The sequence below is a fragment of the Cygnus olor genome, chromosome 4 (assembly GCF_009769625.2).
Source record: "Cygnus olor isolate bCygOlo1 chromosome 4, bCygOlo1.pri.v2, whole genome shotgun sequence".
Lineage (NCBI taxonomy): Eukaryota > Metazoa > Chordata > Aves > Anseriformes > Anatidae > Cygnus > Cygnus olor.
In genome coordinates this window covers 62864940-63009118 of record NC_049172.1, presented here as the reverse complement: position 1 = coordinate 63009118, position 144179 = coordinate 62864940, and the positions used below count along the sequence as shown (strand labels likewise).

The window sequence follows — 144179 nt, the reverse complement described above, 5'->3', positions numbered from 1 at the left end:
TTTTACACTGCAGAATGCTACATAAATAATAAATGTCTACTTGTATGATTTGAGGTAAGCGAATAAGGGTCCTGACTGCCACAGGAGATGCCTCTGGGTATTCCAGATGTCCTCCAATAGCAAGGGCACCCCTTTCCAGGGGCACACAAGTCCTTCAAAGCTCCTGTATCATGTCTGCCTGTACCGCACAGCTGTCTCACATGCCCTACAGAATTCAAATAGCATGAGTGCCTGTGTGACAGAACAGATCTGTATTATTTATATCAGGCTTTCAATATGTTGTACAAACTACACAGCCTGAAAAAGATCCCAAAGATCCCTATCCCTATCTACAACGATCCAAGATCCCTATACCAAAGAGTGGATAGGACAAGACTCTGTAGGTGCGAGACAAAGGAGTAACGTAATGTCATAATTTCTGGGCATACTTATACCTGGCAGACACTGAAGATGCAAACTGGCCAGGAAATACACAACATTCAGTGATCTGAGACAGAAGACACTGGACTACTGAATGAGGCTGTTTCCTGACAGTGAGTGTTGACCTAAAGGGAAAGGAAACCTGCGAAGTGGCTGGATGGAGATATTTTTTAAGAATTGAGAGGAAAGATGATAGTAATCTGTGACTAAAAGGAGTCTGCAATAAGAGTTTTCAGTTAGAAACCTCTCTGCAACTTATGGATACGTAAGATTTGAAAGAGTCAGCTAGCAAAGGTGGGGGGCTCCATTGTTTTATGTGCTGTGTGTTACATATAAACATACACAAAGAGTGTTTTTTCTTCCTGTCCTTCAAGCTTTTACAAATCAAGAGAAAAGACAAAGAGGTACATATTATAACAATTACAAAACAGGAGGTGGTTACTAAATTTTACATCAAACAAATCTATAGTGAAGTAGGAAATTCAACACAAAAGCCTCAATACCACTACAACAGAGTTCCTAAACCCTAAACAATAATAGCCCATCTCTCTAATACTGTTTTGTACATACATCTAAGACGTATGATTAGAAGATTGAGAGACTGTACTCAGTTATGACAGAGTTTCCAACTGAAGATAAGCATTATTTCCAGGTAGCTTGAATCATCACAATTACACTGAAATCAGTAACCCTTGTTAGCAATTATGTGTACAATCTTCAGACATCAAAGTTATGTTCAGGAGTACTAAACTGAATTATATACATTAAAATCTCTTGTACTGTGTCTCACTTTGACTAATTAAGATAAAATAATATTTTTCCATTGAATAATACTCTAGAGAAGCTTAAAATTATTGTTTAAAATTAGTAGGGTTAAGACTGTGACCCATCTCCCTTGATTTTTCAGACAGGCTGACCACCTTTAGCTTGCACTAGTTTCAACCAGAGCTGCACTCCTGTAATTTGTATGAAAACTGCACACCCCTGTAAACATCATTGTAGCAAAGAAATAAGTACTAAACCAGGGACCTAAAGGAACAGAAAAGAAACATCTGCATATTTCAGTAATCAAAATTTGACCACCTTTGTATTCAAATTGATATTGCGAGGGAACTCCTGTCAAGCTTTTGAAAATAGCTCTATTGGTAGCTGTAGAAAAGCTGTCAGAGGTACCTGGCCTTCTGCTGCTGGGTCACTCTCTTGTGAAAGATTTTTAGCCAGTTCAGCCTCCCACTAATAACAAACAGATGTACTTAATGCTACTGAATGTAAATATTATTCTAACACACTTTTGCCTAGTTTTCCATGAGGCCCTATTTTGAACCGTACATGCTTGTGAATCCCCCTGCCCAAGGGTTCTGCAGGTGGCCTATCTCACAGTGCCATTAGAAAGTTAATTACCTACAAGGGAAGTTTAAACAAGTTCTTCCAAAAGCAGTGGAACTAATAAAGCCCGGTTTCCTACAGATTTGTGGCTTGCATCATTCCCCCCTCCATAGTGCAACAACCCAAGCCCCTTTTCCATATTCCTTTGATAAATTCCCCTCCCTGCAATCCACGCTGCCCCCCATCCCTCCTACATCCATCAGCTTCAGGTCACGCAAGAGGCAGCACACACCCTGCCTGTTTCTGAGCACCGTGTGTGCCGTTTGGCTGGCCAGGATATGCAGGCTTACTGGTTTATGGTCTATATTGAAACTTTTCCTTCCATAGGGGTACTCACGACTTTCCTAGCTCTATTTTTTCACAATAAACAGCAACTGAATAATTCTAAGAAAATAATGGTGTTTTGTTAAAATTGGCCTGAAGGTTTGGAGTTTATTATTCTGAATTTTTTTCTCTAATCAAAATCGGAGAACAATTTTACTAAGTTCATTCCCTTATAAATTTAGTCTAAAATATTCCCTGCTCTCAGATCACCTGTGTATATCTTCCCATTAGTTACAATGGTGTTTTCTCTCTTTCTAACTATCTGTAAATCTTTGAGACTTCCAATTACTGCTTCTTCCAGTCCTTCATCTCAAATATAGGTAAGGCTACAGACAAATGCATCCTTACCAAAATATATAGATTATCATAGATCACTAAAATGAAGATGAGAATGTTAATCTCTCACTGCCACAGAGAATGAGATCACAGTTTGAACCACTCTCAGATCCTTGAACTCTTAAAGAACCAAAGTGTTTTATTTCCTGTTGATAAGCTTGTCCCACAGCTCTCATGGCATCTTTTCTTCACTAAGCAATGGTCTGAAAGTGCAATTTTTTTATGACTTTCCACCCAGTCCTGCCTTAGGACTGTTTATGAACATCGTAGGTCTGTAAGCTATACAAGGCAGGATTCCTCGCCCCTCGCTCACAGAGAGATTAGACTTTTACAAGAAAGACTTTTCCTAACTGCAAAAAAATAATAATGTACCTCCTAAACTAGCATCTGTGAATGTGGCCCAGCCCATGCAGAGATATTTTTCTATCACCCAGTAACTATAATACACATGTATATTACTATCCCCGAGGTTTCTGGGCCAGTTCTGATTAATCTTTCCCCAGGACAGAGCAGCCTTCCAAGCCATGAATCATTTTGCTTGATTTTGTCTGCACTTTTCCATGTCAGCAGTTTTCCTGCCCCACCGCATGATGACAAGAGCAGCATGCGGCGTTTGTTGACTGCCAAGTGTTACGCTAACTGTCACACCAGTAGGAAAGGCAGTGGAAACAGATCTGCTTTGTTTAAGGATGTGCTGTGATTTCATAGGCATCTCCCTGCTCTCTAGCTCCATCTGCAGAAATACCAAACCACCCTTCCCAAAATAATCCCCATGTCAGATTCCCCGCAGAGTACAGGAACATTTGACACAAAATTGCTTTACCGCAGGTTAGTATGATATAGCCTACAAAAACGTAAGTGGTGACTCCACAGTTACAGCACCCTACTGTAATACCCGTTTTTGCAGGCTGATCCCATCTGAAGAGCCTGACCCTGTAACACCAGAAATTCCCCGTGACATACTTGGCCTCCCCAGCACACTTGCATTGCCCTCATTAACGAACACACAGCTGCTAATGCTCGCTCCAATGCCCATCAGCCATATCAGCCTTGCCCTTTGAATCTCTCCCTTGGTTGCCCCCATCTTGATGTGTTGCTGACTCCGCAGCAAAGCTACACCCTTTTTCTTTTTTTTTTTCTTTTATTTCTGGTGGAGAACGTTAACTACTTTTTCATGACAATAGTCATTAAAGATCTATCATGACTCAAGCCTTCGGTCAGGACTTTGTTTATTCTGCATGAAGGCTTCAATGGAAGTTGTTCCAACTGTATGCATTCATCTTACAGCTGATGAGAGACATAGAGAGAATTTTGTTTTGACCACCCAAAATAAACACTTTCAAGAAAAGAGATACAAAGTAAATAGTAAAGATACCATAAAATATTAAGAGGAAACTTGGAATGTCTGAAGAGATTACATAGTGTCTTCCTATTTGATTAAATTAATTTATTTTCAAACTCTTCTTTAAACTGCAAATTATCAAGTAAACATCTATTTCAGTAATTACTTAAAACAGTTTAAAACAGGTTAATGAAATTGGTAGTGAGAACTATTAGAGGAACAGGAAGTTAAGGCTCAATTTTATCTTAAAACCTGTCCTAGCAGAAATCTCCAATAGGGTGCTGTATGGAAATGTACAGGCAGCAACAAGGGGCAGTAGAGCAGCAAAAAGGCTCTCACCATGCTGGGTGTGGGAGAAGAAGAGGTTTGGGGCAGGCTGCATGCCCCTGACATGAAGATATTACTCCAAATCCCTCAGTGTCCTTGCTCTTCTTCATCTGCTTCTGCCTTCCCCTCCCTACCCCCCAGGCTCGTGATTCAATGAGCAAAAGAAGCAAAAGTGTTTTTCCTTGCAGAATTTTCCCTTCCTGTGCTCCTCCCCACTTCTTCAAGGAACAAAGAGGGGCCTAGGAGAGGAGGAGGTGGGAAAAGAAATGAACGCCTAGTTGTTCTCTGCAAGGACAGGGATGAAGAAATAAACAACTCACATTACTCACAGGAGGGGGTGAAAGGAAAGCAGAGCCAGTCTGGACGAGCTGGATTTTCCTGGCTCCAGCAAACCCCTCCTGGAGTAATATATTGAGCCACCTCACCCCCTTCATTCCTTTATCTGAAACACACTGTCCACTCTCAAGCAGCCCTTTGCCTTTCCCTGCAGACCTGCTTCGTGTAGGCAGAGAAACAGAGGAACCAAGAAGCCCGGAGGCTTGCCAGAGGAGGAAAACACTACAGGAGTCATAAGGACCTGGGAACTCCAGTGCCATCCAGGAAAGAGAAGGGAATAGCCTAAATAGTTGGAAGAGAGGCGTCCTAGCTGCAAAGTTGCCAGCTTTCTTTTTGACCTGCCACTGAGTTCGTTTTGTGGCTAACACACAGCAGGCTTGTAAGCTGCACAGAGCCTAAGGAAAGTAAAAATAAAGTTTCCATTTACTGCATCAGACTCAAAACTTGAATGGCAGAGCAGCAAACTCACAACACACAGAGGGGGCTGTGATAGTTTCAGTTACTTTAATTGTTTGAATATTTTTAATCCAAAGCACATTACCAGTATTGAGAGAAAGCTAGCAGGGGCAAACTATGTATTTTACATCCTTGAGTACTTACTGCAACTTAAATTACCTTTTTCAACACTTCCATATTATCAGAAAGACTGCATATAACCACCCATTTCTTTATGCTCTCCAGTAACTATACAAGATAACAAAATGAGATCACAACCAATCACAATTTTACATAACCTCCCAAAATCAAAGAACATACTGTGACTAGTAGAAACTGGAAGACATTGACATCCAACTACTGGATGACTTTGCAGTAGATCTGTAACTGTATTAGGAAGGTAACTTGAAATTTGAAGGTAACCTTTGTGACGAGTGATAGTATTTGAGTTATCTTGGAAGACAGCTTACTCTTCCACTGAAGATACATCATAGGAAAAGGAATTATGGAATTCAGTTTTCATTCAACCTCTTTTTTTTCTTTCTTTTTTTTTTTCCTCAAAACAATCCAGAATGAAGAGAAAGTGATCCACAATGTCAGACCTGAAAAGACAGCAGCCTAGCAGTGAAAGGGAACCCAAGCTGAACAGGGACAGCATACTGGCAAAAGTGCTGCATGGCCAGAACACAGCCTGACACAACTGCTCAGGTCACCTTGGCCTCGTGAAGTACCTACAGCACCATCCTCCTGCGTGTAACTTCATTACAGGCCTTCAAAATAGGTATCCCACATCCAGGTCTCAGCAGGGACCAAACAACAGCCAAATGGAACGACTCAACTCTCATTCACCTCTCATTCACTTTCTGCAAACCCAATCTTTGGTACCTGATCCTCCTTATTCAATGTCCGGGGTGACTCCTGGCACCTACCTTGAATTTGAAAATTTGTCTCCTAAAAGCAGAGGCCAGAGGTCAGGCACAGACAATGCACAGGAACACTGAAACTCCTCTCCACCTCTGCTTATCAGTAGATAAATGACTTTGGAGACCAGGTCCATTTTTTCAGACACAAATGATGTATCAAGGACTTCAAAATCCACTGGCCTGCAGTAGGGCTAGGCTAAACACCTGAGACTTCAAAAAACATTCCTTAAGTTCCTAAGTCTCTGGGTTGGCTTCTGTAAATTGTTTCCTACAAAGCATTTTGGAGATGTGCACCAAGTTGAATGAATTTGCATCGGCAGCATGTGTCTCTTTCTCTCCACAGAGGCAGTATAAAGAAAAACCCCACTCTGTTCAAGACCTGCAGATTTCAAACATCCTCCCCTGCACCATCTAATGTCACTGCTAGCTATGTTACGGCATTGACAAAGATCCCACAGGACCTGGCCAACATTCAGATCCCACGCGGAAGCTTTCCACTGGTTGGCCAACATTTACAAGACAGCTCTTTGACCCGGCACAGCCTAACACAACCCACAGCCTAGCAAACATTCAGCCTTTATTATAGGGTCCCTAGTCTTTCATCAAAATATTGGTATGCTCCAGCTAACAAGAGCCCATGCTAAGATCATCAACGATGTACTTTCCAGAAAGAAAATTTCTTGGGAGTCATTTTGCTGACTAGGGCCAGGATGAGGCAACTTGCAGTAGTAAAAAGGAAAAGCTTAAATGTAGCTTCATTGGAACTGGCCAGTGACTAAAAACTAGAGAATTCACAAATAAAATCCTGGCCCTGCTGAAGGCAATGAGCAAAGTCTCACTGATTTCAGTGAGGTCTGGATTTATCCCAGATGGACTCAGAAAAAATGGTCAAAAAATCACCACAGAGACAGAGCCAGGCATTCACATTCCTGCTTCTGTAAAGAACCAATTTCTCTCAACCCTCAGTGCACAAAAACCACTCCCATATCTAATGTAATTGCTTTTATCTTCAAAAGCATAGTAACTGGTCCAGAAAACGGATCAAGAGGCTTGTTAAATGTTAAACAAGTTACACTTTTCTGTCTCTCCTCTATGTTTCCTCCTGTTTATTTTAAAAGGGAGCTTTTTAATCCAAGAACCTAATTCCCATCCTGCAATGTTTCAAGTGAATGAGTTATGGGCATTACTAGGCCGATAAAATACTTACAGGATTTCTGAATTAGCTTTACCTTTTCTAAAATCATCAATTCTTAAAATAAAGTAAGAGGAATATCCGGTGGAAATGTGTTTTATCAAAAGGAAAAAGAGTGCACCTATATTTAGTCCCATTGAATACAGACAGTTTCAAAGCAGGACTGTAAGTAAAACTCTTAGACAACACTATATAAACACATTATTTAAGCTACATTCTGGATCTGATTAATTATAACAGGAGATCAAATGTTAACAACTTAAGAATCTTCACTCCCATCTACACATATGGAGTACTTTAAAAAGTACTATAATTTCAGAGTAATAAATAAGAGCTCTCACCTAAATTATACAAGCATTATCTATTGGTTTCTTTAAAGGTGAACACACAATACATAGTTTTTATTTCAGGTTTGTTTGATAGAAGTTGCCCATATATAGACTATGAGAGAACCAAAAAGGAAAATTATGTCCTTTGTAAGAACATTTAATTCACATTCCTGTTCTGTTTTCTGTACAGCAGTTATGCTTATGACAGGTATGCATTCCTGCACTACTTACAATGTGTTTTTATACGAAAAAGACATTCATATTCTTTCGTAGCTGAGAACATGTCTTGCATTGCAGTGTTACAGTAATCCTTGGTTTCTTAACAGAATAAAGCAGGCCAACTTTCTCAGTGTGTAAAGTCCAAATTCAATTTGTATCCTTACCATTTTGCTTCCAGTTATTATTCACAAACACTTGAAAACATCCACTAAGCTCTAAATCTTACAAAATATATTGAATGTTTATTGCCTGATAACAATTACAGCAATTTTCAGTATAATCAGAATTGCCACATCCTGTAGTCACCAGTTTAACAGAAGGGGAAAAAACATCTCCAGTCCAAACCATAACACAGATAGTCCAAGTTCATTCCAGATGAGAGAGAGCAGAAACACAAGCATGTGATCCCAAGCTACCAATACAGGCTTTTATATGCCACATATCACCTTATATAATTCAAAAATGGAAATGAATATTCTATTTGAGGTTTCTTTTATTTTCCTTTTTCGTCCACTTTCCTAAAAGTAGACATAGTGGGCCAGAGCTTCATTTTGAATTAATAGTGAAAATGATAAACCTCAAGATGGGAGACTTACAAGGAAAGAAAGCCCAGTATTTGGGAGAAATTACAGCTACAGAACTAGAGCTGAATTCTACCTCCACAAGTTTTCATGGTGCAGGATACTCCTGTGAGAAACACGTGTACATGAGTCTGGGAATAGACAGCAACCTACCCCTTTTGTGAGGTCTCAGCAGTACTGCGCCCTGAACTGGGTAAATTCAGACTATGAAAGGCAGGGGGAAAGCTTTTATTCTTGCATCAGTGCCATGTTTGAATAAGAAGTAGGAAGAATTTGTATTAAGTGTCACCATAGCATTATGTTAAATCAAATATATGCTTTCTTTATTATGTTGCTGTATCCACCCTCCATTTACAAATGGACACCAGAAACCAAGCTATGGTTTTACATATTCTAATCACTAGAACAGAAAAAAAAAAAAAGGAAAAAAAATAAAAAGTATTACTTTGGAATTCAAAATAACCATTCACTTATAACACCCATTGCATGTCTATCCCATTTCACAGCAGGTAAATCAAAGAAAAAAAAAATCTCATTTACTTTACTTTAGAAAGCTGCAACTAGGTACAATGTCAAGAGTTATAAACACAAATAGAAGAAAATCTCTCTAAATATTCATTGATCTTCTAAAAGCACTCCACATAGACAACAAAATAGCTGGCCAGTCCAAAATAGGATGAAAAGTGAAGGCGATGAAAAAAGTTTAACAAATAAATAATAGTATACTGGTTAACTTAACTGTTCATTTTGAAATACATGTTGTTTGACCTGCTAAATATATGGACTTTTCACCTCATAGCTCAACTGCAGTTTCAGAAAAAAAACAACTTTGCACTGGAATCAAAACGCACACAGACACACTTTCATTTGGAAAATAGTTAAACAAGGGGAAAAGTATTGTTTTGTTTTGTTTTAATTACAGTACTCAAAGTACCCTTATTCTTTAGATAAGATAATTTGTTTTCCATTCTATTCTGTTGTTCTCTAACAATAAATGGGTAATCAGAATATATCCAACCAGCTGAAATTTTCATTTCCAGAACCATTAAGAGAAGAATCTAGATAGCTGATTGATGTCGGAGCTCAACAGAGCAGTGTCTTGGCTTAACAAACTGCTGTCTGTCCTGAAATGAGCCTGAAGGCCTCACCCCTGCACTATGCTCTCTTCCTCTTTTGTACCCTGCCCAAAACCTTTCTGTTGCACATTGACATCATAAGGTGATTACCTCATCTGAAATATGACTTTTATTTCAGCACCTCCATTAACTTTTATGCTTGCAGAAATGTACTTTTCTCATCCCTTGTGTCCATGGGCATGGTCCATGTTTTCTTTAGATATTAACCCGATGCTTGCACTTGAACATGCAGTCCATAGAATCCTTCAGAAAGAAAGGCAGAAAACATGCTAAAACTCAGGACTTCAGGGGCTCTTGCATGCTTCGTCTTGCTGCTAGGGAAAACAATTTGCTGTAGGTCTGATGTGACACAGTATTATTCTTTAGCCTTAGCCAACTAAGAGCATGTAAATATTTCTGCATAGTATCATTTCCTCCTAGATTATGCCTGATATCTAAAATGTAGATCGCATGGTTATGATGATTTCTGTAGTAAACAAGTATGAAAGGTTACAATGATGGCAGTAGTATTAACCACTTGAAATAGTAACAGTAAATTTTTCAATATGAACTTTAATATTTTTCAACAGTGTATCATAATGGCATGGCTCTGAATTACCATTTCAAAATCGCAAATGGATACGCCTGTAACTCCTTTTCTGTAAAATTCCAACTGCTTGATTTCCCTAACAAAAAGAGCAAGTAATAAACCCTCCAAAATCTTAGGTAGTGTTTCTAAAAACATCTTTGTTTCTAAGGAGCTTAAGCATGTAACTTCTGAACATGCAATTAAGCAATAATAAAAAATGTTAATACATATATGAAGAGGTAAAGTGTTGGTGTCTAACATGCAAAAAAATAAAAATAAAAATAAAAAAACTGAAGAGGAGTCACATTTTTTCTTCTTCATTAAGTGAATTTACAAAGATATCAACTGCTAAAAGACTTGAACTAGCTGGTATTAACCTTATGTAACATGTTCACTCTTCTAATCTTAGTTTGGGATTAACCAGTAACATTAGTCAGAGCAAGGGTGAAACTTGGAGACTGGCTTCTTGGGAGATAAATGGATAGCACTGGCTTATGGAAACAGGTCTGGATTTTTTGCTTATATAAGGGGTCAACCAGACGAAAGCTGTAGCTCTAGGTTAAAGGTACATACATATGAAGCAGGTGCTGCCTTCCTCCTTCTCAGCTAGTACCAGAACATTTCTCACACAGTAGTTTTTTGTCTGGTCGTGGTTTTTGCTGCTGTGAAGTTAAAATGACTTGAAGGAGAACCAAGCTCTATTTTTTTTACCCTGATGCAGAAATCTCTGTAAGACACCCAGCCCTCCAGGTGGCTGTGTATGTAGTTCATGGAAAGCAAGTAGATATCACTCAGCAGCACTGAGTACAGGGAATGGTGAGATTAAGTGAAATGGCAATTCTCTTCATCATAAGGAACCTCTTGCAGGCCTTGTGAACAGAGATGTTCATGAGCAAGCTCCTGTATGTAAGCCGGGTCAGAAGGAAGGGTGAATTCAGTCACTACAAACAAATACATGTAGCCCATCACCACTGGCACCTAGAAATGTACAGGTACTCTTGGTGTCATTCAAATGTAGGGCACCAAATGTAACATTAATAACTCTTTTTTTTCACTTTATTAGGCCTTTGGGCTTTATGAATCACAATCGCCTAATCAGGCCTACTGACCATCAACAGGCCTGAGCTATGCCAGGAGATCAAAATGATTTCATCTTTTCTTTAAGTGGCTTAATCCAAGGAGATTGGGACTGAATGACTTCCTAGTTACAGGAAGAGATCTTGTTCATTGCCTTCATCCAGTAAGTGATCCTTTTGGGACAGACATGATTGACACAAACTCTGTAAAGGGCTGCAATTGTTAAGGGCTGCTTTTGAGGGGAAGAAACTGCTGAGGAATAGTAGAATCTGCTGGGACATTTGTGTCTCAAATAAATATTTTGCTGTTATACATGGACTGTCATTAACTTCTATATGAATGGAAGTTTCACAAATTAATGGAGGTTCCCCCTCCTTCAAAAAATAAAAATAAACAACCATGGGTGAGCCAGTGTAAAAATTCACATCATAAGCAACAGAGTTCAATGTGTTAAAAACCATTAATCATGCTGAGGTCAACCAGTGCTTTACATATTTCCTCCCCAAACTCTGTCTTGTGGGTGATCTGTGTCCTAACAGGTTTTGTATTGCTGAGTTGTAAAGCGTTCCTGATGAATTGTTTTTGGCACTCAGTCCAAAGCCTTGAAAGCTTGAGTCCTTGAAAATAAAAAGCAGAGCCTTTCTTTAACATTAGTCTTGGACACAACAGTGGAACACAGTCTGCATTGTATGCATAACAGGAGAACAGCCTACGGACTGCTCATATTTTTGGCTGTGACTTTGGGGGGAGTCAGAAGGCTATCAGCAGTGTCATAAAGTAAAGCCATTATAGAAACAAGCGCGCTGGAAGGGAAGGCTATTAATATTAACTTTATTCTTCCTTCACTCTGTCACAGTGACTGTGTGACTCGTTACGATCCCACCATCAGACAGTGACCCAGTCCATCCTCCCTGCTGTCCTGTTACTCTCCCTGTCTTTCCTTAACCTCTCACTCACATTACTTTCCTCACATTTTTGACTCAAACATGCCTTAATCTCCTACACTGTGTGAAGAAGAAAGACAAAAAATCCTCTGGCTTCCACCTTTTTATCCTACCTTTTGTACAGTTGCCATGAAAACCTATGTTGAAGTCTTCCCTGCTGACTTCATCCTTCACTCAATACAGCCTAGCTTCTCCTTTTAAATTACATCCTTCCAGGTACAGCGAAGCATACCTCCTACCTGAATCTAGATGGGCCTGCCCTACCTTCATGGTCTCTCAACTTTCACATGCTTTTATAAACTCTTTGCTGTGCTTCTCTTCTTTACATCTAATCTTTTACTTTTTGCCTTTTGATTATGCATTCAATGTGTTAATCAGAATCTCTCCTTCCTTTTCATTCCCACTTTCAGCAAATGATCCAAATACTCTATCCTCTACCTGCCTTTTCTACTTGAGCTTCCATATCTATGTAAACTGGCTGTCGTTTCTATCTCCATTTCCTCTCCAGTCTACAGACCCATTACAGAGTTGTTTTCAAGTAAAAAACATGTATTGGACGGCCTTCTCTGTAGGGAACTGTATGTTTAGCATAATCTATCATCTCTATGAAGATTCCACATCCTCCAATTGTTTTTATGAGGAATTTTCACAATGGCCAGGTTACACATCGAGTATATGTCAAAAGTTTTCTTCTTGCTTTCTTCTTACATCATCAAAAGAGTATCTGTTTGTTGATTAATCAACAAGACCTTTCTTCAAGTGCCCATCACTTCATGTCTTTGCTGCTCATATCTTTGTGGTCTGTGCCCTAATTTTCTGCCACTTGTTAAAGAGCCTTTAGTGAACCCTTACCTCAAAAAACTCCTCTCCTAGAGCTGGTGCAGACTTCAGCATGAAAATTTCAATAAGTCATTTATATGTAAATTCTGTTTTCTGACAAACTGAACTTCAAGAATTATGTATAGCCAATAGGTTTAAGCAGGAAAATACTCTGTCTCCCACCTAGAAATAAGCAAGTTTCAGAGAGAGTGGACAGAAAAGAACAATTCACTGTTACATTACAACTCCTTCAGGGAACAGAACACAACTACAGTTAAATTTGTGATCCAGAGAAAGTTCTTGAGCAGAATGATTTTATCAGTTTTGCATGATCAAGATGTATCATCAAATGCCCCCTGTCAGGGGAATTTTGATTCTGCAGTTTCTACCACTGCATGTTAGAAGTTACATGTGGCATAATCATTTATTTATGAAGATAAAGAAAACCAACTGTATCAACATTCAAAATCAACAATATTACATTCCATAAATAAGCAACACTATTGGACTGCATAGAAAGACATAGAAACATTGTTTTTGCTCTTGTTCTCTTATCATATAAATTTATTGACTAAGAACTGTTATAGTATTTTTAGGCAATAAATAAAAAGCAATATGTAATTCACTGTCATATAGCGCTGTTATATGGTATACCATACAGGTATACCTCATCTATACACGCATAGACACTATCTCCATCATAATTTATTTTGACCTTCATAAGACCACCCAGGTCTTCCTAAATTACCTATAATCAATAATGTAAAAGGACAACTCTTCTACTGTTAGACAAATAAACAGTTTTCCATTAATAACCCCTCTCTAAATGTCTAAAAATTATAGCACTACTACTTCCTTATGGCTGAGGGTCTATGTGGTTTAACTCTGTATGCTAACTTATCATAAAGCTTGCAAGTTGAATTGACAGATCTTTTCTCCACTTATTTTCACCAATGTCAATAGGAATCTATTCATGGATTTCAGCAGAAGCTGGATAAGACACCTATTTTCTGCAATACTCAACTTCATTCATCATTGTTATCTACTATTTATTCTGCACCACTTGAGTAGGGTTGTGATTACAACACAACTAAACTAAACATCCCAAAGAAAGTTAAAAGGCTTATTAAAAAACATAGCTGTTTTAATGAAGTAATAGATGGCAAATAACCATTTATAAAAAGACAAATACCATCCACATAAGAATTAACAAAAACTGTAATGAATAATATTTAATAAAATTCTGCAGTGCCTTCATTGCAGTAGTTTGTTGTTTGCTTTTAAATAAAATGTGTACTTTTAAAAAACAACTATGGATTGTTCACAGTAAGTACAATTTTACCTATGATCATGAAAAAGAGTATTAACGTAGGGCTGTGAGGATCATTTCATTCATTCATATGGTCACTTAGTTATTTCACTTTTTGGTTGGTTATTTGCCCATGTCATGCCATGTCCTTTTTTTGCCAGTAACTTCTCAGAAAGAATTTTCTATTCCATGCTTATAAATAACCAGCACAACAGGACCCCAATCCTGGATACGAGATTCAGGTGCTTCCAGAAATAATTTAACTTCTATTTATAGTGACTTCAGCATTATTTATGGCCGGCCACAAGAACAGTCACATTTAATTCTGTGTTAACTAAAATTGTAAACAACATTACTGTCAGCCCCATGTTTTTGTGATAGAAATTCTGGACTGAATGAATGCTTCAAGCATCATAATTTTCTCTCTCATGTATGAGAGAAAATGTTTTTATATATCCTCTCTTGTCAATAAACTCAATTTACCATTTAATTCTTCATGGAAACCAGTGATCGATGTTCCACCTCAAAATTGCTAAGAAGCACTATGTTAGCCTCTAACCTCAGCTGCCCCAGTATCTGCTGGGGGTAAGTGGATGCAGCAAAAAGTTTCTTGGTCCTTCGAGCCTGCCAATGGTCTGATTTAGAGCAGCCCACGTCACATCTGGCTAGCTATGACCCCAGAGGGCTGCCTGCCAGCTGGGATTTGCCAGAACATAGTGTGCTTTGGACATTCCCCTGTTCCCACAGTAACGTTCTTGTCAGGGGCTGTGGGGAATGTGCTAAGCAATGAGAATACCCAGCTGAGGAGATGCGGCAGCTTTCCAAACATCTACACTGCAGAATAAAGGGGCTCAGGCAGACACCCTCTGAAGCTCTTTGCAAGAACAAAACTCCTTATTCCAGCACCGAAAGATCACACCAACATTACACCAGAAAGAGAGAAGGCAAAAATGTTGCCTTCAAAGGCATTTCTATTTTAATTAATAAGACAAGCAGTGTTAAGCTGTGACTGTATTTGGTAGGAGCACTTAAGTTAAATCCATACAACTAAACTTTGTGCTTACAGGGCTTTCTGTCCCGAAGCAGTCCTATCCATCTTTTGCAGGGTTTTACATGTGTGCTTATCACTGTCCATCAGCATCTTTATAAAATTAGTGTATATAAATACAGGAAATATTCTGAAGAAATGAAATATTTTTGTACTTTGTCTTGCTTTGCAGGGTTGAACATCTACTTGGGACAGGCCTGGACCAACACCCAGCAGCGTGTTAAATTATGGCTTTCTCAAAAAGAAACACCTCTGAATGAGAGTTGAAAGTGAGTCTCTAATGACTAAGAGCACTTAAAAATCCCAACGCATTTTAAACAAGGACCCTATCAAATACCTCAGCTCGTTATCTGCTGCTCTTTCACTTCCTGTCCCAAACCACTACCCAGGACTGCTCCATAGCACTTGGCAGTTACTGAATTCCTCCTCCATCGATCACGGTCCTCCAGCCCTGTGCTTCCGAAGCCGTGAATAGTTTTGCAAATCCCTGATGAAATGCGTAAAGCACTTTGGGGGAAGGTTGATAAATGAAAGCTCAGTAGAACTTTTTTGTTTAACGCAAGAGCTTAATGGAGCATGATCGTGGTGGGTGGTGTGCACCTTCGATGGGTGGCGGGGGAAACCAGAGAACAACCTCACTGAGAAAAAGGACGAGACAGAGGCAGTAAACATGAAGCTGTGGACTTCCTGAGAGATGATTTCTTAAATAAGTGTGTTCCAGTATGCAGCATGCATTTTCTATTGCTTTGAAATTGCATCTGCTTCTTATAAGAGTAGGGTGATTATTATATAAGAAAAGCCTATTTGCCTGAGTATGTGGTTACACATTTTCTACTGACTTCACAAATTGTTCAAATTTCAGTATTTGTTGGCTTCATTATAAACCAGTGTTATTACTGGCAGCTACTATAAGGTATTAAAAAGATTTTTTTATTGTTACTGTAGTGTGGCATTAAGGATCAGAAACTCATCTAAAAAAAAGTGAAAGTTGAAAGGGCTCAATACTCAATACTATAAAGTACTACTCAAAGCATTGTACATCATTTTTAAATCTTAATAAATTAATTATATTTTGCTCACTGAGACAAGGTGCCAGCAGACCCCCCTGGATGTGTGACTTGTAAGGTCTCATCAGCTGGAATTCTCTGGCTCAAACCAAACACTGCTGATCACTGTTCTGCTTGAAGATATTCACTTTGACCTTTGAGCTTTTGTACACCTCCTATAGGAGTTGCTTTCTGGACTCTTTTAAAAAGAGCTGATTTTTTCCTCCATACATTAATATTTTCTACTGATTTTGATCTCGTATGAACTGAAGAAAAAAAAAATCACCCATGAACTTAAGGCAGTAAGGAGGAACATACACAGCACAAGCTGTGAACGCACAAGCCAACAAATGTAACAGGTCAACACAATAATAAACGTGCTTATTTTTGCCAAGTTGCCCACCATTGTGCAAGATGTTTCAGGGTTGCATTCCTGCCACAGTGTCAGAGAGAGAAACCAACAGACTTCCACCGATCACTCATCAAAGCCAGCATGGCACCTGGTACTTAGCACCAGGCAATCCTGTGACATGAACACAGGCTCTTCTGTAGCACGAGAGAGGCAACACAGAGATTCAAGTATTGTTTTCCAAAGAAGCAGGCTTGGAAGTACCCTTCAGATCATCAGATCCAGCTCTGGCTCTCACAAGTATCAACTCAGGTAATTGTTTTTATTCATCTCAAATAATCTGTGGTTTGTTTTGTTTTCATGGGTTTTGTTTCTCCCATTCATTGTGTTAGAAGACTGTTTCAGACGTTCACTGCTCTGAAGGGTGGGAACATTCTCATTTCCAGTCTTGCTGCATTTATGACCAATTTATATCCATCTGTTCTTTATGCTAAGGTTGTTCTTGGTTTTTATTTTCCCTTTCAGTGAAAACTCCAAATAAAACCAGATTTTTTCTCAGTGAAGCCTCTGCTAAGTTATTAGTTCTCTTCCCTACTGTAGCTAATTCAGTCCATCACCATCGTAAGCAGAGACAGGGGGGTGATTTTTAAGAGAGAGATCTTCCAGCCAGACCTATGCCTGGAATCCTCATTGAAACCAAAAGGCTGCCTCTTTTGCCACATGTGGGTGACCAAACTTGAAATAAACTGGAATTAATAGTAGCAGCACCCTTCACAAAGGTCAGGCGATCCATATACAGACACATAAGACTTCTTGAGGAAACTAGAAAATCAGATAAAAATCCATCCCAAAGGAGACATGTTAAACCTCTGCTCACTGCTTGTGTATTTCACTCCGTTCCTTAAACTGAAGCACAAAAAAAAATGGTTTATGACATCTACAATTATAGATGCAGATAAACATTCCCCTTCACAATACTAAAGTAGAATTGCACAAGCAGATGAAGTTTTAGGGCAGCAGCAGACCCATGCTCACCTTCATACAGGTACACTGAGACCACAAAATATACTCATATGCATTATTAAATAGGAAAACTTCTGGCTGAAAAGAATAAACTTACACCTGAAAGTTATGTGAGCTGTTGATTTTGAAGGAAAAAAAAAAAAAGTCAATTATTTTTCTGTTTTCTAAGCCAAAGTGCTCAAAGACCATGAGAGTTGTTCCTAACCCAAACGCACCAAGAATGTAAATAGGCTCCCTAGTGTTTCAGTGAGACACCAAATCCGAATAAACTATTTCACTTCTTAGGGTCACCAAGAGCCACCTTGCACCCTGAGGGCTCATCTCCTGTGGTCTGCTCTCAGGCACAAGCTCAAGAAATCAGGTTAAGGTCAGATGTGGTGGGACAAAAGGGCTGAAAGCAAAGTCAACAAGACCAGCAAAGATAAGTGTTCATCTAAATTTACGGGAGCACAGCATGCAGGCTATTAAAAAACATACATCCAGCGTGCTAAGTAAATATTCAATACCTATTGAACCAAATTTGAGACAGCATCTGTAATACTATTTTTTACAGCAGGACCAAACTCTTCACAAATTGCCTCAGCATCAGCTCTGTTCTTGGGTAAGGATGCAAGATACTCACTGACCCCAATTCTTCATAAAACATAGCCAAGACAAAAGATTATCAGTTTCCTATCAGTAACTTACTGCAGTTGTTCAAATGACAGGTTATTTTGACACCTACTGGCCAACCCCGAGTACAGCATTGTTAAATTTCCAGATTGAGACGGTGCCAATAGTAGGCAGATGTTTAAACCAGCTTCAAAAAAATAAAGATCCTTTTCCTGACCCCCTGAACCCCATTCCCTCCTCAGTTGAAGGCAACATACAGTTGGAAACTGGAAAGGCAGGACCGGCTGCCAAAGGCGCTAGGCTAGTCTGACTTTTGGGGTTACCTTAAAATTATTTGAGGGAATAGGGAGAGGAAGGAAGAGAAGTATGGAGACTGGGGAGCAGGATGTTGCTTCGAGAGAGCAGCATCTACATTTGTAAGCACCGGTGTGGCTAATGGCTCAAAAATAGCTCTTAGGCATTGATGCATGAAATCCATTGCCAGGTCCAGGTGTTGAAAAAGGACTTGACTGATAAGAAAAGGCTGGTCAGAACTAAGAGCGCTACCAATGATATAAACAACTGCCAATAGGGAAAAAAAAAAAAATAGAGAGAGAGGGAGAGAGGGAGAGAGAAAAGATTAATCACCACTGGAAGCTAATCAGAACACCATTGCCCCTAACATTGCCCCTAAATACCGTTAGTGGATTATAGTATCAGGGTCCATAGAGAGAGAGGGGTGCTGGTATATTACAAGTCAGTTAAAATACAGCATGAAAGTAAGGTCTAGGAGTATGGGACGAAAAGATTATTGAGCCTTGCTAGGGTTTGACACTGGAAATCAAAAAACGTGGTCATTGTCAACTCTCCTGTCAGGCTGACACAAGTACAGAATCAGTGGTTATGGACACAAAATAATAATCCTGCCCAATTAGTTTTGTGTACAAAATAGAGAAATTGTGAACATCCAGATATGGGAATTATTTGGAGAGAAGAACAGGGTGCATGTATCTTCTTTCCAAGGGCTTCCACACTCCATATTTCCCTGGCCATGCACCCACATGAAGCAGGGATCCCCAAACACAAGGCAAAAGAAAGTTCAGATAAAAAGCCCAGTTGAAAGCAAAATAAATTTTCCAGCCTTCAGCTGTTCCCAGCCAGTCCTTTGGACTTAGCTGAACTGTAGACAACAGTCATCACATACTTTTTGCAAGTAAGGAATATAAGCAACATGTTGCAAGCAAGCAAGAAAGCAAAACATACTTGCAAATTATTTTTATCAAGTAGAATAAGTAGCACCACAATTGCCATATATCGTATTAGGTAGTAAAAAAGGGTTAAGGAAAAAGAGATATAGGGAAAGAGAAATATAGGGGAAAAGACTAATGTAAGTGTTGAAAGCTAGTCCTATCGCACCTTAGCAAGCCAGACTTAGACATGCAGCACCTGTTCAGCTGGAAAACTGAAGAAAAAGAAACATTGATCTAAAGAGATGAACAACTTTTCCCAAGCTAAAAAGTTTGTGAAAGTTCTCCAGCTGAACACTGGTATTAAGTGTGCTCAAAGTTTTCAAAAATTTTCTTTATTTCCTCTTTAAACCTTTTTTTGTTATGGTATGGGTAATGTATTTTCAACTGTTCAGTTAAATGGAAACTGTTCTTCACAGAGAGGGAGACTTCTCCACACCCAGCCCAGTGACTGGCCCGCACAGTCCAGAGAACATTTTGAAACTGATTTCTGCCCTTCCTAGTCCTGTTTCTTTATCCTTTACCACCTTCATATTTGTTTTTCCAGAGGAAGAAGCACTCAATAGGCTTACAATTTCACTGCAATTTTTTTTCTCTGTCTACCTCAGTCTTGGAATGAAACATGAACATGGTAATGTTCAAACTTCAGCTGAACCTCAAAAGCCACAACATCTGAGCGGGCTTGAAGTAAGACGAAAGAGTTCTCCCCTCTATTTAAATGCTTGGGGAAAGGTGTCAACCTGTTTACGGAGATTTGGGAACTGACTTATATTTTCAAACAGCACAGAATGTTATTGCAATAAATTTGTGCAGTATTTGGGATACTGAGAGTGGCTGGGGCTGCACTTGGAGAGCTCATGCAGATGATTGAATTAAAACTTCATTGGATTCTTAGTGAATATAGCCATTTTTTAACAAGTCAAGTAAGCAAGCCTTTGCATCATGGCTATAAAAAGACAAAATGAAGCTGCAGACAAGATACCATGAGTACCATTTCTGCAGCTTGACCTGACCTGACAAAATGTTCCTCTTTCAGCTCTGCATCCCCTTGGGACAGGGAATATCTTCCTGCTTTCCTCTGGGTGAAAACAAACAAACAAAAAACCAAACACGTCCCAGGCCTCTGGTAAGGTGAAGCATTGTGTTAAGAGGAATATGAGCACACACGCATGCAAGAGGAATTACACTGTGAGGATTTAGCCTGCACCTGTAAGCAACAGCCAGCATAGGCATCAGCAGCGTGAGAGGTGCTTGCTAACTGCAGCTCCTGGAGCATGCTTCAGTCCATTTTTGTCTGTATTTGTACTGTGGTAAGACAAGCGCTGGATATGGACATGAGTGTGTTAGGTGTAGCAAGACCCTGAGCAGAAAGGCCCTGCAACAGAAACATTGCAATGAGGTACGGGACAAGAAGGTACAAATGCAGGTGGACAGATGGAACTGGTCGTCCTGGGATGCAGCAGTCTCGGCTTGTCTGATACCTGCCTCTTTTTGTAGGCTTTGTGGAAAAAGAGATTTTTAAGAAGTGATACTTAAAATTCATCCTCACATAAAGCCAGTGTCAGTCTCTCTTATCCAATAAAGTGAAGAGAAAAATTCTTGAGATCATGCCCTCCAGCCAAGTCATCTGAAGAACTAGAGGCAGCATCCACTGCACCTAAGGCATTAGTAGGGCAGAATCGGTGCTCTTGAAACTTTATACCAACAAATGATGAAGGTAAAAGTCCCTGGTAGCTATTGAGCCTTAGGTCAGATATTCCACAGCTGCACTCCTAAAACAAAAACAACTTTTATCTTAAGCCTCCCACAATACTTCAGGTGCCTTAAGCAAAATTCCCCTCTTATGCATGCACACCGGGTTTCATCTGTTTGCTCTCCTCCCGTGGGCAGAGCCAGTGGGATTCCTGCTCGACCAGAGCAGGCAAAATAGCCCAGCAGAGACCTCTGAGACTCCAGAGGGGAAGAAGTTGGATTTTAACAAGGCTGCCCAGGAAGACCAGCATGGATGTTGGATGTCAGCACTGAATCATTCACATCTCTCCAGCATCGCAAACACAAGTATGCCTGTCCAGTCATATACATGAGAGAACAGGAAAAGCTTGTGGAAAAGAACAAACACACACATATAAATGGCTTGATTGTGCTATCTCACCAAGATTTTATCTGCTCATGCCATCATCAGAAATATATATATATATATATATATGTATATATATAACTGGGTAAGGAAGGATACTGTCCTGTGTCTTTCAATAGAATACTTTGGATATGTGTTAAGAACAGCATGTAAAAGCACTTAAAATGTAAAAGGCTTTGGGAAAAATCTTCACTTTCAGGGACCAAGGCTCCATGCAGGCACTACAGAGAATAAGCATGGGAATGACAAGGCTGGAGCAACACCAGCATTAGTGCTGCATGCTACCAGCTCTGCAGCTGCACTTGGTATGGTTAGGAAGAGGCCGTGTGCAGAGAAGGGGGAGAAGAGGGAGGCAGTATCTGGCCAACTAAGGTAATTTTGCAGCTATATGGGTTACAGAAATACATGGGTGAAACAAGGGAAGCCCCAGAGCCCATTTTTCCTCCCACTAAACTATCTGGCCTCTGATCTCCAATCATCTGCTCCCACTACAGCTATACTTCTCCTGGCTTATTTGAGGATTTAATTTCAAATTATACATGTGAAAATACAGGGTGAAAGCCCATTTTAAAACCAGTTTGATCACTAGTGTCTGAACTATAATTTTAAAATGCAGTGGCTGTAATGTAGTTATGTTTCTCGTCTGCTATGTGAAGTATAATAAGACACAGAAGCCAGGAACCCACTGTATCAGGCACTGTGCAAACATATCCCTGTACAATTCTTCCTCCATGAGTTTACAATTTCAGTACACAAGGGTTGAACTATGTTAACACTACTGCTACTTCCTTCTTTTTCTAGGCTCTGAAAGACCTAAACATCAAGTTGACTGTATATGTTATAAATATTTTCTAAATATTATTTACCCAAGAGGCAGGATAACAGCTTTGAAAGTATAAGTACAATGTAGAAACACTTAAAACACACCCAACTTTCCCATGCTTCTCCCTTCCAGTCCATTTAACACAAACACCCACTACTGTTTTCTCCTAACACCCTTATGTTAAGCATTTCCAAGCAAAACAAAGCTCGTCTTTACCTTCGAGGCACCGCTTAACAATCATCTCATTTCTTCACCCAGACAGCGGTATCTTCTAGCTGTCCCATCTCATATGTATTTCTGACTGCAGCTTTTTCCACATTACCATAAAGTTAATGGAACATCCAACCAAAAAAGAACAGAATCCCCTTAAAAACACTTTAATTTCCCCCTGCTATGTATAATTGCTAGCAGGCTTCTGTACTACACTAAATTGCCTTTTCTGCTGCATGCTGTACCCAAAGATGGCAAGTCCTGTAGGGCCTGTAAGTGAAATGGCTTGTCCAATGGGGAACTTGACACATTTCGTACCAGAGAAACAGAACTGAAATTTATGATAAATATGATGCCACCCTCACTTCTGAATTAATTCCATCTTCTTCTGCCTAAAAACATAACTTGAAAACTAATCCTTCCAGTGGGCTTCCCAATGCATATTCTCTTTCCATCTTTAAGCACTGAACTCAATGAGCAGGGGACTGTTTCCATTTTGTGTCTTGCACAGAATTGAGTGGTTCTGTAATTTGTGATGAATGTGTGAAAGAGAACAAGAGAACATACCACCTGAAGTTTCCATTACAGGCTACTGAATAAATTTTTACCATGACATTAAATGTGAATTTCTGCAAACAGACTGGAATAGTTTCTCCTTGGTGACCCACTATCAGACTTTTTGTGACTTAATCTTTTTTTCTTTCAGGAATCTTATTTAGACAGAAGTAAATCTCTGTGGAGATTCTTATTGTTTAAGAATTTTTCTTTTGGTAGCCCTGCTAGAGAAGCTATTACAGTCAAAAAATATATAGAAGTTATTATAATAAAAGAATACCTCAGAATCATTTTTCAGCCATACATGCTTTGCTCAGGAAAAGCTCCCTTATTTTAACCACGGGCAGGTTGACCATCACTACCATGAATGCATTCATCTTAATATATTGAATTTTAATGAATCCACTCTGGTGATCAAAAAGATCCAAAATTTTATTTAATGGACATTTAATTGCTGAAGACACTACAATTCTAAAGCTATTCATCATGTTTTAAGTAGTTTATTACATGTAACTAGCCCATTTAAAACTCAAGGAGCTTTGATTTCACTAATATTAATATTTGTCCTAAGTTACTACTAATGATGGATACCAGTGTGAAACGATCCCTTTTCTTTTATATATCTGACCTGCAACCACCCAAGCTGTGAGCCCACTGCAGATGCACCAGAGAATCCATCTTATAGTTGCAGTCATGTCTAGTTTTTCCTCTTTGCTTTACAACTTATCAAAACAGCTGTAGGAGCTCGGAGGGAAATGAGCAATTTAAAATTATTGTGTATTCTAAATAGTTGACTACTCAGCCAAAATAAACTTTGGCCTTCTGGTAGCTTTAAGGCAGTATTGGCACATGTAAAACAAAACATACAACAATACATACCACGATGAGTGCCAGATGTTCCTGGGAGAAAACACACAGCTGTTGGGCTTAGATCACCTGAACTCCTTTAAAAGCCAAAGACACCGGTCACCTTTGTTGAGCTGTCAGATTAGCAGAGGGACAGCAAAGACTGGAAGCAAGGAAGGGTCGTCTCAGTTACACTGAAGAATGCCAATTTATGCCTCATCAGCCAGCTGTCATGTAAAATTCCTTATGATAGACAGGACTAAAAATAACTAATTTGTCTTAAAAGTACTGTTAGGCACATTGAAATAATCTAGTTGTAGTTACTCTTCTATTAGAAGCTGAGGGTTTCTCAAGTTTACTGTAAAAATCCAATTGACTCCAATTCTGCTGTTCTTCTATCCAGAAATAGTGTTGAGCAATTCATCATGGAGAGGTCATTTAGCAAGACTAAATTTCGGCATGCCATGAATTACAAGCAAGTGGACTGCAGACTCCTAAATTCTATATAATAATAAAATAATAGCTCAGAATTATGATTATCCCATATACACAAACATAAGACAAATATTGTGTGAGATGTATCCCTGACATGAAGTTTCAGTAAAGATGAATTTTGCTCAAAAGATGGAGATAGATTACAAAAACTCTTTAGACTATTACAGGTAGAGTTACCCCACTGCTGAAATACAGTCTGGTAAAAGTGGTACTTCCCTTAAGAAGACAGGACTGAGTCGTTTTGATGAAAACCAGTTGTAACACTAAACACTATGGTCCATTCCCAGTGCTGAAGTAGCATAAAAGCAATAAATACTTTCCCATTTTCTGAGCATCCAAACAGCAGGATCTTGTATTCTTCTAGAAGGATTCAAAAGATACAGGCTTTGGATCAGTTATTTAAATTGTACTAATGTACACAGTCAGAAACACAAGCACACTATTTTTAAATCATAATAACCAACTAAACAATCTATCCTTAAGGCTATTTTTGCTTAGCTGTCATGCCATGCATGTATCCAGATGAGGACACCTAATGACACGTTGTGTCAGCACACATAGTTTCAGCTATTTCTCTGGAATTCGGTCAGGGCTGGTTCCATAAGGGTGTTTACTTGTCCATATCCTAATTTTTATACTAAACCCACTGAAATTTGGAGATTAAATACTTTTAGTGCCTGATACTTAGAAATCAGCTCTGCTGAGCTTCCCCTCACATCTCAAGACAACAGTTTTGTTCTCATTTTCTTGTTAAGTCGAACAGACACGCACACATTTTGAATTAGCTGGCCTGTGTTAATGGTGAATCTAGAGTTTTATAGCAAAATATTTTAAAGGCTTTTTTTTTTTTTTTTCAATAAAGGGGTTTTGGAGGGAAAAAAATATACTGAGAATGTACAATGGATAGGTTTACTTTTCCTGTGCCATGTATAGCTGTAAAAGCATAGCAACAGAATGAATGAACGATGTGCAGGAAACTCTTCACTACCATAAGCAGTCTCACCACAATTACTGGGACTATTCAATTAATACATGAAGAATTCAGGACTGTGCTGATGGTGGCTAATCACTATTCTACATTTTATTCTCTCCTCTTCTCACTACTCATCACTAACTTTTTTTGCTTTGTGCAAAGGATCTATCAGGCCCATCTGCTTTCCACTATGCTAATGAAATGTAACATGTATCTTAAATATTTTGGTTTCTGTAAAATCTCATGGGTGGTTTCACAGAAGTACCCCCTTCTTATGAAGTCTAATTAATTCAATGCTTCCTTAAATTGTTGCATCAATGGAAGATTTTAATTGTTATAAAAGCACAAAACATTTATTCACGCATCTGGTTAGAATTCCTTTTCTTTGACAAATTTAATCAGTGTAATTATCTATTTGACAGACGCATAGTTAGACAAGGAGAAACCTCACCAAGATGTAATTTACATGCTTCAATTAATCTTTCTAAAAATTTGTACAATCTAGCAGATGGATCAAACTCTATGCGAGTATTTGACCAAAGGCTATAAATCAACAGTGACATGTTTTCTTTTAGGCAGTAGCTTGAGAAATTAATATTGTTTCACAAAGTTAGACAAAGGAATTGTAAATCTTACACTTATAATAGCTCCCTTCCTCATAAAACTATCTACTACATAGAATATTAATGATGTAGCATTCTTAACCATGGCAAAGAAAGGATAGGTTAAATATATATATACACACACGCACCGTTCTTGTTCAAACATTTTCTTTTATTCATATAAAGAACTTTGTAGCCCTGCAGTACTGAAACATAATTCACACTAACACGGATGAGCAAGTAGTGAAAATCCCTAAAAGGCAGGCACCACCATTACCACGTGATGTCACAGCACTTCCCTTATTTCACTTTTTCCATTAATAAATAAATAAATAAATGTGCAAATACTGCAATATGAAAGCAAAATCCAACCTGGGGAGGTGATATTATCCTGGGGAAGGCTCCGACAGATGATTTATGCTGTGCAGGAGGGAGGACCATGTCAGTGCTGACCTTATGTAACCTGCTGCAAATGTCACAGCACTGTCCATGGAGGCAGCGCCTGGCAGCACTAGCCAGGGAGTCTGAAGTGCTCCGTGCTCTCCTGAGCTTTGACACCATGATAACCATGGTAGTGGGCCTTGGCACATCCAGAGTCAGCTCTCTTACAAGGGTTTGGGTGCATAAGCTGAAAGTCCCTCACTTTAGAACAGCCTGGACCTCCCAGGACTCACTGCTTCACTGAGAATGAGCATCATATCTATTTAGGCAACCTTTAAAATAAAATCTTATTTCCTAGCGGAGCATGCTACCGTACTGCTGTCACAGTATGCTTTATGACGAGATGCATTTGAGAGAGAAGCAGTACTTCTCACTCTTTCAAGCACCATGAGTGGGAGAAGCCATAGGAAGAAAGTTTGCCTGGCATAAAAATGCAGTCTCGTGGTTGTGACCATCCCGGTTCTGCACTCAGGGAAGTACCAGGCAATTTGAGAGCTAAGGAGCAGGCAGCATGCAGTGCAATCCAGACTGTGCAACACAGAATTGGGTGGGAGCAAGAACTTAATTCAAATCTTTCACTTGCTAGATGCATCTCTCCATCCATCTCCAGGTTGGCAGCATTCCCCTCAGGGCTGATGCGAGGCTCAAGAGGAAACAAAACTGCTCCCAAACATTTTCCAACTTCATTTATCAAAACAATATTTAAAATCTCTGAGGTTTAAAAAAAAAAAAGGGGGGGGGGGGGAAGGGTTATTCCTTTCTGAACCATGAATGAGTGCACTTCAAATGTGTGCTCTTTTCACTTCTATGTGAAAAGCAGAGCTCCAAAGCTGCAAAGTCCTAATGCCCTTGATGTCTTAAAGATTATTGAAAATAAAATAAAATCAAAATTAATACCAGATGGGAAGGGGCAAGGAGGCCAGAGAAAGTTTAAAAAAAATTAACATTCTGTTTTATCTGGAGTTATTTTTGGCATTTCATATTGGTACTTTAATTTTTTACCCTTCAGTCTGCTATGACTAACTGATTCCAAGCTTAACTGGTAGTGACTATCAGCAATTTTGCTCACTTGTCAGATAATCACAGCAGTTAATATTTCCAGATCTTTTATTTCATAGTGCTAGGTTAATACGCCAACATTTATTTGCAAATACTATTCCCTTGTCGATTATTTCTTCTGGTGATTCACTGCACTGGTATTTGCACCCTGCTTGCTCCCTCCTGCCTTGGATCCTGCTCACGCCTGTGTGCACAAACTCTTGCTCACGCGGAGCCAGCCAGTGGGACCATGCATCAAAAGCCATCCCATGCAAACCGCGGATACACATTCTGCATTTACAGGAAAAATAAAGCTGTTATTCTACAGTATAGAAATAACCATTACAAATCCTTAGGCAACTTGGAAACAGAGAACAAGATAGCACATTTTTCAGTCTTAAGCTTTCCATAAGGAAACAAAAAGAATAATGTGCAAAACCAAGGAACGATCATATGGCATGGATCATTTGTAGCAAGCAGTATAAGACGAAAAAAATAACATGGACTAAAATGAATTTTCACAGATTACTTACTGATTGAATGTTAAGAACATGAACACATTCCCCACACAATCCCTTTGCGGTAACTTGAAATAACCTTGAGGGATATACTTTAAGCTAAAAGTGCCCCTTTTTACAATGTTGTTAGTGCAATCTATCTGAAAACTCAATTAAGACACAAGATAATTTGCTTTAAATTCTACTACATGTTGCCTTACAGCCTTGGCTCCACCCCAGAGTAATTATTTATATGTGCGGATTAGGTTCCACGTATATTGAATTCAAAGACGCCATCAGAAGGAACCTTAAGGCTCTGAAGCGAAACACCAAAAAATGAGCAGAAAGCCAGAGTCGGGGTCTCCTGTTCCCCCCTAGCACTCATGCCCATGCATTACGGCACCATCTCCCATCACGCGGCCGCTCGCTTTTTTTCCCGGGCGCCCTCCCTCAGACACAGCACCGAGAAGTGCCGCACATCCTTCTCTTTACTGCGCCCGAATGAAAACCTTGCTGCAAGGGCAGAATTCATTTCCTCCACGGGCTATTTTGTGTTGAGCATCACCATGGCAACCTGCTTGCTTCTGGCCTCTTCGCGGCACCCCTGTCCCCATCCTCTGTCACCCAGCTCGGCCCCAGCCCCTTTGGCCAGCGCTTGCCTTCCGTGCTTTCTCACGCCCCACTCACCCCATTCCTCATCCAGCCTTGGGCTGAGCCACACCTAGACAGCGAGGTTTCCATCCAAGTTGCAACTCTGGCCAAAAAAACACTTTAGGTTTTTCTCCCGATTTCTTTGAACCCCTGCTGGTGAAATTCCTCTCCCCATTCCTGCAAAGTTGTTTCTTTTTTTTTTTTATGAACTGAGAGCAGGAACTGGAAGGGGGAACATAACGTGGTAAATAACCGCAGGAGCTGCAGCAGCTCTGCTGACAGTCTTTACAAAAGAAAATACTAATGTCTAGGAAAAGGGAATTTGAACTGATTAAAAAAAAAAAAACATACAGGGTTAAAATCACCACCTGGAAGAGAGAGAGGCACTCGCTTGCAAAGACAACCTCCAAGGACAGGGGTGCCTCGTTTTGCACCACTTCAAGGGCCAGTTCCCAGCAAAGCCTTCTGAGGAAAGAAAGATGATCCTATGGAAGGCAGGCAACGCTAACGGTTGTGGTGAAAGGTGTTGTTTCTGCACATTTTTTTAATTCTTCAAAAAGACAGAGTATATTGCACATTCTGAGTTAACCCTTGCTATCTTTGTAGATTTGAGGTTTTGTAAAAATAACAGTAACATGAAATTACACTTTTTTTTTCTCCTTTCCCACAAGCTCCAATTTCTCATCTCTACAGTAACTGAAAAAGAATTTTTGGAAAATTTCTTACATTAACCTGCATTTTGGTGGTCATATCAGCACACTCCTGCATGTTGAAGAACAACTTGCGTTGATGGGCTGGTCAGCCATAAGCATAAGAACAGACGCATTTTTTAAAACCTGTGTTTCTCTGCATCGCCTGCTGCAGGTTCTCCTCACCCAGACACACACAGCTGCCCAGTACAGATGCATCAGTGGTGGGTGTATGCCTTGGATCAAATATGCGTCTTCTGCAGTATCTGGATATCAGGAAGAGGTTCTTCACTGAGAGGGTTGTCGCGCACTGGAACAGGCTCTCCAGGGACGTAGTCACAGCACCAAGCCTGTCGGAGTTTAAGAAGTGTTTGGACTGTGCACTTAGTCATATGGTCTGAATTTTTGGGTAGACCTGTGTAGAGCCAGGAGTTGGACTTGATGATCCTTGTGGATCCCTTCCAACTTGGGATATTCTATGATTCTATGATCTTTGCACACCAATTACGTTAGATCCTAAGAAGAAACCAGAGGGGTCTAGGAAACGCTTATTTAAATCTTTACTGTCCTAAAATCAAGCAGTCTGCTCTCTATTGGCTTCTGAAGAGAGGCCTCTCAGACACTCTATCCCCATCAATTGCTTTAAGCCTTGGAGTCTGAAGAAAATCCTGGCACTGCCTTTACATCCCAGAGTTCACGGTCAGGGCATGGATGCTCAGTGCAGAGATCGGCGGCCTTCAATCCAAAGGCCGGAGGCCTGTCTGTACTTCTTAGGTCACTGTTGTGCCTTTGAAGCTCCCCTTCCTGCTGTCTCCAGGACACCTGGTATGTCCTTGCACAATCTACAGCTATGCAGCTTCATTTGTAGACCAAATGAGACTACGGGAGCACAGAGGTACTGGTCCTCCGCTGTGCAGTATCTGCACTGGTAGCAAACCCCTGTTAGAGGTGTGAGGCAAAATTAATTTTTCCTTTTATCAAATTCATACAGGCATTCAAAAAATCTCACAGCAACCAGGAGCACTCAGTCTTCACGGGAAGTGCCATGAAGACTTGTAAGATCAGAGACCACAACAGAAACAGTTTTCCTACTTGCAACTTTAAGACCAAATGAAATGCCTCAAGTTAAAAAAAAAAAAATAGCAGCACACTGACAAAAAATAATATGCTTGGGTTTATTTCAGCTTTATCAAATCCCTGTGACTTTTTAGAACATTTATTCAGCTGGCCTGGATAAAAAGTAAGATTAAAATATTTTGAAGTATCATCAGATGTAAGACTCCCTCATAAATTACAAATTGAAAGGTCAATGACTCTGTGAGTGTAAATGGTAACCAATTAGTAATCTGGGGCAGGAGTCCAACTCCATGAAATCCATCTCCTGACTCAATACAGCCAGTATTAGATTCAGTAGTAAGTACTGTGTAGCTGCATGGATAAACTCTTTGTCCTTTATGCTCTATTATTCATTAAAATTTAGCAACTCTTCCGAAGGCTATACCATCTAGTTTAGTGTAGAAACAACCTGGAATCAAGGAGCCTCTGCTCTTTTACCATAATTAGTTGTACCGCTTGTGGTTTTAACATTTTCTAAAATGGATGCTTTCTAAGTGAAGGACGTAAACCCACCTGATTACATTTCCAGCTATCTCCTTGGGTTGTCAAGCATTAATGTGGGCTTGAAAGAAAAGAAATGTTGTAATCTTAACACAAAACACTTATCGTATCTGACTAGATGCCACTGTTAAGCACAGAACAGGTTAAGCACAGAAATTTTCCATCAGGAGCACAGAAGCACCTGTGTGTCTAACACGTTCTCTGAATTTAGCAGGGATGGTTCAGGCAATGCCAACAAACTCACAAGTCATGGATCCCAGCCAAGGGCTCCTACATGGAAGATACTTGCAGCACTGCTATTCAGCTTCTGTGCAACGCCACCATCCAGCTTTGCAGTGCAACGCACAAGACCTTCACGCTGAATATATGATGCTGATATCACCATTTTTGCCACACATGAATGCACTTTTCTGAATAGCAGGAGCTTGAGGACAGACTCCCTGTGGTCTCTGTGGGAATCCAGGAGGCCTCACTCGGCCTCCACCTTGAGAGGGTGGATGGAAGCTGTGGTAAACAGAAATGCTTCTCAGTCTTTAGTAGAGTCCAATGAGTAATTTTAATTACCAAAATCAGTGCCACCAAGCATCCCAGATGTAGCAGAACAGTGAGCTGTTGCATTGGCCATAAATCCAACCTACAGAGCTTCCCATTTCCACCTGTACAGTTACACTATCTCTCCCCTTACACTTATCATCCCACATCCACATTTGGCCCCTGACTCCTGCCTACGATGGCAGCTCTTTGGGGCAAATGTGTTTCTTTCTGCATTTGAACAACACAGCTTCAGGAGTTCCAGATCACAGTCAGAGTTCTTAGCACTTTTTGATAAAGATTACAATTAAATGTATTTCTATGCTTCCCAAAACAAACACACACAAAACAATGGGGAGGGGAATGCTCTTCGGTTTAAATTATTTGACTAAATGTGTGTCATTTACATGGCATAAGTATTTATGTACATAACATACTCCAAAGTATAAATTATCAAGCTATGCCTAGGTATTGTGGTTTCTATTTGAGAGGGTAACTTCAGCTTTGATGCACGTAGACACAATTACATGAGCTTCAGATGCAAGTTACTATACTGAAGTAAACATACACATTTCTCACACACATTTTTGATCCAGGAGCAGAATTAAACAAGAAAGCTTATAATCAGTATAGAGCTATTACTGACATGACACTGCGCTCCCTTTCTCAAGTCAGTTATTCACTATCAGATGGAAGAAAAAGAGAAAAGCCAGGTATGTTAAGAACAGCAACTGTTCCTTTTATGAAAAGGAAATATACATATATATATATATATATATATGCCAGCAAACCCAGAGAGGAATTTGAAGTATTTCTTTATAACAGACTTTAGATAGACTGAAAGGGCATCCTAGTGCATTTCTCACTCTTTCCTTTGCTGTTTCAAGAAACCACTGTAGAGATGCAGAAGAGAAGGAATAGGACACTTTATGTTTATCGTAATTATCTTTCTTTATTGAATTAAAAGAAGAAACAAAAAGAAAAAGAAAAAAAAAACAGCAAGATTTTATAGAACAAAGAAGTGAGAGAGATCAGTTTGTAAAACTTGGAGTAACCCGAGTCCTACTGTCAGATGCTCAGGTATTCAGCGTCCTATTTTTGATATTTCCACCTGTCCAGACATACTCACGAAACAAATATCCCATATACAGAACAAAGCGAGATCTGTCTTTTTGTGCCAGAAGTTCTTTGACAAGCCAGCTGTCTTGGCAAAAGAAGAGGAAATTCTTGAAAATCATTGTCTTCTGTGCCCCTGCCATTAATAGCAACATGCAAGGAACTGTGAATTGAGTACCTGGGAGCCCAGGAAAGGATGTGTTTGCAAACTGACTTTCTGCAGGTGAATAGACGTCAAGAGGAGGTTATACAGTGGTGAGAAGAAGGTCAATTTTCCTTACAACTTCTGTATGGCCTGAGGAATGCAGGTCATAAAGAACTGCACATATTCTCAAGTTTACAACTCCATGAGAAGCTACCTTCACAGAAATACTGACCAAGGGTATGTCTGTGCCACAGCTCCCTGTTCCCTCAGCTATGTTTAACGAATGTGTGTTGCTCCCCACTCTGCTCCTGCTTTCTAATAAAAACTGATTCTCTTATGCTCCTCTTCCACAGTTTTTTGGCAGGGTCATTTTTCTAGTCCAGGTTATAACATGGCCAGACAAATAACTCTGCTGCCTTAGATGGTGGAGAGGAAGGAGGATTTGAAATACTATAGGCCAATACTACTGGCAATTTCCAAGCATTTTGGAGAAATGAGAACAAGACGTGGTTTGACAATTATTCTCCAGCCATGTTCCCATTTCTATACTTATTCCAGCACCATGCAATTACACCCACCATGTAATTAGAAGTCAATGAGCTCTAAGCAGGCATGTCAAGTCTACACCACAATAGTGTAAGCAACAATGCACCACTGCTCAGCAGTGTTCCTCGGAGCTGCTTAATCTACTGTATCAATATAGTCATAGTGTAGAGACAGCTATACTTAATACAATATTTTATACATAATATCAATAATTATAAGTATTTCCAAGTTTTAGCCACACGATCTAATATGTGCTTTTAGCAGTACTGAAAAACTTGTGTTAAAACAGTAAGAAAAGACAAGTGAGGAGAGAACCATCTATCTAAAACTTTGCTAACACCAACTACCAAGACATATATACATGTGCGAAAGTATGCATGTTTATACATATTTATACACACACATCTGTGTGGGTATAAGCAATATAATGTCCCAGTAAAGAGCACAGCAAGAAAAGAGTCAGTCATGCTTAGAAGAAACTGAGGGATGTATTCGTAAACTTGCAAAAGTGAAGTTGTGGATGAGGCAGATCCAAGTCCTACTTTTCCACTGAAAAGTGCATATTGGAGGTTTAATGCTTAAATGGGAGATAAGCATAAGGAAAGCGTAAGTTATACATTACCTGTTTGATATAAAGAGCAGAAAAAATAGACTCCAAAGAAAATGAACCCTACATTTGCTCTTAATAAAACGGCAGCTGAAACGGCCACAGTTTGAAACAAAGCCAAAGATTTCAGACCAAATGCTTTAAGAAAACAAAAACAAAACAAACAACAACAAAAATCAGACAATATAAGCTAATATTAATATTTCTTCTGCAGTTACATGTCTTCAATAGATCTATGTAGATACATGGCATGTTTAGGATGACTGAAATTGCCATATATACGAGAGAGCACAACTCTAATGAGTTAGGCATTCTAACAAGGTGGTTTTGTTAAATTCTTGGATTTTACTAGAATAATTAGGAAAAGGGACAAAACAGTAAAAAGACTAGTCTTTCTTTTGGTAATTCAAAAGAATCCCAAGACTGACTTACATGGCTTGCAGTCAAGCAAACCATTCATCCATCCCCAGGCTTTGCCAAAATACCTCAGCGATCACTTGCATAACAGAAATAGACATTTTTAATGTTGTATGGCTTGTGTGATGCAAAGAGTCAGCTAACTCCACAGGGATAATTTATACACTTGAACCTATTTTCCACTTGAAATACATCTGGCCCAGTTCTCCACTCTGCGTGTGATTATAGCAGAGTCACAATCAGACTGCGTAGTTGCACAATGAAAGCATTAGCAATAAAACCTAGATAAGATTGCTTGACGCCTCCCATGTCTCAGCAAGATACCAGTCAAAACCATAGCTCCACAGCCACAGTATGTAAGCAAAGGGCATCCCCCATCGTGTCCATGGTAGTCCTGCTGAGTGAAGGGTTATGGTCACCCCGTAGAAAGTCCTAAGATCCAGACAGCTTGAGTGCTGTACAAAGGCACACGGGAAGCACTTGTACTTCCTCCTTGTACACCAGAGATGCTGTCTTGCCAATTTCTGCTGAAAATGCCTGCCTGCAAAGCCCAGCTCCAAACACACAAAATCTGCCTGCAAAAATAATAAAAATGGAGGCTTATGTGCACTTACAATAATAATAATTTGATTAGTCACTTTGAAGTATCAAAAAATGGGTACAAAACCAGTTAAAGGACTTCATAATTAAATGCAGAGGCAACAGCACAGTTCTTGTGCTGATCCTGTCTAGCATTTTTCCACCTTTCCACATGGTCAGCTCCACAAATCTGTGTAGGACTTGCATGAAACAGAAGGCTCTGCATGGACCTTGACCACAACCCTCTTTCACATGCATGATTTACGCCAGTATGGAAATGAACAGATGTGCACAAAAACACCTCCATTTTGAAATTGTTGCATTTTCCTCAGTTCTATCATTCACTCGGAATTCTTCCCTTATTTCTATTTTAATGAAACTCTATTAACAGGGCTAAGTTGTATGAATTCAAACACATTCTTATGGAGTATATGTATATAGCAACAAGAGGAGATGACATTATGTATGATATAACAGCACAGGTATCATGTAAGTACCTATGTTATAGCTGCAAGGAACTGGATTTACTCTGCATGTGAAATGGGAACATTCACCTGGAATTTCCAGACCTACAGAAACAGGCAAAATCAGTACAGTTAACATCTTTATACTGCTATGATTTTCTCACCCAAAGAGGAGAAGACTATGCCTATACCCAGGATGATGCAGAAAAAATCCAGCCTGCTGTCGTAATTAGAAAACTACAGTAAACCTACTCCCCTTAAAAAATATCAGTTTGTCCCTACTCCAAAAAACAGTGGAAGACATTCAGCTGCTGGTTGCTGTGTACAAAACTAATCACATACAGTTCTGCAACTGCACACCTTGGCTGAGCTTTCCCCAAGCATGACACCACTGCCTGTCATCTCAGTCTCTGCTGCTGGGGACCCAGCTGGCTACTAGGTCCTCTCAGCTGAGGAGATCAGGCTGTTAACTGCATGGCAACAGACTCACATTCTGACTTTCAAATGTCGCCCATTTAGTCAGAAAGAAAAATTAGTCAAGACAAGAGATTTTAAAAGGAGGAAGCTTAGCAGAACCATAGTGGGAAAAAAAAATAGGGAGCTCTCTCTTAAGAGTCTTGATTGCACTCAAGCTTACTTGCCATAAATGCATATTGTACTTTTAATTTGAGAATGTGTAATCTGCCAAGAATAGGCAAATTTGCATCCCTGAATTTCTGGGTGATAAAACCAGGAAAGATGTTAAACTGAAGGACATCTATTTCCTTTCTTACATCAGTGTGTGATTCCTGGGGGGGATATGATTAGTTTTCTTGTAGTTTATGCTAGGTTGTGAGCTCACTCTCTGTTATAAATGGGTTGTCTGTATAATTGTTACCAATTACATGCAAATTGCTGCTAAACGGCACAGACAGCCCATTTGTGCCAAATGTTGGTTTACACTTTGCTCTCTTTCCAAGACAGTGGGGAGATAAAAAAGCAATTGGATTGATGAGTGGGATGTCAAAATTTCTCTCCAGTTTCCATTATGCAGTTAAACATTGCCTCACCATTCTTTGACAAACACTGGAATATATCCAGAAATCACACTTCATTTTTTTTCCAAAATGGTGATCAAATACCTCTCCAAATCTGAGCAACAAGTACCAGCTCTTGTTTATCCTCCATGTCAGATCTGCAGACGCTACAAATATGTTTTGCTGCACTACAGGTCCGGCATTCAGATTTCAGTGTGACTTGCCTACACCAAGCCTCTCCAGATTCTTTTCTCTGGTTCTGGTTCATTATGGATCTGAAGAACAGTTGTTCCAAAAATGGCAACTCACCCAATGACAAGTAAATGCTCTGATCACACAGATGAACCACATTTCAGTATCTCACTTTTTTTTTTTCTCTCTCTCCACATTCTCTGTCATTCTTGCTAGGAAAAGGCATCAGAAAGGCAAATGAATATCTGAAAAACACCTTTTTCTTTTTTCTTTTTTTTTTCTTTTGAACTTGGGAGTGGCTTTAGGTTATACCCTTCACAATGGATAGTAAATTTCAGAAACAACACTGAAATTCCTGAATGAACTTTAGCCTCAAAGGCATTTACTTCAATGGAGCCAGAATTTCTGTGTCAGCAAAGTATGCCAGAATGTATTTAACTTCAAGTGTGTACTTAAATCTTGTAGACTTCAAGGGAACTTAAATATGCGCTTAATTTTGAGCATATGCTTAAGTGCTTTTGGTGAATAGTATTGAACCACAGCATTTAGGTCTCTGTAAAGGAGAGAATGCTTTCCAAAGCAACATTTACTTCTCAGGGCACGGTGTGTGTCTTTTAAATCCTCCTTTGATGTTTCCTGGTCTACTTTGTTTTTAAAAGCTCACCAGAAATCAAAAAGGATTAGTAGGTCATGATCTTGCAAGCTACCTGGTATGGATCAGCCCAGGAAAGGACAGAAATGGAGTTTAGCTGGCAAAGAAAAAATGTTTGCCTGGAGCACTTTGCAGGATCCATTTTTTCTGAGGCAGAAACTAGCTAAAATCAGTTAGGTATCTTATTTGGCATTTATAATCATTCTAGGACATATTTTAAAATAAGAAAAGTAGAAAGCAGAATATGGGAAATTCAGCAGGTCATAACTAGCACAACTGGCTATTAATAAGTATCAAACACTTTCACCTATGCCAGTGACACCTCATACAACATAAGCAGTTTGGTCCACTCATCCTTAAAAAAAAGTCCTGAACAAATGTATACTTACCACTTTTTTTTTTTTTTTTTTTTTTAACAGGGACTTAAATCCATATCTTTATAAAAATGCTGATTGCCAATAAGATTTTAGGGAGTAGATGTAGAGAAAGTCCTGAAAGTGAAATTAAAAAAAGATCTGGATTCCTAGCTATTTCCCCTAGAATTCAGTGCTCTAAATGTGGTATCTGAGCAAACACGAGCTCTTGACCTCAAATCTATATTCTTCTCAGAGGTTTGTCCACCAGAATAAGGAACTCAGTGTAGTGGTTAAATACAAACAAACCTGAAATTGGTACCTTCTTAGGTTTGGTTCTGACCAACCTTTGAAACAAGATTGCTTTCAGTCAATTGGTTATTTCAGCACTTGACATCACCCCCACATAAAACAAGGCAAATGGCCAATTAGCTAACTGGAAATTTTCCAGTTCAAAAGCCCCGTCGGTGCCAAAATGAACGAAGATGAAGTGGAGTAGAAAAAAGTTTAAATTGGCTGAACAGTCAGCTCTCTATGGGAAGCTGAAAATAGAAATCACAGTTCGTGGAACTCAGGAGCTTCACTATCTTCTATTTGGGGAAGATCAAACTTCGGCATTTGCAAGTTAAACAGGGATCCCCAAGGCTTCTTGAGAGTACATTATAAAAAGAGGTTTTATATAGAACCTGTGTATTTTGTAAATAAAGCTGTAGCACATTAAATTCTAATCACATTCTATTCATAGTGTCTGAAATCGGAGTATAAATTTGCTTCCTACAGATAATTATCTGGACTGGTGTTTTAATCTCATATGTATGCCATTACCCCTACACAAACACAGATATGTTTTGGCTGCTTCTTTTCAGCAGCATTCAGCTATTTTGACATTTTAAGTGGTTATGAGTTGTTTTTAAATAAAGACAGCCTAAAGAAATCGGATGATATGTTAAGCAGTAGTACTTGAACTGAGAAGAAGAAGACTGCAAGTCCAACATTGTAGAAGAAAATCTTTGCTTGGGAAATAATGCTAAAATTCCAGAAGAAAGAAGGCAGTAGTTAATTATGTCAGTTTTGCAAATACAATTTCTGTAAAAGTCATTGCTGCTTAAGTACATCTGTAGCACAACCATCATACAAACTCTTCAACTACCATCAGGAATGAATGCAAGTATTCTGAATGAGAAAAATCGTCTCACAAAAAATTCCCATTACTGTAGAATTGTTAATTATGTTAAGGAACAGCAATTTAGTCTTTGGTCAAAGATAAAAGAGAAACAGAACAGCACAGTTCCAGTCACATATACCAAGATGTATTTCAAAAGAGTTAAAGACACCAAGTTACAAGCGGTTTTATTTTGTCACCAGTAAACTACAGCTGTTGTGCCAGCTCACAGCCATGATCCAACCACAGCAAAGATACATATTGACCAAGCTTCAGTGCCACCTGCTGCTCTTGTCCACTGACCTAAATCTTGGGTCTCAGATCAACACACAAATCACAGAATCATAGAATGGTCTGGGTTGGAAGGGACCTTACCTTATAGACCACCCAGTTCCAACCCCCTGCCATGGGCAGGGACACCTCCCACCAGACCAGGTTGCCCAAAGCCCCATCCAGCCTGGCCTTGAACACCTCCAGGGATGGGGCATCCACAGCTTCTCTGGGCAACCTGTTCCAGTGATGAAATAAGGGCCCCTCCTAAACAGTACTCCATACTACAACTACTATGAAAAGGTCATGATCATCTTGAAACAAAAATTACAAAGCTCCTTCATGAAAACGCAGCCATTTTCCTAACATAGGGTAGATGTAAAAAGGAAAAACACAGACTGACTTATTTAATTACTGTATCATCAAAAAGGCAAAAGAATTGCCAACTTTAAATATCACTATACTCTTTTTCATTATAAAATTATTACAAAACTTTGTCTACTAGGTTCATCATGAGTTGAATTTGCCAGCACTTACTATGACAATCAAATTAGCTCTGCATTTCAAAGAAATGACCTGATCCAAAAGCCCTTTACTTTCATTGAAATGAACCCAAACAGTGCTTTATGAAACAGATTCTTAAGGTAAATAGATGCCTAATGATGCAAATAGATAGCACTAACAATTTTCAAACTCTCAAAAGAGCACACTTTGTGTAATTTTGACCTTGTGTGTTTCCTTTAAAGCTAAAAAAAAAAAAAAAAAAAGTTATTTGGTTAAAAAGAAATTCATGTATTTCATAGCTTTTATGAACTGTCAGAAGAACAATATATTGAGAGAGGAGATCCAGGACTCAGAGGTTCTGGCACTCACTGCAGTTGGTCATAATGGAAAATAACTTCATGAAAAAGACCAATTTGGTCCCACCAAATTTTAGAACCACAAAAGAAAAAAGTTGCCTGTGTAAAACATTTCAAATACATGTTTCAGAAGCACTGGTAGTTGAACATACCATCAGCTAGAACATAGCTGCTGGTATCCAGGACAGCACGTGCGACTGACTGCAGTGGCGAGCTGAACTCAAACACAATTTTTAGCTGCAGAGCTGTTACTTCAGTGATTACTTACAACAGCTCTGAGCAGGCAGATCACTTCATCAGTGTACATCTGTGTAAGATCAGGGCCTAAACAAGTTTCTTCCCTTCATCTGGCCTCAGCTTCAGGAAAGAACATGCTTGCCCCCCCCGCCCCCCAATGTCAATGGACATTAAGCATATGTCGCCTCACTTCAGGAGAGTGCTGCATTATTTAACCTCATTACTGTTTGTTGAATTGCTCTCAACCCGTTCTCACCTTGCAAGAAACTTTAAGTTCATTGATGTGGTACACTCTTAAATTCAGCTGCGTGAGCACCCTGGGGATCTACATCATCACCTGCAGAAGGAGATGATACAAGGTGCTGGCTAGCCTGCTTCCCCACTACACACCTCTCCAACTCGGCTGGTTCCTCCCTATCATTCAGCCTCCAGATAGCCCTTGCTTTGTCTGCAGAAAGGCTACTCCCTCTCTCCACGTTGCTTAATCCTCCAGAATTATCTCTGACCTCTCTGCTCAGCTTGGTGGAGCATAGGCCATACAGATGGCAAAGGCACCCGTGAATCTCCAGCAACAGCTGCTGCGATACTTCAAAGGCAGCTACCACCGCCAAGGATTTAGGCTGCAGCTGGAATCCGAAGGCTCAGGGTGGGGTCCCCAGGGCTGAGCAAAAAAGAGCAAAGCTCATTTGTAAGGATTAAAATGTGGACAGGTAATGGATCTAAATGGGGTGGCTAAGGTAGGGAAAGGCAGGGAGAGTGGAAGTGAGTATACAACACAGAAATTTTGAGGAGGTTAAGAGGGGCAGCATGAGGAGGGGCTGGGGGCATAGAAGACAAGAGATTCATGGTTAGCGTAAATAATACGCATGCACGTTAGGGAGGAAGAATGAGAATGGCTTGCAAATGTAAACAAAATACATTCAGAGGAGGTAGGACTGAAACATAAAAAATGGTGAAGAGATAAATGGAAAAAAAAAACACAAAAGGAAGTAAAAGTCAAAGACTGCTAGAAAAACACACATTGAGAATAAAAGATCACAAAGGGACAGAAATAAAATCCATCTGTAAAATAGCCTAGACTAGGAAATGTCATAGCTTTCACAGTGCAGGGTTACCCTAAACGTAAAAGCAGAAGTTTTTGATTATTCAGGTAATAAGGGGTTTTGCTTAACCAGTTATGAAAAATATTCTCTTGTGAAAAAGGGAGATAACAAAACGTTTTAAGAGAAACAAACTTTTTTTTTTAATTTAATCAAACTTGCTGAGGGCTTGTCATGTTGACTTTCCTGCACTCAGAGTTGGATGCCTCAGTTTACATTGCAAAAAAGCCTCAGTAGACCTGTATGACTATGAATCCTCCCATCATCTGAACCTGCATGCCAAAAGCATACAGGGAGCAAACAACTTCATAGCATTCGCTTTGTCTTGTCCTGCACACAGAACCTCCTTAACGTCAACACCAACAGAGTGAACAGAGTGTAAGACAATTGCCAGTTTAAGTACCTGAACATCTTTGACAGGCTTTCAATACAAACTGATAGGCATCTTATTTCTACCATTTTTAACATAGCTTTATTAAAAGTCCCTTGATTTTAGCTTACTATAAAATGTGGGGAAAAGTTCTTGAAATGCCAAAATACTCACATTTAAGACCATATTACACATTACTTGGGAAGCAGGACTATGAAGTTGACTCACGTGCCAGAGAAAGATCCAGGGAGATCTCAGAGAGGTTCTCATGAATATCTGAGCATATGGGCAGTCTTCAGGACACAAACACAAAAAAATCCGAGGGTTCAAAAAAACTTACCACATGCTTGGGAGAACATAAACTTGTAAACTCATTGGCTACTTCAGAATAAATATTTGAGGCAGATGTTCTCGTCTGGTGGCAAGTGGAAAATAGTTCACCGTTCAGTTGCATTTAACTGTAAGGTAAATGCTATACAGTGGGACATGAGCTCCATGGGACAGAAGCAAGAACACAGATCGTAATCCAGAAACGAAAATCTATTGAAAATTCACACCTACCTCTAGTGTACAATTTCCCAGTAACACAGATTGTTTCAGAAAACTTCCCGCATTTGAATGCTAAAATATCACAACACAAAGTCATTATCATGAAGTTATAGAGCTATGCATCAAGCTGGATACTGGAACAGTTTAAAAATGGATTTAGCTTTTTCAATTAACTTTGAGTTATCCTAACCTGGATAACAAATAGCGTATTCTTTGCCATTTGTAATTTTTTTTTTTTAACATATTTGTTCCAACTTGTATGCCCCTTTCTTTGAACAGCCTCAACAAGAATATTTTCTTGAAGGACCTTTTCATTTTTTCCACTTGCAATATACAAGTTTTCCTTTGCTCAACCTCATTAATTTTCTATAATCTCATAAATGTTTTGGTCATACTTTGTAAGAAAACACATTTCTAGAGTGAAAGCAGAAAAAGCTTTCTAGCTGGACTTTAGGTTGATTTTTTTTTTTCTTTTGATTTTTTTTTTTATCTCACCTACCTTTATATTTAGATGTGCAGGAGAGAACTGCATGTCTAAAAGAGACTGCTAGAAAAAGGAACAGAGTAGAAATGTGATGATCACGGAGGAGCCAGCGTTTATTTGTTTTTTACTCTGAACTAGAAAGAAGAGTACCAGTCCAAAAGTAAGTCATTCAGTTAGTTATTAAAAATGACTGATCCTAATTGATCTATCAACAGTTTCTAATGCATGCTGAATATATCACTCAACATTACAGCCCAAACTGCCTACTGAGGTTCATCCATATTCATGAAGACACATGAGCCTATCTGCTGCCTGCAAGAAGTAATGCTGAATGTGGTAATAAAAATACACAAAACATTAGCATTTTTCCAGAGCATCCATGAAGACAACTTGAGACTTCGGAAAAAGTAACTATTTTTATATTACAGCTTTATTTCAAGCACTGCTTCTTCCTGGATACAATTTATACATTTCGCACTATGTAGATATTTATGGAGTACTTTCCAAATAATCCTGATGAAATATATTAGTGTCTAAAATTATTCCAGCAATAGCTTTTCCAGTAACAGTTTGCTGAATGTTAGTTTAGATCACAGGAGCAAAAAAATTTAAAAAAAAAAAGAAAAAAACACTGACAAAATACCCTTCCCTAGCGATGCTTTTAAACTATTTCAAATGCAGGACTTCTTCATCCATTTGTATTCCAGTATCAGTCAAATAGGTAGGAGAAAACTTATAAACACCGTTATACTGTTTTATTGAACATATAATTTAAAAGAATAGATCTCAATTTTTCAAATGTGTGTGGTCTAACATTTCAATTTCAGCCGGTCAAAAAAATGCCTGCTGCTTCTCAATGTACAATGGTACATGTTTTGAATTGCACTGTAGCGATGGTCACTGTTAGAAGTTCCTGGCAATCCCAGAGCCTGTGTCAAGGTAGGAGGACGTCAAAGGTATCAAACCAAAGAAAATATATGGTCATTGAACTGCCACATTGAGCTTCTAGGAGGATTAACGGTTCTTGTCACAGGCTCCTGACTGTAGTTGACAATATCTGCCTTCACCACCCTCTGTCATAAAAGAAAACACAGCAATAATCAGAAAAAAAATACAATATTGATGCTGGCAAAGCATTCAAGAGATATTTTACTATGAAACATAAGAGAAAAAAAAAGCAATTAGGCAAAACAGTCATAGTTCGGTTCTCTTCAGTACCTTATAGAAAGTCTTATCAGGTACCAGGTCTCAGTCTAAATACCAGTCTATTCATACTAAGCAGAAGGAAGGTTGGTTTTCATAACAATTTTACAGGACTAATACAAAACAGAACTCCTTTGCAAAAGCAATGAATACAGTTATTCTTCCATGAGAATTGTTTTGTATGTAAATAATAGAAGTTTACAAAGACTATAGTATGCATTCTTTAAGAATAACTCCCTTAATTATAACTGGAGATTGTGGGCAAGTTTGTCTTTCACTCTTTGCTATAAGCACTTTCAGAGGAAATACTGACAGAATGCAATGAAAATTTCACATACAACCATACTTCAAAAAAAAAGCTTCAACAGGCATGTAGACTAAAGATTAACATAAAAAAACTTCTGCATACAATAAATATTATTTTCTATTATAAATCCAACAGATGTTACCCATTCTATTTACAAAGCATTTGACAGGACTGTTGGTCTCTCCTGCTTGAGGAGAAGAAACGAGATTCCAATTTTGTGTCCATTTCCATTTGAGGCAGCAGCATAACATTTTGAACATACAGCACTGAAAGCCCTTCCTAATACTATTGTGAATTATTACAGATTTTCTATGAACTAACCAGTTATTAGAAATACCACATAATTGCATACTGTTCCAAATTAATACACTATTATTATTACTGCTTACAGATATATGTTTTTCTAATAGAACTTACTGTAAATCTTACTTCATGTAAAAGCAAAGCAGCTTGAAAAAAACAAGTTTTACATCAATACCTGAACTACTGCATTGAGCAGACTTTGCTCTGGCAGTTGGAAGTGTTGTGATGTTGGTTATCTTCTTCAGGATATTTCACTAGTTCTGCCCTGACAACATGCTGTTGTTAATCATGTATCAACACAATGAATAGAGGTGAAGGAGAAGAAGGCAAAAAGAAAAGAGAAGGAAAAAAATGGAAAGACTGATCAGTAGCTGAAAAGGAAGAATGAATACAAAATGACAATGCAGAAGCAAAAACAAAATGCATTTATTTTCAGGTCAAATGCTGAACAAGAGCAACGTGTTTAGCTGAAAGCATCACTAACAGCATCTGAGCTGGTTCTCAAGCTTCTTCAAGGACATGCAACTTTCAAAGCACCAAAGTGAAATATTCATACATGCAATCAACATAAGGTGTTAAAGGAGGGGAAGGTACCGAATAAAAGGCAAAGCAATACAGTGGAAGGAAAGATGACAATGGCCTCTTCTTTTAAGCATAAGGTACATAAATTTTTTACAGTAGTCAGCTTCCTATCAGCAACTGTAACAAGCCTACTAGAGGTACGCATGGATCTTTTCCATTACATAGCTATTACATTATAACTAAATATTAATCAAAAAACAGTGACAATTTAAAAACCTCACATCAAAGTGCTGCAAGCTTTGATTTTTACTTCATTCAAAAACATAAAAAAGTCATTTTTCCCCTTGAAGGCAAACAAAACTGTTAAGAGCTTTTTATTAACACAGTGTTTATACAAAGGGGAGAAAAACTCATACTATAACTTGAGCAAAAAAGCTACAGAGGTGGTCTGCTATGAAAGATATGCTAAACCAATTTAATTCTTTTTTCTTAAAATACTTTGATTTTTACACAACATGTTTTCAAGGTTAGGATAAATGAAATTATGTTATTATTTTGAAGGAAACAATACATAAAATGGATTATATGAACATATAAGCAGTACATGTTAAAGATTACCACTGTACATAAAACCTGTATGTCAAACAAGTAATAGTAATTAGATAGCCTGGTAAGGGATCTGGATTTATTAGCTGCTGATGTACTCTTCTTGAGTTTAATTGATCACGTTGGTATTATCTTATCTAGTAGACAACGCTCATGATTTACTAGACTTCTGGCCTGATGTTATCAAGGGAAAGGTTGCCAAATCCCATGTAAGGCAGTAGTAGGAGTTTTAGCATTAAACAGTGTTATCTGACCTCACAGGACCTAGTTTCTTCATACCAATCTTTTGACTGGAGCTGAGAAAAAAATCTTGCAATCAGTAGGCAATTAATTGTTCCTCAAAACATTGGTCTAAATCCCATCGTGTAAACAGAGCTAGGTTAGTGACCCCTGTTTAGGCACATTGTAGCAAGAAGCTGACTAACATAAATGACGTGGATTTTCTCAAGGAATTTCACCTAAATAAGAGTTTAAGAAAAAAAAAAACAACACTGAAGCATTTATTTTATTAACTCCACAGTAATTAAAAACCTCTTTGTATCCGTATCTATAGAAGGCATATCATTGCCAAGGTTCAAACCACTGTCAGTAATGAGAAAGAAACTTACTTGGTGCAGGTGCTCTGAATTCCCAATCTGACTTATCTGCCAAACGTTTTATTGTACAAAGCTGGCACACGCACACCCTCATTTGCTGAGCTGGCATGTAGTTAAAGAGAAAACTACACATCACTTACAAAAATGCTACCTCTTGCCAATGCCAAGGAACAAAGCTGTACCCCATGCAGTTTTTATACTATGGTTGAAAGTAAAAAATATAGAAAGAAAAACATTTGATTAGTAAAGGAGCTATTTCCTCAAATTTCATCAGACCCCTGTGATTTAAAAGACAGGAATTTGAGGACTGAAAATAAGTCAGAATCTGCAATTTTCTTACTTTGGAACTGTTCCATTTCAAAAACACGTTCCAGTCACACACAAACAGTAATCTATTCCTTTGTTTCACCACAGTTTTGACCAAATAAAGGTTTGATTAACAGTCATCTCAGCATGTGAACAGACAAGATTTAGTAGCTCTAGCTGAGATAGCTTAAAAACTTACCACCCCCAAATGTCTGTTCTAGTCCTCTGCTGGAGATCACTGCTGCCAAAGGAGAGCTGGTGGAATGTAACGTGTACTTGCACCTCATCCGCTTCAGCACAAAGTCTGGCAACTTCACTTAAAAATAACTTTCATCAGCAGTTTAAGCTAAGCTGCTGAACTTCACCCTGATGTAGCCAAGGCACATGATCGCCTTCCATTTTGTGATTCTGCTGTGGGAGCGATAAATTCCAGCAAAAGGGCAGTAACAAATAGCTTTGGTCGCATTTACATGTTAAACTGCTGCAGCCATTTTCTATAACAATTCATGGTAAATACTTCAATTGCTACGGTTTGTTCTTGCACTTAATTAACAGTTTAGCAGTTAATTTGAAGAGGACCAAGAACCCCATCCACTTTTCACAAGAATTTCTGCATTCTGCGAGTTATCAAAGCTCAGAAGACACGAGTCAACCCCCCCAAATTCACACCAGTTTCAATAATGTGTTTAGGATGTCTATTATTTCCAACCAAGTGACTCACTTCTAGGGTCCGCTTATTGACTGCAACAATTAGATTTGGTTTCTAAACAAAGGAAACAGCATCTTCAGCCATAGAATCACAAGTGCTAGAAATAATTTTTAAAGAATACTCTCAATATTAGACAATCAGTAATAATGAATAAATACATAACAGATTGTAACTGGCATATAGCATTCCACCATTCGTGTTTTACTCAGTGTTTCATTTTATACTTTGTCACCTCCTAGACTGAATTAAGACATCTGATGTTCTCTGACAAACATACTCAAGCAGACACCTTCTTATTTTTCAAAATGAAGAAACCTCACATTACACAAAATACTGAAAATTCAAAGATATAATCCAGGTAGTAAACAGTGCACTTTTGTAAAACTAAAATGTGTTCTACTCTTTGATCAAAGATGAAATCCAATTCATTACTCACGTATTTACTGAGATAAGGATAAGTCACACTTATTTTTGTGTTTTGTTTTGTTCCTTTATAGCATCTACCCATCTATCTACTTTTATAGTACAATAGGCAGAATATTTAACTCCCAGAAATTTTTAGGAGCATGACCATATAGCCATTCTACAATTTAAGGAAGCCTAATGCCCACTTGAGAGAAATTTAAAAACAAACATCCCCCCTTACACACGCACACTATAGAATCTGTACCTATCATACAAAAACATTTGTAGTAAACCAGTACCCAAGTAATGGTAATATCATTTAACATCTCCTCCTCCCAGCCAAAAGACCAGCTCCATGCTTTTGGACAACAGCATCCACACATTACTTCAGTTAGGCTTTTCCACTGCAGACTAATAAATTTCTCTCAAGAAACATCTTTCTATTTCTCTCTCTGAAGCTGTGAAGGTTAACGTTTTCCCTCCCCAATTTTAAGCAGACTTTTTCTTTCCTTTCTTAGGAAGTGACCAGAGTATTTGGTTCCATACAACAATGAACCTTAAAATAAAGCTAACAGATGAACTCTCAAATACAATTATCATTGGTTTCTCATTGACTTAATTATGAACAATTCCTACTGCCCACTCAAAATAGCACTCTCAAAGAGAGCAAACATTATACTGTTAACAACAAATTATTGCTTATTTAGAATATATTGATACTATGGTTGATTAGAAGAAGCTTTCAAAGTCAGAATGTTTCTTTACACCCTTCAGCTACATGCAGCATATCACCATACAGTGACTTCTGCTGTACCTGAATGATGAGACAATAGTTTCTTTTCTATCCACTTCCATTTACAGGCTTTGTTTCTTTTTTTGTTGGTGGTTTTGCTGTTTATGTTCGGATTTATTTATTTTTTAATTCTGACAGCTTGGATTCACATAACAGTAACGTGTGGGCCACAGTGAGTATTTATATTATGCACATTGTTTAGAGGCTATTGCTACTGTAAATTGCTTAATATCAACTTTGTCCTACCCTCATATTGCATGTTCCATTGATCTGGTCAACATAATTAAAAATTGTTATTATTATACCAAGGTAGGAAGAAGCCAGTATCAGTTACCTTAAAAAGAACCTATAAACAGACACTTTCTCTAGAAAGCTACAATATTCTGTATAACCTCGTACCTCATCTTCTCTTTATAATTGAAGGCATTTTCATACCTATCTACAAGTTTACACCTGAGTTATGAGGTCACAACAGCACAGAGAGATCTGAGTCTACTGTTCCAATGCAAGCTAAACAGCCAAAGAAAAATTAAAGAACTATTTATGTGATACATTATTTATATAGTAACCATTATTGGGTTCAGAACAATAGAAAGATGGTGACTTAGTAGTAAAAGAATATTGAAAAGACACACTCCATATTTCTCTACTATAAATCATAGCTTTTTGAAGCTTTTTTGCTTTACTTGTTAGATGTGCACTCTAAGTATATTTTGCCATTTTACTGTTTGCAATACAGTTTTCTTGACCACTTCCACAATGATTGTAAACACTGCCATGGTGAAACACTTTCAGAAATTACATATTTATTGTATATTTCAAAAAGCAGGAGACCAACCTGTATACACAAGAAGTGTTTTGTGCTGTCTTTTGTTTGTTTGTTTGTTAAGTAAACTTGACTTTTTTTTGGTAGTACTTTTTTAATATTAACAGCAACTAGCAATTCCAGGATACTATGCCAGCTCAGCCACCTTTTAGTTTAACAAATAAATTTGAAATAAGTGTATTGTAATCTTAAATGTCCTTATATACTAAAGGTTGCCTCAGTAGTATAATCTTTGTCTGAGGTTTCTGAAACTGGTTTTATGTAAAATCCTTTTGGTTTAAACCTATGCACATAGAGTCTTCCTGGCAGCAAAATTATTTTTAGAAGCAGGAACTAGGAGAGAGGGAGGTGGTAAGGAAAAAGGAGTTATAGTGGAAAATGTCTTGCTTGCTTGCTCATTTGAACAATTAACACATTTTTGAACACTCTCTGATATTAAATAAATGGCTTAAATTCTATTAAATGCAGCTAATCAAATTAGAGTTCAAATTAAAAAAAAACTGAAAACATCTTTTCCCCACTAAATTAAAAGGTTATAAAACTGCCCTCATTAGAGCTATTTTGCATACAACAATTACATGAAATATTCTTTAAAGAAAAAAGCTCTGTTACAGTTCAAAGCAGGACATGCAACAGGGTTTTGACATGTGTGCACAGTAAAATCACTGCATTCACATCCCTAACTCACTACTAACCAATATAAGAGAATGAGGGGCATCCTTTTTAACGACCTTCCCACCTATTTTTGGGAAGCACTGTCCTCTCTCTCAGCTCTTTCATACAGCAGAGGAGATGGTAGAAAATCCGCAACTCACTGCAAAGAACAAAACACAAAGCCCAAGGGAAGAAAACTACAGAACTCCCTTAGGGGGAGATTATTTGGGACTGGTATGGTGAGAAAAATAATTTCATATGGCAGGGAGCCACAATAGCTATCCAAACATGTGATTCCACAGGTATGTATGCAGTTCAGAATGGGTATACTGAACCAGAACAGGATTCATTTCTCATCTGCAGATCAGAAATAAAATGTGAAATAGTGCTCTTACAAAAATCAACATTCTTTCCCTGAGGCAAGCAGTCACTACTGAGGAAAGTATCCTTATCCTGTATTGTATAGGCACACAATGAAGACAAAAATCTGAGATTAACCAACCAAAGGATTTGACATAGTTAATTCCTGACTCTGTGATTGACAAATAATATTTTTTTCCTGTATTTCTACACTGAACATTGATTTAGAAGATTTCCATTCACAATTTATGCCTTCTATCATTTAAGCTTGTAGTATTCTAAAATGAAATTTAATATGTAAAGGAATTAAAAAGGAAGAGGGTTATCATAAAAACTGTATCTGACATCAGTGTACAGTAGTTCATGTATATAGAAGAGTATCTTCCATGCTACCTGTACATGCAAACATGTAGAGACATTTTAATTTCTAAGAAACTTTTATGTACTATTTTTAAACAAACAGATCTAAAACTTTTTTATTATTATTATTTTTTGAACATACATTTTCTTACTTCAGCAAGTTTATCAAGATGGATAAATAAAGAATGATAATGTTTTTAAAAGGCTGTTGTAAAAGTAAATAATTGTCTCTAAAACAATGGCTGTAGTTTGCTTTATAGGACAGTTAATAATTTGCAATGTGATTTGTGTTTTGTTTTGTTTTTTTTTTCTAAATACTAAGCAAAATATTAAGGAAAAACATGTATTTGTGGAAATCACCTGTGATTGTTCCATTTCTGCTTTGTTTAATTTGATGCCAAGGATGTCAGCAGCAATTCTCTGAAAACACAGGAAGACCTATGGAAAAAAAAAATTAAATCGCATTTAAATGATTAAAAACAGACATCCTCAAAGTTCTTTCAAATATATCAAACCATTCTTGAACTGTAAACAATGAGATATACAAAATTATGACCTGTGCAAAGCAGATCTGAAAATAACCTCATCTGGTACTTTCAATTTTGTTTAAAAATTGGAGAAAATAATTCAACAATGGTATGAGGAATGAACAGTATGCTAGATTGTTAGGCAACACTTCTACTCTGCCTCCAGAGACCTAAGTTTAAACAAGCTTTTACACAACCCACCTCTCAAATACCACTCTCAGTGCTATAAAATATGAATAAGGGTATTCACTAATGTTTAGCACAAAATATTTTACCGGTGTATTGTGCAACAGAGATGTAGATTTCTGAAATTAAGAACAACGGAACTGTGCATCAATATCACCAAAATCTCTGCTGCACACATTTTTAAAACATTATGAACACAAAAGCCAAGCATACATTTGTTCAAGAGCCTTACAAAACATTAAATGTGTTATACTGAACAGAAGTATTTAGGAAATAAGCAAAATGCTGTATGGCATGAAACAGCCTAGCAGAGTTAGACTTCAAACATGGTTTGAAGATAACATTGGGAGGCAAGGCTATCTTAAATAACTCCTTTACCTTCATCTCAATACAGTCCACCAATCTTACTGTTTAGGCAGCTGCATTTTAAATCACATTAAAGAACACAACAGATATTAAACAGGAACAGCTTACGATTGTACTGCTGCTGAACTCGCTGCATTGTCAAGCTACTATCTACGTGGCTGTGCCATGGTGCACACAATCTAACCCCCCAGCATACCTTGCTTTTCATCGTACAGACACCACCCCAAAAAGGTAAGGCCTGTGTAAGTGCTTACACTCCTTTTCAATGAAAAGTCAAATAAAAATACCATTCATGCAGTCTTTTCTTACAGCTCAGATGGAAATTGGTAGCACATAAGTGGCAGAACCAACAAGCCAAAGTAGCTTCCAAAAATCATTTTTCTTTCTCTGCCCTCCTTGGTCTAGTATTGGTCTATTTTACTAGCATCCACACAGCAAGGAAGGCAACCTGAAGCAGGCAGACCTTCTCCAGAGACCTACTTTAAACCCGCACCAGGCTCTCAGGTGTACTAAACTAGATCACCTACCATGAGGATTGTTTTGTTCACAAAAACATGAAGCATGAGTTCAGCCCTTTAGGTAGGCAGTTTGAGGACAGTGAGACGGTTAAGCTGCAGCAAGTCTTTCATGAAGATCAATTCTCCTCTGAGGAGACATTTGGGTTTTTCTAAGTATATAAAATTATCTTCTGCAAATGAGATTTGTTGAAAGATCTGAGGTAAACCAAATAAATCACTCATCTACCTTAACTGAGTATGTAGACTCTCTAGTCTCTATCCACAGTAGCAACAGACGGCCTCTTCTCAAATCACTGGCAATCACCCTGTCTTTTCCACACAACTACCCAAGTATATTAACTAGGAAGATTTTGAAAGGCCAGTGTGCAGTAGTAGGTAGAAAGAGTTAATTCAAATCTATACCAAAACTCAAAATGAACTACTGTAAACTATAGCTCATACCTTCTTTTGTTAGTAGCCATTTAAACAGAAACTTCTGGTAATGTTTTCTAGGTATATTCAGATTTACTTTTGTTTTTAAACAGCAAAGTTAAAAAGTATAATCAGTATATATAGTGGGATGCTGCTTCAATTCATGAATCAATTAAAAAGACATAATAAAGATTCCTTCATAATTTATAATGTTAACTATACAATCTTATAAAAAATGCTGGTTTCTCCTACTACCAGTTCCCACCAAACAGTTGTCCTCCTTGAGAAATAAATAGATTTTATCATATGCAAGCTTCACTGCATAAGTATCATAAAATTTTTCTTCTTCTTCTAGCATAAAAAGCCATTTTCACATTTAAACAAAAAAATACGCCAAAGATTAACACAAATTCTAAGGAGGAATCAGGATTCACTGCACTTGTATCAGCAGTATAACCCAATAATTAACTTATAAAATTGGCAATCCATTGTAGAAGTAAATGATCTTTCATCAAAGATCTTAAAACAATCAGTGAGTCCACATGTGTTACAGAACTGTACTTCCATATAATTGAACATGGTCTTACCGTTCAATAACATTAAAATAAAGCAAATTATGTTGTCATAAATAACATTACTGAGACAGATACAGATTTTTTTTTTTTCATGGGAATGAAAAGTCATTGGGCATATGACAGAAATCAAGCAAAACAATACAACGTGATTTAATCTGACTGATACAGTTAACTGAAAGAGACCTTTTCTTATATACACTTCCAACTAAAACAAATATGCCAGTTAGGTCAGAATCAAATGATTGTTCAAAAATGCACTCTGCAAAGCATTACAAATACCAGAATGTTCAAATTTCAATGGACCCACAGAGAGAATGACTCCTGGCTCAGGACCCATATTAAAAACTGTGATCATAACAGGATCCTGTGACTTTATTGACTATTAAAAGCTTCTGTATTGATGCTCTAGAGATGGAACTTCACCTGGAACTAAGGTATATGTTTAGCTAAAGGCTGACAGCAGAGATCCAGCAGGTCTCATTTCTCATTCTGACGTACAAGCCAGAGCATTTCCATATTAAGATCTATACCTCAAACCACAAATCAGATGAGAAGCCACTGTAAGAACATACACACTCATAAAAAGATCTATTTTCATGCAAGCAGGCTGGCAAAAAGGACCTGCAGTAGCCAGAGTTCTTCAGTGTTCGATATGTGAAGTATAATAAAACTGGTACATCATATTTCAGAATAACAGCTTTCTAAAAATAAAAAACTACAAGGACTTTATTTTCATACTTACAGAATCTCCTGTCTTGGCCGACACGAAATGGCTACTGAAATTGTTTTCCTGACAAAATCGTTGGTGCTTGTCAACTTTCACTGTGCGCATATGCTCCAAATCAACTAAAAGCAAGTGGAAAAAAAGATAAATTACTATAGTAGAGACCATTTATTTAGTTACCTGTCTTAGAAAATACATTCACTGGAAATACATCAAATGTAATCTTTTTCATTGCAGATGTATGCAAAGGTACATTTCTTTTTATAATCTTATGCCAGAAAACAATAATAATAAATAAAAATGAAACCACAATTAAAATTGTGCAATCAAATGCAACGAATTCATATCTGAACTAAAGGACAAACTTATTTCTGGATTCACACAAGCAATTTGTAAAAACTTTCCTGCTAACTACATGGAAAAAAAAAAAAGACTGAATTAAATTGTGTGCATTCTATTTGCACGCATGATGTATGCTGGATATCCATTGTAATTTAAAGACTCTTCTAAAATAGAGTTCACAAAGTACAGCTGAATCTACATATTTTTTCTAAGTTACAAAAAATGTAAATGAGTTGTAAAGAATTTATTGCAGAAAACGGTAGAGCAAAAACATTCACTGTAATAAAAAAAGAACTGAATAAAAACATTGATGTGCTTATTTACTTGTACATGAAGTTTCAATACCACAAAGGTATGGTTCCAAAAATTAAGAATAGTAAAATGCGTATTCAAGAGTCTCACACATTTTCATTTTTATCATTTTATAACCATTGGAAGCAGCGTAAAGCTTTCAAATGGTATTTTCTGTTGAAAAGCCCTGGTTGCTTACAACGTAACATGGAACTCAAGTCTCGCACAGGTTTTATTGTGTACATTCCAGTTTCTCCAAATCTGATCCTAAGGCAACTGGAAACTATATTGAACAGTTTCTCTTTTTATTGCATTACAGTTCCTATAAGGGTGTTGACTCAATGCCGTCAAATTATAAGGCAAATATATTCAGAAGGATTTAAGGACAACCAGGCTCTTTGAGTCAATACAGGAAAAAAAAACTTAAACTGATTTCCTGAGGAAGGGACCCAACTGACTTGTAAAAACTTGTAATTTGCAAATCTAGTAAGCCTGCATAATAGTGTCATTTGATTATCAGCTGAAAAATGCTCTCATACTACATAAAAGGCTTTATTTTAAAATGATATGGAGGTCTTTAATTTGTAGGCTCTGGAGATTTTCTCTTGGAGATTTTTAGTCTAACAGGGGATTCCTATATCCCATTTATACTGCTTACTTTGGTTAATGTGGAGTTTTTGCCACATATTACTGTTCCTTGCACATCAGTAAGGCCTTGTTTACAAGAACAGGCCTAAAATCATCCAGTTACCACAGGCATTAATTTGTGAAGGACTAAAATACTAAGCTATTAACGCGAACGTTTGTAGTACAGTATTTCATAATACTAAATGTAGGTTATACAGTTTCACAAAAAATAGAAGAACAAATACATTTATTAAGCTAAATCTCAAAGTCGATAAAAAAAACTCATGCAGTCTGTGTAACAGCTACTTAACTTTTTTCCTTTAAGAATAACTACTGGGAGAGAGCCTCTGTTGAAATGCTTTTTGAAAACAAAACAAAAAAAAGCACAGCATGCTGTCTAAACCATGTCATTGTTAACTATTAATTTTACTCTTTATATATTATGCTAAGTGGAGCCTGGAAAGCACAACAGTAAGATTAATCTTTTGGGAAAAAACAATCAATAAATATTTTCTTTATATTTATTTGAAGAACCTTAACCCCACCTCCAAATTTCACATCATTGTATTTCTTCAACTATATCACAACTCCAAAAACCCACACACAATTACAATTTAAAGACAACCATTGATCATATTTACATGGTATCTGATGATACCATGGCATACTTATGTGAGTTTGTGCTTACAGACTTACAAGTTACAATCTCTTCCCCAAGAAGGAAAGAATACAGACCAGAGGAACACAGGAGCATGCAGAAATGTAAATGAATTTTCAAGAAGAAAATGCCTCTGCCATTTAGGAAATCATATCCCCAAATGCTTCCTATTTGCTATTCAAGCAATATCAAAAATATATATTGTCAGTGGAGCATATATTTTACTATAGCAGAGAAATTAAAGCACATATGATCCCAGAATCTAACAGACTGGAAGTGAAAATCAAAGTGAAATTGCATTTCTGAATTTTGTGCAATTTTCAGTCCCTCTCCCCCACTTAGGAGTATTTCAGCTCAAGCCTTCTGAATTATGAGCAGTCTGCTGTGAACTGTACAGTTAGTGTTATGCTAGATAACTGCCAGGTAACTGTCCATGTGCAGACTCTCAGCCCACAGTAAATGCAAGGCAATTCATGTTACATTAGCCCTCAATGAAAGAGGGCACAGTTTTAGTACAAGAAAAGGGTTTTCAAGCGTTAATAAATATTTAACTATAAAAGTTGCTGTTTGCAGTCAATGAAGGACGACTATGCTAACTCAAATTACCTTGCATTGCCACGGCTAAGGGCATAATCATAGAGAGTCACTGAAGATCAGCTAAAATGAAGTGAATAATTACCCTCCAGTCCTTTTCTTTTTTCTTTTGTTTTGATTTTTTGAACATCTGACGTTGGTCAGCTAAACAGGCAGAACTCCTGGTTACCAGGAGATAACTCTTGTCCAGCTTTTTTTTTTTAGACATCACAGTAAAAGACTGTAGGAGGGATCTGGATAAGAAAAATGATCTTCTGAATAGATGTTTGTAAGGAATGTAGGAACTTCATAGGAAAAAAAAGAAAAACAGCTGGCCAATATGGGCTGGTATGATGAGCCAGTTAACAGCAGGAACGGGTATCTTTGGGATGAAGGATGACAACGAGGATGCACTTAAGCCATGAAAAGTTTAATGGCAAAGACAAATAACTTTTGGATAGAAAGAAGAGAATTATATACATAAATACTGTTTGATTTTACAAACCAGGAAAATGATCTTGCAGAATATTCTAAATGACTAGATAACATTGCGTTTGCCAAAATGAAGGAATTTCAGCAATTACAATGCAAAAGAAGAACGTTTTAACTGTGATAGTTATCATAGGCCGTATCTAATGAAGGTCACAAAGAAAGAATGTGCAAGATTTGGACATGGATTGAACACAAACATTTAGAGAAAGGCCAAGAGAAAAGTTTACTTGCCAGATGGTTCAATCATCCTCCTCATCTGAAGTGAACGAGGGAGAAGACAATAGCAAGAGGAAATTAATAGCTCCATTTTTACCAAGTAGAATTTAAGTTTATGGCTAGAAATCCACAATCAGATATCAAAAGGAGACACAAGGATTTTGTTTGAAAAGGGAAAAGAGATTTATCTGTTCACAAACATTGCAATCCTAAAATACATACATGTTACAAACAGGTACTCTAGTTAAAGCACTTGCATACAAACTGTGTTATTAATAAATAATGGTTTCTGTCCATAAAAAGCTAAAAAAGATGGGTAATTTTAAAGAATATAGCAAGAATATTTCTTTTATCTATCATCTTTAAAACTCTAAAGTTTCAAAGTAAAGCAATAGTTAAAATCTAATAGGAGTACAAGAACATTCCTCAGCTATAAAGGGACCACTTAGCACATTTGCATTAAATGGAATACTTTTAAATCAAACAGAGTAATAGACCACAATAAAATTGAAAGCAGGAGAAGCAGAGTAATATTACAACCAACGGGAGTGAGAGAAAGGTCCCGGTATTGTTTCCTGACTGGCCAGATGAGGACAGAAAGAGGGGCTCACAGAATCACAGAATGGCTGCGGTTGGAAGGGACCTTGAAGATTCACGTAGTTCCAACCCCCCTGCCATAGGCAGGGACGCCACCCACTAGATCAGTTTGCTCAGGGCCTCACCTAACCTGGTCTTGGTCTCATCAGCCCCCAAAGTCATACTGAAGTCCTCTTCTAAGAACAACACAGGTTGCTGCCATTTGGTCATTCTTTATTCTTGAAATACACACTAAAAGTTGGTGTGACAACTACAGAAATACCGTTGTTCCCAGATGCGCTCCAAAAATTATCTCCACTGTCTTATTTTTCCTCCTGTGCAACTCTGTTTCTAACTAGTCAAGAACCTAACTTTTTGTTTCTCAGGGATCAAACTAAACATCTACCTTCAAATTGTCTGGTGTGAAGAGTCACTTCAAGCAAAGCTTGCAGATAATTGCTGCTCCTTAAGTAACATATCTATAAATATAGTATGCACAGATATCCCATACAGATAATGGCACAACAGAAGTAGATTGGGAACTTCATAAATTCAGCTAGATACATGTGGAACTCAGATGAAACTAGAATAGATCAGAGTCTGCTGCAGAATTGGATGAGACTTGCTGTAAGACTTGCTTCTCATGAACTCTGCAGAGTTCAGTTCTGATCTGTAGCTGAGACCAAACAGAGTTCTAGTGAAGTGAACAAAGAAAAGAGAACCAAGGGGAGAGGTCTGGATCTCCCACAGAAGTCCCAGAGATATTCCCTCCAAGACATTCCTGAAGAAAAGCAGGTAAGAAGAAAATTGCAGAATCAATATAAGGAAAATGATGTAAACATCATCACTGTCACTTCTTGAAAAGTAAATGACAATTCAAAGAAGACAAGAATAAAAGAGTAGGTTTAAGTCAGAACTGGAGAAAATTGATTAGGTCCTTTCTTCAGGTGACAGGTAAACAACTTTTTCATCATCCTTCTAATTGCTGATATACATCGCTGAGAGACAATGTTAACTTAAAACAGAAAAGGAAACAGAGTAGATGTATATTTTAAATGATTGTCTGCAAGGCTAGACATATACAACATTTGAAAAAATTCTGAGCAAATACTTGAGAAAATATAAGTTGGTCTACTGTAAGACAAATTCTTATATAACTTCACACAAGTATTTAGGAGTAAGCCCCAGACATCTGACTTTATTGGTTAGCAGCAAGGAAATACAAAGACACTACAAAGTGCTAGCTAACACACAAATGAGCGTCTTACGATCTCCACCACACATAGCCATTCAATAGCAATTCAGTCTTGATTAATTCTGCTATTTTTACTTGAGACTCTGAAACTACTAAAGGTAAACAAATTAATGTCAAATGTGTTTCTGTTACACTATTTTTATTATACGTATAGACCACTCTAAGATAACAGAGGCTTGCAACAAGCCGCTTCACACCACTGTGCAGGAGCAAGAGATCATCCTTGTGGGTCCCCTCCAGCTCAGGATATTCTGTGGTTCTATGATTTCCATCCAATACACCTTATACATGGAAAACCAATAGTCAAGCAGTATAAATACTAGTTTAGTTCACTGAAATGAACTACCACAAACATAATTAGCTCACCAGAAGTAATAAAGTAATGCTTCAAGTAATAAGTGTGATATCAAATCCCAGAGCTGTATTGTCTAAAATTATGGTACTAATAAAATATGTATAACAATTTACAGAATAATACAACTGGGAAAAACAGGAAGCCAGTAAACATTTTACAATATGCATCATTAACCAGTGAAATGATGAATGTTCTGGTTTCGTCATCTTTCAAAACACAAATAATAATAGTTTATTTTGATTTAAATATTGTCACCAAAGCAAATAACTGCACATACTTTAAAAAGACACCAGAACATCATTCATGCAGAATCTAAAGGCTGCTACTTCTGCTATTTATCTCCCTTTCCCAGAGGACTGCCAGTGTCTTCTTTCATAACATCATTGACGAAGAGCTCCATGTAAAACTAGAAGCTTCCTTTAAGTCAGAAAACACACATTTTTTCAAGAATCTTTCTTTCAGGTAAGTCTGGAAGAAACACAAACATATAACTTGTACAGGTACTTCCAGACAGCTGAAAAAAATAGTGACAGTACTTGTTCAGAGTGCCATAAACAGCTGAGTGGCATGCATAATGCATGTTAAGCAAGTCTGAATGTTTAATAGTTTGTTGGCATTTCTCCTGGACCCTGAGATTATACTTGCAAACTATAAGGCACTATACAGTCATTTCAGTTGATAATACCAGTGATAACTAACCTTGCTAAACCATGTGTATGAAAAGAAACATTAGAGTTCAGAGTACTTCAGCTAAAAAAAGACACCTCTCCACCCAAATCTGACAGTCTTTCACTTTCAAAGCTTGCAAGTGTAATACCTATGAGGGAATCTGTTATAAAGGGCTGGTTCTCCAGTTTAAGCTGAACTTATTTATTGATAATTACAGTATTTACCATTAAAATTTGTATTAACACTTACATAAATTTACAACTATCTTGATCCATAATTATCATGCATAACTTTTATATTTTAGTATAATTAAGGGTGGTTTGAAAGTTATGAGTAAACATCTATATTAATCTATGGTAGTGCACAAAAATATATTCTTTTATAGTGTGCTGTGAAAAACGAAATATAAATCTTTCTGCAAAGTATTTGCAGCTGTTCACACAAGGTATACAATTACATAATGTTTAAATAATGAGCTATCACAATTAGCCCACACAGACATGACAAGTAAAATGCTTTAATAATTTATTAATTTGATTTACATGTGCTTAAAATTATGTACATATTTTCCCTTCTAAAAATACTCCAGGGTCGTAAAAAAAAAGGGGGGGCTGTATATGACATTTTTTTTCATCCTGTTTCTGTTAAAATTTCAGACTGATTTCTTAAGAACAAACCTAGCCTGAGCACCTGAAGCCCTGACAGCCCAGTGCAGACAGCAGTGCTACACGGTATTGTCTTCACGCAGCATGCACGGCTGATGCAGAGCATGAAGGCTCTGCTTTGCCTCTACCTAAGTAAAAGTGCCTGAAAAAGGGAATATAAAGGGGCTTTCTCCGAGATGTACGCTATTCAATAAAGCAGAAATCCCTACACATGCTGGGAGCAGGGCAGTGGGCTCTGCAGACCCCTCAGCAGGGCCCAGCCTGGTCGGCCCCACAGCGCCGGCCACCAAGAGCCCTCCAGGCCTCGTCTGCACTAGACGATACCACCCAGATTTTCTTCCAGCCCTGCCATCGCTCCGAAGAAATAGCAAAAAAAAAGCAACAACAAAAAAAAAAGAACTTCCCCAGCTTTTTATTGCACAGCTTGCCAGTAACCTTCTCACTAAAAGATGCAGCTATTTAATTAAGCCCTAATTTTTCAAGAGAATTTGAATGGGTTACTTGGAACTTCAAGCAAGTGCACTTTCATTTTCTAATTAGACATAAAGGCTCTTTCTGTGTAAATAATTATCTGCTATAATAATTATCTGATATTATTACTAATTATAACTAATTAATCTCTGACATAATACTATAAGACTAACCAGAATCATGCAGAAATAATAATCAATTGCAACAAATTGCAATGAGTCTGCAGTATTATCAGACTTTGTACATTACCTAGCTTTTTAAAAATCAGTTTTGATTTGGTACTTTTAAATTAATATAGCAGCTAATTTTCAAAAATCGAAATGCCAGAGTGCAAACTGCAACATTTTGTAGTTTTTTTTCTTTTTAATACTTTCCATCTTTTTCTCACACTAAAATTGTATAGCTGCCAAGAAAAGAAAACTCCTTCATGGAAGTCCTGAAAACTATGCCTCTAGTCTGATTTAAGGAAGCTCAACGAAATATAAATATAGTTCCAGTACAGATTTTCTCAGTAATTTTTTTAGGTTATCAAGAAAACATCTAGAGTGTTGATCTGGTTATACTCATGTCAGACAAACTACGTGTCACATTAACTACCTCCAGGAAGTTATTCCAAACACAAAATAAACTGTTTATGCCCCTTCTCAGATAGATAGCATGACAGATTGTTATTAGTTGAAGACAGATGAAATACATTAATTTGATTGCAAGCATGTGTTTACTTTCTCACTGTCATGTACACTCTACTGCTGATGCTTCCCTATGAGGATGTAGTAACAAATCAAATGTTGTATTAGAAGACTTGCTAAGGCAGAATAATAATAGCTGGTGCTGTACTTTAATACTTAAAAAACTATACTTAACATTTCCAGCTACAACAGGAAATCACTGGTTTCAGAAAGAAAAAAATGGATAGCTTAAAAACTCTTGTGATTTACACAAAGCATTGTAACACTTCCTCCTCTAAAAAAATCAGAATTATCAGCAAACATGTATGTCAACCTTATAAATGTCAAATCTATGATCTGAGCTCTTTCTGATCCAAGACATGAATTTCTACAGAAACAATATAAAAAAATGTATGCTTAATACGGGAAATATAAGGTGAGCAATCCCCAGGTCTCTTCAGTTAAAAGCAGAAAGGCATCTTGTCCATGAAGTGAGGTTTGCCTGCTTTCAGGCATACCTCTCTTATGGGCCTGCATTTATTTGTACAGAGCTTATGTGGAATTCTCTTTCCTCTCAAAGAACGACATATAAAAAAACACAAAATTTGTGATGAGCTTATGTGATAAAGGTAAATGAATAAAATCAGGTTGGTCCTAACAGTTCTTTCTAACGTAGGAAATAACAAGAAAGCAAGCCAGAAGCAGGCCTTTCCACCTCAGCGCACCCAGTGCAGCTGACAACTGAGGACACAGTGGGACAAGATTCTCACCTAATAACAAGCGTGTATAACATTTGGTAGCTGACAGGTCATTTTTAAGAAGATAAGTTAACCTTTGCAAATACAAACAGCAGGCATCTTTTCATACCAAAGTAAAATTTATTGTGAAGGGGAAAAAATACACCAAAGTTTCTTTTCAAAACTAAGCTGATGATCGGCTGACACAGCTTGAAGAGACAGTTAAAGAGAATGCATTTTTTTTTTTCTCAGTTAGACAATTCCCATTTTTATTTTTCAATACATTCTTGGCAGAAATTTTTGCAACCATTTATCATTTGAACAGACTACGATTACACTAATAGTTACAATCCAATGTCCACTGTTAGGCACCTATACTCCTTATCCCTACCCCTAGTGAAGATGTTTTTGGAAGCAAGTATTCAAAAGAGATATTATTAAACAAATATAGCAATTGAGCTACCTTGTAGTATTAGCTTGGGATTAAAATAATACTGGAACGACTCTCCTATTTATTTATTTTTCTTTTAGAAGGGTATCATAAAGACACACAAAGCAAGAGGAGGATGAAATGCATCTCCCTGTCCTGCAACTCCAGTGAGACTAAGTGCACTGAAGATATATCTGTATTGCAGACTGTGACATAACAAAGAGATGACCAAGTAAGTGCATTAACCTGGTCACAAAGGGTGTAGACGCGGCAGCCCAGATGAACTTACCATGTACCTCTGTTTACTGTCTGCAGTGTACATAGCTAAACAAGCAGGCCCTTAGGGTAAGTTTAAGACATCAGGTGCGGGTGTGTATGAAAGAACATGAAACGTTTTTTCTGGATAGTGTTATGGAGAGTGAACAGCCTAGTGTGAGCAAATTGATGCCACTCTCTCTCATAAGCATCATCTCACAGGGCTTTAACCTTCTTTATTTTCACACCTTTGGTTAATTAATTTTTACTTTCCACAATGAAATGTGTGCTAAGATTATAAACTACTCCAGGAAAAAAAACATTTGTTCACTGTTGCTTTTTATCTAGACAGTCAGATTCTTACACAGCCCTTATCACCATCATTTAGAAGCGCTCTGCAATTACTAACAGATCATTTGCTGACTAATTCTTTTCCAAGTAAATTAGGCAAAGACTATCTGTATTTTCACAAATGAAAAATGAAACATGTACGAAAAGATAAATTTGAAGCCTTGCCTAAGATCACATGAAGTTTCACTGAACCATGATTTTACCGCTTTATGCACTAAATCATCTTCATCTTCTTTAATGCTTGTGGCTGGGTCTCCTAATCCTTGTGCCAATAAGGACTTTGATAGCAATTAGTTCTTCTTCCTTATTAAGTTAAAGCTGCTAATTTGGACTCAAACATCTTTATAAATAGCTATTTCCTGGAGATAAAAAGAAATGAGAGTGGCCAGACCAGAAGAACACCTCCAGCTGGATTTTCCTTGCTGTATTAATTTGACCATAGAAATCACTGGGCAGGCACAATGGCCAGCATGGCACACAAACACAGTCGGGAAAGACTTATTTACTGAACAATGCCAAGAAAGCAAAACAAAACAAATCAACCTATACTCACGCAAACCATAATCCAGGATGCCCAGCATCAACACATCATACAGGGACTGGAATTCCAGTCCCCTCCGGCCAACTCTAACACACTGGCACTAGACAATGAAAAGGCTAGCGGAATTAGATATAGTACCATAATAGCATTAGGGTGACCATCTCAGGGACATAGCAATTCTGTTAATTAAGTACTGAAGCTCTACTGAAATACAGCACAAAAATCTGTAGTAATTATTTTGTATTTCTAAAACTCCAGCTGCAGCATTTCTTCTCACATACTTAAAAGTTTCTACAAATAATAAATGCAATATTTCACTTTTTGTATCCAGCATAACGACATAACTAAGTATAAACACTGAAAAAAAAGCTGTAAATGGTATTTCATTTTCTAATTGCCAGTGTTTCAGCAATACTTTGAAAGAAAAAGTTATGCCATTTAGAATCTACATTTTCTCTCAGAAATACAGAACAACGTATGAGAAGTACAGAATACTTGATTCATGCTCTTGTAAGAAAACTTTTAACACTGATGACTGCAATATGCATTTTTAAATGTTCATAAGAACTCCTCTGTGCAAATGAATTTCTATGAGCCTAACTTCAAAAACATATGCTGCTCTTTAGATTACACATTAACATTTTTGGAAGTAGTTTTCAAATTTTCCCACACTGAACTTTAATAACTGACCAAACACTCTGAAACAAAAGTTACTGACAGAAAAACAACAACTGTTTTTATTCAGCATGAACTTTTTTTAAATCAGAATTACTGAAACAACATTAGAAACTGCTTATATTGATAGAGTTGAACTACTAATGACAAATTGCTAGATTTCAATAGCTTTCTTCACAAAATAATTTCCCTCCTTGTAATATTTGATCTGCTTTTTAGGACACAGATTAAAACAAAGTGTTTAAAAATGTGGATTTTTCATTAATTCAAGTGGAGATGTTCTTGATCTTGGTTTAATTTAACAATTTCATAAACTCAATAGAGTGTAAAAGGAATGTATTACAGTACTATGATGACTGAAATTCAAAGCTCAGTGATTTTTTTAATGTGGTCTTTAATACCTTAGTGAAGACATTAAGTTGTAATGTAGCAAACATTCAGAAGATGGTGCTAGTCCAATATATCTGCAAGCCACAGATGGATCAGCTTCTCTTCATCTCTCAAATATTTTAACTAATTTTGATGTATCTACTACCTCATGGCTGAATTTATCAATAGCAGGAAAAGGTATAATTACCTTTAGTTAAATGCTAAGAATGCTACTAAATAATTTCATCATTCAGAAATTCACAAAGATTTAGTGGATTGACAACCAACAAATATAAATTTCATTATAATTTTGTCAGCTCAGGGTCTTGGGATCTTTCTGGAGACTTCTGTGTTTCTTAGATCCTACCTGCAGTCACTCACTCCCATCCATCTTCTACAGGCAACAAGAGTTTCTGGCCACAGTTTCAAGACAAACCAACGTCAGCACCAAAGCTCAAAAAATATCACCGTCCTGTCTCACTCCTGGTTTTTCATTCCCACCCTCATGCCACAATGCACTTACTCTCTTCTCACCAGCTTACGAGGCCACACAGCTTGTATGAGCTTATGAAGCTCAATGGGCTGATCCATGTCAAAAATAGCCATTTCTTTTTTGCTATCTTCTGTTTAACCCAGATCAAGTCACCCATCTGATTTCCTGTGGGGTACCAGTGCTAACTTCAAGCTGTAAACCAGCTTTATCACAAAACCAACCACCATGGAACTAGAGCCTTCAGGAACTCTGATGGGTTGAATTCCTGTCAGCACTCAAAAGAGCAGGCAAGTTAATAAAGTCAGTCTCACTACTGAATACAGAAAATTAAATCTTTCATGTTATTAAAAGTAGATATCTCCTTATTAAGGGATTAGATGCAGTTTGTGACTACATGGTTCTTTGTGGTTTGTTTGTTTTGTTTTTTTATTACACTGAAGTGTTTGGCACATTTGCAGTTGTGCCTATATTCAAGCATTCTACAGCATCTTGTAAGCAAGGTACAGTTGTACAGGTCATTTCTTCCAAAAATAGGAAGTCCAGACATACTACAACATCAAGGTAAACGCTTTATCCTTACATAGCACTTCCTGGAACAGTTTTCTCAACAGAACGGGTAGGAACAAATCTCAGAGTAATATATTTTACGAAGACATGGAAATGAACCATTAATAAGATATTTCTTCCTATAAAAAGCATTTACCTAATAAATAACACTTCCTCACAGGAGCCACTTCAGCATTCTTAATGGCCGCTGCTGCATCCATCTATACAGACTGTTTCTCCAGGTATATTTCTGTTCATTTCAGGCCAAACAGACACATTAAAAAACTTGAGTGTGGTGCTTTCATCCAATACTCTTGAATTGCTTGCTCCTAACAGAGCCAACCCAGGTCACCTCCAGGGCCCTTCCATGCCTGATTCCATTGTTGCTTCCAGAAGATGTAATAATGGGTTGGAGACACTTACTGCTTCTCCTACATACCCCTCTGGGAGCTCTCCCACAACAAAAATTATAAATGAACATGAAATCATTCACTAGGATATAAAAACAAGCCTTTAATGTTCAAAGATCAGTCCAAGTCAGTATTATTGTTATTATAATAAAACTCCAGCATTAAGCAATTTAAAACATCACTTCAGTTCTTCTTCCAAACTTTTTCCAATGTAGATGCAAGATTGGCACATATCTGAGTGAAATTACTCAGTTACTAAGCAATTTATTACTGCTTAACTGTTCCATGTGTATCAAATCCTCCTTGACAGCAGCCCAGTTTTTCTTCCATTTGGAAGCTTTTGTAACTAATTATTAACAAGCCAACCTGTTTTCAACCGGCAGTGAAAAATTTTATAAGAAAGATTTTATAAGAAAAAAGTAAAACTGCTTAGTAAAGAAACATAACATACTTTAACTATAAAATGAGAAAATAATATCAAACATATTCAGATCGTTGATAGTAAATTTATGAGCTATTTGTTAAATCAATCTGTGGCAATTCAAAGGCTACAAAGAACTGAATTCAGACTATCTATATTTCAACAATAGGATCAGGCAGTAGAAATAGGTCTGTACAAATCTTTCACATTTGCTATCTCACATATTTTAATATACTAAGCAGTTACCCAGGCAAATAATAATAATAATAACAATAATAATTCCACTCAATACATCTACTAATAAGGGATTCATGATGGTATGTGAAAAGTTGTTCTCATCTCCAGGTAGAATGAGCATATAGCTTGTTTCTTCTTGACAAATTTCTATCATGACATGAACACTTCGGTCCAAAAATTCATTAACTTAATTGAAAACTATAATTGATTCAGATGCTGAAGAAAAAAATGTAAAAAGTCTTCTGCCATATTTGTATCTACTATTTCTCTAAGCAAACTAAAAACATCAATTAGTTGATAAACTAAGAGTACACTTATATTGCAACTTTACAGTATTAACCAGCCCCAGATGAGCAAGGGGAACCAACTCATCAGGCTAGTTACAAGGGACTGAACAAAAAGCCAAACTTTGTCTAAGACTTAAAAAGCTACGTAATACATAAAGGATCCAAAGACATAAGAAAAATACTTTGTAAATTATTTAATTGTTATAGATTTAACAAAGCAGCCTCTATACTCTTTTTCTGAACTACCTCAGCCACCTGGCTGTGCAGAGCAATCCTATTCCCTCAGACTCTGCTAGTTTCCCACAAAAAACCTACTTCAAGAAATGTTCAGTAGCTAGCTTGTTCATGCTAGCTTGAAATTAGGGTTAGAAAATTGGTCATTTCTTCAGCAGTTTAAGCTAATTGCAAGTCAAATGGATGGTCCTGGCTTTCCCTCTGCTGCTGGCCAAGCACTTCCAAATCTTCTCATGTGACAGCACCACCACAGCACAAGATAAATCCGTAAGTTCATTCAAATAAGAGCTCCTCCCTTTGTTCTGTTCAGTTTAGGTTGGATCAATGAACTGAACTCTCTGTGCAGTACTACCATGCCTACAGTTGACAAAAGCAAAACTGGGTTAAATCAGTTGTGAAATCACCTTCTCAGAGTCTGAGTGTTGTGGAGACACTGAGACCAGTTGAATTTCACACATGTATGCACTTTTTTTTTAAAAAAAACTTTTTTTTTCCTAAATCATTCTAAAAGCAAAGAGGATTTTAAGAGTTTCTGCCTCATTCAATTTCTATTGAAGTTAGAAAAAAGCAATCAGCTGCATCTGACTTACAGGGGAATTTAGATGCTGTAAGCGTGTTTTTCCAGATCATTTTGGTCAGTCACAACCTCAGAAAGTTCAGCAAACCCACTCTACTTTTTATAAGTAGGAGGCCTCAATGATAAGCCACACTTCCTTTGCTAGGTTTGAAAAAGAAAGGGAGAATGCATCAAGAAGTTAACAATATCTTGGGGTATGCAACCCTAACATATTATCTATGAAAATTTTAGCACAGTCCTGATAATATCTTATTTTCTTTATGACTTAATACACTCGTCTTTTAAAATATATTAAGAGGGCATAATTTCCATGGCTGAAATTTTCAGAATTAGGGTGGCAAAGAAGCTTTGGCTTTAGCTAATGGTTAGACATCCATTTAGGCTACAATTGAACATACTTCCATCAAAAACACTTTTATAAAAATGTATTAAACAACACATTAGGTTTCTAGATCTTTTCAGTGAAACAAACATTTTTAACACGTTATAGACAAGAAGCTGGGTATTCAGAAGAGTGTGAGTAACTACCACAGCTGAATGTGTTCAGAGCAGATACTGTAAAGAACTTGAGAATGTAATATTAATCACTAGTGAAATATACAGTTCCTCTCTCTAGCCCACAAACTTCTTAATTATTTCATCCAAAAACTGTTGTATTTAACAATTAAGACCATTGAACATCAGCCAGAACCCAGATTCACTTATCTCAATTGTTCCCACTAACCAGCCACAAAGTAATATATATAAATTCAGCTACACAATGTAAGGCACTGAATGGCAAAACAGTGAGTGGGTTGGCTTTGCTGGCTGTTTTGGTTATTTTGGAGGTACAGGGGAAGGCTGGAGGGGCTGGAGAGCAGGAGTTGTAACTGCTCAAGGTCAGGAATATATACATGATTTTTTTTATGTCTGGTATTACCCAGTCAGTAACCTGCCTCATGGAGCAGTCAGTAACAGATATTTAGAAAGCCACATAAGCAAATAATAAGCTAATACAGTGACTGTTCCTTGATACACACCATCAGCCTGATACTACATCTCTGACCTGCTACGAATACAGCTGAAATATTTACTAGCCACTGGTGGTTCAGCCCTTCCCAAATCTTTGCAGTCCCTTTCTGAACCCACGTGCATGGCTTTTACAACAGCCAGTGATTTGGCTTTCACAGTTTAATTACTTACCATGTGAGAAAACAATTTAATCTGTTTAAGGCTTGCTGTTTAACAAAATTTCAAAAACTAAGGAAATCTCATGACAAGATGCTAAATAATTGTTCTTTAGTCTCTTCTCCACATCGTTCAGAGTTTTATACATGTATTTGTCTCTTTTTCTAATGATAAGGAATCCAACTATTTCATCTCTCTTCATACAAAAGCTGTTCCATTCCTCTGATTGTTGTTGCTCTCCTATATGCACTGTGAAGGCTGGGATCATCTTAACTTTTCCCAATTCTTGAGAATAATTCTGCAATGTATACACAAAATTCTAATTCCAATATAGGCTGAGTCCTACAGGAGCTTTGCAATACAGCACGAGGGATACTCACTGTCACATGAAGAAATGACTAACCTGGTATTTTGTTTGTTGTATTCATCTCTCCTTTCCCTTTCAGAAAAGATGGTGGGAAGTTTTTATGGAATTCTGACTAAACAATGCAAAAATGAGACAGCCAAGAAGTTGGAAACGATTAACAATCTTTTTGATTCTTGCTTGCTAACAATGATGTGAAGACAAAATAATTTCATAGAGTTAACACTGCTACCCAATACTTCTTCACTAGCTGCTCAAGCAAAGAATGCACTGGCATACCGCAAAGACAGCCATGTCAAACGAAAGCCATGCTGAGCCTTCAAACACAAAACATTAGGCTGCACACTGCAGGCTACACTCTTGGGAACAAAAGTGATACTGAAGGCAACACAGCAGCTACCAGTATAACAAAGCAACACATACCAAGCCATTTTACTGACAGCACCAGTCAGCACAGGCCATAATCCGCTGAGATTAAAAGAAAACAGACACCTCAATAACCTCAATAAAAAAACTGCAGCTTTGCAGAGATTTGAAAAGCATTTATTATCATTCTGCTGCCCCATGTTAAAGTCAAGAGACTTAATTAGAAAGTGTGGCTCAGCGGACCTCTCACCTCGGTGGCTCAGCATGAGTTACCACCAGCTTGTTCTGTCACACTCACGCTTCGCATCCATATTCCACACATAGCCCAGGCCGGTTCCACAGCCAAAAATCTGTCAGGCTTACAAAATGCATGAAGACGATTCCACAGCCAGAAGCATGCTCTGCACGAGTACCAGTGCATAGAGACATGGGAAGCTTGAGCTAAACCAATTTATTCTCCCCCTGCCATGCTGCACCGTGGGGGGACAGGGCAGACCTGTCTTGGAGGCGCTGCACTGAATACACCTCGCTTATAGAACAGACTATCACAGGCCCAGAGAGAACTTCTCATACTAATTCCAGAGATACATATATAAATGTATTAGGTCACAGGGTATTTCACACTGTAGCCCCTCACCACCAGTAAAGCCAAAGCGTTTTTGGAGGAAATCTATTTTATTTTTTGCCTCTGAAAGTTGCGGACCGGATAAAGAACTTTCTAAGTCTTTCCTCTTTCTTTTAAATAGTCGGCATCTGATTAAGTTCCTTGCATGTTTCTATCCAGCAGATTAACCAAATTTGGTAACTCAGACTCAGAATAGAAATTCTATAATTACTTTAAAATGCTGCGGTCGTGAACAGGGCTATAATACCTGTAAAATACAGTGCAAGTGAAGTATTACCCTCCTATGCCTAGACTTGGAACTCTGGAATTTCAGTGTACAAGGTCCCTCACTAGAATCAGATGGAGACAGATGTACCCACACAGTGGGTGGGCGCTGAGGTACATCAGCCCTTCCAACCTCTCTAATGAGCAATTTCCCCAGATTCAAAGCAAGTTTTCATAAAAAGTTAAAGAGAAATGGCAAGTTGCCTCCTATTACCACTGGCCTAACTGCTTGGGCTGCTGCTTCTATAAAACACAGGTTAGATTTTTTTTTTTTTTCAAAGAAAATTATTGTTAAAACCATTTGGCTGAAAGTGAAGAGCTATTGAAAGGTACAGTCAGACTGGCAGCTTGCTCTTAAAATTCCCCCCACCACTTTTACAAGTATCGTTTTGCTTGTGGCTTTTAACAGCTGTTCACACACGCCTAAGCTAGATGTGAACTTTTATTTTCCCAAAACTAAACGGGAAGCTTTAAACAGCATCTGATTTAATTTTTTTTAATTAAAAGCATAGGTTAAAAGGACCGTGGAAATGGATGATGCAGCTGTGCTGATGCCAGGGAAAAGAACTCCAGAACAAGAAGTGAGGCAGAGTAAACACACAAAGTAAGTTTCACAAAACTAAGTGCACACCACACTTACGAGATTTTGTTAGCTAATGGAAAGTTAACCCTATGTTTCTTCAGAAATATTTTCAAAAATTAAATCATCATATTTTGCAAATATAATAGAATTTGGCTATCTGCTCTGCTCTTCCCTCAGAGCAATCCCAAAATTAATTCCAGAATGAAGTGGGTTCACAGGTTCCAATATTACTCCCAAATACATCTTATGTGACACACAACTCAGCACTAGCTCACTAATATTGCCATATATTTACTGCTTTGGCTCTCAAAGGAATTTGACTTCCCGTGCACTTACATCTGTTCTTGGAATAATTAAACATTTTTAATCAGATTTGCAAACCTACTGGGATACTGAAAGATGCAAGCAGGCATGCCTAGAGGGACATTTTAAAGCACCAAAGCAACTACTGGGCAACCAGGCAATGGTTTAACTACATTTGAAAATCCCATCAGACAGCTATCTACATTTCTGAGCACTGGCAAACTCATGAAAGTTTAGTATTACTTACTAAATAGCACTATAGACCTTTTTTTAAAGGAGAATAAAAATGTCAAGCTACATATTTCTACATATACACATTACACATAGTTCTACATATACACATTAAGTTCAAAAGCGCACAATGACGATAAAATAATTCTAGATATCTTCACAGTATTTAAAGGGTCTTTTCTACTCAAACATTTAGGAAAAACATAAACATATTTTTAAGGCAGAAAACTCATAGGATTATGAAGGAAATGCCACCTTAATTCCCATGGATTATATACACTGTAGACCGTAGCAGCTCCAGAAGAAATCTTTTCCAGTGCAGTGGTACATATACTATTTAAACCAGAAGACCTTAACAGTGCATCTATCAAGTTTACTCAGCCAGAGAAGCTGCTAGAATTTTTAGATGTCTAATATACTAAAGAAGTATGCAAAACAACCTGTACTTCTCAAAAACAGATACTATTAAAAAGAACAAAAACCTGGTGTCCACACCTGGTGATGAAGCGCCAATCTATGAATGAAAAAGAAAAGCAACAACATTAAGAGCACTCCCTTTGCACCAAGTACAAGGGACTAGGTGTAGAGAGAATGGAAAGGACAAAGTAGCGTAGGAAGAGTGAGAAGTAATCCAGCCCAGACAGCAGTGCCTAGTAGAGGGAGGCAAGTGGAAAATTTTAGTGATCTCTGTTCCTTCCCATGTCCACCCGCATACAAGAGGCTCAAGGATGAGACAAAGCATTCACAACAAATTTGACCAGCTGACCTAATCAAAACCAGGAATCCAGAGTATTCTAGTCAGGTCAATAAACACACTACAACTCGGACCCCTGCCTAAGGGACATAGCTTGATACCGTCTTTGATGATACGAAGCCTTGATTTCTATTGGGTTAGTCCCTTGCTGAAACCAAGACACAATTTGAAAATGAAACAAAGGTCACGTGAAATACTTTATACAGGTGCATATAAATTACATTTGTGCACTTCAACATATCAAACCCAACAAACAGAAGTTCACTACAGGGAAACATGCTGATAAAGCAAATAGAGCATTAATGTTGCTGAACCTTCTCTGAATGAAGGCATGCTTTGAGAACTGAGATTAATATACTGTACACCCCTGACAGACAAAATGATTCACAGTGAACCAACTAACAAAACATGTTTCATATTAGACAGACCCAAAAAAAATAATTTCCTGTGTTTTTCATAACTATGAAGTGGTTATAAAAGTAACTTTAAGTAACTTTTTGTTTAGTTGTCTAATAGTGCTCCCCTCAGCCCTACAAATACATATAAATCAATTATTATAGCATCAGTTAATAAAAAGGCAAAAGGAGCTATCAATGACCAATAAAGATTTGGCAGAAATACAGTTCCTTAATATTCCATAAGTTAGCTTAAAAAAAGAAAAAATGGCTAAATGTTCTGAGAAATGGATATGCCCAATAAATAGGACCACAGGGATGTATTCACATTATAAAATGCTCAAAAGTGGATGGCATGGAAACAGAAAATGCCTCGTTCCCATATGATATTTCTTTGTCCAAAGGATACCAGAAATACTCTATTTTCCCTGCTGTAAACTAGAAGTGTTCTCCTCAGGTTAAACAACTATAATATATATCCAACCTAATAAACAAAGGCATAATGTGGTGAAACTAACCAAGTTCAAATGAAAAGAAAATGGTTTTACTGCGCATTTGCTCAGTAGTTTCTTTGCGCCTCAGTTTCCTAAGCTCTGACTTTGTAAGAAGACTGACTTTGTCTCCTTATGGCAGCAGTGCTTGGGATGTTAGCAGATGCTGCACTGGGTGAGAATAAAACCGACAACATTTCACAATGATCTATTCTAGTTCAATCTAAATACCAGACATGAAGCAAGAACTAGAGCACAAAATATTATCACCTGTGCTGCACGGGTCAAACTTGATTATAAAAAGGAGCTTATAGCTAAAATCTCTGAAATGAATCTTAGTCACACTGATGTCAAAGGCAAAACAGCATTACTGCTGGAACAGCAGTACTGTGGAACAAAACATTCAGTTTTGAATGCGTTATTTTTCAGTTCCCTCTCAAAGCAAAATCAAGAACATCCTAAAGCTTATCCCCACACAGCTGTCAATATGACAAAAATGAACTCAGTGGAAATATCACAATCAACAAAATTATTAAAATTATTAAAGTTATTACAATACTCATTATCGGATAATTTATTTCAAAATTAGAAGATGAGGGGTGTTAGCAGTTATTTCTGGTGACTACTAAAATGTCCGAAGATATGAAATATATTAGAGCAAAACAGCTAATTTGTAAGTACATTTCAATGCTGTAAGTACATTTCAAGAACATCATGACCACGTACAAGACGTTTTTTTCTGTCCATTTTGCTCTCTAGTGGCCTGCCTGCATTATTCATTGCCACACTTTAAGTCTAAATATATGAAGGAAACTTTGGTGTTCGTTCACTGCTTTTGAAGTCTGTAAGACCGCTTGGAACAAGCTAGGAGAACTGTATGCCGTGGGACTGTGACGTTGCTGTAGTCCTTACTCTTTCACGAATAGTAATTACTCCAGCAAGTGCATAAAGCAGACAGGCCCAGTTACATAAGGCTCAGTGCAAGTTTTTATGAACTGCAGAAAAGCATGATTAGTATGGGGGGGGGGGGGGAAACATGTTTCACACTTTTATTGTAAAGAACATGAGAATCTTACAGAAACTGCCAGAACAGATGTTCATAAATTGGGCCCTTAATCTACAGCACTTTCCAGGTTTTAAGCTATATCCACTGGTCTGTAGAACATATTCCTCTCTTTTTAATATAATTCTTCTGTTTAGTTTTTTTAATAAATAAGTTTATGACTTTAGTAGTGTTGCCAGCTGTTCAATTTTGATTTACTGTCAGAGTCTGCTTTAATATATAGTGGCTTTTGTGGCTTACCCATATAGATTACATTTTAAGCTTCAAGATATCACTATAAAGCAGCTGGAAAAAGTACTGGCTGTGCTCAGAAACCAGCATTATTGCTCTAGTGATCAACCACTTAAACATGCAACTACACCAGTAACTATTCTCTAAAAACCCTTTGGATACACCATTCCCAAAATTAAACTGCAAAACTTACTGTGTACGAAGAAGAGCTCTTAATGTACGTTCTTTAAAAAGCCAGTTCAAGAAAATTAATAATTATCAATTTTGCAGTGTATTAGCTGGCAATGCAGAGATTTCTACAATGATCATTCTTTATTCTTCCATTATATTGTTTCCATTACTTGTACTTTGTAGCTTGGGACAACTTAAGAAGTAAGAAGCCTTCACTTTAAAAACACCTCCCAAACAAACAAACAAAACAACTGCAAGTTCAAATGTCATTAATTACAGATATTTTCAGTAATTGCTCTTTATAGACATCAGTAGTGTTGTAGAAAGCTACAGTTACTATAGCATAAAAAAAAATAACAGAGTAAAGAAAACAATAAATAACTTCTAGGAAAACCCAGAACTTTTCTACAGCCTGTACTTGTATTGCATACTTTATAACTCCTTATATAGTGCTTTCTAGAAAGTGTCTTTACAACATGATGAGTAGTTACTGAATATTCCTCTTAAAGAGCTGTTGATACCCTTCATTCAAAATATTTTTTAGGCTCACAGAATTGCAATATAGCCAGACAAGGCTTTTTTTTTGCCCCTATTATGTGCAAGTACAGGTTATATTATTAAAATAAACTACCCCAACAGCATTCTTAGAATTGAACAGTGGATCAAAATAAAAAAAACTGTCAATACTCTACAACTGGACAAGTCCAGAATCGTTAGCCAGAACTACTAGTTGGTGTTTTTTCTTTAACTGAAAACTGCTTTTTCTGCTCAAAAACGTTCCTTTTCCCAAACAAAACTAACTTCCTAAAAAAAATCCAACCAGGAGAACAGTTTGTTTCAGAAATATCTCTATGGTGCTCAATCTGAGGGGTCTTTGTCTTGCACTGTCGTTTTCTCCCAAGTCTGGACTTGCCAATCAGACAGTATTTGTAACACATTACTCTGACAAAGTCCTACCATACCTAAAACGATGTGATACATCATTCATGGAAGACAAAGAGAAAACAAAAACAAACCAAAACAAAAACAAAAACAGCCCTTATAACCACAGCATAAGGAGCCCAGCCTGTAGGAGAACAGGAAGAAAAGCATGAGCATCCCACTTCCCATGATATAGCAATGGCATCTTCAGATCAAAATACTTAAAGATTTTCCGTAATGGTTTTGAAGAGTGTTCAGTAGACTCCAGAACGCCACAATTTTCTATGTGGACATCAGAACATAAACATTTTTAGGAACAGTCCTACTTAACAGCCTGACCAACAACTCTTACACCCTGCTTTTCTCCTTTGCATGACTACACCACATGAATTTTCATACAAACTTCTCCTGTAAATGTATAAACATTCAGCTACTGAGGGTCTCTCTTCTCTTCTTTCAATAGTATCAAAGGTGCACTATCAGTACAATCTTAACCTTTTTCCAGCCTTCATTCTAAATTAACTTATCCACCACAAAAATGTTTAAGATTTCAGAACCAGGCATTTTAAAGTTGCCCTCAATATACATAATGATTTTCCAAAATAATTTTCCTAGTACTTTCCAAAAGCAAGCCTTTCTTAAGGGAGTTTACTATTCTGTGTGTTCCACTAGGCTATTTAGCCTACACCTTTTCTGAATTTGTGTTTGTCCAGCATCTGAGAAAAAAAAAAAGAGCAATAAGCCTGATGACAGTGTTCAAATGATTTTTTATCCTATAAATGTAGGAATGCTTAAGCATAGGTTCTTTAGTCTCAGAAAAAGATAATGTTATTTCTCTTATATATATATATATATATATATATATATTTCAAGATATTGATTCTATCATTACATACAACTACAGTATTATCACACAAAATTAAGTAAACCTACTGGATGATATTTAATGAAAAAGAAACAACACATGGTATGTATAAAAAAAAAGTAATCCACAAGAATATTACAATCTATGAGCCAGTCATGAAAATACCAAAGTAAACTTGGAGCAGCCCAAATAAAGTCACTAGAATTGCTCCACGTTTATATCTACATAACCAACTGCAATTTTTATCTTACAGCCAATGATTCCCCACACTGAACAAAAGAATGCAGAAAATGTGGTATGGCTCATTTTACACTGTTAAAAAAAATTAAGCATTAAAAATACCAATCTGGATGAGATGGGATCTCACAGCAAATTATTTTGCAAAAGATCAACATAGCAAGATAATCCTACAGTATTATCTTAACTTTAATCTCTGTAAGAACTTCCAAGTTTTCTAAAGTATTTTCAGGACATTGTGTCAGAATTGTATTTTGCATACTACAAACTGCTGTTAATCATATTAATGGAGGTTATCCGTTATGACTGTCCTCCAAATTAACAAAGCCTATCTAATAGGCTCTAATCCTATCTAATAGGCTCTAATTGGATCTGAAATAATTACTGGTTACTTCCAATAAAAATCTTAAATTTTTAGGGTTTGTTGAACTAAAAGAGAAAGTTTAAGTCTTCCTTGCTGGTTAGGAAGAAACTTCTCTTCCATACTTTCTGCCTGTACAGAGTAGTAAACATATTCAGTTACTGCATACGTTTCAGTTGAAGTTGTAGTGTACCCATAAATACTGTGCAACTGTTACTATATTTTATTAGCCTAACTCTAAAACCGTGAGTCATTACAAAAAAAGATTAGTTTTATCTAGGTTTTAAATTGAAAATAACACTACAATAGCACTTGTCTCTTTTCCCCACTTTGTCCAAAATCTGAGTACTAATGTCCTATTCACACCTGAACATTGGTTATCCTCTATCATCAGCTTCCTTCAATAATAATATATGAGAATATATTTCCACAGTAGCTAATGGAGACATTCCTACAAATCAATGTGCTGCAGTGATACAGAAATAAAAGCCTATTTCACTGTAATGATGCTTCCAGACTTCCCTCAAGTCAGGTGGTTACTTGCAGTTAATGATCTGTGACATACCACACAAGTAGTCCTAAAAAGACTTATTATCCACTGCATGTGCAACAATATTTGCTTTATGGATGGCTAAATGAATGAAGACATTCAATGTAACTGTAAAAGTAAAATCAAAAGAAAACTTACAAGTAACATGTTTTCTTTGAGTAAAAGAGCTGTGAACATTTTCCATTAATACTTAACCTTTTGCTGGAGCAGTGCAACCACATATAATGCTTGAATCCATAAAGCCCAAGAGCTGTTCAGGGTTAACACTGATTAACTGCCCCCAATCAGAAGCTATAACTTTTAAAAATTTCAGAGAGCTTCACTCCACTAGTGAAATTAAACTGCATTTACAGCATGCGGCAAAGATGGGAGCACGAACACTTGCAAAGAAAATAAATTCTGTCCTATCTTAAAAACAGGTATTTTTTTTCAATCCAATAAAATAGATAAGAAATTGTTTGGGTTTTTTTTAATCGCATATTTTATCCTGCACTGACTTCCGTTAACATAATAACAGAAAAGAATAGCAAAATAACTTATAATAAGCTAAAATGCAACAGCACAATATCTCCCATGACTCTCAAGACTGTGCAGACATTCACACATTTTCTGTTTATAATTTTTTTCATTTACTAGACTCAGCTTTTGTCCACCATATGTCCACCGTAGATTAACTATTCCCTTAGGTACAATTAAGGGCTTTCCATTTGTTGTAAGAAGACCTAAGTATGAAGGACGCAGCCAGAAAAAACATTTCTACCTAAACCAAAAACAGAAGCACATTCAGCCTGGACTATGGTTTATGCAGCATCTTTTTTATTAGACGTGTGTCTACATTGCTAAATAAACTACAGACAAAATCCATGGAAACAGTAAGAGATCTCTCAGCATTTCGTTTGTGTATTATTGTAAAAATAGGATACATATACTGTTCTAACCTTTGTATTTAAACGGTTTACTTCTATTTCCATTTTTCAATGACATCTTTAAAGATTTTTCTGAATTTAAGCATAACTGTTAGTGAATGAGAATATATTATTTACTGGCACTTCCGTCACATTAGCATTTGAGTTCCAACCACACTAATAATATTCTACCAGGTCTTTGAAATTGATCTCAGTTCTTGGTTGGTCTTAGCAGGCAAAACTTATGTGAGCAAATGAAAAAAAGTGACAAGCAGACTCAGGATTAAGTGCAGGAAGGAGAAGAAACCAAGTTACCCACACTCACTGAAGTAAGAAAGCATAACATAAGGACAGTCTATTGGCTGGACTAGTTCATAACTACCCTCCTTTTTTGTTAAAGCACCATAAAATTAGAATGAGGAAATATCATTTTCAGCACGCAGTTTCCACAGTATCTAATCTGCCCTGATTCAAATGAACACAAATTTGTTGACTTTCATAGTATTATACCTGTTTATATCAGAGCCCATTGGAGGGCCACAAAGGGCCACTGGAACAGGCTGCCCACGGAGGCTGTGGAGTCTACTTCTCAGCAGGTCCCTTCCAACCACTACAATTCTGTGATTTAATTTGTGGCCAGATGCAACATTTATCACAACAGATCTGGGCCAGAATACAGGATGTATGTATGTCCAGATCCTTGTGACATAACCTGTCAGCTGGTTTCCCTTCTCAGGCAATGGAATACTAAGTAAATCTACAGAACAGCAATAAACCTTCCCCACACACTCCTTTCCTTTTGTTCTGTACAAATTTCTGTGAGCTTAGTTACCTTCTAAGGAATCACACTTGGGGCTTCTATCCCTGTGTGACATATATCACAGTTAAGTATTGCCCACATAGCAATGTAACAGAGAAAATTAAATAGACCATTTTGGCACTGAAGGCAGCCAGCTCCACTACTATTACACCAAGCATGATTTAGGATCAAAATCTTGCAAGACAGATGTTTTCTCAGACAAGCAATGCAACTTTATCACTCCAGAATTTGTATGTTTTCACCTTGCTCCCATCTCTAAAGTAATACAGAATACATTCAGACACTGTGTTGGAAATTTATCATTATGGTGAATAAAAGACCATTTTCACCTGTGGTTTTCCCATTCATTAATTTAAGTTTCTTGATAAAAATAATTTTTAAAGAGTTAACTGACCACTGAAAGAAACAAATACATAAGACTGTGATTTTCTACTAATCTTACAAGTTAGTCGAGACAAACATTCTATACATATTTTAAAACAGGGTAGCATTCTACATTTATTCAAATGAGTTGGTAAATTGACCGTAGCATAGGACAAGGTTTTCTTTTTAAGGGAGTCTCTACATGTAAGTAGTTTACCCTCCAATCCCAGGAGCACATATGGGACCTGCTGTCAGACATACAGGAACTTTAGTTTAATCAGGCATAAGACTCAAAAGAACAGGGGTCTTTGCATTTGCTGTTCAACACTTGTCTTAATTACAGGTGAAGGACCTAACAAGTGCAAGCCCACAGGAAACAAGAACAGAAAACAGCTGGGGGAGGTGAGAAGGGACAAGAGAATAAATGTGTAGAGCTGAACTTTAATATGCCAGACCCAAAAAGAGTATTAATGAAGTAGTGTTCTCAGTACAACTGGGGAGTCTAAGTGGCTAAAGCAGTAACCGAGTCCAAATGCAGGCTGGGTATGTCCTGTTACCAGCCAGACTCACATTAGTACACAGTACGCCAAATGTTCATTGGGATCAGGGCTGGAAAATGTTTCTTTCTGCGCTCAGATAAGATAGGTAAAAAGATTTTACATTGTATGTAAATGCAAGTTAAAGAGTACACTAAAATGTAACCTTTCAACTTCCCAGTGTAACAGCATATCACTTCCTGTTCAGAGATAGCACTCCAAGATCAATTAATCATGGCTAAGACGAACAAATGGTCAACATTCTTAATTAGTGTTGATGCATTCTCCTCTGTGCCCTCATCTGTCATGAAGACTGTTTAAAAATCTGAGTTATTAGTCTTTATTGAGGAGTGGATCTGGTTAATATCTCTAGGGATAGAAAACATTCATCCATCCACTATACAACGGTACCTGATAATTCCTAGTCCCTATATAAGCTACAGATAACCACCGCCCTAAGACCATCTAGGTAGCTATAAATCAAAATGAGTGTAGCTCCCATGCAACCTGGGTTAATTTTTGTTTACAATATATCCACTGAAAAAGTTGGTAGGACACTTGAGGACTCTGCTTGTAGATTAGTGCAGAGGAAAATATATATAGTAGTAGTCAAGGTAGAAAGGAAAGAAACACATCAGTCACGCATAACACCATAAAACCTCTCTAACTCACACTAACAGCTAGAAGATCCACTGTGAATTACTGAACTCTAAATCAATCCTAAGTTTAAGCAAAGATCTTAAGTGAAAAAATACACTTCATTCACTTGATGACCACAGCTTCATTTATACTACACAATATAACTCAAAAGTATTTCACGGTAACATGTCTATAAACGTTACTGCACTGAAGCTCAAAGGTATTTGTTAATCTTCACAATAAGGCTCAAACCTTTATATCTGGTGCAACTGAAGTTGTACATAGCAACACAGAAATAAGCACAGTTCAAATATACGTTATATTAAATAAAACTACTGCAAAGTAAGTTACAAAGGAAGTTAAATTTAAGATTCCACACTAACCATAAACTTTAGGATTGTTATGATCTTACAATTTATAACTAACATAAAAAAGAAATTCAACTTTACACTTTACAATTCTATTTGTTGTTTATCAAATGCACAAATCACAGAATCACAGAATTGTAGGGGTTGGGAGGGACCTCAAGAGATCATCGAGTCCAACCCCTCTGCCAAAGCAGGTTCCCTAGAGCAGGTTGCCCAGGTAGGCATCCAGACGGGCCTTGAATATCTCCAGAGAAGGAGACTCCACAACCTCCCCGGGCAGCCTGTTCCAGTGCTCTGTCACCCTCACCATGAAGAAGTTCTTTCACGTGTTGGTGCGGAACTTCCTGTGCTCCATTTTGTGGCCATTGCCCCTTGTTCTGTCCCCACAGACCACTGAAAAGAGGTTGGCCAAACTCCTCTGTCTCCCACATGTCAGGTGTTTATAAGCATTGATAAGGTCCCCTCTCAGTCTTCTTTTCTCCAGGCTGAACAGACCCAGGTCTCTCAGCCTTTCCTCACAGGGGAGATGCTCCAGGCCCCGTATCATCTTGGTGTCCCTCCGCTGCACTCCATCTATCCAGATCTCTGTCTTTTTTGTACTGGGGAGCCCAGACCTGGACACAGTACTCCAGGTGAGGCCTGGCCAGGGCAGAGTAGAGGGGGAGGATCACCTCCCTTGACCTGCTGGCCATGCTTCTTTTAATGCACACCAGGATGCCGTTGGCCTTCTTGGCCACCAGGGCACACTGCTGGCTCATGGCCAACCTGTTGTCCACCAGGACCCCCAGGTCCTTTCCCGCAGAGCTGCTCTCCAGCAGGTCATACCCCAGCCTGTACTGATACATGTGGTTGTTCCTTCCCAAGTGCAGGACTCTACAAAATTCTTATTGAGGTATCTGAATGCTGGCCCAACTTTTCAAATGCCAAGCAATTATCTTCATTCGTTCTTAGCAATATTTTTAAAACTTTTATCAGAAAGATAGAATTAGAATAGTGTTAGATTGACTGTTAGAAACATAACCCCCATTCCTAAAAAGAGAAAAAAGGAAGACCCGGGAAATTACAGGCCAGTCAATCTCACCTCTGTGCCTGGCAAGACCATGGAGCAGATCCTCCTGGAAACTATGCTAAGGCACATGGAAAATAGGGAGGTGATTGGTGACAGCCAACATGGCTTCACTAAGGGCAGATCATGCCTCACAAATGGGTGATATTCTATGACAGGGCTACAGGGTTGGTGGATAAGGGAAAAGCAACTGACACCACCTACCTGGACTTATACAAAGCATTAGACACTGTCCCACACGACATCTTTGTCTTCTAATTGGAGAGAGCCGGATTTAATAGATGGACCACTTGGTTGATAAGGAATTGGCTGGATGGTCACACTCAAAAGAGTTGAGGTCAACAGCTCAATGCCCAGGTGGAGATCAACAATGAGTGGCATTCTGCTGGGGTTGGTATTGGGACCTGCTTTATTTAACATCTTTGTCAGTGACATGGACAGTGGGATTGAGCGCACCCTCAGCAAGTTTGCCAATGATACCAAGGCCAGGCTGGATGGGGCTTTGAATGACCTGGTCTAGTGGGAGGTGTCCCTGCCCATGGCAACAGGGTTGGAACTGGGTGATCTTTACAGTCCCTTCCAACCCAAGCCATTCTGTGATTCTCTGAATCACTTGCCTGAGGGTGTGAATATAGCTGGATATTTTTCTAAAACACACAAATAACTCCAAAAAACAAGTACAGTTCTGAGACAAACTACTGACTGAAATTATTTGTTCTTTACAATGTACAAGGTCAAATAAGTTCATTAGTTCATCAAATGGCTTTTACTGACTTCAAACCTATTGCTCTTATGTTATGCATAGATCTCTTATAATTTACTGAGTAAAGCTGAGCTATTCTGAACACAGTGATTCCATCTGAAGAACTTGTTATCAGTAGCTTTATCCTTTCATAATATACAAGAATCAATACCATACTTCTATATAAACACTTACCTTGTTTGTTATTTCTGTAACATCAGTAACCTCTCACAGGCCATTGAAGTATTGAGAGGGAAGCCCTCCTAGATATTCTTCTGTTTTACCAAATTCATAAAAGTAATGCAGTTCTAAAAGCTGAACTTTTTATCACGCTGAAATAAAATTAAAAGCATGACAACTGTAAAAGTATCTCCTGCCTGCCTTCTTTTGAGAGATACCAAGGGGTTCAATGTGTGCAAAAACAACAAGCATCCTTAGGACCACACGAAAGCATTAGCTTGCTTTTTTTCTTTATATACAGTTTCTGATGAAAAGCAAGGTAGCAAGTACACTATTCCTTCAGCTGCCATCATCATGAAATGAAAACCATTTCCCTAGTCAGCATCAGTCTTTATCTGGAAACTCACCTACAAAACCGTATTTTGTTTGCAGACGCTCCCCAGGAAATATTTGGATTTTAAAGAATCATAGGCATATATATATGAGAAGAAAATATATACTAAAGGTATAATTACAAAACAAAGTCCTCTAATTGCAAATGAAAAACAGAGTTTGATCTACTACCTCTGTGCTGTCATTCTAGCAAAAGAATTTTACTTATCCTATGTTACAAAGTATCCTACTGCAAATACCTCTTACCATTTACAGAACTCCAGTCAGCAAGTACAGTTCTGGGACAAAATATAAGTCAGTGAAAAGTGTTTTTCATAAGAATTTCAACAGAATCTGTATTATTGATTCTGGTCTGCTGCAGGACAACACTATCTATGTTATACTTTTAGAAGTGTTATCTGTATATTGTAACTCTAAGAGCTTCTCTGTTTTCTTCACAGTCTCACAATGAAGATCATAAAATGTTATAGCATTGTAGTAGCAACACTACATTAATGCTTCTGAATGAAAGTGTTGTCTCTACATTGTATGAAAATTATTTTAAACAATACTACCTTTCTGGATGAGGGTGTGGGTTTTTTTTCCAGATTTGTTCTTGATGCGGACATTGTGACATGGACGCAAAGGAATCAGAAAGTCAAAAGAAAGAGTCTGTTGTATGTTGTTCAAATAAATATATTTAAATTGTTAAAAATGGGTACCTGCTTCTACCACTTGACTTTGTTTATAAAATTGTTTTATGTTGCTCTTATCTTCGATAGAAAAAGGGTAATAGAACAAGGATCAAGACCTCAGATACGCTAATAATAATATTTCTGAAAAATTCTTAATTGGAAATGGGGGAATTTGTTATCCAGCTAATTAGAAAACTAATGAGGCGATGGTTATTTAAAGGGGCATATTTTAGTTGTCAGAAGAAAAGGATTATATCATACTTACATGATCAAAAAGGATCAAAAAGAGGACAAGTTTAAAAAAAATCCCACAGAACAACAGGAAATAAGTAAACTCGTGCAAAATCAGAGATAGCATGTAAAAAGGCCTAATTAACAACTCAATTATTGTGTCTAGTTACTTTAAGTAACAGATTAAGAGCTTAATATACCAGCCTCTTGACCTACAGAACCATGAAATGTATCTGTTATTAGAGCCAGGAATGCTTCTCAGGTCTGCATTCTAGATGCATGCCACAGCTATATCCTGAAGCCCTATCAAACTCAAACACTGGTGAGACATCTCTCCATTCCTGTGTGCTGCTCTCCAAGTAAAGACAACACAGGCAGATAGGCTGCAACAAGTTCCTCAACCTAACTGCCCAGAACCCTGAGGTACACCCAAATATGACATCTGTACACGGCAATAATGCACAAGACAGTATTATTTAGTTTCATTTTACTAATGATATATGCCCTGTGACATTTCTTCACTAGAGAGCAACATCCAGAGTATTCCAATTAATATTTAAATATGAGTAACTTACTTTTATTTCCAACCAAGGCCACAAGTGGCTGTGTTTCTGATTCTTCAGTCACTTTTTTTACCACATTATACCAGTCCTCTAAATTTTCAAAGCTCTGGCAGTTGGTAATATCGTAAACCAAAAGAATACCCTAAAGAAAAAGATACATTTAAAATGCTACAAGTTGTAAAAATATTTTAATATGGCAAAATCTGCATTAGTCTTATTTATTATTATAATAAGATAGGGCATTTACAATTAATGGCATTTTATCTTCTCAGGAATAAAACAAGAGTCAGTGTAAGCCACTGTAATAAACAAATTTTACTACAGTACTTCTTCTGCATTCCGTGTGTTCCAAATTCAGACACTAGCTGAACTACAAAGGGAGAAAAATATGGCAATTCAGGAAAGATTACAATTAGTTATATTAGAAATATGTCAAATTGCATATGCATTATGAAAAAGCCAAAAAGCATTTTATACTAATAGTAAGAGAAAAATCACACTGGAGAAGGACTTTTATTTTAGCTAATCTTATTTGTAGTTTACTGTTCCCTTTCTGAGAAAAAAAGAAAAAACAGCTTAATCATACATTTCTGCACATTGCCCAACTTGTTGCATCTCTGCTTTCCTTTGGGAAGAAAGTCAAGCTCCCTTCCTTTACTGCTGTAGAAGGCAAGCAAGAAGTACTGACAATCTTTTTAATTTTCAAAGGACAAATTAAAAATGGTCAGAAGTCAAGAAGAGGGTAGTTCCATGTATTTCAGAGGCTGTGGACCAGGCTGCAGGTAATGAATAGTCAAAAGAGGCATTCCTGAGAATCTTGTATACAAGGAATAACGTTAGAATTAGATTCTGTTGTGCTTGTTTTCATGGAGTTCACATCACCTGCAACTGAGCACTGTTTCTCATATTAAAATTTAATGAATATTTTTTCAAAATAATAATAATTAATAAATACAATTCATACAAATACATAAAGATTTTTCAAGTCAAGCCTTTCAGAGGCTTGTCTGGGCCCAGCTTTACTTGATAGTTTCATAAGGACTGCCTTAGATCACAAAATATAACGTACACGTTAAATTAATTTCACAGACTATACAAACTGGTAAAGACTACAAGAGTATTTTGAAGACAGTTTAGATTATAAAATGAGAAACAAATCTAAAAATAATAGGACGCAATTCAATAAGTACTATGACAAGTTCAAAGGAAGCAATAATCAGCTGCACGAGGATAGGAAACATCTGGCTTTGTAGCAGGTTCTATAGAAAAGGATCAAGGAGTTACAGTAGATCACAGTTGAATATAAATCAAGCTTATTTTTTTTAATGAAAAAGGCAAATATCACACTGGCACAAAACACTTCAGGTGAAGTATTGCGTCCAACTCTGGTCACGATGTCAAGAAAAGGACAGGCTAGAAGATAACTAACAGTATCAGAGGTTTAGAAAACATGACGAACATCAGAAAGTTGAAAAAAATGGAATGCTTCAATAAACACAAGACTGATGAAAGGCATATGAAAGGCATGATGATGCTGGTAAAAGTTTGAAGAGAAGATATCAGTAGTTCTCTTTTTATATGCTTTTATGCATAGTCTGCAGACACCACTGAATTCAGAGGACCAGCCAACATACTTAAGGGTAGGGCTACATTCTGCACGTGGACACACTCAAGAAATGGGCAAACAAGAACCTTTCAACATTCAGCAAGGACAAATGCAAAGTCCTACAGCTGAGGAGGAATAAACAGTGCAGGCTGGGAGCAACTGAAAGTGACCTTCATGTCTTGGTAGACAGCAAACCAAATAGAAGCCGGCGATGATCCCTGGTAGCAAGGATGGCCAACAGGATTCTGGGCTGCATTAGCAGGAGCACAGCCACTAGACTGAGGGACATGTTAATAGCAGCACGTGTCAAATCACATCTAAACTCCAGTCTTAGGTACCACAAGACATCAGTCAGCAGGAGTAAGTTCAGTGGAAGGTCATGAGATGACCAGAAGCTGGAGCGTTTGTCCTATCAGGAAAAGCTGAGGGAACGAAACTTGTTCACTATGCGGAAGAGATGGCTTTGCAGGGACCTAAAAGCAGCCTTCCCAGACCCAGGAGGAGGCTGTCGAGAAGATGGAATCACAATAGCGTGTGGCAAGAGCATGAAAAACAATGGGTAAAAGTTGAAACGAGAGATTCTAACTATAGACAAGGAAAAGATTTTCAGTATGAGGAGAACCAAGCAGTGGAATAGGTTGTACAAAAAGGTTGTGAAGTCTCCATCCCAGAGATTTCTAGAAGGAACTGGAGTAATTTAATCTCATCTCACAGCTGACCCTACTTTGAGCAGAAGGTTAACTAGAGACCTCATGAGACCCCTTCCAGCCTGAACCTTCTTATGATTCTGTGATCAGTAAAACACGCAGCAATCCCCCTTTTCCTGCAATGCCATCAACTCCTTGGCAAACTGAGTTCTTGTGACTTATATTGGTATGTCTACTATTACTTCTGAAGAACAGCTTTCACTAGTTTCTCTAAGAAAGTTAAGAATTGTGACACCCATCTTTTCCCTATCTTTCTCCCTTTATTTCACCAATAAATCTAATATTAAACATCCGCTTCCCTCGTCCAACTTTTCTACAATTTATCCCTTCGTATCTTGTCTCAGTAACTCCTGAACATTTTTCTAACTATCCAAATGACTTCGCATGTATATATGTCTTTTATAATATAAGCCTTGTTTTAGAAAAAATATACCAATGTTATTAAACACTTGGTGGAAAAGAAATTCGAGCTGAAGGACAGGTATTGTAAAGGCAAAAAAAAAAGTTGAAAGCTGTAAATGAGAAAATGCACACAGCACCTTTCTTTCACCAGCAGTCAAGTCCTCTTCTCGCCACCTTGCAAAAATCTAAAGCACCTTCAACACTGACAAGTTAAGCACTTAATGTTGGCTGTTTCTACTAATTCTTCATCAAAATGCTACACTGCTACAGATCGTCAAGTGTAGCCAATTCCTTCAGAAGAAAGGGCATTCATTGTCGATTTACCGTGAAAGATATTATTGAACGAAGTTTGGAACTAGCTTCCTTTTTTTTTCCACCTTTCTCCATGACCTAACACAATGCCATGAAAGCATATTCTTTTCTTAACTACTCTCTTTTTAAACCTTGTGAATATTTGTTGTACTTGACAGATACAATATCTCAGAGATAGGAAAAAAGGCACCACAGCATCCAGATCATAAAGACCACTTCCTGCCTAAGTTCTGTCAAAAAAGCACTTTGTAAGCAACTTAATGTGATGTGAATAAAGGACTAGCCATAACTCCACAGCTAAAATTTCTTTTTTTTTTTATTTAAGATAGAAAACCCATCATTGCTTTCCCCCAAAATGCATTATTTTCCACCCACTTACAGCATATGGACTACTATGGAATGAGTAGACAGCATAAAGCCTGCTATTTCCCTATTATGCATGAGGAATTGAGATGGAAAATTAACACTGGCTTTTTATTATTATTATTATTTTAAATAATTAGCACATTTCACTGCCATGAAAAAGGTTTGAAACATATGGAGGACAACATGCCGAGAACAGTATACTAATTCTCTAGTCTCCAGCAATGTGGCAAATAGTCCCTGCTTGCATAATTGCAGTTCAGTAATAGAGACATTTTGCTTACATTAGTACATATGTGAGTGCTTTTTGTTTCAGAATTATAGAATATGTTCAAAAAATAGGCCACTGGAAACTTAGAATATTGCAGAAATGATTTGCTGGTCCCTAGAGAAGGTAGAGTCTGCAGTACTTTTACTACTATTAACAAGCCAATTTATGAGGTAGCATATGCCAGCTTTTAAAGATACTTTAAACTAGATACATGGATAGGGTCAGCAATTACAGCTGAGAGATAGGAGTGGTTCTGAAATATTTACTACACAAACAGCAGCAGTGCTATTATACAACAGAACTGCAATTATGGAAGTGTCATAACAGTATGAATATATTGACTGGTTGAATACTGGACAATCACCATTTGAAAGGTGTCAAGTTTATTGTGATAAATCTTGGACATCAAAGAAAGCTACAGAGAGCAGTAACTAAAAACACTTGTTTTGGTCTTCAGGCTTATCCTCAGCTGCCCTCCTCTTATGAGGAATTTCAGTATGAATTAACTAAATTTTCCTTTTATTTTTTAACGTTCATGAAGTGTTAGAGCAAAACTGTAATTTTTTTTCTAATATTAACTTTAGTAGAGTAACCTCATTATACCTTGCAAATCTACAGAAATGTTATTTTCACATTTTCACCTGTGCCAGTGCTTGGTCACCCTCAGTATTTCCTGATGTTCAGATGGTACTGTGTTCGTTTGTGAACGCTGTCTGTCACTGGATACCACTGAAAGGAGCTTGGCTGTCTTCTTAGCCCCCCTCTTTATATTTATACACACTGATGAGCCTTCTCTTCTCCAAACTGAAGAGTCACAGCTCTCTCTACCTTTCCTCACGTGTGATGCTCCAATACATTAAGCAGCTTGGTGGTCCTTCGCTGGACACTCTCCAGAGCCAGCTGGCTCTCTGGCAGTCGATTCCCAGCCTGTACTGTTGCCCAAGGTTACTCTGTGCCAGGTGCAGCATTTTTCATTTGCCTTCACTGAACTTCACAACATTTCTGTTGACCCATTCCTTTTGTTTGTCATAGTCTCTTGCAGTATCAGCCCTCACCTCCAGCACAGTGACCCTTCCTCCCCTGTTTGGAATCATTTGCAAACTTACAATGTTTTGTTCCATTGTTCACAGGATTAATAAGACATGAAATAGTATCAACCCCTAAGGAATGCAACTCATAGCCAGACACCAGAAAGACACAGAGCTGTGGACCACCTCCCTTTAAGTCCAGCTGTCTGTTCAGTTTTTCAGTCACCTTACGGTCCATCCATCTAATCTACATCTATACATTTTGTCTGTATGAGTACCAGGAGAAATTACATCAAAGGTCTTGCTGAAGTCAAGGTAAACAACATCCACTGCTCTCCTCTCCACAGAGATGGTCATCTCACCACAGCAGGCAATCGAATTGGTTGGGCAAAATTTACCCTTGATAATTCCATGCTAGCTCTTCCTAATTACTTTCTTGCTGCTTTGCCATCCATTCACGTGAATTTTTCTATGTACACAGAAGGAATTTGCCTTCTAAGTATTCCTACTTGTTCTACTTCATCTTTCCCCTTTGTCTTCTACAAAGCTACAGATGCTCAACATGAAAAAAGCTTCTGCCTGGAAATAAACTGCAAGCAGAATTTCAGAATTATTCATGGTGTTTCATGAATAGCTGAAAAATAAAGATCAGTTTTATCTGTCTTTCAAAGACGCTGTTACAAAACTAATAGAAAAGTGTCTTGAAAGTCAGCTCCAATGATAAGAAGCCTGTTACAGAAATTGACATTGTTCACCAATATCAGGAGTGAGAACGGCCATTAGATCCTTAAAAAAATAGATTTGCAATGATGTGGAGGGGGTTTAATAGAAAAGAAATGAAGAGATTGGATGTAGGGTTTTTTGTTGTTAATATGCTCAGAATGGCTAAAAGTCATATTATTCTGACTTTAGACTTACTGATATCAACTTTTTCACCTACTTTGGGGTACTGGCATTAATTTTTGATGTATTATCAAGGAACAAGGGATAAGGAACTCCTGAGTTTATCACCAAATGCAGTGCAGGAAAAAGGTTAACAGCCTTTTATTTCATTCACTGAGTTCACTTTGTGCATATGGCAACAATTTGTGATTAATCAAATTCTCTCTGTCATGGAAGCCAGTTTCTCCTGTTGCTTGGTATATCTTTCGCAGAGCAGCAAAGTGTTTTTTTTATTAAAAATAAGAAAAACTTATAAAACAGATGCAACAGCTAAAAACACTTATATTTGTTTCTGAAAGTGACAAAATGTTAAGTTTATCTTTATCCAATCAGTAATTCCTAATCTTCTTAAGATTAGCCATTCCTGTGCTGCACTTATCAGCACAAAGGTTCTATCCAAATCAAGTTTTAGGATTCCATACTTCATAAATTATTGCAGGAAAAAAATACATTTATTTTCTGATAAATGTAATATCATATAATGAAACATATCGAGCTTATTGTTCTCATTACAAACTCCAAATTAAATAACAGAGTACATTTTAGGATTAATCATTTTAAAAAGTCTGGCATACAGTGCATCCTCCTAAATCAGCTCATAACTCAAGATACTATTATAGCATTTAGCCCTCACCTAAACCTACCACTCACTTTATATTGCTTAGTTAACCTAAAAATAAAATAAATTTTCATTGGATTGGAGTTCTGCAAAAACATTTAGCTACCTGGTTGCCTCCTTTTGTTTGCCCTCCTATAACCTCAGTTGCACATATGAGTTTAATGGTGTAGGATTGCTCTTAATTTCCTCCTTCTACTTCTTCCCCCCAGGAGGCATCTGCTCTAAAAGCAGCCACTATATCTACCATGTGGATATCCAAATAACCCTTACTATTTAGACTGATTGCTTTTCTTAACTCAAGACAAAAAGCATGGAAACATACATCTGTTCTTGAGTTGTTCAGATCTACAAATGCACACCGTTCCTTTCCTTTTTAAATCAACACCAAAAAAATGTATATTTATATCAATTAAGTTTAGATTCAAGAAAGATTCAACATTTCTGAGATCTACAAAACAATATTCTCAAAATTATGGATATCTTGCAGCATAAAGTTTTAATTAATTCTATATAATTACTACAGATATGATTATCATCATTTATACTGTACCTGAGCTCCATAAATATATTTATCCAGCATCTTGCCTCCTATTGTTTGCCCCCCGACATCCCACACTTGAAGAGTAACATTCAAATTTCCTGGAAAAGAAAATTATATAGATATTGTGTAACCTGGAAAATTGAGATAGAAATAAATTAAAGATATATTATCATGGCAGGTAATACACCACAGCATATCAACACCAATAGTTTTTTATGAGTATAGCACAAATAGTAACCAAATTTAAAGATAAAGATGACTATCACTTGGGAAAAAAAGTCACTTGTGTCCAGGTAGTTCATTACAATGCCATAAAACCATAGCTAAATATTAACATCCCAATATAGGAAACTCGCAGAAAAGAATTAAAATTGCACGAAGATTCCTAACTAGAAATTATACAACATACTTTAGTAAAGAAATGCATAAAACTTTGCAGAGAAAGCAAGTTCTATAGAGCAGCACTTGGAAATGAAAGTTAATGCAATTAATATCAACCTAACCACATTAGGTAATACTGTGTCCCCTTTCTCTTCCACCTCCAAAATTTGAGAGGAAAATTTAGAAGTGTGAAAAATGCACAGAGTAATTGTATTTTAGTAATGATGCTCTTAGTAGTACTACAAAGAATTATATAGTTGACAGATTAAAGTAGAGATACCAATACAAGTCTACACTGAGGATGCAGACTATGATTATTTCCTCCATCCACCACCCCAAAGCAGGCAACTAAGCCAAATGTGATTTACATAATTTCATCTTCCAAGAATCTACACCAAGAACAGATCTTCCTTTCTACTCTAAACAGTCTTCAGAATCGATATTAAAACTATGTTGAAACTGTTAACGGGTTTTCAAAACAGTTTCAAGAAAAAATTCACTGTAAATGCAGAATATTTAATATTCTACAAGTCATACATATCCTGCAAACCCACAGACTAAACATGGGCACACAGAAATCTGTCATGACATGCTTACAGATTTTAAAGTATAATCTGACTCATTTTGCAGTGAGAACTGCAAAACTGTACTGATTACTTGGAAGTACGAAACTAATGCAGTAAGATCTGATTTTTTTTTTTCTAATCTCCATAAAACCACATTAATAACAATCCTATGTACTCAAAAACAATTGTAACTCCCTATGAATTTTATTCCTAAATATATAGATAGCCAGAAATTTCCCATCACAGAATTTGAGTTGAGTGAAAAGGGTATTTGGGGCTCTTAAGGTATGCTTTTAATTCAGTTATTTTGTGTTATTAACAACCTTATTTTATATAAGGTGACCTGTTCAGCCATCAGTTTAAAACAAACCACCTTGCACATTAGTTATGCAAGTGAATGCGCTTCATGGAAATATATCCCAGCACTCAGTGACTATAAAGAACAAATTAGAACTATATAGCTGAATATATGCTACTTGTGGTATTAAATATACTACATTTTTATGATGCATCTTGCTTTTATCTGGTTAAAAGCACAGATTTCTCAAACCGGTAACTTGGTCTCAAATATGCAGGGATGAACATGGGACAATCTGGTCAGAGTACTTTCAAGCTGCATTAAGTTTTACCAAACATTAAGATAAAGAAATTCCAAATGGATCTTAGGAAATACATAACACACTCCAGTCCAGTAAAGGCGACCTTTTACAGAGTAAGAAGTTTGTTTCTTTTGACAGTGCATCTACTGCAATTTCTTGATTGATTCTTTTTAAAGCTTAGAGCAGGAGTGACCGCAGACAACGCAGGTAAGTCTTCCACAGAGCACCTGCCATGGATAAGCAGGTCTTATCAGCTGGCCCACAGCCTGAAGTGACCACGCATCCTCAGTGGGTAAACAAATTAAACATGCTCAAGTAGTCCACAATGCTGAAGTATTCTACCCAAATCTGGTTGCATGTACTCTACTGGAACTTCAGCACATCGTTCGTACCAGCTATTTAGAAAAAAAGCTTTAGAAACATTACCACTTTCAAACCCAACAACTTCCGGATGCCTAATTTTGTGTTCAAATGCTTTAAATCTAACTTCATTCTCTATCTCTCCCCCAAGAGTAGCAACCATGCACAGCAAACTGGGCTTAGTACCTGGATATGGAGATTATCTGGGAAACTTTATTACAGGACGTTAAATTAAATGGTCTGCCAGTAACTCCTCTACTTAAAAATCTACTATTATTTACTTTCCTTTACTAACAACGGAAGAAAGACTGGAGAAAAAAAGTCTGGAATGTTCATTTGCATGAAATGGTTCTTTATTAAGACCTCGCTAACTACTGAAATTCATGTTGATTGTCCCTTGTGCAATGTTTTACTTTCCCCTTTTTAAAAAACAGGTCCTGTAGTATTTGCTTGGTGCTCAGATTGATTTTGGGGGAGAAAGAAGGAGGTTAAAATTATTTTGACAGAAGGAAAAGTACCAGATCATTTGCCTAGCAAATATTCAATTAATAATTATGAGAACAACAGATGAAATTTTCTGCAAAAAGTTTGAAATCTTATGTTTTTTGTTTGTTTTTAATATATATTAAAAAGGAATATACAAACTGGAGAGAACAGGAACAATATAAAGAGAACCTAACAAGGCATAAATTAAGACAGCTCTTAGAAAAAAAGTTAACACACAAAAATAACTGAAGAATCCCAGAACAATAATAATACACTGAACAAGAAAACGATAACACTTCTTTACTCCGTTCAAGCACAAAGATAAAATAGCTGAGGCAACACAGTGCAGGTTTCCAGATCATTTTTGGTATGAACTAAAGCCACTGGGCTGATTCAACAGCAACCCTGCAGAGGTACACTTGGTGCATTGGTTAACCTTACTCAAAGTGCTGCACAGTCAAGATGGAGCTAAAAACACAAGTCTGCCCACTTCTTGCACTGACGACTTAAAAAATCCTTTTCAGGGAAGAATCTTGTTTACTGGACTGCACCCACAACCCTCCTAAAAGTTTTTGACTATGGCTCTTAAGGGTCTCTATCAGCAGAACCTCAGATTAACACATATGCTATTTAAGCACTAAAATCTGCACCGTGGTTGCATCCAGACTATACAACATACTGCGTCACCAAATATACTGAAATTGATTTGTATTTGAGAAAAATACTTCAAATGAACTGCATGAAAAGAATTTTTCAGCACCTGAATAATACATCATATTGTACACAATTAATCAAAGATCAATTTAAATCATTATTTAAGTAAATAGTAATCAAATAAATAGTAGTCAAATTACTATTTGTATTAACTCATACCGTTTTACCAAGTATTTTCCTTTTTCACTGTAAGACTGCATCAGTTACTAAAAGAACTGGAGATAAATAGACCTTTTATTAAAAATTATAATACCAGTACTTTATTTTACAAGTTAAAATGGACTTCTAATGCATCGTTATGTAAACTTCTGTGCAATTCTAGAAATCAGTAATTTTAACTTCTGAAGTGTTTGCTTACATTTAAAGGAGAAAAACACATTTCAAACGCTGTAATATAGTTAATTGTTAACTATCCTACTAAATAAGAGAAATCAGGGCTCTTTTACCGACAGATATACAGATTATAAGTCCCGTGCAGTGGTATGAATTAACGTTACATGTAAACATAGCAGCTCTGCAAACCCAGAACTAATCAAGAAATTAGAAAAAACCATTTACTTAAGTAATGCTTTCCATACCAGTATTTAGAAACATTACCTCCCCCCTTACTTTCCTCTCACTCCCCCCACCAGTCCAGGTTACCTATAAAACACACAAATTTATATCTCCCTAAGTACATTCATAGGCATAGGCAAAAACTGAATGACAACCTATAGAAAAATGCGTTTTCCTAAATATGAAAACATTCCGTGTCTGTTAGTATTTTGTTACTGATAAACAAGGAAAATGGATGCGAAGACTTTGTTGTCTTATTTGCATCTACGTTCTGATTTTATTAAATAAATTAGAACAAAGTAAATTATGAATGGGTCAACAGTTGATAATTTTCTAATTTTTCTACTCAACAAGAATATTTAGAATCCCAGTAATGTACTAATAGCTTCTGTATGCTTAGCAGCTGGAAAAAAAATTTGCAAAATACAAGTTCTCAGCATTCACACTGCATGATTTGTGTACACATTCCATTTGCAAGTACCGCTGTAAGCAATCTGCATACTGGTATTTTTAAAGGAATGAGCAGGACAATAAAAAAAAGCATTCTGTTGATGATATGGAGAAATAAGCACTGAAGTTTGGTACTATATTGCTCAGCAGATACTGAAGAAGTACAGCAAAGTGGCCAAACCAAAACGGTGCTTACAGGAACACTCTGACTAGATTACTTTGTTTATGCAGAGTAAGATATAATCACAAAATTATTGGCAATATAATTTTTAACACAGTAAGTTCAGGGATCTTGTATTTTCTTATGACGTCAGGTTACAGTTGAAATATTAAATATCTGGGTTTGCTTCTTCCACCAACCCGCAAGGAAAAAACACAGAATTTGCATCAACTTTATCAAATCGCACTACAACTTTAACCATTAAACATATTTTTTCCAACTTTTATTTCAGAAAACAGGAAGAATTGCTTATACTGAAAAAACTTCCATGCTTGGAAACTGAGCAACAGAGCAATCAGTGAAAAGCCTTATTTTAAACCTCCAATTGTTCAGAAACAAGCTTCTAGCAGCAACTATTCTTTTTTAATTATTTCTTTGCATTTTCCATGCAGTGTGCTGCAACTGGCATCTAAATAGTTTCTTTGCCGTCGTGAAGTGAAACATCTTGAATGCTCAAACTGTATTTTTATGAGTGCCGAGGGACCCTAAATTTTAGTGGTCTATTAAATGCCAGCAATTTCATGCTGCCTTGCATAAAACAGCATTCACATATTAGAGCACTGTGATTCCATAGCTGCATTATGCTTCTCACACACAAGCCGAATACAAGTTGTGTATTTCATTAAAAATATAATAATAATAAACTATTTCTTTCAAAACACATATACATTTTCAATGAATATATTTAAAGTTCTACTTCATTGTTTTATAGTGCACTATTCACATGAACAGAGAGTACACTCAAGCAGAGATAATAAAAATCATGAATACAGATAGCATAGCATTCCTTTTACTTGAATGCAGTGCTTAACTTAAATACTTAAAGATATGTTGCAAATACATAACCCTTTGTCACCTGGCAAGAACATACTAAGTAAATTTTCTCTAAATAGTCTATTTTACTTTGCCATAAAAAGCACTGTATTAAGCTTATTTACTATACATTACTTTGAAGACTCTTTCTGCCAGTCTTACTGCATCTCAACCTTTCAACATTAAGAACCTTTATTCTCTTACCTGGCAATATTATCCTTTTCAAGAAGAAATCCAGTCCTATGGTTTGTTTGTACTGTTTTCCAAAAGTTTCTTGGGCAAAACGTGTGGCTAAGGATGTCTAAAAAAGAACAATATCACATTAAGTTGTCATTTTAAACAGCAAAACACTTGATATTAAACCACGAGTACAAAACACAGTTAAGAAGTTTTAAATCAATGCATGCTGCCAGTGTTCATGAATTTATATTGATAAGCATTCCAGCCAGCTTCAACTTAGTAACAGCAGGTGGCAATGGCTACTAATTTATGCAAAAATCAGCAAGGCGCATATTTCCTTTGCATTTCAAAGATACTGTGATATTCATATCACAAAATAGTACACAAAATTGAGTAAGGTGCCAACAGCAAGCTCAACTTGATGCAAATCTACGTGACAATATCCATACCTGCACAGCTCACTGTTTTTAATAAGTGTTCATTTCCCAAGCAAGGGTCCATCCCTGCTGCAGAACACCACGATCCCAGACCAACTTTCTGTGAGGGAAGGGATATCTGCACAGTGCAGAGTCCCAGAGGGGCTCCAAAGCGTGGCAGGATTCCTGCCCCTGGACATCAAAGCTTCCGGATCAGCAACTACATGCTGTCTAAGATAGGAAGAGAGACTGCGCACATTTTTACAGAGAAACTACTAAACTCAGGTTAAGAATGCATATTTACAGAAACGTTCCTCTACAGAGAGCTCTGGAATCTTATTTCTTCAATTTATGTTATGTGGATTTATTAAATACACTGTTGGTATCAGGTTTTGCTACATACTGCTGAAAGGATACCCAATTTTCATAAAGTAACAAAGCAGGGCATTTCTATTCCTTCACTAGCAATTTAAGACTTCCAGACAGACAGAAGCCCCATAATCTAGCATTAAAAAAAGGAGAGAAATGCAATTACAAAGAATACACGAGTTCATGATGTGGAAAAAGAAATAAAATACTGTATTAAACGTGAATGCCAGGTAGCTAACATATATCCTACATCCAGCTGTGGCACGTGCTTAGAAATTTCTTGTTGGTGTGACATCTGAAATTATAAAAACAAACTAATTGCAGAAAAAGATAAAAAAATATGCATTTGCATGTACGGGAGGGAAGCCTGAGAGCCTCACTAAAGCCCTGGAACAATAATAAAAAATAGTCATAAAAAAATAAACAAATAAGCAAGAAGGATTTTTTTTCTCCAGATTTCAGTTCATCAACGCCTGAAGAAGGGATTCTCGTGAAGCGTTATTAGAAATTGCTGTTAGAGCACATTTAGTTAAAAATGCAATAGCAAAATAGCACCAACAGTTCTAAAAATAATGAGAATAGGCAAGTTCTGTTAATAGAACTGTTATAACAAAGATCTAAATTATACTAGTAACGTGTCAAGCACACACAGGAAGAAAAGGTAACTTACTCTTTTTCTGCATGAAAACATGACCACAAGAGCTCCAGCATTAAAGCTCTAGTGTGAAAAGACAAACATCTATTCAACTATACAATTACCTGTGAAGTAAATAACAGGTGATATACTGTTTTCTTGGTTTTAATCACATTAAATATGACAGTGATAGGAATATACATAAGTGGTATTTTGGGATCAGAATATACATTTAGGAAGTAATCCAAAAAATCACTTAAAGACTATGGCAGCATTTTCATTTACTTCACTGAACTCAAGCCCAGAGAGAATTAAAAATAAATAAGTAAATGGGAAAAAAATAAAAAGGCAAGTAAACTAGAAATAGCACAAGTATGCTTATATATTTATATCACTGTGGAAAGGATAAAGACCACAGAGGATGAATCGTGAGAAGATTCTTCTGCCTACAGCTATGTAACAGTATTACCAACTTCACGCACAAATTAAATTCAATACAAACTTAGACTGTAACACTAAAAATAAACATTATCAAAAGTCTTAATAGATGGACTTCTAGATTACAAGACATTTTTAATCTGTTCAGACATTAAAGATATAGGTAAGAATAAGAACACTGCAGAAATAAATACACTGTGGAGTCTTCCTGAATTCTTCCCTTTCATAAAAGGAAACCAGTACCAAAGCACAGATGAAAATATCATCTGGCTCTATCATAACGTGCTGTATTCTCCAACATGCTAATTTAGATCCCCATTGTATAAGCAACCACTCCCTTCTTGTTTTAAGGGCTCGGTAAATATTAGCTTTATCACTCTGTGACATTCAATATTCCCTGAGGGCTTCTAAGGGTGTTAGTAAAAATAAACAACATCCATTCAATTAACAGCCAGCCCATAAGAGCGGCAAGTAATCAACAGCATGGCAAAGTTCTCTTAAATAGTTTTCTTCTACTGTGCTCTCAAATGCAAAGGAATTTATAGCAGAAAAATCATTGACTAACTCCTTTTTAATTTTTTTTTCTAATGAATGTTAGTGCTCACGGAAGGCGTTGGGTTACCAGACTGGAATTCTCTATTCATTCACAGAAAAACCATTTATCCACAAAACGAGCAACAGTTCAAACTCCTCCACACCAGCCAACAGAGGAGTTATCTCAATGTATATCTAGGTACCTCTACAATGCAAATACTCCCCTCAGTCCTAAAATTGTTCTCTACCATGCTTCTCACGAAAGACTCTGCATAACAGCTTTGCCTGTAAAGATATGATGGGTATGATCTGTGTAAAAATACAATGGAAGTTAAATAATGGTTCAGCAGAACTGTAGCTTTAAATAGAATTAAAATGATCAGAACACTTAAAAAAAAAAAAGATTTGGTTCATCAGAGGGTAGCATGCTGTCAAGAAGGCCTCGTTCCTTGACATCTCAACTGCGACAACCAAGCCATCACCTCTCACAGCAGACTTGCCATGAGACCCGGTTTGGCAGGCTCGCACATTTCTCTTAATAACCTTCAAACAATCTTCACGTGCTGTTGTGAACAGCAAAACACTAGTGAATCTTACAAACACCCCTCTCAGATAAAAGTTCTCTGGGTTCTAACCCACAGCAATCAAGGCACGCTAAAAAAAATAATTACAAATATTAAAAAAAAAAAATACACTTTTGTAAGCGTGAAATCCAATGGGCTTTTTGGGAGGTTCTTCTGGAAATAAACCGAGACACAATGAAACTTTGCAGGTGAGGCGAGACAATTTCTTGTTTGTATTTTTCAGTGCAAATCAGCTAACTCTATAAATTGTGCCGACACGCCGTTCCTAAATACCTACATACTGAGAAACAGAAAAAGAAAAAACATTGGCTCGTCTGCTACTATTTCATCAAATAGAACAAGTAATGATAGGCAGCTCCGACTACTCACCCTGCCAAAGGCAATTGTTTGAGTAAATTCCTATAGAAGAACACTTTCAGAAAGCGAAGCCAGAGGACAGTATCATAGTTGTGAGAAATTAAAACCAAAGCCAAAATTCAGCAGGATGCAAGCACAGAGTCCTGGAGCCACAAATCTCCATTCACATACCAACTTCACCAACCAATTGAGAAAGCCCACTTTCCATCAGCAACATCCATCTATTCCTTCCCTCCCTCCCTTCTCAAACACCCAGGTCTACTTCTCCAAGCGCAGCAATGTACACATACCATCCCTACTGGCAAGAAGCTTAAGACATGCGTAGTGAAAAAGTTAGGCCAACTAACGAAATGCTTCAACTAGCACAAAAACTCGTAGTTGTCCAACACAGAGAAATTCTGACAGAACAGCCTCGCTTTGCGGGGTGAGAGGCAGGAAGTATTTTGAGAGGAAGCAGTTCTGTCATCTAAAGGTGAAGCCTTTCCGCTCCTAACTACTAATGAAACTTTGCTCGCTGAAGTAGAGAATACCAAAACTTTCACAAATTAGACATTCAGCTATGAAGATAGGCCAGTGTGCACAGGAGACCTGATGCAGTTTTCCATTTGCAAGACTGAACAGTGGCTACTTCTGGTCAACATTTACCAAGTTTTTGAGCCCAAGCATGACAATTTGATCCAGAATTAGCAGAACACTTTAAAAAATACATAAATAAAGATGCTATCCCACCAAATCCTCAAGGGAGTAGAACAACCCTCTGTATTCCAGCCTGTGCTTCAACTCCTGCAAGTTCCCACACCGAGCAGAGCATTACCTGCTTCTTTATCATCATCCACTGCTGGAAGACAGAAGGTGTCTCTGCTAACGCCCTTCGGTTTCCAGTTGCAAGGGACAGCAGGAAGACAGAACCTTGGCTGCTTTCCTCCTCCCACACACCTGGTTTTCAGGACCTCCTTGACCATGAATAGCTCCCAGAGGCACAAAACTGTAAAAATTGCTAACATTGTAAAAAATTTGAACTAGAACTGTTTTTATTTAACAGTTCTAGTTCAAATCAGCACCATTATATACTCCAATATCACACCAATCCGTGTACATCAAGAGTTGAAATATCTAGACGACCACATTCCAACCCCCCACACCCCAATTCATACTTGTACTGCTGGTTTATTTTAATGGAAAATCATTTGAGCTTGGGAAGAGTGGGTTGATTTAAAACCTATATCAACAACCTAATGCATCTATGTTCCTTCTTGTCATCGAAATCGAGGAACTGATTGCTATTAATAATTGATGGATTTTTTATCAAATTATCCCCACCTCCAGTTTCAGATCAGCCTTCAGGTTGATTTTGGTTTTCCAGTTTGTGTAGGTTACCATTCTCTTACTGACCAATCTTGCCTTCCTAATTTTTGTTTTCAACAACTTACCATTTCCTTACTCTCTCCATTTTATTCTAACGCTTTTTCAGATTCTACTCTCACACCCCTCTCATTCCTTCTTCCTTTTCTAATCTTATCTCCTTCGAGCTTGCTCCAGCCATGCTTACTCCTTGCATTACAACTCCCAAAGTATCCCACCACTCACTAAAACCACACACACACACAAAAAAAAGAATAGAAAGAAGCACAACATCCCTCCCTTGCCTCACAGACAGGAACTCCTAGCTAGTGGAAACATAAACATTACCCTTAGCGTAGAACTGATACTGATTTGTTTTAAAACTGCCATCAGCATGTCCACAGAACGTGAATCACATTGCTTCTACACGATGTGTGATACCAGAGGAGGAAAAAGAATGCAAGTTTTCACCTTCAGCTCACTGATGCACAAAAACATCATTTTTTTTTTGCTGGAGAACTGAAGATCAGCCAGCCCCAGATGACCAAGAGTGAATAAGTAAAATAACTTTGTTTAAAGGCGGGGGGAACAAGCAATAGGAAAAGGTCAAATTTGAAAATCTCACACTAAACACATGAGATGTGATATTTCAAAGACATATTACATTATTTCCTACACTTCTCCTGTCCAATGGTCCCAGTGACAAAGGAAGAGAAAAATCAATGTTTTGCACAGTAAATGTGAAGCTAAGTACGTATGGCATACAGACCAGCTGTAACACAGACATGAGAGGTAAGACAGAGTTGAAAACATATAGACATATACACATGCTTCAACAACTGAACCAAATAAGTAGGCAATGAAGGAGAGGAACCTCAACAATTTAGTCTTCTGAGGTACTTGAAATGGCACTATGCACATTTACCCTTCCATTCCAAGACCAAATCACTTCTTTATTTTACAATATCTTACAATAAATATATTATTGCAGTGTTTGCTGCTAGGCCATCAGGATGAGTGGAAGAAGCCTCTATTACAGCATCATCTAGGGGGGACAGGAGGAAAAGCAGCCCACCACAATTTAGCTGCTGCTCATGGAAAATAGGCTGCACTTGAAGTACAGGATTCCTAGAGCCAGCAGGAGACTCAATGAATGGCAGCTCCTGAGTGAGAGGTAGGAACCAGCAGGAATACGCATCAAAACTCAAGAATGCTTGAAAATCCATGTTCGGCGAGAGGTCTTGCCACGTGGTGCTGAACGGGAGTAGTGAAAGGATTCCTCAGTTTCAATGGAAAACTCCTGGGGAAAGCTACCAGTGAAACAGCACTCCGGCTGTCAATCCTGGGCATTTATTATGCTCTCCTCACACAGTCACTTGGAATTGTACCTACTGACTCACACGAGCACAACACGACTTCAGGCTGGGTTTAGAATCATTAAAGACAACATTTCTTTTGTTTCTTCACAGGGCTCTGCATGAGTGAAAACATGTGCATGGTTTTGCTAAGGGCTTCTTTCTATTAATGGCAGGCAGTTCGTTTAAACCACCTCTGTGAATAGTTCTACTTTACATCTGACCTGTGAGGAAGACCTCCTGCCCCTTTTCATTATGAGAAGTTAATGACAGAGGTACGACTGTATTTTTCAAATACACAAGTTAATGACAGAGGTACACTTGTCTAATACACAATCAAAGGAATATTTGTGGGTGCAACTCACAAAGGGATTTAGGCTACGTATTACATAAGATATGACCACAGGCACCTTGCAAACATCACAAGATGTTTCCATACACTCAGAAAGTGTTTGTAAAGATGCTTATATCGACTAAGGGAAACAAAATAAAAACACAACTCACAAACACTCTAAAACAGCCCAGAGGTGCCTTTCCAAACCCTGAAACAGTAACTGGAATAGCTGCAAAACGCTCCGTACCCCTGTGCAGGTGTTTAGCTCCGGAACCACCCTGCACAGAGCCACCAGCGGCCTGTCCCCGCTCGTCGCTGCGGCCGAACACCGGATTCGCGGGCCGGGCCCCGAGCCCTCGGCCCCCGCAGCCTGCCGGAAACCCCCAGGCCACCTCAGCGCCCTTCCAGCAGCTCCACCAGGGCGACCACCCGAAGGGGTCACGCCGCTCGATGTCGCGACAGCGCCAGGCGATAAGGAAGGCCGGGAAGAGCCCGGGGCGCTGGCCAGCACTGACCTTGCCGCAGGTGCCGTCCCCCAGCACCACAAGCTTGAGCTGGCGGTCCGGGCCCTCCTCCGAGTCCGAGTCCGACATGGCCCCCGGCCCCGGCGGGGAGGGCGGGCGGCAGGCGCGGGGCGCAGCGGCGGAAGGCGAACGGAGCCGGCGGCGGCGCGGTCACGGAGCCGCCATCTTCCGTCGGCGCCCCCGCCGTAGCTAAGGGCCGCGCTGGGCGAAACCAACGGGACAGCGGAGGGGAGGGGGGAGAGGGGATCCCGACAGCGGGCCCCGCAGCCGCACTTGGGAGCAGCCGCGGCTCGCTCCCTTTCCGCCCCCCTGCGGCGGGTGGGCGAGTGGTTCGGCCCGGCGCCGAGTGACGCCCGGCGCTGTAACTAAGCAACGAGGGGCGGGGGCGGGGCCACAGCCAGCCACGCCTCGGGGGCGGGGCTAACGGGCCGCTCTGGCCCCGCCTCCCGCCCCGCCCTTGCTTCCTCAGACGCCTGCCCGCCGCCCGAGGCCGTAGCGGGAGCGCGGGGAGCGGAGGCGGGAGCCGGGCTGCGCTGCTGGCTGCCCGCCCGCTGCCGCCATTTGGCGTGGGAGCTCCCCGCGCCCGGTCCGAGGGATCTCGGGTCGGTAGTTCATCGGATGTCACGAAGTTCTGCACTCAGAATTAATTCCTGGTCCCAGTGATTGTCACGTATCGCGAAGTTCTGCGCTCATATAAATAATTCCTGGTCTGAGTGATCATCACGTCACAAAGTTATGCACTCAGATAATTATACTTCTTTCCCACTGCCATAATTCCTACACAATTCAAAACTTTTCCTTGGCTTTTTTTTTTTTTTTTTTAATGTATAAGGAACGACAGATGTCCAAGAAAGTTAGTTGAGAAGCGCTGGATTAAGGCAAACTCAGTTTATAACCTACCAGCGCAATTTCAACCATCTTGCACCCAACCAGCAGCTCACTAAGTCCAAATCATTGACCATCTTACTTCATGTCGCTTGTCCCACTGGGATGGCCACCTCATGTCCTGCCGAGTCCTCGCATACCTTGTTAGCCTACAGGCCTCCAGTGAAAGGCATCTTCTGACCGGTCACTGTAAGACTTACAAAAGGAAAATAAAAAATGAGCAAGTCCCCAGGAGATTCCCTTTGGGAGCACAAAATACATGGTCTGTGAGCCTTCTTAACAGAAAGTAATGTATTTTGACAATGGAGCTATGTTTTCATTCTAGCTCGATCATCTTGAATGGCTAAGGCTCTTTGTTGTGTTGTTTGGTTGGGCTTTCACACAGCAACAAGATAGTTAAATATATATTAAAAAATGTTGTACTAGCATAGAAAACAAATACGATAGCAAGCATCACACCTAGGCCAGCCTATTTTCCTCAAGTTGCAGTTCAGCCATTCTTGACAGCTGTTTCTCTAACCTCCAAAAGCCACCAGATAGAGACATCACAGTTTCCTTAGGCTATCTACTTGGAACTTTTTTTATCCCTATAGATAAGCGGTAGTAAAACCTTACCCCAACCAAATTTTAAACCATTATTTTATTATGCACAATGGCCAATGGTTTATATCCTTCTCTTTACAGCAATCTTTCACATATCTGAAAACTGTTAGTATGTTTTCAGTCTTTTTTTCTGTAGACTAAACAACTCCTCTTCTTTCAGTCTTTCCCTGTGTTGTCTTTTCTAGACTTCTGATTATTCTTGTTTTTTTCCTTTGGCCCCTCTCCATTTTCCTCAAGTGTTGTGCCAAAAACTGGACACAGTACTTTGGTTGAGGCCTTATACGTGCTGAGTAGAGTGGAAGTATTACTTCATGTGTCTTACATACAAGACTCCTGTTTACATATCCCAGTATGATGTTTGCTTTCTTCACGGTATGACATTGCTGACTCATACTGTTTCTGATTTACTGAAAAAAAAAAAAAAAAAGAAAAGAAAAAAAAAAGCACACCACAACCTCTGAATCCTCTCCTGTTATCAGAATTTCATACACTTAAGGTTTTATTCCTATTTAACTGTGGTGCTTTCTACATGTCCCCATGGAATTTCATCCTATATTTCAGGTTACTTATAAAATTTGTCAATATAATGTTATTCATTGTACTGTCCTCCAAATGCATGCTACATCTCCCAACTTGGTTTTACATGTAAATTTAAGAATCGTATTGCTTTATTCCAAAGTCATAAAATATGCGATAATGCCAGATCACCACACTCCCCTACTTGACATATCCTTCCAGTATGACAAGTGATAACAATTCTTTGCACAGGCTTTAAGCAAGTTGAACAGAAGAGACAACATAAGCTGTATAAAGTATAGATGTACTTTAACAAGCTATGAATATTTAAAACAACTTTGTGTAACATCTGAATAGAAATAATTCCTGTTTCAATCCCTTTCAGGTTTTGTGCTTGGAATGTATGCCAGAAGTTTCCAATCTTACAAGTATACAGTTTTACTGAATCCTCAGCGGGATCAAGGTTTCTTATAAAAAAAAAAAAAAAAATTACTCGTATTCATGCATCCGCAGAATTGAGGCTAAATGTTTTCCCAGTGACATTCTTAAAAAAAAAAAAAAAAAAGAGAGAGAGAGAGAGAGAGAGAGACTAATTTCTAATGGAAAACCAGACAGACACACATCTATGTCACTTTCTCTCTATACTTGAAAACAAATTAAGCGTGTTACTCATCAACTATTTTCCACTTCAAATCATCTTTTGGCCTAATTATACTGCAAGTTATCCTAAGTAGGAACTTCAGCAAGATCAGCACCAGGGCCCAGCTGAATGGCAGCTCTCAGGAGAAAGAGCAATGGGGACAACAAATGTGGAATTTTCCTTGAAGACTTCTGACACAGAGCTGTTGTACACTTACCATTAGGCATTTAAAAGTTCCACATCTCTCATCAGGGCAGACACATGCTTCAGTAAACCACTGGAAATATTGATGGAACCATCCACAACCCTGCTGATTCTGCCTCAGTCACCTTAAGAAAGAACAGAACGGATGAATTCAAAGCTTCCTGATTAAGTTACCTAAAACTCATGAACAAAAAGGGCGTTTTTTTCCTCATTCCTCCAGAAGAGATGTTTATATCAGTGCTCTCATAGCACGGGTTAGCAAGTGAAAACACAGCCAGGCTCCTCATCCTTCATTACATTTTTTTCCACCAGGAGCTCAGCTTTAAATTTTTCCTCATAAAGGTGCATAGCTCTGTCGGGGGAAACTTTTCCACACAGGTCCCACGACCTTACAGCAGCCCCAACCCTTGGAGAACTCACATTTGGGAGATAAGGGCTCCCAGCCCAGAAGGGAAGGAGCTGGGCCATGTGAGAAGATGGCCACCCTGTGCTGACAGGGCACCTGCCAGGAGGCAGGGGTGGCATAGCATCCATTGGGCGCACGTGCTGCTCCCCTCAGGGTGCAGGGGCGGAGGCTGAGGAGAAGGCATGAGGGAGGCAGGTTGTTAAACCCCAGAGAAATAACAATTCCCCACTGCTTTTTCGTTTCTGAGAGAAGATAATTAAGATAATTTAGCGTGGTTTGGGGCCACAAGTGCAAAAGCAGGACAGTCAGAGAGGAAGGTGTTCTAGGCTCCATGTATTCTCACTTGAAATACGACAAAGAAACATCTATGTTATAATACGTATCCCCAAACTTAATTTTATTCCTACAGTACATTCATTTGTCCTCTAGAAAATCATCTGAACTTATTAAAAGTTAGCTTCATCACCCAAGTGAGTGAACAATACAGAACTATTTTGTCATGTCCTTAAAATTGTCTTAAGGCTGCATAACTGATCTGCTTAAATAAATGTTTATATATTAAAGCATTATTTTGCAAATAAAAAGAAAAACTTGTTACGGGTAAAAAATTGATGTTTGTTATTGACCACCAGGAAAGGTGAATGCAAACTACCCCAGGAGACAGCGGGGTAACATAAGCAGACAACTCAACTCCCAAAGCCTCCTTGCAGTTGTTAAGTGCATCGAAAACAGTGAGGTGCCAAAATCCTTTATGGCCATAGGAAAACCAGTGTATGAGGTTAAAGCTGCCTGGTGCAGTTAAAGCTTTAATTGAAAACAGAAATACCAAACAGCATTATTTACCATTATTTTGATTTATACTACCACAACAGAGAGGACAATCAGGGTACAAGTCTTTATATATCTTATTTGTCAATGTTCAGTAAGCACATTAGCACTGTGCTGTGGTTATTTTACGGAGTGATACAGGTTGTTGGTTCCAGCAGGCCCTCTAGGGAGAAGTTCAAATGTTTTTGTCATTGCAATCTTAACTAGTTTGTTATTTGCTAAGTGTCAACAAATTTTATAGATGAAAAGAAGCTAGTCTTGGATTGTCTGATACTTTAAAGATAAAGGAAGTATATTATGAACTCTGTTGAAAAGCCCTGGAATTAACAAACTGAACACACTGCAGTCACTTTTTTTTTTCAGCAGTTTTAGAATACTAAGAAAAAAAATCTTGAGCAGTGCCTCAGAATAGAACTTTCATGTAAAAATGCCTGGAACACCCAATGACATGGAAAATAAATATATAGTGTTTAGCAGATATTCAGTCAGTATTTTCATATTTACTCTTTTGTTATTCATTATACTCTCTACTTTACATTATACTTTATATTATTCCTTTATGAAGAAATTCCCCTGATGGTCCTGAGAATATTTTGAATGATAAGTTATATGGAAGCAATTTGCAAATCCCCATATTTCATTTAGGTTCTAAATACGAAACTAATTGTAACCTCATCCTCTGTCACGTCTTGGCCTATTACTTGGCTTTAACATTTTCTACTGAATTAAATCAACTTCTTCAGTATATGAAACCAAACAGTATATAGAGTTTTCTATGTCTATACTTCAGATAAAGGGAGGGAATTTCAATTCCCTAACCTGATGGTTCTTGATCAGTGGAGCCTTAGTGTTTTGAAACACCTTGCAGAAGTCCCTGAGAGGTTGCTGAGAAGAGTAAACCAAATGTCAGAAGGCTTAAATTTAGTCAACATAGGTTTCCACTTTCAACTGAGACTTTCAAGAGTCCATAAGGCTTTGTTTGTTTATTTTTATTGCTGCTGCTGCAAACTAAAATCACTACTTCCATAGGAAATATCCATAGTAAGAATCAATCATTTGCGTCATCCTTCCCTGTGTCAGACCTGTGGACATTTCTCACATTCTGGTAATAGTTGTGAATCAAGCTCCATGAGGTAGAAATCTGGACTGATGGAAAAAGGAACGGCATGTGTGAGATTCTGCAACCTTTCTGCCACCCTTGTCAAGAATTCAGGGTCTTTAGCTAGCAAGTCATTGATGCTGTCGTCTTCAGATCTTGATGGAAATAACACATTTCTCAGTTTGATTGTGTGGGAACTGTGGCCTCTGTTACCAGTACAAGCCCCTCCTTTAACTTTTGTTCTGCTGTTTCTTATTGTGCTTGCACACACACACATTTCCTAACATACTTCATTCAGACCAGTTCTTCTGTTTCAAGTCCTTTGCAGTTGAGATCCACAGATCCTCCTAATCTTCAAGATGGAAATTCCTGTTACATCTGTTTGAATGAGGAATGTGTCCTTCTTGAAAAGTGAACATGTTGCAGAAATAAGTGGTATGTGCATCAATAAAAAATAAGTAACAGATCTATTATTATGCTGATCTTAGGACCCTGCTCCAGACCAGACTAGAAAGCAGTTGTTAGTTTTCATTGCAGTAGAGATTTCCAAATAAAAACACAACAAACAAACAACAGCAACAAATGGTTTCTTCTTCATCGGTATCATCTCTAATGTCTTTACCAGATCATCTTTCTTCTGTGCTGTTTGACTATTGTGCCTTGAGTCAGGCTGAATGATGAACACAGCTGACTAGACTGGCAACTGAACGGAAATGGCAAATAATCATTTGCTTTTAATACATGTAAAAAAACAGTTCCTACTCAAGTTGGAAATCCTTGCTTTTGGAAGGGCATTCTTCCATCTTGCTTTCTCCTAAGCCAAGGTTGTTTAAGGAATAACTGCTTTAAGTGTTTGTTGATTACAGTGATGTAAATGTCTCTGGCCCAGACGCTGCAGTGAACAAGACTTTCCACACAGGAATATGGTTAAACTGAAGGCCGCAACTTTTATGAACTACATTGCATAATAAAACAGGGAAGAACCGCTACCCAGCTGTTCCCCACAAAATAGCCAGTAAAACAGGACCAGTGAGGTTCACCAGGCACAAGAGTATGGAGGCCAAGCTAAATGTTTAAGAGAAGGCTAACCTCATCTTCCTTCCCGCAAAAGTGAACAAGGCATTTGGTCCTAAATAGCACATCTCCTTCTACCCAGTCTGTGCTGATGAGAGAAGAGTAAATTAAATAGTATGGTGTTGGTTTTTTTTTTCTTTTTTTTCTTTGTGTAAGGTGCTAAATTTTCCCTGCACTGTGAAAAGGGAAATAGCTAAATAACACCTGGCCAGTACTTAAGACACCAACAGTAATTCTGGCCGCAGCTAACCCGAAAAACCCACATTGGAAACTTTCTCTCCAGTTGTGTGAACTCACAAACAAGTTCTCTGGTCTTTCCATTAGCCAAATTTGCTACTAAAGCCACACCACATTTTCACTGTAGTAAACATTTTTTCTTGCTGTTGAAGGAAAGCACGCTAGCCAACTCAGAGTAGAAAATTCAGCTAAAGCCAGGGTAAATTACAACAGCTAGGGAAACAAAAGAGGTCAGAAAGACCTTCAGAACAATAACTTATCCTAGAGGAGACGCAACTTGCATTCACACAAAGTAGGTCTAACTGCTACTGAAAGAGTCATGCAAATTTGAAATTTCTTGCCTGAACACCAGGGATCAAGAGGAACTTCTGTTCCTTGTCTATAGACCACAGTGCTTGTTCGAATAACAGGGAAAGCTGTCTTTCTCACAGTGTTGGCCTGATGACAGCCTAGTGAAAGGCCATGCCATGAAAGTTTTCTTCCTTTTACAACAATTAAGGAAAATAATTCTTGGCCTATTTTATAGCATCTAAGAAGCCAGGATTGGAAGAAAACACCTGAGTCATCAGTAATCCTCTTGTAGAATCAGAAGAATCAAAAGGGCAAAACCAAGAAAAACTCATGGGCTGAGATAAAGACAGTACAGTAAGTGAAGCAGAACTGCACACGCAAGCAAAGCAAAATTAGGGATTCCTTCACTACTGCCCATCAGCAGGCAGATATTTAGCTACGTCATGGAAGGCAGAGCCTCAACACATGTAACAGTTACATGGGAAGACAAATGCCATAATCCTGAACATTCTCCCTTCCTCCTCCTTTCCTCCAGCTCTTATTGCTGAACATCATACAGTAAGGAATATCCCGTTAGTCAGCTGGAGTCACCTGGCCTGGCTGTGTCCCCTCCCAGCCTATTGCTTACCCTCAGAGTACTCGCTAGGTTGGCAGAATGGGAAAAAGAAAAGGCCTTGAAGTTATACAAATGCTGTTAAACATCAGGGTGTTATCAATGCTGTTTTAGTCAACAATCCAAAACATAGCACCCTACTGGCTGCTATGAAGAAAATTAACTCCATCCCAGTCAGACTCAGTACACTCCAAAACTAGTGCCTGCAAATTAAACCATAAGCTAAATTCATCGATCAGAGCTTTCTGTCATTATGTTTGGTGCTTAAACTGTCTTGTAGCTTCCTGTCTGATGCTTTATTCATCCTGTAGCTTCAGCAGTCTTGTACTCTTTAATCTTTAATTTTATCAGTCTAACCAAAACACTGCCCTTCAGTCTTTTTTTTTATTTCCAGTCTAGTTTCCCTTCAGTGTCCCCTATCCTTTGATCATCTTAACAATTCCCTGCACTTGTTCTAGTCCAATTTACCAGTCCCTCCGAGTAAGTACGTTAGAGGGTCAGATAACATCTTAGCAGTCTTTTGTCCAACTCCCTTCTCTCTGTGTTAAGTCTCTCTGCAGATAAATGCTAGGATTGCATTTGCTTGTTTTTTTTTTTCAAAGGTAAATCACAGCGGTGACAGATAGTTCCAATAGACCTAGCAGCCAATGCGTTCCCTTATTTAATTGTTAGCTATGATGTGTTATCTTCTCCTGAAGATTCAGTTGCTAGTTTCCAAGTGCAGCCATTTATATATGGCTGAATCTTATCCCACAGTCAATCAGTTCTTTTGGCCCAATATCTTGAGACACTGCTGTAGCTTTTGAACATCCTCTTATCAATTAGTCAGACTAATCCTTCTTTTTGTGGTCACCTCATCAAGAAATGCAAGATTGCAGCTGAAGCTTAGAGCTCCTTGAGGTAGCCCAACCCTTCCAACATGATACTTCTTTCAGTAATACCATAATCATTTTCCCTTTAGCTAGTCCACCCATCTTACAGATAATTTACTGACTTCCACCTTTCTAACTTGATGAGTAGCTGCCCTGTCTTTATCAAAGTCCACATAGATGATACCTACTATATACCTCTTGTCTAAAAAAATCTTTCAGCAAAGAAAACTGTCACGTCAATCTGACACAATCTACCTGAAATAAACCTGTGTTGCAATGTATCCTATTTTCTACTTGCCTGGGGGTCCTTATTAATTATTCTTTTCTCACACTGCACTTTATGCCAAGAGAAGTCCCTTGGAAGTACATCAGTAAATGCTTTTATATAGTCTATCCATCTGTGAAGATATGATCTACTCGTGAACAATTTACAAGAAGAAAAATTCAGTTTTCTGAAGAAATTATTAATTGCAAACAATTGTTAAAATGTCCATGATAGTGAATTTATCCTTTTCAACATTTTTATGGTTGGCCTCTCCAACAATTACCATTCTTTATTGATATCTGTCCCAAGAACTGCACATACATGAGCTGAATGAATCTTGACCTGTGAAATTCGCTACCATCCCTTTTCTGCCAAGCCTAACTGACCTGCTAAAAGTCCTACATGATGTCAGCGTCAAAGGCAAGATTAGGGCGCAGGGCCTCCTACCTTGACCTCTCCAGAAATACATTTATCTCCGTCACTAAACTGCAGGTGTTACAGTCATGACTGCTCTATCTAAACAGGCAATTCTGTGTTCACTACAGCACATGCCAACCATGCTTTCAGTGTGCTCTAAACTAATTGGTTCCCTAGACTCTTAGGCTTTCTTTTACTAGTCTCTGAATAGCACAGAAAAAAAATAGCCTGGGTTATAATCTGCTTGGAAAAACCTGAACCTCTGTTCCAGCAGCTTTTTTTTCAGAAAGAGATCTCTGCAGTCTTTCATGATGTTCGTTATGCTCATGGTTATGCATCTGCAGAGCTCTTCAAGAAGACCCCATACTGTATGGGAAAAATCAGTCCAATTACACAGAGACTCGGATGTGAAGAGAAAGCCTGTTGCTCCTCTCATTCACAGCTCCACCTGCTTGTCTATAAATATCTTAACTGGAAGGTACTGGTGATCCAGTACAGTCATCCATCCTGTTGAATAAAACTGCCTCGTTGTTTCCTGGTTCTGCTGTGGCAAATTCCTATGTTCAAATTTTGACTGTGGCAAATTCCTGTTTCTTTCTTTATGCCTACCTTGTAAGTTGCAATTTTTATGGAACAAATATGAGCCAATGGCTTTGGTTGTGTAAATCACCTAGTGGACTGAAATCCTCATCCCTGACAAGGAGTTTTGGGCTGCCTTAACTATACAACCAATGTAGTCAGTCAGTTGTATACCTCAGTCTGACTTTATAATATATATGTAAGTAATTATTTAGTCTAATTACTTAGCTGGATGCACATTTTTCTGTGACACCTTCATGGAGACATAGGTTTGCACTGACTGCAGACAACCGAGCTTGATTTTCTTGACTAGACAATTATTCCAGTCCAAAATGAGTTTGAAATGTGTTTAAAGTGTCATTTATTAGCCTCCCACTCACGCTATGTGTTGCTGCTGGTGACTACACGAGACGATGGGCCTGATGTTACGTCCACAAACCATCCAGCCACTCATCCGCCGAGCCATGTCAGCGCAACCTGTCAGCAAACAGAGGCAAAGATGACTGCGATATTAAATACCCCCGTGTGCTTTGCCAGAAAAGTGATACCCATTTCAATAACCAAATGTAGCAAGTCTTAATCAGCTCTGAAATGTCTGTTGTGCCCAAGAGGCATTCTTGTCACCAACCAGTGACAGAGGGCTCTGACACATCGGAGCGCAAACAGCTGCAGCAGTTCAAGATGTTATCATCCCCACTCCCTCCATTATTTTCTACCACACCTCTGCCCGCGGTTACCACCACCACGGGAGGTTTGGGAAAAATGAATGTGTACCCATACCTCAGTCACACCTCAGCCTCCTGTGAGCAGTGAGGCTGGGCACATATCCATCCCTTCTGCCATCTTGGCTACCCAGCAAGCCAGGCAGCTGAAGTCCTGGCTGGGCAGCTGGGGAGGACGGTCAAATTCAGCAGCTGGCCTGTCATAGCTCTAGTAAACATACTCTCTTGGATATTATTGGTGTTATTTAACACAGTAAAGCTTGCAGTTCGGAGATAATGTATCTCAGCTGGAATGACAAGGGGCTAGAGTTTCAAAGACTTTCTGTCCATCTTTCTTATTGCACACAACAAACTAAAATGAGAATGAACTGCTACCTAAGTGAGTCTGACCAGCAAAATAATGTCTGGGATAACTGATTTTCAAAACTGTCTTCTGGTATGTTATCAAAACTCATGACTTACCCAAAATGCTTTCATTCAGTGCTAGTCTATGTAATCCCAAACTAATTTCCTCCTCATATCTTTGAGGCCTCTTAATTTACCACTGCCAAAACTATAGGTGTTCTTGACAGAGCTGGATTAGCTTTATGACGTGATTATCTCAGATCTATGTCAGCCAAACTGTTAGCAGCCAGAGGAGTATAGAAAATGGTCAGTGAGTAAGAGATCGTAAGGGGAAGCACACCAGGAAAAATTAAAAGCAAAGACTATGACAGAATTTACATAACTAGTTCTGTACTCAAGTAGACCGCAGTTAAGGTTTTGAGGATATGCAGGTGCTACTAATAAGATATTCGGTGTTCTTTTCAATGTCTTGAGGCTTTCATCACATATCCCTGTAGAATCTAATAGTTGTTGACTGTAACAGAATAATCTAATAGAATCTAAACCCATTGGTTTTGCTAAGTTATTTCTCAGGGGAAATTCTTGCTGATTGATAAATCAATAAATACATGAATAAATTTTCAGCTTGTCAATATATTAAATAAAAAATTTGTACAGTGTATTGCAAGTGAAATACTATGAAATACAATGAAAATTAAATACTGTGAAAAAATACACATCTAGAGTGCTAAGAGAACCAAGATTCAGACATACAATTAGATGTGTTAAGTCTTTAATTTTTCTCACCGTGCAACACAATTTGAAATGTTTGTTGTGATTTACTATGGTTACTTTTAACTAGAGTAACCATTTTTATAAAAAAAAAAAATGATATTTGTCTTGATAGTGTTCCCTTACTTGGACAAACACACTCACTCCCAAGCTGCACACACAGACGTGCATTTTATATGTGACTGTTGGAGCACATCAAGTGAAGTGGCTGGATTTTAGATTCTCACTGGCAATCATAAACCTGTTGGAGGCTGTGCAATTCTGTCACTTTGCTTTGGTGCTTCAGTGGCAGCTGTAATCTTCTGAAAAAAAAAATTGCTCTCATAAATGTCTGAGCTGTTTGGCCGAGTTCCTGAGATCCTTTCCCTACACAAAACTGCCTCCTCCTCAAGCTCTGTTAATGCATTAAAGTGTTACCAGAGGTCTCCACTGATCTCACTGTGTCACGCAAGAACTTTCCCCAAATATTTCCTGGTGGATTTTATCATTAATTGATATGTGTTGGTGTGTTTTCGTTTGTCCTGAATCATTCAATGACTGTCTCAACTGCAAAACAAGGATGCTTGAGCCAGACTCTTGCCATGCACATGCAAAGCATTTTTGTGAGATCAAAGGAGAAAATCTGGCTGGTCTGAAGGATGATATCACGGCTAACCCTGTTTTATTTTCTGCCTAGTGAGAATGAAGAGAAGAAAGCTTTATACAACATACAATGTAAACACAACAGCAGGCATGAGCCTGTCAGCCTATCACTGACATGAGACATGCATACCTGGATTCTGACAAGGATGTTTTGTGAGCAAATGCAATAATGAGGCTTTTAAAAGCAAGCGTTTGAGAATAGTGACTGGTACAGAGCTGTGCTCGTACAAGTTGTGATTTAAAAGGCTGGAGGCCTCAAGGTGAGCCACTAAAATTCAAAATGACAGAAACTTAGAAATATTTATTGCTCTGTGTTTAATAAAATTTACATTTACAAGCTGTCAGTTTGAAATGCTGAATAACTCATAGGTTAGAATACCGAACACCAGTTCTGTTTGCGCCTGAAGTTCATTACTTCCTATTTACAATGTTCCTCAGAAACTCAGAATAATCTTTCAATCCAAGGCCTTTTGTTATCTCCATTAATTCAGATTTGGCCCCAAAAAGAACTGGTTTGCAAGAAAGAAGGTCAAGGAAAGACATGCACCTTGTCTGTAAAAAATAATAGTAATAATAATAATTAAAAGCTCCCTGCCTGCTTGTTTAATGTGCTAACATGAGAACATTAGGGCCAATGTACCATCTACTGCTTGGTTGCTCCAGCTGCCTGGAGTTTTTGTTAATTTACGGACTCGGTTACGTAGGCTCTTAAATCCAGTAGATTGGTGGGTGGTAAGGTAGATGGTTAATGAAGAAACATAGAGTAGGAAACTCCTTTAATGCGTGTTTTATATGTATCTTGGGCAACATTTTTAGGAGAACAAGGATCAAAGATTGTAACATTAAGAAACTCTCAAGACGGGAATAAATGTACATGGTTTAAGACACCCCTAAAAATTATGAGATGGCTAATATCCCCATGATTCTGTGGTCTGTTCTAAAACAAAAATACTAAGCCTAATGTTTGGCTCTGTATAATAAAAACAGATTATCTAATGGTTTCCAGTGGGAAATATGAGAAAGACTGTTCATAAAACCTCCAAATAGTTATGAATTATAAAGACTTCCTCATTTTCAGTATAAACTGAGACCCCAATAGAAGCTATTAGATATTTATTCACATGCCCTCAAAGGGACTGCACGTGGACATTTTTAATTAACATTATTTGCAACGCCTTCCTCAAGTTGTTCATTATTAATCTGACGTGTTTTGAAGTCCTTACCAGAAAGTTTTCATCACTTACTCTAATTACACCATTCTTATGTGACTTTAATACTTTTAAAAGGATACAGTGATTTGCAATCTATACTTATTTTAATTAAAAAAGAAAACTCTGTTTAAGTAATCTAGGTCAGAAAAGAAAAGAAAAGAAAAGAAAAGAAAAGAAAAGAAAAGAAAAGAAAAGAAAAGAAAAGAAAAGAAAAGAAAAGAAAAGAAAAGAAAAGAAAAGAAAAAAGAAAAGAAAAGAAAAAAAGAAAAGAGAAAAGGAAAAGAAGAGAAAAGGAAAGGAAAAGGAAAAGAAAAAAGAAAAGAAAAGAAGAGAAAAGGAAAAGGAAAAGGAAAAGAAAAGAAAAGAAAAGAAAAGAAAAGAAAAGAAAAGAAAAGAAAAGAAAAGAAAAGAAAAGAAAAGAAAAGAAAAGAAAAGAAAAGAAAAAAGAAAAGTCAGGAAACATTAAATAAACTTTGGTTCATTCTCGTTAACATGCTACTAGGCCTTCTCTGTAAGGAGAAATATATATATAGAGAGAGAGATAACTTAAAAGTAAAGACACAATTTGACAAGCTTTCTGCATTTCCAGATATGTCTCTGTTGTCCCCATTTCACCCATCCCTTTTCAGCTCCCCCAAATGTTTTGGTGTTTCCTACTGGGCATAAAACAAGCGTATCACCCTTGGTTCACCTCAACTGTCTTCCCTGTCCAGATGTTTCTGCCAATCCATGGTAAATTCCCCTTTCCACGTGTACAGCAGGGCAGTTCTCTTCAGCATGAGTGTTAAGAGTGATGATAAAGCGAGGGTACCATCTTCTTTGTCTTGCCTTGTTTGAGATTTTTTCCTTTGCTTGTCTCTTGTGCAGCTATACCCACTGAAGTCACACACCAGAACTGCATGGTTAGCAGAGTAGTGAGTCTGCAGAGACCTGTTGGAGGTTACAGCGGTGGTAGCAAAGACAGAAAATGTGCGGGAAGGTATTGCCATGATCCTCATGTTCTTGTCTACAAAGGGCAAATCAACTTTCCTGGTTTCTTCCTGGGGAATGGTGAACATGGCTGGAAGAAAAGTGCCACTGGAGAGACCTGGGAGTTCAGCAAAAGCCTGAGTCTAACCATGATAGACACAGAAATACCTGCTCATCCTTCCAGACCCAACAGGCTCAAAGTATGCTTAAACCTTCCCTCTTTGGCTAGCAGCTAACATATTGGAATTCAGTGTCTTAAATAAAACCGGCACTTGGCATTTCCTCCTGAGAGCACGTATCAGACTGTCTGCAGACTCAGCTATGCTTTTTCTTTGCAAGTACACCTTTTCGTTGAAACAGTGACAAAGACTCTGGTTTTGTAAATAATAGGTTAAACTCTAGGACACAAGATGGCAGTGTCAGACGCAATGTGCCAGGGCAGCAGGGGACTGCAGGCTGGTTCAGCTGCATCTCCTGGGAGGGGGAGCAGGAGCGGGCAGCACGGAGGACTTGGTGCTCTCCTTGATACCCCTGTGGAAATCTTCCTAGGAAGTTAAGAGACATCTTTGTTCCCCGAATACCTAGAAAATACCCTGCAGAAGGGATGAAGAAACAGTATTTGCTGCAGAACTGGTCTTGCTTCCTTGCAGATATCTGGGATCTCTACGTTTTAAGACAGTCTGTTGAATGTAAAATAATATATGCCTTCCAAATTTATCAGGGAAAACTGACCACTGGAATTTTGCTTTTCTTTTCCCTGGGCTTATCTTAGCAGAGAACAGAATCTAGGGTGGATTTTTTTATTATTATTTATTTTATTTTTCAAAATACTTACCTCTCAGCGTAGCTGGCTAGAGTGACACATGTAATAAGAACCCAATCTTTGTCAAAGGAATACAGGAAAGTTTATTTATTAATTCTTAAATGCTATGGTTTTGTCTTCTTGCTTGCTTTTGGAAGCTCACTACAACTAACATGTAGGTGGGGGTGGTGAAAGAGCAAGCATGATTTAAACCTGTGGCCAAAGCTCCAGCTCAGACCTGGCAGAAATGAACCTTTCTGGAGTCCAGACACCTGGTAAGGTGTCGATAGGGACGGAGACTTTAAAGACCCTTTAACCACACCAGTATGTCCAAACCCAACTATGGCAATTAACACTCCCTGTTCTGCTGAGTTTGGGGCTTCTTACTGGGGTGAAGAAAGTTAGCCAACATGAACTTGTAAAATATACGTTGTAAGAGCTTAAGTATAAGAGCATTTGCTGCTGCAGAAGTCTGTCTGGGGCTGGAGGTCCTGTTCTGACTCACATACCCCAAAGCCAGGTAAGCACCCAGTGGTTGGTGCTACCAGAGGGATACAGAGGCAGGGCCCTGTCCTACAAAACTGTAGTGATTAGGGTGGAGGCAGTGCTCGGTCACTGGTGGTGGGAGCAGGTGGGGTGATCAGGCAGTGCTGCTGGCACCAGGGACCAGAGCAGTGAGTCCTATGAGACCAGTCTTCCAGGGATCCCTGGTGAGACTCATGCTGTAGCAGTTTGATCCCATGCCATGCCATGCCATGCCATCCCATCCTGTCTCACATCACAGGAATGGTTCAGAAATGGGGGGATTCATGACTGTCCCAGAGAAAGACTGACCCTGCACTGCTCCATGCCTCAACCTCTCTTCCCACCTCAGCTCCATGGCCTGGCCAGACCCCATCCTAAGGCAGTGCACTTGAATGAGAACTGATTTTTGCACTGATGCTGCTCTACCAAGGTGCCATGTACTGCTCAAGCTTATGAACTTCTCCAGTTGACCTAAAACCGGGAAGATCCACTGGGAGCAAGAGGAGGAAGGACAAGAAGCTGGCTGAGGAGCCAGGTGGTGCAAGCACTGGTGGGGACCCTCCAGAAAAAAAGGGCTGGGGGTTAAAGTACCGAGGGCAGCAGGTAGCAAAGGGACGGGAGGGAGGGGACACAATGCTTCCTGCATTCGGTATGGGGACAAGGATACAGGGCAGGGATCCTGCTCGAGCACTCCCTGGCTGCCCCATTGCCTTGCCATGGGATGTGCTTCGGGGCAGCCTTCCCTCACGGAGGACGGTCACTCGGCACCTGATATTTAACTTGTAAAAAGTGTGAGAGATGCATTTAGTTCTTGGAGAAATGACAATACACCACAATCACGCCGTGGATGTTTAATTAGAAGCCAGCCCTTCCTCACCCACATACCTATCTGTGAACCAAGAAAACTCAGGCAGGCAACCCACGCTAGTGCTAAATTTGAAATGCATAGAAAAAGAGAAAATCTCCAGCTTTCTTCATTAAAAAGACACTGGTGGCCAAAACACTATAGTGCCTGGCTCTCTGGGCTTGCTCTTGGTGGGGCCGTTTCGCTGGAGTCACCTCAGGGGTGCCAACTTCAGGCGGGACTTGCGAGAATCTGTCAAAATTCAGCACTTTCTGGTCGCTGACAGTTCCTTGTGACCGCCCCGAGCTGTCACCCGACGGCAGCCCTTCCTCTGCCCGCTGGCTGCACGCCCCCGGCCCTGCCGCTCCCTTCGGCCCCCACCGCCCCGCATAGGCTCCAGGCAGCAGCGCTGCCGTCGGGGTGTGCCTTGCAGCAAATGGGGGAAAAAGAGGAAAAAAAAGAAAACGAAGAAGGAAAAAAAGAAAAAGAAAAAGAAAAAGAAAAAGAGAAAAAGAAAAAGAGAAAAAGAAAAAGAAAAAGAAAAAGAAAAAGAAAAAGAAAAAGAAAAAGAAAAAGAAAAAGAAAAAGAAAAAGAAAAAGAAAAAGAAAAAGAAGAAAAAGAAAAGGAAAAGGAAAAGGAAAGGAAAGGAAAAAGAAAGAAAAAGAAAAAGAAAAAGAAAAAGAAAAAGAAAAAGAAAAAGAAAAAGAAAAAGAAAAAGAAAAAGAAAAAGAAAAAGAAAAAGAAAAAGAAAAAGAAAAAGAAAAAGAAAAAGAAAAGAAAAAGAAAAAGAAGAAAAAGAAAAAGAAAGAAAAAGAAAAAGAAAAAGAAAAAGAAAAAGAAAAAGAAAAAGAAAAAGATAAACAAAAAGAAAAAGATAAACAAAAAGAAAAAACAAAAACAAAAGAAAAAGGGAAAAGGGGAAAAGGAAAAAGGAAAAAGGAAAAAAGAAAAAGAAAAAAAGAAAAAGGAAAAAGGAAAAAAAAAGAAAAGGAGAAGGGAGAGAAAAAGAAAAAAAAGAAAAAAATAAAAGAAAGAGAAAAAGGAAAAAGGAAAGAAAAAAGAAGAAAAAGAAAAAGAAAAAAAGGAAAAAAGAAAAAAGACGAAAGAAGAAGGAGAGAAGAAAAAAAGATAAAAGAAATAAGAAAAAAGAAAAAGGAAAAAATGAAAAAGTTAAAAGAAAAAATTAAAACAAAGAAAAAGAAAAAGATAAAAAAAAACAAAAAAAAAAAGAAAAAAAAAGAAAAAGAAAAAGAAAAGAAAAAGAAAAAGAAAAAGAAAAAGAAAAAGAAAAAGAAAAAGAAAAAAAGGAAAAAGAAAAAAAGGAAAAAGAAAAAGAAAAGGAAAAAGAGAAAGAAAAAGAAAAAGGGAAAGGAAATAGGAAAAAGAAAAAAAATGAAAAGGAAAATGAGAAAAAAAGGAAAAAAGAAAAGCGAAAAAAGAAGAGAAAAAAGAAAAGAAAAAAGAAAAACAAACAAAACAAAAAAGAAAGAATAAAAAGAAGCAAGAAAAAAAGAGAAAAGGAAGAAAGAAAGAAAAAAAGAAAAGGGCAATTAAAGCGGAGCTGTCGGGTTCACGTGTGTTCGAAGTTTTTGCGAGTCGGGGAAACGAGGGAAACGGGGAAGGGGAGAGGCGAGTCTGCGGGTGTTTTTGTAGGGTCGCTTAGGGGATGCCCCACGAGGCGGCGGGCGATCCCGCGGCGTCTCGGGCGTGTCACGAGCGGGCAGCCCTGGCTCGGGTCTGCCCCAATCTCGCGTGGCTCTGCCTGGCCCCGGCTCTGGGTAGGCCTCGGGCTGCCTCCGAGAGCATTTTGCGGCGAGGTAGAGCACGGCAGCATCAGCATCCGTCCTCCTCTGCTCCTCGCTGCCCTGCCTGGCGGCTGCGCCGGAGATACCCACAGGCAGTTATCCCTGCCCAAGGGGATTTTTCCACCGTCAGGGCGGCAGAAATATTTAGGGCACACAAAGACGGCGGCGAGGGGGTCTTCTCGCCCTGCAGCGCTTGGCAAGGAGGCGTTCGTGAAAGATAAAGGAATAGATTAAAAAGTCACCCGGGGTGCAGAGGGGCTGGGGCCGTCGGGAGCATCGCATTTCCAGGGCACGGGGCGGCGGTACGGGGATGCTCTTAACGAAAAGTGGCTCCGGGCCCCTTCGTTTGACCGCTGATCCTCCCCCCGAGCCCGTTCTTCTCTCCCCGTGCGCATCTTCACGTCAAGGAGAGCCAGGAAAACCAGCCCGCGGAGGCGCCTCGGGTTTGGAGGTTTTCCAGCCGGGTTTTCTCCGACGTTCGTCCCGTAAAGAGGCAGCCGGAGGGGCTCGGGATCGGGAGGGGGCCGAGGGGGAGGCCGTGGAGGCCGTGGAGGCCGGAGGCCGGCCCTCCCTCGAGGAGAGGGGCTCGGTGCAAACGGCATCGGGGCCTCGCCGCCGAGCGTTTCAGCCACATATGGTGGGTGGATTTAGGTGTCAAAAGCCGGCGAATTAGAAATGGTAATTGTCCGTCATTATGGGTGAAACGCGATCTATCACAACAACTGGAACATGTCTGGGCGCTAGCAAAAATAATTTGAATGATTAGCGATCATTATGGATGTCAAGCCGCGTCCATTAAGTTGTATGGAGAAATTACCCTTGACGTGCGAAATCAAGCTCCAAGCGCACAGGCCTGGCATTGAGGGCACCCTCCCCGCCGGCCGAGGGAGGCCGGCAGCACCTCGGGGAGCCAGTGGGTGCTGCTGGCACCCCCCGGAGGGCAGAGGTTGTGGGGTGCTGCTGGGGGATGCCATCCACGAGGGGGACCCGTCTGAGCCCCCTGCTCCAGCACGAAGGGACGGCCGGCACCACGCTCCCTCCGAGCCCCCCGGTGCCCTCCTGGCCAAGGGGCTTCTGGCACACGGGATCCTTCCCGAGGCGAGACCAATTCGCGAGCAATTTGCGCTTTGCGAGGCTTGCGTATTTTTTTTTCCGAGAGAAAATGTCGTTTCTTTCCTTTTAAAGTTCCCCCCTTACGGCGAGGGCTGGAGATTGAATTGTATTTTTTTTTTCTCTGCGCCTTCTCCCTTCGCTTCTAATCCTTCTTCGGCGAAATCAGTTGTTCGCACAGGCGAAGCGGGTATTTCAGCGTCTTTGGGAGGCGTTGCTGGTAAAACCATGCCAAGGTGATCCCCGACAGCCTGACACGGCCATCCACGCACAGCTCCCCGGGTTCCGCGAACCCACAGCGCGCAAGAGGGAGAGAGGAAAAGCGCCTTGGGAGAGAGGAAAAGCGTCCTTTCCTTCCAGGCATCATTTGGGTTTTTTAAATCCGATAAATTAGACAGATTTGTAAGAAATTAAAGCAACCTCGGAGACCCTTGACAAAACGACAGCCCGCAGCCCTGCAGAGCGGTGCCTGTAAGCAGCAGAGGAGCGCCGATATTCCCTTCTCGGTGCGCTCGCTGGGAAAACGCAGTGCGGCCGCAGAAATTCCCCGTTTGTGATCATTATTTGTTCCTAACCGAATAAATGGAGCTGTGAATGGACACTTTATTATTATTATTACTATTTTTTAGTTACCCGAGGCACAGTATTTGTTTGCTCTGATCGCCTTGGGCACCGCAGCCTCGGTAAATCCGTTCGCGGCAGCCGCCCGAGAGCCAAAGGGCCCCGTTCCCCCCTGCCCCGGCACCAGCCCTGCCCCGGCCGCCTTCCCCAGAGACCCCAAGAGGCAAATCCCAAGCACGGCAGCGTTTGCCCGTCGCTGTCCCAAGCCGAAGAGCCCGGCACGCAGCTCGCCATCAACACCCGGTGCTGCCGGCGGCGAGCGGAGCCGCCTCCCCTCCCTCCCTCCTCTCCCAGCCTTACCCCGGCTTTATTCTTACGGGTTGCAAATCTGTATTATTCCCACCCAAGCCAAAAATAATATTAGTCCTCTCCACGCGCATTTCATCCCTAATTATCACTCGAGTCCTTTGCGACACAAAGCCTTTCCCCGGCTGCTCGGAGCGCGGATCCACGGGCAGAGCGTTTGGGTTTTGCCCCTGCCCCGGAGAAAAGCCTGGGGCTGGGGGGTCCCGCTACAGGGCGGCTGCAGCGGGGAGCTGAGCACCGACGGCGAGCGGGGTCGTCAAACAGCCACCTCCCTCCGGAGCAGAAAGGCAGGGCTCGCCTCTGAACCAGTTGTTTTTTTTTTTGTTTCCTTTCTTTTTTTTTCCTTTCCTTTTTTTTTTTTTTTTTTTTTTTCTTCCCGAGCCATCATCGCTAGCAGGATTTGCTTTCCCCACAGAGCAATCGAGGAAACAAAGCCGCAACCCGCGCCGCCCAGCAGCCGCCTGCTGCCCCGTGGGCTCTCGCCCCAATATAATCCCAAATAACTCCCCCCCAACCCCCCCGCCGCCCCGCTGCCCTTGCCCACCCGAGCCCCCGTTCGCCCACTGCTGCCGTCCGGCCCCGAGAAGCTGCAGATCAGGCACTTGTGCGTTTTCCCAGCCTTGCCACGGTTTTTCAGCTCGGCGCTTGTGTCGCAGGAGAGCCCTGTTCCCCGTTCTCTGGACTTTCTCGCTCGGGGGGGGGAGCACCGGGCTGCTCTGCAGTCGGCCGTGTAAGAAAAAGCTGCGTGGAGCCTTCCGAGCCCCCGCCTTGGGATTTTTTAAAATAAATAGGAGCAATAATAATAGTTAAAATAAATGTTTGAATTATCCACGAGCCCTGGTACATAGATTTATATTTTATCACCAGCGGTGTCCCTAACCGGCGGGGATTTTGGGGAGCCCAAACGCCGGCCTCTTTTGCTACCGAGCCTCACTTGAGGCTAAAAGCCACGGGCGCACCTGAGAGCCCAAGGGATGCAAAAGCCGCAGCTCCGCAGCCCCAGCTCTTATTTCCAAGGAGTCCCCCGCCAGTGGCACTGCTTGCCAGGATCCCTTTTGGGACCAGCCGTGGGGTCACACCTCTCCAACCCTCCGACGAGGAGGCTGGGATGCTTCTTCCCCAGCCTCCCCACGGGCTCCGGGCAGCCGAGCGCTCCAAGGTCCAGGACTAAAGCTCCCCTGGGCTTTCTACTCGGGCCCTAGGGTCCCGGCCGAGCCCTGGGCAGAGTGGGAGGGCGCAGCCCTGGCCCCCCACCCGCCCTGCCCCGGAATGGTGCCGGATGGCGCCGGGCACCGCCACTGTCGCCCCCCGGCCGTGCCCTCCCGCTCGGCCCCGCGGCCTCCTCCCGGCAGCTCCAGGCTCCTTCCTATTTTGCAAAAAAAGAAAGACCATAAACGCCAGTACTTAAAATAAAACTAAATAAAGGAATAAATAAAAAGAGCAAATCCCACCTGCGGGGGACATTCCGCACCCTCCTCGCCAAAGCACCGGCAGCCGTCGGGGGGAAATGCGGCACCCAGGGTGCGCAGGGCCCTGCAGACATCTCCAGCCGGGCCGGGGGGGTCCGGGCAGAGCCCCCTCGCCCACCGACCTCTCTGCTCGCCCCCGGGGATGGGGAGAACCCTGCCGAGGCTGGAGAGCGCTGCCCCGGCGCGGTGCGGTGCGGGGTCCCGGCGCCGTGCGACTCGGCAGGGGACGCGCTGCCTTTGCTCCCTGGCTGCTGGTGCTGCTCCCCCTGCAACGGGCAACGGCAGGGCACAGCCCGCATTTCGTTTTTGGGCGACTTTCGGACAGGAGAAAAGGACTCGTCAAGGCTGGCAGCGGTGGCAGCCCCGGGGATGGGACGAGGAAGAAGCGCCCCGGATTTGTGGCATCACCTCGGCCAAAACCAAGCTCCCCGCTGCCACCACCACTGCCACCACCGCTGCCACCACCTCGGGGCTCCCCTGGCAGCAGGGCTCCGGCTTTGTACCCTCCAAGCTCCTTCCAAGGGCTCGGCTCTGCCCGGCGTCGGGGCTCCCGCTCTGCCCCCGTCGGGGCCGCCCCGGTGCCCGGCGCCCCCTCTCCCTTCTCGGGCAGGGTCCCCAGCGCTGCCCGGCCTCCTCGGACACCTCCAGCCCCGTCTCACGGAGCCGCTTGATCCCGGCACCTTCGCAGCTGCAGACGGCGGCGAAGGGTCCCTCCCGGCCGGGCACCCCGCCACCCTCGACGGCAGGCGTGCGGCCTCCCTCGGGGCTCCTCTCTCCCCACCGACGGGAGAAGCGGAGCGGAACGGGGCCTGCAAAGCCCCTCTCCGGCTGGGGACAGGCCCTTAACCCCCGGGCCACCTTTGCCCTCCGCTGCCGGTTGCCGCCGGGAGGCCGGGCAGGTGTCGCGCCGTCGGGCGCAGGCAGCGGGCACGGCGGGCATCCGAGCACCCGAGCCCGGAGCCTCCTTCTTCTCCGCCGATTTCTACCTGACAAGCGCGTGTGAGAAGGGAAACCTACGTGGTTTCCTGTTTTACTGCCCTGCGAGCGAGCAGGAGGGATCTAAATATAGGCAGCCTTCTGGTCGCAGAGCTGGTCTCTGCGCCTGTGCGAGTGTTGCATACACAAACACGAGCGCCTGTGGAGACATATGCAAAGATATACACAATTTACATTATATTTCAACAATCGAATTTCTCGTAGCTGCGGTAGTTTCTCTCTATCCCTATTGCGACTGGTTTTTTCCTTCTTTCTGACCGTAGCCTGCCGGTGGCCGGATGGAAAAGCGTTCCCACGGCTCCTGCACCGATCCGGGCTCGGGGAGAGAGGCCGGGACATACCGATGGCGAGGTTATTGTCGTGGTGCAGCAGTGGATGTGCTGTAGAGCTGAGTATGTGGTCGGGGAGGATGGAGAGAGCACGCTAGAGCCCGGGTTTTGCTGTGAACTGAACCGTCGAAAATCCGGACTAATTCCTTTGGCCTTGGAGCAGTTACGCGCGGTTTACTGGGGATTTTGTCATTAAGAAAAGACAAAAAGACTCGGAGCGATTGCTTTATATTTCAAAGTGTAAAATTATCGGCAGAAGCAGGAATAGAAAAGCCTCCAAAGTGCCGTAAAATTCCATTAAATTACCAGTTAAAAACCCCCGATGTAAAACATTGACGTTCCTCCAATACCAGATTTTGCCAACGCCAAACGATTGCAGCAGCGAAACTGAAATATTCGATATCGAACCTCGTCCTAGCATCCCGGGTAACTTCGCCCGGATCACCCTGTTCAGCGATTTCTGTCTCCAACAAAACGCATCTCAATTTTACACGATTCTAAGAAAAATGGGTTGCGGCTTTGCCCCGCGGCTGTTACCCGGTGGCACAACGCGAAGGGCCCCAGGGAAGCTCTCCTGACCCACGCTTTCTTTTCACATCAGGCGATTCCCTGCAGCGCTCCATCCGTCAGCAAGCACGGAGAAAAATAACAAAACCCGGTCACCTACGGGAAAGGCTTCGAAATAATCCCCCCTCTCCATCCCGGAGCCCGAGAGGGGCAGTGAGCAGCTTCTCCGAAAGCCCCCCCTGGTCGCGATAGAAATTTCGTGTCCCCCCCCCCCCCGGCCCCTCCGCTCTTGCAAATTGTCCCCTCGGAGCCATCCCTGCTCCAGCCACCTACAGCTTTCGTTTTCCCAGGAGGGAAAGGCGGGAGGAGACGGTTAAAAATAAAAAGAAAAATAAAAATAAATAAAAAGGGAAAGAAGGAAGGAAAAAAATATATTTCAGGATCGGGGCTAATAAATGTCGTTCCTCCCGCATCCGCCAAGATTTTCGCCATAAGCCACCTTTCCCTCGGCTCCAACCCGCCCGGCGTGGCACAGCTAAAACCCCGAACTCAGAGCAGAGCCCTCCGTGCCACCGACACCGACAGCTTTAGGAGCGACCCGCTCGCCCCCGGCCCCTCTGCCCCTGCCCACGCCGCGGGGAGCCTGGCTGGGAGAGAGCCGCAGCCCGCAGCGCTGCTCTCGGAGCGAAATTACAATCGGGGGGGGGGGGGGGGCGAGGGGGCTGCTGAGGAAGCTGCCCGGAGGCCTCCTGGGGCTGCTCGGAGGACTCGAGGCTCGGCAGCAGCGCGGTGGGGCTGCAAATCCGCCCGGGGCCGCTCGCTGCGGGGAGCCGGGGGGGGGTGTGTGTGTGTGCCCGGGAGAGGGGCGAGGCAAAATCGGATGGAAAAACGAGGGGCTGCGCACCCCTGCCCGGCCCGGCCCGTCCCCCCGGGGGGGAGCTGCCCTTCGCAGGACGCTCACTGTAGGGCCGGCCCCGGGGGCTCCTCTCCAAAGCTGGAGGCTGCCCCAAGCGGCTGTCGCGGCCGTGCGGCCTCGGGCCGCCGGGCCGAGCCCGGCTGCAGGCTCCAGCAGGGAAGGAATAACCCGCAGACCCGGGGGAATAATAATAACGCTCACCATCCGCTTCCCCCAGGAGCTGCCCGGGTTTTCGAGGGATGCGGGCGAACCCCTCGCACGGGAAAACCGACGTGGCGGTCCCGGGGTCCCCGCACCGCGCCGCATCCTCCCCGTGAGCCGCTGGGGAGCCTCCTCTCCGGGAGCTGGGGGGGCTCTGGGGGCTCTGCTCCGTCCCGGACAGACCGAACAGCATCGTGCCCTGCACGGCCGAGCCCCCGGAGGGGAACAGGAGCCGCTGCCGGTGCCCTTGGAGCAGGGCACGGAGGGAAAGGAGCAGAGCTGGGAGGGAAAAAGCCACCGGGGAAATCCGTGCCAGCCCTCAGAAACGACACACGCGGCAGAGCGAGGTGTTAAACTAAAGTTTATAAATTAAAAAAAAAAAAAAAAAAAAAAAAAAAAAAAAGTACAGCGGGTAGCTTACAAACATTCACAATTCATTTGAAGTAAATACTCTAGTTGAGTGCACAGTGCCATTAAAAGAGAAAGGGAGGAAAAAAAATTAAAGAAAAAAAAAAGCGACGAGTTACCTTGAATGAAAGAAAGTGTAATTACATTGCTGAGCAGATCGGAAATCCCCGCCCCTGAAGGAGAGGGCTGCAGAAGAACTGTGAAAGGCACTGATGGTATTAAAATTTCCCGTTACATCGATTTTTGTTTTTTTTTTTTTTTAAAGCCTGACTAGAAATATTCACATTGAATATAAAAATAATAATAACAACAACTTTAATACAACTGGAAAGTGCGAAAAATCCGTAACTCCTCCCTCCCCGAACACGGAAAGATCTCAGGAAAACAAATTAAAAAAAAAAGAAAAAAAAGAAGTCTGGAGTTGCGATATAAGTCTCACCCTTTTGTGACATATTTATCCTTTGCCAGGGATCATGGAGTACAGGAATAACATGGGCAACAAGAGCAGGGGGGATCTGAAAGAGGCTTCCTTACATTCAGCACCATACAAGGCACACTCAGTTTGCAACGAGCTGGAAGATCAAGGACTCAAACAGACGTCAAAAATAAGCTTCCTTACAATCCACCGAGGGAGTCCTTGATCTCCTCTTTGGAGCTGCATTTGGTTTCGCGGCGTTTTGTTGTTGTTGGTGTTTTTTTTTCCTTTCCTTTTTTCTCTCTCTCTCTCTCTCTTTCTCTCTCCCACACAAGATCGAGTCTCTACCGATCCGAAGCGAAATCAAACAAACAAAAAACAAAAAAAGTCTACACCAAATACACTGACAACATGGATACCATGAACTAGTCGTGCCGAATTGCAAGAGTCCTCGGCTGCCGGGGCGGGGATGGGGTGAGGGGGTGGCTGAGAAGTCCTACGCTGGGAGAGGAGCGGGTGAGGGACCGTCCAAATAATATTAATAATAAAAATAACAATAAAATAATAATAAATACTGTCCGAGGCACCGAGAGCTGCGGCTGGGGCTCTGGATGGGGAGCGGGGTGGGGGGGGTGGGAGACGGGCTGGGCTCCCCGGGGTGCTGCGGGGGGCGCACGCTGGGTGCCCCTCACTGGGTGCCGGCGGCTGCGGCGCAGGTGGACAGTGCCCAGCCGGGCAGGCAGTAGTAGGGGTAGTAGTAGGAGGGCTGGAGGGAGAGCAGCGAGGGCGGCCGCAGCACCTCGCCGGGGTGGTACTGTCTCTGGTCGTCTCGCACCAGCACCTTGACGGCCACCTTCTTGGCGGCGGGCGCGGCGGCCAGCAGGTCTGCGGCCATCTGCCGCCTCTTGGTCTTGTAGCGCCGGTTCTGGAACCAGATCTTCACCTGCGTCTCGGTGAGCTTCAGCGAGGCGGCCAGGTCGGCCCGCTCGGGCCCCGACAGGTAGCGCTGGTGGTTGAAGCGCCGCTCCAGCTCGAAGACCTGCGCATGGGAGAAGGCGGCCCGGGAGCGCTTCTTGCGCGGCTTCGGCGCCGCCGCCGCCTCGTCCTCCGCCGGCAGCAGCTTCCCGCACTTGCCCGCTCCGTCCTCCTCCTCCGGCGGGCTGCGATCTGCGGGCAGGGCGACAGCACGGCGGTCACGGCGGGCAGCCACCGGGACGCCCCCTTCCCCGGTCCCCCGCGCCCCGGGAGCTCCGGCCCGACGGCACCGGGGGCCCGACGGCACCGGGGGGGTTTCGGCCTCCTGGGCCCCTCTCCGACCCCTTCCCTCCCATCCCTCCGGTCCGGGCCCTCGACACAAGAGCCCCGCGGCCGCCTCCCACCCGCGACCCACCGGAGAGCGACCCCTCCTCCCGCCCCGTCCCGTACCTGAGACGGCCGCCGACATCTCGCTGTCACTGAGCCCGGCGTTGTCCCGCTCCGCCGCCTCCGGGGGCTGAGCCTCCGCCGCCGCCGGCCTCCCCCCGCCGCCCGCCGCCTCGGCGGGGCGGCCGCTGCCCCCGGCGCCCTCCTCCTCGGAGCGCCGCTCGCCCTCGGGCTCCTCGCTCAGCGCCGAGTCCGAGTCCCAGCCCGCCGGCGTCCGCGGGGCGGCAGCGGCCGGGCGGGCGGCACCGGCCCCGACACCGGCGGGGAGCGGCGGGCCCTCGGCGGCCCCGCAGAGCCTCCATCCCCCGGCCGGCCCCGGCGGCCGCCCCGCCGCGTGTCGGGCGCGCTCCTCCTTCTTGTTGAGGATGGCCTGGATGGAGAAAGGCGTCAGGGCGTTGCCGCCGCGCACGGCCATGGCCCGGCGGGGCGACAGCGAGCAGCGACGGCGCCGCGCCTTCAGCTGGGCGACCGCATCGCCGCCGCCGGCCGCTCCGGTGCCGCTGCCGGTGCCGGGCCTTGGTGCGCCGCCGGGAGGCCGGGCAGCAGCGGGGGCAGCAGCGGGGGCAGCCTCTCTGCGCCGCTACCGGCCCGCCCGCCCATAGGGACGGGGCCGCCGGGGCCGCCGCCGCCGCGCTCCGCCGCGGGTCCCTGGCGGCGCGGGCGCTGCCTCCGCCCCGCTCTGTCCCGCCCCCGCCCGCCCTCTGCTTTTTCTCCCGCCGGCGCCGCCGGCCCTCGCCGCCGCGCGACGGCGCCGGCCCCGCGCCTTCCCATTGGGCGGCGGGCGCGCAGGCGGCGCGCCGATTGGCTCCCCGCCGCGGGGAGACGCGCGCCCCGGGGGTTAACCCCTTGCGGCCCGCGGCGGGGCGGGGGGGGGGAGTGTGCAGCGGGACGGGGCCGCGCCGTCGGGGGGATGCTGCTGGACGGGAGGACGGCACCCGGGTTTTTTGGGGCACGGGGGAACGGAGCAGGGCGCGTCCACACGGCGCCCCCGGGCTCGGCTTCGCCCCTCGAAGGGCACCCACGCGCCCTTGACCTGCTCCTGCCCGGCCGGGCGCCCACCTCCAGCATCCTCCTGCCCCGCCGGAATCGGTTCGCAACGACTTTGGCGAGAGAGAAATGTTTTCCCACATCGTCCTTAGCGGACAAAATAAATGAAGACAATAGATAACCCCGCCTCGATACGCAGCGCCTCGCCGGAGATGGTCTTCGCCTGGCTCAAGGAGAAGAGGGCTCATCCTTCCGTGCCGGTAACCCTGGGGGGTTCCCTTCTTTTTCCCTTTTTCCCACCCAGGTATTTCCCCTGGAAGCTGCCGGCTCTGCCGTCCGTGCCACGATGCAGCCGGGAAACATCCGAGGGGATTTTTTAAGAGATGGAGGGAAATAAGAGGGGAGCCGCGAGCGATCCTCTTAGGAGGAGATGTGTAGGAGGGTGCCCTGCGCGGGGAGTTTAAGGGGTGCTGGAGAGCCGAGGGATGAAATTTGGGGTGTCGGAGGGGATGTGTGAGTGCGGGGGAGGGGGGGGAGAACAAGGGGAAGGGCAGGCGGGGCAGGGCCGGGGGGGAGGTTTTGGGGCGCGGAGGGGACGGGGAGCAGCGAGGTGCGCGCCTTCGTCCAGGCTCCGCTCAGGTGTGTCGGCTCAGAGCAGGGGCAGAGCCGCTGTGGGGCTCGGGGAGCGGCGAGGAGGAGGAGGAGGAGGAGGAGGAGGAGGAAGAGCTACCTTGCAGCCCCCCGAGTCCCTGCTTTGCGGGGCTTCGCCTCCAAGCTTTTGGAAATACCTGCGGTTAGCTCACAATGCCCGCGATTCTTCGCTGATTTACCGAGCCTCCCTCCCTGCCGTCCCTTTTTTTTTATCTTTCTATTTTTATTTTTTATTTTTTACTCTTTATCCCCACCACCACCTCCCTCCTCCTCCCCGGGCTATCTCTGCGCCCTCTTCCCGGCCAAAAAAAAAAAAAAAAAAAAAAAAAAAAAAAAAAAAAAAGAGGGACATTTCGGGGGAGGAAACGCCTGGGGAGCGAGCAGCGGCGGGGGGAGGCCGGCGGGGGGCTGCGGAGCCCGGGGGCCAGCTGGGTGGTCCCGCCGAGCCCCCCCCGCCCCCCGACCCTCCGGGGAGAGGGGCAGCAGGACGGACGGACGGACGGACAGCCTGCCGGGGGGATGCACAGCCAGCCCGGCTGCGGCGGAGGGGAATCCGAGCATGAAGCCTCCCCTCTCTGCCCCATCCCTACCTCTCCCCGGGGGGGGACCCTCTTTGGAGACCCCCCCCGGGATTCAGCCGACGCCCTGCAGGGGACCCGGCTCCCCGCCCGCCTTCCGCAGCGCCCGGGGCCGCCTGCGGGCGGGCTGCCCCATCTAGAGGCGTCCCGGCCGCACTGCCCGCCGCCGCTGCCCCTGCCCTCGGCCCTTTTTACTATTTTTTTTTATTATTATTTATTATTATTATTAATGCAATCAGCTGGGCCGTCTTTCTTTTCAGGTGCGATGCAACTCGCTCGCTGAAGCACTGTCAGGATGTCCTGATGCTTCAGGAAAGAGTCGACGGCACACACGCAGAGGAAAAAGACGGCTGCAAAACCTCTCTCAAGGGCACAAACCCTATATATAATGTATAAAAAAAGGTCTCCCGGGTGGGAGTACCTCCCACGGGGAAAAGGCGATGCTCCAGCTTTTCCTCCAGGGTAGGATTTGCTCCTACCGGGCAGACCCGCTTCTATCCCGGCCACCCGCCCCAAAACCCTTCCTCAGTTTCATGGCCCAGGGCTGCCCCGCACTTGGGACACAGTACCTTTGCTGTATTTATTCAGATGTGATATTTTTTTTCCTCCCCAGACTCGTCCCTGTTTTACCTCCCGACGTGCTTACAGAAATACGGAGCCTCCTGCCGGGTCTCGCAGGGGCTCGGGTGGAAGATGGCAATGGCACAAACGGGGATTCCTCCTGCAAGGGGGTTTCACCCCCCTCCGACTCTGCTGCTGGCGGGGAAGATGCGGTTCGTGGCTTTTACCTCGGCCGTGCCTCTCCCTGGCTGCGCACCAAACGAATGTAAAGGTGCCCTGGTTAGCTCGCTGGTTTTGCAGGAAAATCTCAGGTCGTCTGCTTTTGAACGGGTTTCGACCCTATTTCTTAAACAGTAACAGCCTATTTCCAGGCAGATGTAACCGCAGCTGTAACTGCGTGCCTCTGAGACAAGCCCCAGGCAGGATTCGTCCATACGTGCCTGGGGGACCTCACGTAAACCTCTGCTGCGACACTCAGCCCCCAAATCGCTTTGTAAATTGGCGTCAGGAGCCCGCTGAGGTGTCGAGAGTGAGATGTTTATGGACTGCAGGGACAGAAGGACATGACACCTACAATTCAGAGGGGAAAAAAGTAATGATTTTTGGAACCCAACCGAATATTAAGCGCGGAGAATGTGCAAATATAACGCTGACAGCGAGGGGTTTGATTTTACCGACTTGACAAACTCTTAGCAAATTAGCTCAGCGGGTTTTAATAGCTGGCAGGCGATCCCCTTCTTCTCCCATACTCCTTTTATGGGGAAAAGCCCGTGTCCTTTAGGGCTGGGAGGCTGCGATGCGAGCATTCCTGTAGCCGCTTACAACCGAACGGGAAGAAACTGGGGGCTGGCGGGTCGTGTGCGCGGGGTGACACGGTCCGGCCCACTGTTATCGCTCGGAGCTGCTGTTCCTGGGAAAACCGACCCAGATCCCCTTCCTGCTGCTTCACCTTCAGGATAAAAAGCCAGGGTTTGGCACGCCCGGCACCGAGCAAGGAAGCAAAGCTGCCAGCGTTTCGCTGTCAGCACCGCGTGGCAGCATTTCTCCCGAGCTGCCCCTCCTTGCAAGACCCCCAGAAGGAAAAAGCCGTACGGATTACCTAATCCTTGAGCTCCCAAGAAAGAAAGAAGATGCTTTGTCGATGCCCAGCGCCGTGCCAGGAGGCCACCTCCAGCTGCACACACCGGGAGCCCCAGCTCACAGCTGTCTGCAGGCAAGACCATCTCCTGAAGTCAGTCCTCTCCTTGACTCTTTCCTTATTTTTACGCCGATTTTCCTACTACTCAAGTAAATGGCTATATATTCCTCGTCTTCTGACGTAGTTAAATGCAGCCCGGGCAGGATTAAATTGATTTACTAATAAAAAACAAGCCGTCGTATCCAAATGACCAGATGTGTCTTGTAGGCATTAATTAAAGCTTTTGAATTTTTCTGGGAAATAAATGTTGTGATTTTTTGTTTCTGTATTTAGCTTCTCATCTGTTTTAATAAAGTTAAATTCAATATGTATATTCAAATTATATTATATTCAATAAAAGTGGAATTTATTTGCACTTTCTGATAGAAAAATAGAAGCAGAACGACATGCCGAAGTCACGCGTGAGTCACCATCCAGTATCTGGTCCATCTGTTTGTTTTGACTTTTTGCCTACTATTTGCTGGAGCGTTTTAATGAATATTTGCTAAAACATACTAGATGCATTTGTGGTGTGCAAGTCTTTAGGCTTTTAAGGACACTTAAAGTACAAATTAGTCATTTGATGTTTATTGGGTGCAACATCACGTGAAGTTCAGGTTCCCTTTATTATTGCTCCTCAATCTATAAGTAAGTAATAATTCATTCTATTTTTTTTTTTTTTTTTAATTTTGAAGTAGCTGAATTCACTTTTCACATACGATGGACTAACTTGGTAACTAACTTGCTGAGGCAAATTTTAAACAATCGATTTTCTGCTACGTAAATCAAGCAAACCTGCACGCCTCTCAAGATATGGAACTGTTTACAATTACAAGGTGATTACAGATCTTTGTCTAAGAGTCATGTCTTTATTGGTAGCAAGTCAATAGTAATTTTATACTATTTTTTCTATCCCTTTATTATTCATCACCTATAAAAGTTAATATCTGAGATGGTTTGGGGCTTATACATTATAAATTTATACAAAACACCAATTACCCCCCAAAATTGAATTTAAGATAAACGATTCCCTCTTTTCACACCGTTTTCACTCAATTGGAAGCCTAAATTATGGAGACAGAGGACCTTTTTTAAAATTATTATTTTTTTATTTATTTCTTGGGCAGATTCCTGCGTGCAGAGCTGGCTGTCTCAGACTCAGGAGCCTGGATTCCGATAGGGAACTTGGGTGCCCAAACATTACTTGCTGCGGAGATGAGAATCATGGTCCTGCTGTCCTGTTTTTGATCCAGGCCCATGCAGTTACCTTCCAGAGTTAATTCCCTTCACTTCTGGAGAGAGGGGTACAATCTCCTATTAAGAGCATCTTTTGTAAACACCGATCTCTGTCAAACTGAGGCAAAGGGAGGAGCCCTGGTGAGTTCTGACACTTTATGCTGCCGTGGCCTGGTGCTCCCCTTGGTGCCTGATGCCCTTGGGCCACCTCACCTTGCAGGAGGATTTGGGCAGGCAGGCTGTGCTGTTCCTACCCCTGGGCAAGCATCTGCAGCCCCCAACCCCAGGATGAGTACCCGCAGCACCTCTGGGAGTGCACCCATCCCTTCTCCGAGCAGAGCCTGAAGCCAGGCAGTTCAGACCAAATGTATCACCATGCAGTGTGTCAACTCTCCAAAGGGATCCTAGCCTGTCTGAGGGCTTTTGACACCTCTGGCTGAAAGCAGGACACCCAGCTCGACACACCGTGCGGCAGGGGGACAAGGGCAGCTCACTCATGATGTGATCCACACCCCATAAACCGCCGTGGAGCAGCAAGGCCAAGCTGTTGGAGCACAGAGACCTTGGATCCAGTGTTTTGTTCATGAAGTTAGGGCAATTAGCAGCTCCACCACGGGAGTTGTTTCCACTGGCAATCATTTTGTATGAACAGTGACCGTACATTTCATTTAAACACAGCTTTTACATTAAATCATGATTTTTTTTGGCTGGCTCAGTGATAATACAAATACTTACATAGACTTCACAAATGAATTAATGGCCCTGGTTTGTTCAGGTCATATGCAAATTTAATTGGCCACCAGAAAATTAGCGAACATGACACGAATTGTCTGCAGGCAGTACAGTTATTGTCCGTATTTTCCGCGTGCATCTTAGAGAACAGAGACTTTGAACATGTCTATTATGGATGACTGCAAATATGCACGCTTCCTTGTCCTGATGAAGCTCATTCTCCCCTCTCAGAATTCCTTGCTCCATTTGTTTTTTAGTGCTTTCTCAACTAAAATTAGAGATTTTGGGCTTCAAGGTGTCTCCTGCTGGGTGTTATTATGGTGTTGAGTGACTGTAGCCTGAGTGGGTCCTCAGGGTGTTACTGCCATGGGAGTAACAGTTTCTATAATTTATTAGCCAGGGACATTTGGGGCTAACAGAAGAAAAAAAACGCTAAGACATGACAAAGAATTAAAAATGTGCAATATGACAAAAGCAGTTCGCACCCAATTCATTACATGAATGAGAGTAAATGAAAAAGTTGAAGTCCCCAGCACTGCAGGGGGGGGCTGTGCCTAAGTGGGACCAGACATGTGGGTAGACAAAATGTCAGCTGTGAATCCCTTGGAAAACCAAGAAAGTCCTTTTATTTATCCAGGAGGTTTTTCATAACAAAAGGACACAGAAATCTGCCTGAGAATGAAGCAGGGAAGGCAGAGGAGTGCTGGCTGGAAGGACATTTTGGTAATACTTTCAAGATGGAAAGCTGTGATTTCCTGCACTATGGATGAGGTTATTTTTGGCAGGAGGAGTGAGAGCTTTCTGCTCTCCCTGCTTGGGAAAGAGGGCAGTATGTGGTGTGGCATTCTGGTGCTTTATAGCGTTGTCTGTTTTTTATGAGAGCTGATTAAAAAACCCACGCTTTTCTCTACACGCTCTCGCTGTTCCAACCCCACATAAGACCATCATAGATTGCTGCCTGTAGGAAGCGTTAAAACCCTGTCTTCAGCCAAAAATGCTGCTATCATCTGTCCTTTCATATCTCTGGAGGACTTCTGATGAGTTTGTGTTTCTTTCACACAGTATATACACTTTGTGCAACACTTCTGTGTCAAAGGGACTCTGACCAGAGAAGGGTAATGCAGGGGCAATGCATTCACTCACTCCCAATGCTCTTTTGCGTCAGATGTGCTTCGTTTGCCGGAAATGCATCTCCTAACAAAACAAAGTGTTGTGCTTCATAGCTCCAAAAAAGACCACTGCGATAGAGTCTTCTGCAAAATACACAACAACATCCTTGCAGTCTAATCTCTTTGTACTGTCACCACGATGATTGCTCCTCTTTGTGAGGAGGAATGATATGAACACTATTAGTTGTGCCCATGGTGATGTTCGTACCTCTGACTTTGCCCGTAGTTATCATGGAGGGGACAGAAACCATCCGGAGGCAAAGGATCTTCACATACAACACCATATCACTCACAGGATTTAATTCAGCTCTTTTAGTGGCCCCTCCAGTGGTAGCTGTAAGAAATGTCTGTGGCCATGAGGTGTGCTGACTTTGAAGCCCTGGGATCTGATGGCAGATGCTGGGACAGTGGCAGCAGGCCTGGAGAGGAGACTTGACAGACTGGGGGGGCTACAGCAGCACCTGGCATGGAAGAGTTTTCAACTTCCCTCCCTAAATGCCTTGTTCTTGGGTCTGCATTTGGCCAGGTGCACTGCTATGTCTTCTAGAGCTCCTTTCTCATTCATGGTGGCTTCTGAGAAGCAGGCCTGGGCAGGTCATGTAACTGCTTTGGTACAAGGTAACAGGTGCTTTTACGTAGAGCATATTAAATATCAGAACACCTGGACAGGAAGATAATGAGGCAGCAAGATCCTTTTGGTGAGGAGAAGACAAGACTATTAGCTGTGGAGCTGAAAAGTAGCCTTCCATCCACAGCCAGTGTCATGACAGGAATGTGTGTGTGTTTTCGTTTCAGCAGCTGTAGCGCTCTGGGCAGGGTGTGTAGTAGTGGCTTTTGTGGTGAACATCACAGCCCCGTGCTCTTGTATTTTCAAAAAGTGGTATTCTGAGCCCCATGACAAGACCAGCTTATGAAAATACTGTCCTAAGCTAGCTTTGATACTGTGTGCACCCTATCACTTGTCCTAGCACTCGGACCCCAACTGACATACAGAAATCCCCCATGCATTTCCTCCAAGATGCAGAGGGAGTGTTTGATGGTTTCCTTCAAGAACGGGCTGTAGTCTTCCCTCTTGCCTTTCCACCTGCTGGCTCCACTGGTGCTGGACGTGGACTCCAGCCCAGTTCTTGTTTGCAGGGTCCTGGGAACCTGGAAGGTGATTCTGGTCACATCAGAGTTATATGAGGAGTAGGGATGGCTAATGAAATGTGGATTATAATTGCTCTGCCTGATATTTTCACAACTTCTCTTATCACCTTTCCTCTCAACAGCTAGTACTAGTAGTTAGTAAAGGCTTTTTAGCCCATATCTAACCTGTTTGGATGTCAGTAGGTCCACATACCAGTGATTAAGTGCAAGCCAGCTGCTTTACAAAGCCGGTTGATCAAGTCATGCGTCCCTAGAGTCTCAGCGTCTTGCTGAGCCAGACCCCTGTGATCCTCTTTTTTGTTCTTTTTTTCAAAGCACCGAGGCACAGAGGAAGAACTTCTGCCCACGCTACTGATGAGACTTTCTCCAAGCAGTGAAGAACATCTGCTGCCTGTCACCAAAGCAGTCCAGGCTTCTGAATTCTCTGATGTCTGCGGACTACTGGATGATAGCATGCCTCCCCCTTCACATCTACCTACACCCCAGACTTGTGGGTCTGCACATGTTCTGCTTCCACGGGGTTTGGGATCCGTGCGAAAGCCCAGCTGCTCCCATAGCTCAGGTAAGTGTTACACTTGTTGATTGGGAAGTCAGCAAGAATTGCTCCAGGTATGCAAGAAGAGACCAGTCAGGCCTGTTGCCTTAGAAGTCATGCACTAGTGCTGATAAATAATACTTATCTGGTTTCTTTTTCTTTTGAATAAAGAGCAGTTTGGGTGAAAATGCAGCAGCTTGATGTTTGGGGGGAGTAGGACTGGGCCATTTCATTTGTCTGTGGCTTCCCAGGACTCCTGCAGCTGGTTGCAGAGCTGTGGGTAGGGAGATGACACGCTCATCCAGCTGGGAGCAGCCACGAGTCTGCTACCCTCGGGAGGGCCACCAGGGCCCTCTCCTACATAATGAGGCCAGCAAGTGAGCGTTGGCCAGGACTCGTGCCTGTAAGCAGCAGGAGCTACAGCAGGTGTGAATGCTTTTTTTTTTTTGGAGTACGGGTAGAGCCAGGCCTGTTTAAAGCTCGTGGTCTTAGCAAAGCCTCTTGCTGAAGCTAGTGAAAGAGCAGTAAGTGTCCCTTCCAATAACAACCACCAAAACAGGAGAGGCTACTCACAGAAGTTCTCAGTTGTGGCAAGAAGAATGGCAGGAAGGGAAATTGGAGCAGAAAAAAAGGACTTTGAAGAAAAATAAATGAAGGACAAGGGCAGAGGGAGCCATCAGGACCTGCCTGGCCTGAGAGAAGGCAACAAGCTGATGATGGGAAGGAAAAGGGGAGAGGACAGGAAGGGAGAACTGAGAGCTGAGAGGGCCCTGTGTGAGACACAGAGGGGTTGAGCAAAGGAGGGAGGACAGAGGAGAAGTGAGGGTGGAAAACAGAAGGGATGGGAAGCTCTGGGCAAGGAAACGGTGACCAGAGAGGAAAGCTATTGCCAAACCCCCAAACCCAACTTGTTGCGCTTGAGGGAACGTGCTGAACGTGTTGCTCCTCCAGAAGCCCGAAGTGCCGATAAACACAGAGCCGTGATAGGTATGGGATTCACTACGCTTACATTGCACCTTGAGACATGGTGGGGGACGGAGTGGGACCCCGTAGCCCCCTGCGTCCTGCACTATGCTCACAAAAGCAGGGATACAAGTGGATGTGCTCCTGAAGAATCCGGGGGCACTTCTCCTGCGGGTGCAGGGCGGTGGGTTCGGAGGGCACCATGGCTGCTTGGAGCATGGCCCCGGCACGTCCTGGGGGCTCCCCCGGCCCGGCCTCCCCCCTGCACCGGGGCCGGAGGCGGCGGGCGCTGCTGCCGGCGGCCACCCGTTGCCACCTAGCGGCTGCCTGCGGACATCCGTGCCTGGGAAGCACCTTTCCGGGGGTTATTTATTTATTTGTGTGTTTATATTTCCCCACCAAGCCTCGATTTTGCCGCAGGAGGCTGCGAGTGAGGCTGCCGAGGCCGTGCAGGGCCGGACTCCTCGTCCCATCGTTGGGCCGGCGATGGGAGCCCTTGTGTGTGTCCTTCCTGACACAGCACCCAGGGACATGCTAGGCACCAAGGGACATGGTCCCACTCTGCATTCACTGTGATAAAGGGTCCAGGAGGCTCCCATCGGAGGAGAAATCCCCCCAAAGTCCCAGCCTTGCTGGTCCTGCCCTGGTGGAAAGGCAACGTGTCCAAGGTTTCCAGTGGGACAGGGATTCTTCACCTTTTGCTTGTAAGGACTTTGGCCTCTAACATGTTAGAATACACTTAAAGTTTTCCCTATTATATAATAATACATTCACCTTTGCCAAGTCCCAGGCAGACCAAGACACAGTGTTTTAGACATTGGGCAAACAGAGCAGAAGTTGGCCCAACATGCATGGTGGAGCTTTGCTCCACACCATCTCTCATCTCTGGTCAGTGAATGCTGAAGAGCTGGTGCAGATGGACAGCTTCGGGTCTGATGCCCTTGGTTGGAAACACAACTAATTGGAGTTCTTTCCCGTTTTTAGACGCCGCTGATCACATTCCTGTTCTTTACTATCTTTCAGAATAAAAAGAGGTGATACAAGCTGAGACAAATTTTAAGAAAGGTGTGAAAAGAGGGAGAGGAGCAAAGGAATGAGAGCTGGCAAAGGTGCCTGCTCACTGGCATTATCTTCAAACAATCCCATTACCATAGAAAATGGAATTGACAAGACCCAAGAATTGCTTAGAAAAGCAAAATAAAATAAAAAATATATTATTTTCTTAAAAGAGAGAAAATTTGGGAAGTTTGGAAAGTTTCCCTCCTCTGTCTCATGGAGTATCTCTACACCACATCCACTGCTGTTGTAGCATTTGCTTGTCTTTGTGTTCACTCATGACAGATTATTCCATTTTGGATTATTGCCATTGTGGTATATAATCACAGCAGCAAATATTATCCCATTGTACTTTAAGTACTTAGCACTTGCACCCAGATCCCATTGCTGTTGTCAGAAGCAGAACCTCCCTAATTCTGAAAACACAATAAAATTGTCTGAACATCTATTACAAAGTTGTAACGGTGACTGGACAGTGTTTTGTTCGTGCAAGAAAAATGAAGCTAGCAATGTGTCTGTAACAGTAAAGCTTTGTGGATGTGTTATATGGCACAGCTGCCTTTTTCCTTTCTTGAAGAGGCTCCTTGGTCTGTTAGCTCCAGGCTAAAGCAAACGAATGTATATCCACAAAGCCTGACTGCAGGGCAAAAACCTGGAGATTTCATATTTCAAGCTGGTCCTCCTTTTCTCTTTCATTTTTTCTGCAGTGGAGAAAGAAGTCATAGGAGACACAGAAAGTGGCTAACAACTTTTTAAAGCAGAAAAACAACAAAACCAGATTAGGCGAAAGGAAAAAGTTCCAAGGGGTAGTGCCCTGCTGTAGAGAGAGATGGTCACAGAGCAAACAAAAAGGGCATAAATTACAACAGGGAGCTGCAGGTTAGAAAAAATATTTGAAGTCTAACCCAGGAAAAGGCTTCTGCATGCCAGCCAGCACTGCACCGTGCTGGGGGAGGCTGGAGGTGAGGGCTGAATAGAGTGCTGAGTTCAGAATTAGTTGAAAGATGCTTCACCTTCAGCGTATTTATTTATTTATTTATCTATTTTAAGTGGCCTTATATCGCCTATTTACTTAGCCTGAAAAATCCTGGCTGAATAGAGTTAAGTAAGCACTGTATTACTGAGCAATTCTTAGGTCTTGTTTATAGAAAAAGCAGAGTGAAGCCCTCGTCGTCTGAAAGGAAAGTCGCATTCCAGTTCTCTGCTTGCTCTGGGCACTGAAGCAGGAATGACTATTTAATTTCAACCTCTTTAAGTTTATATACTGGAATTGATGCTGGGGTATCTTTCTCCTGTATTCCTTAACATTCTCATGTAACCCTTAGCATTTATTTTTAGGAATGTTAACTGACAGAAATTATGGCATAGCATGCGTGATGGGTCACAATAAAATCTAGAAAAGGAAGGAATGGAATTAGAGGGTTAAGCTGTCTAGCTGACAATAAAATCAATTGCTTTGATATTTCTCTGTTATTCTCATTTACATCCCCAGTACACACACAGGCACAGTCAGCGCTCCTGCTGACTTGTGTGATCAGCAGAGGAGCTGTGTTTAAAAAGTGGCTCAGTCTGGGAGTTCAGTTTGCTAATAAGAGCTGTCGATGGGCAGAGATGCAAACTGACAGTACAGCTGGGTCTTACCTTCACTGTTGACTCTCAGCAGAGTTACACAAGTGCCAGTGAGCACTCGATAAATAAAAGCTAACAGCAAGCATGGGCGTGGCACTGTAGCTACGGGTCCCCACAAACTCACTTGCTGTACTCGACTTTCTAGTCTATGTCTGCTCTACCTGTCATACCCTGCCTAAGATTTTATGTAGTACTAATAAAGATCAAGGTCTCAAGGCTAGCAGAGACTGGTAGAATAACCCAGTCTGTCCTCCTGCA

The 144179-nt window shown here is 40.6% G+C and overlaps 2 protein-coding genes and 1 long non-coding RNA gene across 6 annotated transcripts; 1 reads left to right on the top strand and 2 right to left on the bottom strand.

Moving 5' to 3' along the window:
* Positions 1 to 42943: 42943 nt before the first annotated feature.
* RAB28 (RAB28, member RAS oncogene family) lies at positions 42944 to 104993 on the bottom strand. 4 transcript variants are annotated; one of them, XR_005819421.1, is made up of 9 exons: positions 104624 to 104971; positions 97771 to 97867; positions 92432 to 92520; positions 85644 to 85773; positions 53807 to 53910; positions 50842 to 50919; positions 46574 to 46785; positions 44520 to 44620; positions 43494 to 43604 (listed from the first exon to the last, which is right to left on the bottom strand). XR_005819421.1 is itself a non-coding variant. In XM_040555607.1 (8 exons), exons 1-7 carry the CDS (start codon positions 104699 to 104701, stop codon positions 44525 to 44527), a joined length of 672 nt encoding a protein of 223 aa, XP_040411541.1. In that variant the 5' UTR covers positions 104702 to 104972; the 3' UTR covers positions 43494 to 43604; positions 44520 to 44524. The 4 variants fall into 4 exon arrangements, 3 of the variants coding, with proteins under 3 accessions (XP_040411540.1, XP_040411541.1, XP_040411542.1); XM_040555607.1 differs by lacking the exon at positions 46574 to 46785 and having other exon boundaries at positions 104624 to 104972; XM_040555606.1 differs by lacking the exons at positions 44520 to 44620; positions 46574 to 46785 and having other exon boundaries at positions 42944 to 43604; positions 104624 to 104993.
* Positions 104994 to 130668: 25675 nt separating this feature from the next.
* NKX3-2 (NK3 homeobox 2) lies at positions 130669 to 131986 on the bottom strand. The gene is given in 4 exon segments (XM_040555652.1): positions 130669 to 131243; positions 131502 to 131551; positions 131553 to 131599; positions 131602 to 131986. Coding segments are annotated over 4 exon segments (888 nt in total). The 5' UTR covers positions 131914 to 131986; the 3' UTR covers positions 130669 to 130764.
* A 323-nt stretch (positions 131987 to 132309) lies between these two features.
* LOC121069487 lies at positions 132310 to 134843 on the top strand. Its single transcript, XR_005819454.1, has 3 exons — positions 132310 to 132745; positions 133975 to 134176; positions 134328 to 134843. It is a non-coding gene; the product is annotated as an uncharacterized LOC121069487 (long non-coding RNA).
* The last annotated feature ends 9336 nt before the right edge of the window (positions 134844 to 144179 follow it).

Coding starts and splice junctions, on each gene's coding strand:
- RAB28 (XM_040555606.1), bottom strand. CDS start 104,701: ATGTCGGACTCGGACTCGGAGGAGGGCCCGGACCGCCAGCTCAAGCTT. Junction 85,774..92,431: donor AATATATTTATGGAGCTCAG/GTACAGTATAAA, acceptor CTTTTTCTTTAG/GGTATTCTTTTGGTTTACGA. Junction 50,920..53,806: donor CGGCCAAGACAGGAGATTCT/GTAAGTATGAAA, acceptor TTTTTTCCATAG/GTCTTCCTGTGTTTTCAGAG.